Source organism: Myripristis murdjan, chromosome 22 (genome assembly GCF_902150065.1).
Source record: "Myripristis murdjan chromosome 22, fMyrMur1.1, whole genome shotgun sequence".
NCBI lineage: Eukaryota > Metazoa > Chordata > Actinopteri > Holocentriformes > Holocentridae > Myripristis > Myripristis murdjan.
In genome coordinates, this window is record NC_044001.1 from 26200000 (window position 1) to 26344178 (window position 144179).

A 144179-nucleotide genomic window follows, 5' to 3' on the forward strand; every position below is an offset into this window, starting at 1 on the left:
ACACACAAGATGTTTGGCTCTCACAGCGTTTGACACCATAACCAGGTAAGAGGTTGCTTGCATAAAATCAAGCATTTTTTTTTTCCTGGCAGATATACAGAAAATGAAATGACAGTTAAGAAATGAAATGAATAAGTATGACGAAAACTATCAAGCAGTATCTGAGCAGGCAAGCTGCATATCAGTTAGCTGTGTGTTTTGTACACTTTCAAGTGCTGCATACCCTGCACTGGCATTAAACACAACACACAAAACTATTTTTACAATAATATGGTATCTAAAATATCTCAAACAGCTTTATGATTTTTTCCCCCTCATACATTATCTAGATGCAGTATAGGAGGCAGTATAGATGATATCTTCAGTAGATCTATTTTACAACCCTAATTACACAACCCTACCTTGTAAGCTGTTAAGATTAAAAGCACATCTGTGCTGATCGGTAGTTGTTTTGTTTTGTTTTGTTTAGATGGAAACAGGGTCCAAAATTAGTTACCTTTAGATATTATAATCTTTCTGCAAAGGCTTAATTGCTTGGGTGAGGGTTAGGGTTAGGGTTAAAATAAGGCTCCAAGTACATCAAAATTACAAGTTTGTCTCGACATCTTGGGTTCCTGGTTCATAAATTCTCACAATGTAATGTTTTAAAATGGAAAAATGTTGCCTCACTGCAGTTTTTTCAGTGAAAACACCACATATTACTTCAATCTTTATGTTCAACATAAAAACAGAATCATTTCTATATCTCTGTTACATTAACAAAAAGGCATAATCATTATTGTTCATCTATAGAAAACCTGTTAGAGAGCACCGTTTGCAATCATTTTTTGGGTGGACATTTTAAAACTGCTTAAGATGAAATATAGAACCTTTTTTTTAACAAAAAAATAAAAAATAATAATAATCTCATAGTACATCGTCATATAATAATATCTGAAATGGTATTTGAAAATAATTACTTACATTAAGGGGATATAGGGACATGGGAGCATCTATACACTCCAAATGCCTGTGCCAGTGATGAGAAGAGAAATTATGGAATAAGTAACATATGAGCAAAATTTAATGAAAACCAAAGGCTACTGATTGTGTGCCATACTGTAACACATACAGGCCAGATGTAGCTACAGCACAGTGCGTGTGCAGTGGGAAAGATACTAAAAATAATTCTTTATTTCACTAAAGGCCTATATGTGAAGATAAAAATACTCTGTTTGCTGGAGATAAGCAGGTTTCCAAGGTTTGGTGGCAAATGGTATCAGATCTAACAACTTTGCCGGACCTCAGAGTCACTGAACGGATGCCCATGAATTAAATGGAAAGGTGCAATCACTGAGCATTGCTAGAAATTGTTCTCTTCCATTTTAGTGGGTTACCTGAGTTACTTCTACCTTGACCAAATAAGACCTTTTTTTTTTTTTTTTTTTTTTTTTTTTTTTACCAGCAATATCTCTTTGGCCTCATGCTGCTGCACATGTTAGAGGTTGAGTGTGTTTTTTTTTTTTTTTTTTGGAAGGCAGGGGAAGTAAACCAACCTAATCTATTTGAACACAATGTCAGGATCAGGGAGTGAGAGGAAGCACTCGGACGAAAGGAAAGGAAGATGACTTGCTGTGTTCACATTACTTTAGCATGTTTTTTCACTACTATCATTTAGAAAATACAGTTTTGACTTGCATCTACAGTATATTGGCCTATGCTTTATCAAGTCACTCCACAGCAGTGTGTGTGGCTGTGCAACACACTGACCAAACTCCAGAAAATAGCTACTTTTCTCCTTAGATGAAAACACAGGAAAGCATTTTAACTGCTTTATACTCACTGGCACCTACCTGATAGTCCTCCAACCCACACGACCACATCAGCCGTTTGTTCCAGCCCCCTGAGTGAAAGGCATGTATGACCATCCACCATCCACCTCTGGAAATATTATGGGGAAAAAAATGGATGGATGGAACAAACAAACAAACAAACCAACAACAACAACAACAACAGCAACAACAAAAAACGTAAGGTATGTTTCTCTTAGACCTAATGTTAGTTAGCCAACAATTTATTTTGCTTTAGTAAGAAGTAATAATAGCTGAAATTAAAATGAATTATTTTTTAGTCCAGTAAAATTAAGTGGTAAGTTTTGAGAACTAAACACTAAGTCTGATAGAGGACTATATTTACACATTTTAAATGATGCTGCTAAGTTTAAATGTTGATGCTAAGAAGATGATGATGCAAATGACATCTGCATCATTTGGAGACTGGCAAAGACACTTGTGTCACACTTGGTGCCGGGTGTAAAATCGGGCCCTTAAACACTTAGGGCTCTAGTTTCCCGGCGCAGCGCGGGGTGGCGCAGTGAGGTGAACCCCGCGCAGAGCTAGTTTCGACCGGCGAAACGGCAGAGGCGGAGAGTGTCCAAGTTTCGCAAGCGGAGGTGCGCCAAGATGGGAGTGGTGGCGCAGCGGGGGGAGGTGCCGACAGATGCAGCTTGCCGCAGTGACAGTTTTGTGCCAAAAGGCTTCGCCGAGGTGCGCCAAAAGCTCGCCTCCTGAAACCACGTCTACTTTCCGCGCAAGGCGGAGCGGAGCCGGCGCAGTGGAAGTTTGGCTGCCTGGCGCACATCACCAAAACCTCACAATCAGCATAAACGGTGCCAATCTCCTTTGATCTGACATCAGCTGTGACGGGACAGTTGATATGGAGATATATGTATGTGCTGATTGTGATCGTAGCATTCAATAGTTTTTTTCGGTATTTATTGCATCGTTCATGTGCCTGACATTCCGGAAGCCTGCCTGTGAGGTTTTGGTGACGTGTCCGAACTGCTCGCCGGTCTCCGTTCCGCGCCGGTCTCCTGAGCTCCGCTCCGCCTGCGGCAATAGACCTCCATATCAGCTGTGTAAACTTTCATTACGCCTTCACGCAGCGCATTTTAAAGGCAAGGACAGGGGCTCATTTGATTGGTTAAATGTGAATCAGCTGTGTCAAACCCACTCCACGCCTTCTCTCCTCCCCTCCGCCGGTAGGAGGGACGGCGGAGTACTTGCGCCACCGAGCATGGCGTGCCAAACTTGGAAAATCCGCCTGGCCACACCCAGTTGGCGAAGTGCATCTGCGCTACGCCCCCGCCTCGCCTGGTCTGCGAAACTAGAGCCCTTAGTTGCTCTTTTCATTGATTACAGAGAAAGAAGCTTTAGGTTATCTGAAAGTGTAAGAGCCAGAAGGTGATCACTTGAGAATCTGACAGTCAGAAATGCGCAAAATAATAATCAGAATGTAGGTGTGCACATCTGTATTGTACTGAAAATCTTGTGGCGTCTCAAGGGAAAAGCTGCAGTTGGCTGATTTAAACATTTTGCTTGAAGTACATCTCTGAATATTCTGCCACTAACTTGATACAGTCAACTGGGAATCACACCCAAAGAACATATAAGATTTCCTGAAAGGCAGAATACTAGTCTAGGGAAACCAGGTCCAGCCTTTACCTCATGAAGGCCCTGTAGTTTGCAGCTGAGGGCTCCTTGGGGAACAACAGCACTATCTAGTTTCATGCAAGCTCTAAGAATCCGTCATGTCTTTGAGCTTTGAGCTGAATTTGCCTGTCTTGATTTGTTTTGATTGGTTCTAAAGTCTAAAGTGTTGATGTGATTTGATTATTGAAATTAGCAGTTCCATTCAGCAGGACACCAATCAGTTCTGCTTCAGATGGTAATTTTCTCTCTTCTTAGTGATAGCAATCACTCGTCGCTCCCTCCTCTCTGCTGGCGACAAATTATATTCTCCTCATCTCTCTTCTGTGGCCATGACAATTATCCCTGTCTCCAATGAGAGTCGGCAGCATCCTGTGGGAGAAAATCTCATTAGACTGATTTAGGAAATCCTCTGTTGACTGTAAACAACATGAAGACACACACACTCATACACACACACACACAAAAACATAGTCCTTGCCAACTTTCTCAGAGTTTTATGGGATAATTCTTGGAGCCATCAAAGTTTTAGTTCATTCCAGTCTCTGTCATTCCTCTTTTACCCTTCCTATGTACTCCATACTGACTCAGAGAACCAAACAGAGACACATAATACCATAAAGCTGAGGAGGAACACTGATTTGCAGACTTATACAGGTCTTTGCACGGTAAAAATAAACAGTTCAGTGAATCTAATCTTGTTTGGGGGCATCCAGGAATGGGGGCCCGTGAATGAAAATGGTTTCAGCTCTCACACTGCATCATGAAAAGCCCCATTGTGTGTGGTTACACTGGCCTGTGCAGAGCTTAACTTGGGACATTCAATTTAGGGCGCAATGTTCCTGTCAGGACAGAGGAGCTCATGAGAGGATAATAATAAGTAACTGGCCTGAATGGGAAACAACATGATGCATACTGTAAATCTCAGCCTGTATGAAATGGAAAAGAAATGCTGGGTCATGGGCCAGGCAGCATTACGCGGTGCAACACATTCCTAATTAACTCACAGCCTTGGAAGTCTAGGACACTTAGCCAGAGAGCACAGATATAGCAAGAGGTCTGACTCAGGTTAACATCAACGAGAGACTATATCCTCCAAAAGTCAGCTGCTGCCCTCACTGGACCTCATGCATGAAGCTAATGTTAGCCTCTGATACTGTGGGCAAAACCTTATGACACACATCAGGAAATACACACACACACCTGCATGAACATACACATGGACATTGAAAGAACACGCATAGTACACACACACTGGCCATCTCTCCATTCACACTTGCTGGGTGTATTGCTGAGGACCAAGTGCAGAGTCAACGGCATGCACACACATGGACACACACACACACACACACACATATACAACTTTCCCCAGGGCAATTCAACCCTTCATTTAGGTTTAGCTCTAATTAAGAGTATTGAGTGTTCAAAAGATTTTTTTTTTTTTTCAAACTGATATTTGATGTTAGTTTGCATTACTACAAGTTATTGAAACATCACTCACACAGCACTCCTTACACATCCCTGTCAGTGATGTCAAAGCATGCATGCACACACACACACCCTGAGCCCTATGTTACACCTGGCACAAAGCTGAGCCAAGCGTGACGCAAGTGTCTTTGCTAGTTTCCAACCACTGCAGTTGTCATTTTCCCATCCAGCGCCCACATCGTGTAAATAGTAAATGCACGCCCATGAGCACACCCATCTGAGCGCCCCTGGGTGTGTTGGTCTTCAAATGAGGTCATTGTTGATGGATTGCTATCTTGCGGCAGTTGAAAGTGATTGACCAACAAAAAAAACACGTTTGAAGTCAGTGGCACTATTTTCACTATTATTTTAAGGGAACATTATTAAGATAGTAATGTGTGCCTACATAGGTGCCTTTAAGCACATAGGGAAGCCTTGTTCCACACACAGGTACGCCTGCTTCACCTCAGGGGGGCTTTGGTGGAATCCTGTTGCTGTAGCTGATCTGCTCCTGTGCTGTCACTTCATGCACGGGCAGATACATTTCCTCTGTAGAGGAGCTTTCCTTCTTACATGGAAAATATGCCATTAAATATCAATCCGCCAAGGTGCAAGCGTGCATGGTTTTTAAAGAGAAGATAGAGATAATAGATAGTAGAGATAATAGAAAAGATGGCACTCTGATTGGTTTATTGCATGTTACACCCATAACATACCCATTCTTAATTAAGAGACTGAAGTGCAACCAATTTGAACTATGCGCCTGGCTCAATGACCTCTTTTATTTATTACACGGTTATTTGATTGGCTAAAAAATTAAGATCTATCCTTGATGTGTTCTGGGTGCATACAGGTATATGCACCCTTGGCAATCTAGAGCATTGGCAAAGTGAGTGTGAATATGCTCCCAGTGAGTGAATTAAGCTATTTAGTTTTTTTTTTTTTTTTGTTTGTTTTTTTAAGCAGCCACCTTTAATCAACCGGCCTCACCTGTTTGAATTTAAGTTTGTAATTTTCTAGCAATCCCCCAAGGTCCTTCAATTACCCCATGAAAACAGGCCTGATGGTGCCGGTGGTGCCTCTTTAATGTTATTGGTTATGTGTCACAGTATGTGTGGTGTAGTCGAAGACAAATTTACACCCCAGTGGGTAATACATTGTGCTGTATAGAACTGAGTCTATAAAAGTCTATAAAATTATCATTTTAACTGAATTATTATTGTGTGAAAAGAATACTGAAATACATACAACATACAAATAACACATTTAGAATGCAGACAGCATATACATCTTTGAATTAACTGGTGAATTAATATATATATATATATATATATATATATATATATCTTTGCACACCCAGTGTCTAGGCTATGTGTATTCTCTCTCCCTCTGTACTCCTTGGGTAAGTGGGAATGATATGGACTCCTGTTGATTCATGCCTGAAAGTAAAGTTTTCTCAACATCTGATAAAGCTGCAAGTTGTCTTAGCTGTCGTTCTCCACTTCAAATTCACTTGTCATTTCACATCCAAATGAAAGAATATCAAGCCAAAACAAGCCATACAAAAAGCGTGTTGCTGTCCAAATACTGGCAGCGCTAACTGTGCATAGCAGCCAAAGGGCTTGAAGTAGATCATCAAAATTCTGGCAGTAAAATACCTCTGTGATGGCTGTAAAGAATAGCTCCAAAAGCCTGCCTTGCACTATGTTTTGGATGGTTTTGGGGGTTGGATTTCCAGCTCAATCTTTGGATTCTTTCCCCTCACAGTGAAGAGAAATGTTTAATCGTGTCCTGTTTCCCTCCAGAAGCTTCTCCCATTGAGAATTGACTGTGTAATACAGAGATAATAAAACAGAGCTAATGAATCTATTCTTAGATGTCACATCTTCGCATGTACAAAAAGTTTGCTGCCAATCCTCATGGCTAGGCACGGTGCTCGTTAAGCATGCTGCAGAAACATGTGATGACTTCTCATCATCACCACTGTGCCTGCATGGAGGGCTTTCAGTTACGTCAGAAATCTCAAGACACCCACAGTTGGCGCCATGGTGGAACACCAACTGGAGAAATAGTGCATTTATTCAGCAGCAGAGTCATCCATCCCCTCATGAAAACAGAGCTTAAGTCAGCTGCAAGAATGTCTGGAAAAGGATTTAAGGTGTTTACACACCTCAGTATCCTGCCTCATGTCAGCGTACCACAGTTTTTTAGTATTTAGGGTTTTTTCTGGCCTTGTTTGAAATCTTTATTTTAGAATGTTTCTTTGTTTATACTATTGGTTTAAATGCCTTCTTGTAATTCACTCACATCCAACAGTCAGAAAATACATGTTATTATTATTATTATTATTATTATTTGTAGTGGCAGTAGTAGTAGTAGTAGTAGTAGTATCAGTATTATTAGCATTATTACATTGGGTATTTGAAATGGAATATGGCTGCTATGCAAATGATAAATGTGATTGTGTAGGGTATAAGGGTAAAATGCAGTCTCTTCCAGAATTTAGTCACTGAATATCGATATGCACAGATTTTTTATTTTATTTATTTATTTTTTTAAAGAAAGGCATTTTTACCAGACAGTCACTTTAATTGTGATCTGAAGTCATGAAACTCCTTGGATTAGGGATGGAGAGTGTTTGCCTTGCTCATGTAATTGCTGCCAATTATCAGAGACATCACCATCAAAGAGAAGGAGGGAGGCCTTTTTCGTCCTAATCAGGCTCTCACAAAAAATTGATTAAACCACAGTTAGGTTTGCCCACACTGACCTGGAGGTTTTCAGGTTCAAAATGTGATCCGGCTGCGTAACGCGTCAATGCAGTCCAGGTACAAGGCTCAGAGTTTAGCGTCTTAGCGTCAGCTTGTTGTGTTGTGTTTGTCAGCCTGCCTGTTTCCTGGGTTCTGAGTTCCTGCGTCCTGCCAGCCTTCAGTCACAGTTAAAACTCTGTACTTCAAGTCAGCCTGCATGTGTTTTCTGATAACGTTTTATTTTGGCAGCTGAATGCAACTATACTGTTCACCTTGCATGTCATAATACACAGTACTGATGTGATACTGTTGGAATACAAACAGTAAATTAATCATATTCCATATCCCAATATCCTGGATCACACACACACAATGTAAAAGGTTAGAGCTGATGCAGTGAGTTGCATTTGTAATATTCTTTCACACACTCACACACACACTGCAAATTGTCAGCTACAAGGCTACAGAGTAGGAATAATATTTTATGAAGTTATTGATTATTTCTCAGCACAGCAGAGACAAGAACAACACCAGTCAACGAACACAACCTTCACCTGCTTCAGTCATTACATTTCTCCTCACACACACACCTAAGCCTTGTACTTCCAGGCGCCCTGTGCTCCGTGTCAAATGAATCAATTAAAATAACTCATTATGAAACACACAGACACACACACACATACCATGCAGGAGCGAATCTACATAAAAACATACATGAATGGGAGCAAAAATTGCATCAGGAAGAAATACAGCTTGAATCTCCACTGTTTGAACACTAATAGTGATTTATACTGTAGCAGTGGCAAATGCATGGCATATATAACCATTACTGTCCAAGCTGTACTCTGTTGTTTGATTTTTGTTCACATTCATTTTCATAATGCTCTCTGTGCATGCATTTGTGTTTGTCTTACAGCTATGGATGCATTAGATACAGGGTTTTTAGCTAACATGTATTCTGAGAAAACTCTTAGTTCTGAGAACTGATCAATAAGTTGATTTTTGAGGATAATTTGTGCAGTAGTAGCAATTTCTTCCCTTTCAGTACTGTGAATAAACTTTACTTAGCTTTGCAAGGCTGGCAGCCTATTGTGGAGTACTTAATACCCTGGGTTAAAATGACCCAGCTCACATAAAAATTACAGAAAGTCTCATTTAATGGTGCTGCTGGTTTTGAAAACATGTTGCTTTTGATGCACAAGGGGTTTGTAGCCTGATCCTTCTGCTGAGACACATTAAAACAAATTAAATGTTAAGTTATTGGTTGTATGATATATCAAGTGAGGTTTGCAGGGTACTTGATATATTTTGATCATTTATTGTAGAGTAACACACACACACACACACACACACACACAAGCATCCTTACAAACTATTACAAAATCAATAAATGATTAAAAAAAAAAAAAAAAAGAGCCCACCCAAAAAGACACGGCACCTTAACCAGTACATGGTGTTCATTAGCAAAATGAATCCACAGACCCTAGCTACCTTTATTATGATTTCCAACTCAATCCCTTCAGGAAAATGATTTGACATATTATTGTTCACGTCTACTCACAAAATGATGCGTTATGCAGTGGGCGATTTGATTTAGTCTATAGGCTGCCTGACTCACCGACCCTTTATCTGACTGAGGTTTGTGTAAGTGAGAGCCTATGGCCCCGGCCACAGCTCTGACATATCAGCAGCCTCACTGTGCTGTGTGCTGATAAATCCATGACGCTGTCCATGGTGCTGAAGTAGCAGGTGGATTTGTAATTGTGCCTTTTTCTCAGTCCTGCCCTTCTGTCGGCTTCATCTTGGATCTATAATATTCTCTAAAGTATATATTATATATATGTTCAATTTTCTACTATATTGCAGCCTATATGAGGACGACACTACTCTATATCAGTGTCATCCTCATTGTCAAAGTGACAAGTAGCTGTCAAAGGGAAAAAAAAAACTGCTTTGACCTCGCTGACAGTGATGTGTCAGGAATGCAGTGTGTTTCAGTAACTTGTGGTAATGCTCACTAACATCAAATATTAGTCTGAAAACCTTTTAGCACTCAGCCAATATTCTTAATTAGAGCTAAACTTAAATGAAGGGTTGAATTGCCCTGGAGAAAATCATGAGGTGTGCGCGTGTGTATGTGTGTGTGTGTGCGCGCGCGCGCGTATGTGCGTACGTGTGTGTATGTGTGCGTGTGTGTGTGTGTGTGTCTGTGCTGTTGTTGTTCAAATGCTCCATTGATTTGAAAACTTTTTTTTTGGGGGGGGGAAACATCACTGTGCCCAGCAGCCTGTTGTTATGGTAACGGGTTGAGTCTGGCTTCTGAGATAACTCGAGTGCTAGCACACACACACACACACACACACACACATACGTACACATGGAGTGCATGCACACCCACCAGTAGTTAATTACATACATCTTCATAAACACACACATGGCTCTCCAGTGTCTTCATGAGTCTTGCAAAAGGCACGGCCTCGGAGCAGAGAAGCCCCTCAGCTCTAAACTACAAGCTACACTCTTAGCTGTGGATTTTTAAACAGAAATCCTGCATGTTCACGCCTGTTGCTGCTATGATCAAATTCAGCCCATAGCAAACAGTTGACAGGCAGTGATGTGCAAGGAATGTGTAAAGAAGGAAGGGGACACTGTCATAGCAACAGCGTTCCAAGTTTGCACTGGTGCCAGACTGGTGCTACTGATATTTAGTCAATGGGATGGGCAAGAAAATTCCACTATAAACCATTATACCTCTGCTGTTTGAAGTTGGACAAATGTAGTTTTCCTTGTCACTGGTCTCTAAACATCAGGGATTTTTCTAGCAGCTGCATGCTACACAATCATGTTTAAACAGACTTGTAAAATGTTGTGGACAGACTTGTAAAATGTTGTGGCCCAAGTCCTGATTTCACAAACTAATGCACCCGCAGATATTGACACGTGTGCTTAAAATTTAATGTCAGCATGAAAACATAGGCCTAGCTCATGAAACTGACCAGGAATCACAGACTGCAGAGCACATCTAGCCTCTGGTTTCATACTGGTCCTCAGTTGTTTGTTCGGCATAGTGATTTCTCTAAGAGCTTTGATTCCAAGTTGAGTCAATTCTTTCTGTTGCAGAGAGGCACTGCAGGTTCTTCACACTGTTTTGTGTTATACAATGATGAGAAAATGAACATTGAATCATTTCTAATCAGTGTTATACATCATTGTAAGTCATAATCCATAATTATCAATATCAGTCAGGCAGGAATCAATAGGAATCTAAAACACTCGCTTTTCTCACACTGGGAGGAAACATGGTATCTTGGGGAAACAGGTGATCTGTCAGTTATTACCGCTGGCTGGTATTTCTGTGTACGTGTGTGAGTGTGTGAGTGCGTGTGTGTGTGTGTGTGTGTGTGTGTGTGTGTGTGTGCATGGGTGTGTGTGTGTGTGTGTGTGTGTGTGTGTGTGCATGTGTGTGTGTGTGTGTGCATGTGTGTGTGTGTGTGTGTGTGTGTGTGTGTGTGTCTGTGTGTGTGTGTGTGTGTGATTATGCTCCGAGCTTAATGAACTGTGCAGAAAAGAAGCAGCAGCAGCATTTTGCCTAAACCATTTAAACAGCAAGACATCAGCAAGGTAGTGTCTAGTCACGCACACACGCATGTCTGTGTGTGTGTGTGTGTGTGTGTGTGTGTGTGTGTGTGTGTGAGTTGTAGGTGTTGTATTTTACAAATGAAATTTAAAGAAATGATGAAGGAAATGCACCAAACATGAGGATATTTTGCTAGTAGTTTCTTTAAAAATGGGGGCTTGTTGTAGAGATATGCACACATAATGGACTGAATGTTGTGTACGTGTGTGTGTGTGTGTGTGTGTGTATGTGTGTGTGAGAGAGAGAGAGAGAGAGAGAGAGAGAGAGTCAGGCACCTCCAACACTTGTTGATATGCATGATTCACACAGGATTCAGATACCACCTCTTCTCTAACACATACAGGGAGGCTGAATAACGATGACTTCCATTCTAAAATCTACAGATTTTCTTCTCTTTACATCCACACCACAACCTAATATTTCTGATATTTATTCTCTCCAGGTATTTGTCGCTTTGTTCACCTTACAACAAGATGATCAGCACTGAAAACAAAATTCCAGCCTGTAACTGACATAAACAATAAAGTCACATTATCTCAGTACAGAGGAGCAAACTAATTAATTATAGCGGAGATTCAACAGAAATGTCTAATGAAGAGGATTCCATAATGCCAAAGACTGTGCTCACAATACTGCTTGGTTTATTTGTTGTTTTGGCCAAGTGAATACTGAGTCATTGTTGGTATTGATTCACAACCCTCTCATCTCTCCCAGATATATTATGGTCATTTTGTTCTATTACCCCTTTACAGGACAGTCTGTCATATAGATTGTTCACTAGCCTGAGTTCAGTGTAAGAACCAGAAAAAGCTGGTTGGTAGCTAATCAGCAGACGGACTCACTGAAGTTTAGTCAATACTGATATTAAACGAGTCAAAGTCATGAAAGAGGACATTGCTGAGTGTGTGGTGAAATTCTGTATATTTGATTTAAGGTTAGACAAGGTGATAACAGCTGGTTATTATATGTCTCAATTACCCGGTAATGTGAACACTCCGGTGTCATGTACTAGTAAGTTTGAGAAATTCTTGTTTTTAACAGTGACCTAACAGCATTTTCCACAGATGTGTTTTTCTGCAGAATGGCCAATTCTGTGATAGATTCTGCATTTGCAGGGTCTAAGACAAAAACATCAATAGTAAAACATAAACTGGTATTTATCATTAGCATAAAACTGAATCAATCTGATTAAAAAAAAAATCTAATTTCAAGTGGGATGGACGTGACAATAAATCCTCGGAATGATCCAAAAACCTATTTTGTGGACAAACTGAGGGAATGAGGAACAGCTTGTATCATCTCAGTAGGAAAGCAGAGCTGGATGCAGATCCATGCAGCAAAACCTGATCAGAGATTTGAAGTGGGGCTGGTGCTGTAACGGAAATATTGTTCAGAATATAATGTTCAGTTTCACTTTGAGCTTATAATATAGGGCACTTACAGCACGTTGGGGCCAGTTCTGATAAAGGTACATATTTTGGATCATCATAGTTTGCATGATCCACTTCTACTCCTCCCCTGCTGTGTCCTGTCTTGTGGCTGTAGCAGTAACTTTATGCATCGGACAAAATGCGAGGCTTTCTGTGGAAGGGGCTAATTTAGCAGGAGCTTCAGCCTATTGTCTGTTTTCAGCTGTGTGTGTGTGTGCAGTGCTGTGCAGCTGTCTGATAATTCTGCAGGTAAGCAGGCAGTCCCCCCAAGATACTGAGGATTTTCATTCCCATTGGGCTCATATCTGATGCACACGTTGTTCCGGCTTTGAGGACCTCGTAAAATGGGGCCAGTGAAAAAGATGTTCCCAGAAAAGTGTTGCTATAGCCTCTGCACCAGAATGTCCATAAAAAAAAAAAAGAAAAAAAAAAAAATAGGAGCCAAGGGATTTCTTTACCATTCACTCTATTAGGCTTTATTTATCTTGACAGGCCACAAGCCAGCCCCACAGCATCGTCAAACAGGATTTCTAAAAGAGAATCAGTTTGGGCTGATAAGACAGGCGGAATTCTGCATGAAAATCTTGCCCAGTTCACAGTTGGTTGGATTCATACCTAGCAACAGGAAGAGAGAGTTGGGGGAGAGGGGGGGCAATGAGAGACAGACAACAGCTTAAAAGAAGAACAAAGAGAACGGAAGATGACATTTGTGAGGGGAGCGGAGAAACTTGTAGGAAAATCAGCAGAGCGGCCACGTTGCCTGACAGCGGGGCTGATTACACCCTGTCGTTTAAATCACCGTGTGTGTGAGTGTGTGAAGTCAGAGAACAATAGTCTCTGATTAACCCAGCCTCACTCCCCCACAGGTCTGCAGCCTCGGCCCTGCCTGCAATCAAACCCAGCCTGCTCGCATGCACCCCCTCCATTCATCTGGAATTAAGTTGTGCATTATGCTTATTATCTTATTAGGCAGGCATGATAAACTAATTATCTGTCAGCCCTGCAACACCGTGATGATTAATTTTTTGCAAATGATAATTACATGTACGTAATCTGTCGCAATTATTGAAAAGCACACATCGGCTTACCTTTGAGAAAACAAGTGATCATTTGTCGGCTGTCTAGGAAACACAGATGTTTGAATGGAAAAAGGGAATGTTACCACCAAGAGACTAATCATGAAAAGCTGCCGAAGCCACCGGCTCAGCATCTTTGGTCAAAGATTACAGAGTCAAAGGTTATAAAAAGTCTGATTTTTTTTCTTTTTTCATCCTTCTTACCTTTATTGGATTTAATTATTAATTGTGCCACAGCCCGCATCTGCACTACGCATGCTAATTTGTACTGGATATGCCAGCTGTCGGTAACCCTGAGTGAGATGAAGTTACTTCTTGATGCGGGCGTCATCGTGGGTGGTTAAAATGTCATATAAACACTTGCAGACTCGACGACATGCACAAATGCATACCTTGCCTTTGTGAGAGCACAGAGCATAGCAAGTGGGTGTCAGGAAGAGAGAACAAGCAGGCATGAGAGTTAACACAGTCTCTCTCGGCCCACACATACAGTTTCTGTCCTTGTCAAAGAGAAAAGAGTGATGGAGGGAGGAAAAAAATGAATGAAAGGAGGAGAGAGAAAGGGGAAGGGAAAAGAGCGAGAAACATAAGAGAGGAAAGAGACAGAGATGGAGAGAGATGGAAATGAGAAGTTTGAAGGAGAGAAAATTAGAAGACAGGTTGCGACCTTGAGTGTCAGAAAGATATAACGCCCCCCTCCCCTGCATGATTTCTCTCGTCTGATAGCGTGTTTGCCCGGCTGCCTGTGGCTGGCTATGCTCAGCATCACTAATAGCATCACCACCGATTGGATTAGATTCCTATTAGCATGTTAAACACTTGGTGCTGTTGACTCTGTCTCCCCCTAGGCTTCGTGGCAAACAGAAAGAAAGCAGGGCGAGTGAGGACGGGTTAGATGGGGAGAGACGGGCAGAAATGGCATCCTGTCCCAAGAGACTGAAAGAGGAGCAGAAAGAGGAAGAGAAGGGGCGAATAAACAGGTAAACACTGCTATCTTAATACACATGAAAACCTATCTGATGTTAAATTTTTATCCTCCTCAAGTCAAACACCGAACCACTTACTGCGGTGCAATATCAGGTTTGTTCAGTTAATTGTTTGTAGATACAGCATCCCGGGGTTTTGATTAAGCTGAATGTTCCTCAGTGTTTGACTACATTGTAGATTACAAGGTTAAGTCCAATCTTTCGGAAATAATTAACTCAGTGGGAACGGATGGGACGAGGACATTAAACATTGCTCAGTTTGCACTGTTTACACATCATCTGGACCGTGACCGCACACATGGGGCACAAGCCTCAGGGCCCCGGACTAGGGGGCCCCAGAAGCCCCAGTCATTCATTGTCTGGTCAGTTTGTGGTTTTGTGTAAATATTAAAAAGCAGAATCGACTCTTTAAACAACATACAGACAAATCTTCTTTGTGATGTTATGGGATCCCAGACACAGTTTGTTTCTTTGTCTCTTTATAATTTGGGGCATTCTATCAATATGTGTGCCATACCTATTGCTAGATATCAAGTGGGAAAAATAAATAGAATAGAATGATCTTTATATCTTGTCACTGTCATTATACTCACATGCAATAATTTCTGCATGGCTTCTCTCAATGTAATTAAAAAATAGAAACATAAATAGAAGTAGTACTGGAAAAAAAAAAAAACAGCAGTAATCATAATGGATAATGATAAGAAGAAATAGGAATAAACAATAAATAGGAAAACAAAGGTAGCAGCTGATAATACCAAACACTTGTATTTGTATTTTTGTGTTTCTTGGACGGGATGTAACTTAAACCAAATTTCAGGGGGACAAATAAAGTATGATTGACTGATTGATTGATTGACTTGATAAAATAAAGGCAGATATTAAGGAACTGTCTCATCACAGGTGTAGATAACTATGGAAAATATAGCCAATTAGGTGGCTTTTTTTTTTTTTTTTTTTTTTAAAGTGGAACAGAAGCAGTTTCCTCATTGCCATCTCTTTTAAAGAAAAAAAAAAAAAAAAATGAACTGAATGACCAAGTGTCCATGACCACCTCTTAATTCCAAGTCTATACCGGCATCATTCCTGTCCATACATTCCACCAGCCAGTCAGCTGACCACCGCAGGGCGAGGAGGTCACCGGTGATGAGTGTGATGATAACTGACTGTAAAGGCAAGGATAGCGGTGGTTATGGTAATGCTAATGGTAATGATAACATTGATGGTTCATGGAGTTAAGTAATTAACTGAGGTGTGAGAACAGGTCAATACCAGAGCACTCCCTGTCTCGCATTATTCCTACATACCAACACCCCATCGCTAGACAGCTGTAGTCAATCTCCATAATCACCAAACACAGCATGCAGGCCCTCCCTGCTAGTGCTGCATTCACATTCCATGCGGAAACAGGGGAGATGGGAGCTCCCTGCTGGAAAATGCCTTGCTGGAAATTCATCGACATTTTCATTGTTGCAGACTCCACTACTAATGAATTGAACAACTTTTTTCAGTACCGTAATTTAAGATCTAGACATTTGAAATTTGCAAGGTAATGTGATAAATATTGCATTGGCTTTGTTGAGATACAGTAAATTATTATTATTATTAACTTATTTTCGCTATCATTCCCAATTCTATTTCCCTTTTTATTGACTGTTTTTATTGTTTTAAATTGTGTTTTGCTGCTTTTAATGTCTCTGTAAAGCACTTTGAATCACCTTGTGTTGAATTGTGCTCTACAAATAAATTTGCCTTGCCTCGCCTTGCCTTGCCTAAATCTAAATAATGACTTATTTTGTAAACCCACAGACAAAAACAACATACTAAGAGGGGGCAGATTTCATCCTTAGTCATTTATTAGTCTGCAATAAGCCAGTTTAACAGGATTCATAGGATTTGCAGCCAGATAAGTCATAATCCAGGCAGGCTGCAGGACCTTATCGCCAGATTCCTCAGCCAGGGATACACGAGGGGACACTGTGATGTTATTTCCCAGGAACAGAGCCTCCCAGGACGCCGCTTCAGTTATCACCTGCAGCACCACCTGTGTCATCTACCTGATCCTCTGTCCCTGCAGACGAGTGTGCAGTATGTGGACAAAACTTCACAGGCTCTGCAGCACACGCATCAGCAAGCACCGGAGCAATATCACGACCGAGGATGAACCCGGCGCCATCACTCAGCATTTCAGACTGGCATCCTGCAACAACAGCGGCACCCTCACGTATATTGGCACTGAGAGGGTCACAAAGCCCCACAGGAAATGTGATTTGGAGAAAAAAGCCTCTCCAGAGCAAATGCTTTTGGATTTTCACACTCAATGCAATGTCAGCAAATGGACTCCGTGAAGACTTTGATATCAGGCCCCTTCTGTAATGACCATGTTGCCTTTTGTCTCACCCTGATGTCCATTCACATCTTCATATTTTGCTCTACTCACTATTTCTCAAATATTGTAGGCCTGTTATACCCTGGTATTATTGATCAACTTGGTATCAAGGCCTCTATTAAATCTAAATTGATTGATAACATGATGGTGTCTTATGACATGCACATGATTGTGAACCCACTGTTTGGCATGATGTCAGTATTAATTAATTTAGTGTGAGCATTTTTCCTGTTTCACTGCAATATCATTTTGTGCTGCACCAGTGCCCAACTTGGGTTGAATGTCTATAAAATCACAAATTTAGGAAAAAAAAAAAAACATTTCTTTTGCTCTGTTTTCCTTGTGTCATGCCTGTTGTTGAAGGCCTCATCAAATTATACTTTGCAATCAGATTTAGTAAGAAGGAAATCCTGGTGATTTTAACCCAGAATAGACCAGAATTTTTCTTTTGACTCTCTCTCTATCTCTCTCTGTCTCTCTATCTATATCTATATAGATTTTTTTATTTGTTTTGTAATAAAAAAAAAAAAATGTTTGTGTTTGTTTCCCAAGTTTACATCAACCTTGTGTTTTTACTTTTATTGATGTTGCCAGGTCTATGCTCACCACTCAGCATTCCAGCTCACAAAGATAATGTGATATATCAGAGAATACCACATGCTCTTTGTTGGTTTGTTGCATTTATTTATAGATTATTTTTTGGCTTTTCTGCTTTATTTGATAGTGATAATAGAGAGAGACAGAAAAAGAAGGGGTTGGACATGCAGCAAATGACCTGGGCTCGGATTCAAACTCAAACTGCTGTGGTCAGGACTCGGCCTTGATAAGTGGTACGTGCTCTACCAGGGGAGTTACCAGAGTGCCCCTGTTTGCTGCATTTATACAGTAATGCATTTATACTGTAATGTCTATGTTCCATGGCACTATTATTTTACCTTGCACCAATTGTTCCTGTGCACAATAATTCATGTCTTCCTTAATTTTTAAGGTTCATATCAATGTTTGAAATGTTATTATTGCAAACACTGAAACTGCATTTGCATTTAATTATTATCATTTGCATACTTGGAGTCTTTAATACATACATACATAAGGGGGCCAGCATTTTTTTTTTTTTTTTTTTTTTTTTTTTTGGCATGTCATTCTCAGTGTCTGTATTCCCTGTCAGTCTCCACTCTGTACCACCTGCTCAAGCAGAAATACCACAGAGATAACAAGAAAATAGAATTGCTTCCCCTTATCCCAGACGTCTGAACTGAGGAGCCGGATTGTGCTGCGACGCAGACAAGGTGAGAAAGACAGAGCCGCGGTGCAAAATGGAAAAGAGTGCCTTTTAAAATACGGCTCTCCTGTCATGCTGCGGAAGACAGACACGGTACAGAGAAACAAAGTGTGACCTACAGGCTGACATTCGCCTAGGCTGTACATACATGCACCCTCCCACACACGCACACAGCTGAAAAGAGCAGCATGGAACAGAGAGGTGGCCCAGTAATTATCTGACCTTTTAGCTGGCTGTTTGTTTGAAAGAGACAAACTTGAAGCGACTGTGGAAAAGTTAAGCCTGACACTACATGCAAGCTCTGTGTGCCCCAGTGTCAATGTGTGCGTTTGTGTGAATCTGTTTTTCTCAGTGTTCACTTGACTCAAAATGTCAAGGCTACAGTGTTGTAAGCAGACACACACATATACACACAGACAGAGACACACACACATACACCATCTTAATTGTCAGATTCTGAGTTTATAACTCAGCACTGGCTGTTAGTATTAAGATAATTTGGCTGTTAATGAATAATGTAATGCAAACAAAATCCTCTATCCATTGCCCCATCAGTCCCTTAAACAATAAGCAGTGGCAAGATCCTGCATTTAATATCACTGATGCTACAGAAACTAAACAACGCCTGCATATACCCACTGAGTTTCTTGGGAAAACTGGGAGTAATAACTGATGACTGACAGGATATTATGTAGTCACAAAACCACAGCATCTTTAATAATTGATGATGTGGTTTTCTTTTTTGATATGCCTCCCAAATAGATTCATGTCCCCTTTCACTCACTGACAAAAGAAGTTGCTCTCCTGGCATTTTGCACTCCATCTGCGTTTTGTTTGTGTACGGCACAGGCTCTCCGCTGACATTATTTGTAGTGTCTGGCTGGTTGATGAAAAAAGTGTTTGACATCGTAGTGCTTTTTTTTTTCTGGAAAAGTTCAGCTGTTTTGAACTTCTAAATGCACCGGGTCCAGCACTTTTTAAGGAGCAGCTGCTTAAGGACAGAAAGTCATTTTCCATAGGATTCCTTGTGACAAAAAACAAGAAGAGGTGGCAACAACTTGGGAAATAAATAAAGAAATAAATAAATGTGTTTACACCCCTTAGGTTATGATATGGCGAGTGTCATGCTTTGTCATTCCAAGCAGATGGATTGCTCTTGGGTATGATGGGAGTAAGGCTCATTGCTGGCTGAACGAATTAGCTCAAAAGGTGCAGAGTTAATAATAGCAGTAACAGAAACTGTTAGGTCGTTAGCACAATATGCCAAGGCTGCTATGGAAAGATGCAGCTTAGGTTAGTGAATGAGTCAGTCAGAGACTCTCACATCTGCTTCACAACTACAGGCCTCCAAAGTCCAAATTAATGAGCTCTACATTAAGGCTGCACAATTAATCGAATACTAATCACGGTTATGAAATTGGCTTCCCATAATTAAATAAACATGATCGATGCGATATCGATGTTTAAAATGTGTGCTTTGCTCCGCTCACCACTGCAAATCAAATCAAGCGCTTCCTAAACTAACTGCCTGACCAATCGCAGCTGTTCCCTTCGAGCGTGCACCCTGCAGCGGCAGGCTGTGAAACAATTTCCTGGACGCAGCGGCTGCAGTCCAGAGTTGAAGAGCAATATACGACCGAGCAGACGGGCAAAATGAAAATCATACACTATATTACCAAAAGTATTCGCTCACCCATTCAAATGATCAGAATCAGGTGTCCTAATCACTTGGCCTGGCCACAGGTGTATAAAATCAAGCACTCAGGCATGCAGACTGTGAAACAAGACATTTGTGAAAGAATGGGCCGCTCTCAGGAGCTCAGTGAATTCCAGCGTGGAACTGTCATAGGACGCCACCTGTGCAACAAATCCAGTCGTGAAATTTCCTCGCTCCTAAATATTCCACAGTCAACTGTCAGCTCTATTATAACAAAATGGAAGCGTTTGGGAACAACAGCAACTCAGCCACGAAGTGGTAGGCCACGTAAAGTGACGGAGAGGGGTCAGCGGATGCTGAGGCGCCTAGTGCAAAGAGGTCGCCGACTTTCTGCACAGTCAATTGCTACAGAGCTACAAACTTCATGTGACCTTCAGATTAGCCCAAGTACAGCACACAGAGAGCTTCATGGAATGGGTTTCCATGGCCAAGCAGCTGCAGCCAAGCCACACATCACCAAGTGCAATGCAAAGCGTCGGATGCAATGGTGTAAAGCACGCCGCCACTGGCCTCTAGAGCAGTGGAGACGCGTTCTCTGGAGTGATGAATCACGCTTTTCCATCTGGCAATCTGATGGACGAGTCTGGGTTTGGAGGTTGCCAGGAGAACGGTACATTTCAGACTGCATTGTGCCGACTGTGAAATTTGGTGGAGGAGGAATTATGGTGTGGGGTTGTTTTTCAGGAGCTGGGCTTGGCCCCTTAGTTCCAGTGAAAGGAACTTTGAATGCTTCAGGATACCAAAACATTTTGGACAATTCCATGCTCCCAACCTTGTGGGAACAGTTTGGAGCGGGCCCCTTCCTCTTCCAACATGACTGTGCACCAGTGCACAAAGCAAGGTCCATAAAGACATGGATGACAGAGTCTGGTGTGGATGAACTTGACTGGCCTGCACAGAGTCCTGACCTGAACCCGATAGAACACCTTTGGGATGAATTAGAGCGGAGACTGAGAGCCAGGCCTTCTCGACCAACATCAGTGTGTGACCTCACCAATGCGCTTTTGGAAGAATGGTCAAAAATTCCTATAAACACTCTCCTCAACCTTGTGGACAGTCTTCTCAGAAGAGTTGAATCTGTAATAGCTGCAAAAGGTGGACCGACATCATATTGAACTCTATGGGTTAGGAATGGGATGGCACTTCAGTTCATAGTATGACTAAAGGCAGGTGAGCGAATACTTTTGGTAATATAGTGTATGTCCAGAGCGGAAGGTGAAGATCTCGTCCCTCAAAACGGATCATCATCAGTTGTTTGGGAGTATTTTGGATTTAGGGCAGGTGATGTTAACCAAGAACACACCTGTTCAAACAGTTGAAAAAAAACCACCACAAACTGCAATATGATGAATGCAGGAAGGAAAAATAACGTTGCTAATGTTACATAAAGATCCCTGTGCTTGTCCACTGTCCAACTCACACATCCAGAACAGCAGCCCTGCACAGCACATCACTGTATCCATCAGGCTCCCGAGGACTGACTGAAATAACCAGTTGCATTCCAGTTGGCCAAAGATATGTGTCCAATAAACACTGGGACCAACGCATGCTTCAGGAAAACGGTCCACACACTGGACAAAAGATATGTGATCTCCTCATGCAGTTATTTCTCCAAAGTGACGTTACCTGTTCTGTATGTGGAGGGGAAATGGAGAGGGATGTCACAGTTGTCGAGTACTCTGAGACCACCACTGACCCTCGGTCAAGCAGAACAATGGAACCGCACTTGAGTCTGACAATTCATTACATCGATGGTGACTTTAAAATGAACGGGCAGTGCTTGCAAATGTCATTTTTCCCACAAGACCACACAGGAGAATCAGCTGCCCAGGGGCTGAGGGAAGCAATGGCCTCCTGGAGCCTGCAGGAGGAGAAACCTTCCTGCATTGTAACAGACAACAGCTCAAAGCACGTCTGGCTACAAGTTCCCCTTCAGAGAGGGTCTGTAGCACTGGGGGGAAAGATAGTGACCTGCCTTCATTCAACTCTCAAGCCAGGAAATGTTGACAGGCTGTCAACTGTTTCTTGCCAAAAACCTATAAACAGTATGTTTTTGCCTTTTCTGCATAGACCTGAGTTGTTTTCATTTGATGACATATTTATTTTTAGTTTGCCTATATTTTGGGTACAATTTTATTTATATTTTGCTTTCAGGAGATGTGCTGAATTTCAGTGAATAGGGACCAATCTTATTTTGATGCAGTTTTGTACACTAGCAGGAATGTAGCACAACATGGAAGTGAAAAGAATGTTCTGTTTATTTAAATGTGAAAATATAATTAAAAAAAAAAAAAAAAAAAAAAAAAAAAAAATATATATATATATATATATATATATATATATATATATATATATATATATATATATATATACACTATATTACCAAAAGTATTCGCTCACCTGCCTTTACTCATACTATGAACTGAAGTGCCATCCCATTCCTAACCCATAGAGTTCAATATGATGTCGGTCCACCTTTTGCAGCTATTACAGCTTCAACTCTTCTGGGAAGACTGTCCACAAGGTTGAGGAGAGTGTTTATAGGAATTTTTGACCATTCTTCCAAAAGCGCATTGGTGAGGTCACACACTGATGTTGGTCGAGAAGGCCTGGCTCTCAGTCTCCGCTCTAATTCATCCCAAAGGTGTTCTATCAGGTTCAGGTCAGGACTCTGTGCAGGCCAGTCAAGTTCATCCACACCAGACTCTGTCATCCATGTCTTTATGGACCTTGCTTTGTGCACTGGTGCACAGTCATGTTGGAAGAGGAAGGGGCCCGCTCCAAACTGTTCCCACAAGGTTGGGAGCATGGAATTGTCCAAAATGTTTTGGTATCCTGAAGCATTCAAAGTTCCTTTCACTGGAACTAAGGGGCCAAGCCCAGCTCCTGAAAAACAACCCCACACCATAATTCCTCCTCCACCAAATTTCACAGTTGGCACAATGCAGTCTGAAATGTACCGTTCTCCTGGCAACCTCCAAACCTCGTCCATCAGATTGCCAGATGGAAAAGCGTGATTCATCACTCCAGAGAACGCGTCTCCACTGCTCTAGAGGCCAGTGGCGGCGTGCTTTACACCATTGCATCCGACGCTTTGCATTGCACTTGGTGATGTGTGGCTTGGCTGCAGCTGCTCGGCCATGGAAACCCATTCCATGAAGCTCTCTGCGTACTGTACTTGGGCTAATCTGAAGGTCACATGAAGTTTGTAGCTCTGTAGCAATTGACTGTGCAGAAAGTCGGCGACCTCTTTGCACTATGCGCTTCAGCATCCGCTGACCCCTCTCCGTCACTTTACGTGGCCTACCACTTCGTGGCTGAGTTGCTGTTGTTCCCAAACGCTTCCCTTTTGTTATAATAGAGCTGACAGTTGACTGTGGAATATTTAGGAGCGAGGAAATTTCACGACTGGATTTGTTGCACAGGTGGCATCCTATGACAGTTCCACGCTGGAATTCACTGAGCTCCTGAGAGCGGCCCATTCTTTCACAAATGTCTTGTTTCACAGTCTGCATGCCTGAGTGCTTGATTTTATACACCTGTGGCCAGGCCAAGTGATTAGGACACCTGATTCTGATCATTTGAATGGGTGAGCGAATACTTTTGGTAATATAGTGTATATATATATATAATGGTGATTATCATTTTGGTCATAATCCTGCAGCCCTATTTTACAGCAATATTAGCTTTGAAAAAAAAAAAACATTTTGTTGCAGTGCTGTAAAATCCATGTCTACTGCAGTTTTGTTACAGTTAGTGATTTAAAGAAACTCTTAAATCTCAGTGGATGAAGAAGATAGTACTCAGAAATGATACTAAATAAGAAAAGAATTTTCAACTTGGTTTACCATCCCTTTAACAGTGATTAGTCATTGCAGCTAGTGATACATGACAGTATTTCCAGAGTAAAATCCTCGGATAAAATGACATCCAACCAGAGAACGGCAACAGGGTTGACAGAGAGGTAAAGTCCTCCATTAAGAGAGAGGCTTTAGGAACAAAGCCACAGAATGTGTGAGTGCTTTGAAATATTCTCAGGTGGCACAAGCCCTCCCTGGCTCAGTGAAATGTAAGACTTTATTCTTGATTAATTACTCCTTTATAGTCGGAGTGGCCACTCTCTGGTATTTAACCTTTAAAGCTCGAACTTGAACTTTTAAGTTTCCATTAACCTCAATTTCCTTCAATTCACCAACTGCAATAATAGAAGTGCATCTCCGGTTGGAATTTAATAAGACACCTCAGACGATTTATTAGCAGAAAAAATATCGCTTTGTCTTTTTTTTTTTTTTTTTTTTTTTTTTTTTATTTTGTTTTTAGAATTGATCCTACCTACCAAGGTAATGCAATTGAGTGGTGCCTCAAAAAAGTGCCGCCTCAATACACCGAACAATGTTGAGAGTCACTTTGGCACAGATTTGCTTTTGAGATTATTTAAGTTTCATTCAACATTTTGTGGCCACCGTCATCCTGTTAGCCTCTGAGGTCAAGTGCAGGCAGTTCACTCAGACTTGGGTAGTGTTGTGGTGCCAGCTGATCAGCTGGGTGGGCGGCTGTCTGCCTCCAGCACCATGGCCAGAGGCCAGCCACAGAAAAGCACAGCTCATCCATCACCAGTATCAGCAAATCCTCAGCCAGAACCACGACTATGGCTGGGACACACTGCACCACTGAAGAGACTATGACTGAGACTTCTTTTTTTCTTTCTTTTTTTCTTGGGGAAGACACATAACCTAAGTTTTTACTGGCACACCAGGCGCAGCGTTGGCCAAATTTTTGGTTTGGTGGAAAAACAAATTGTTGTTAGAGATGAAATCATGAAGGCAATGAGAGAGTTTTTTTGTGAGATGTGGCGTCTGAACAATGCTAAAGATGAGTTTGCATGTTAAGAACCTGAGGTAATTATTTTTAGTCAAATAATGCATGATACACTTTTATGGTGGGTAAGAATATCTTTGGCTGGGAAATTTTCTCAGTTTATCTGCCATTGGCAGATAAGCCAAAAAGTTAAATTTGGACCCTTATTGGTGCTTTAATGCATTTACACATGTAGTAGAGGACCACACACAGACTTGTCTTTTTCTTCTTTTTAATATTCATCCAGATAGATAGAAAGACAGAAAAATAAAGACAGAACTCAAACATGTTAATAATCATCATGGGAAGATTGTATCCCTCATAGACAAGCCCATCTACATCTACATCTACGTTCAGTGCAACTGCCTGAAGTCGACTTGACAAAATGACAGTAATTAGCCTAAAAATGATGTGCATCATCATCCTGAGCCACATCAAGCTGTCAGCTCCAGCCCGTCCAGGCAGGAGGCTCACCAGAGAGAGGAAGGCGATCCCCCCGGAGAACATGGCTGACTCATGTATCTTCTGTCTTCTGTCGTGTTTGGCAGGTCAGGAGGACCGAGGAGGCCTGGAACAAAGAAGAACACAGTGCCTGGCAGGCATGTTCCCCAGGGAAGGCGAATACAAGAAACCCTTGATTTAAGTCTATGTGGAAAAGGTAGATATTTCCTGGATGTCGACTGAAAGACGATAGTTAGGCCCATTATCTGCTGTCTGCTCTGGCCATGAAGCACCTGTCAATTTGACTGAATAAAAGGCACATTTTGATACATTTGAAAAAAATATATATATGTGCAACATCAGAATAACATTAAAATAGATTTACAACATCATGACCAGCAATTTTAAATCAGTAGATTAATTTTTTATAGACTATTGCCCTATTTTGTGGCTATTTAATCTTAAAATAACTACATCAGTGATTTTGAATGTGTGGCCCGTTTGTGACAGTTTAGTCACGTTACTTCACAAGAAATCATTTTGCAAATTATGTTCATCCATCACAACATATAATCACAATTACTTGATTTTCAAATGTTTTTTTTTGGTTGAAACACCCACCTTATAACGTTCTGCCTCTGCAGCAGACAAATTTCTAAAATATGACTGCCTGCTTTGGGAAAAGATTAGCAGAAACGTGAATTATATAAATTTTGTAGAAATGATACAGAATTATGCAGCATCACTAGTATTGTCCTTTTACATATAAATAGATGCTCATAATGTTCAGTCTTGCCAAATGAGTTCACCAACGGTTAGTTAAGTCTGTCACACGCTGATTCAATTCCACTGCTGCCTGAGGAAGAGAGCTTATTCCAAACATGTTGCAATCCAAGTGGCCTGTGTGTAGCTATATTTAAGCCTCTCTCTCTCTCTCTCTCTCTCTGTGTGTGTGTGTGTGTTTATTCTGTGCATGCCTAACATGGTGTTGTACATGGTGCTTTTTTTTTTTTTTTTTTTTTTTTTTTTTTTTTGCAAAAAGGCTATCATTTTCACACATCATCTACGAATAAACCATAAATCATTTTGCATTACTGTAGACACTGGAAATCAGTTGATCTCGAGTAATGCACTTCATAGCGATTACACATCGCAATCCATGACTCTTAGGGTTATTTTTCTTTTTCCACGCGAAGACTGAAAGGTGTTTTTCAAGCAGCCTTTAATTTACTGCCAAAGAGGGAAATAAATTATAGTCTGCACAACTACTACCATACTGCAGTTTTAAAAGCTTTGCCTCGTGAACTTTTCTTTTCAGACATGAATATACTGTGTCAGTTGATTGGACGGCTGCTTTCTGCGCCAGTCAAACCCATCCACTGACATAATCAACCCCTTGACTTGAGGGCCCCTTAATTGGATTTATGTTTGTGGCTGTCAATTTATATCTGCTCATCCTTCAGCCAGGTTCATTACCACAACTCAAACATCCTACATAATGTATCTCTCTCCATTTTATCTCCATTTCCAAAAAGGCTTTGCCCCAGAACTTTACCCTTGTCAAACTGAAAAAGCCTCTGAAACAGTATTTAAACCAAGGGACACAAACTCTCCACTGACACATTGTACTACCCAATGAAAACTTTTAACTTTGTGAAATTGTCATGGTTTGGTGTTTTCTGTGTTTTTGTACTTTGGTTGGACACTTGTTTTTTCTGTTTTCCTGTGGTCTCTTGTCCTGTTCCCATTAGTATTTTCACCTGTGTCTGGTTAGTCTTGTTTGCCCCTCCCAGTGCCACACCTGTCCTGAGTCTGTCAATTATCCCTGATTGTTCTGATCCCTCCCAGTGTTTAACTTCAGCCTATCCTCTGTGTTCCCCTGTCCTGTGCTCCAGCCCCTTCCCCAGGTGTGTCTTGTTAGCTATTTAGTTCTTGTGTATTTAAGTCCTGTTTTGACTTCTGTTCCTTGTCCAGTTATTGTCTTAGCTGTCGTTTGTTCCCTGTGTTCCCTGAGAGCATATTAAATATTTTGTTGTATTCTGAGCTTCGTCCCTCCTGCATTTGGGTCCAAACCTACCACCTGTCGTGACAGAAATGTGAAATCCAGTAAAATGCCTCCTTTAGAGGATCAACTCGCCAACTGCAATCAGTGCAGAATTATTTAATCATGCAATAAATATGGAATGCATCATATCTCTTATTCCAAGGGGACAGCACTGACTGGACCATGTCCCATTTTCAGCAGTGGCTCTTGGCTCCAAAAATCAGCTTGCCTAACCTGAATTTGAACCCCCACATTTCCCCATTTTTGAAGCCTAAAATCCTTTCTTGAAGTCGCTCAGATTTTGCCACTGCCTTGAGAAAGCTGTGATATTCATGTTTTTTTGCCTGAGTGGACATTGTACGTAGCCCTGTAGCTTTAAAGCCACTCTCCATAATTGCAATTTGGTACCCCCTGTAGTGCGTGTGGGTGTGTGAGTGCGCGCGTGAGCGTGCGTGTGAGTGAGTGAGTGATTGTAATGCGGTGCTGATTGCAGGACTGCACAGAGAACATTCAAAGACATCGGGTGGTCAGAATACTTCACAGTGCATTTTAACACTCTCCCTCTTTCTCCCTTCAATCAACATGCAGAGCAGATTTGATCATGCAGACCTGATTTCGTGTTTGTGGACCATGCACGGAGTACACTGCATTCTTTTTAAGGCTGGGAATGGGTTATTAAAAGATGTTAATAACACTTCTTTCTGTGTGTCAGAGTCTCTCTCTTTCTCTCTCTCTCTCGGTCTTCACACACGACCAGACTAATGCACAAAGTTTAAAAACGGAGTAATTGAGTAAGTTGAAAAGTGTGGCAGTTTGGCCAAGCATGAGGTTTATCAGGCACGCTAAATTAAGCAGGGCATCTGAACAACCATTAAATACACACACACACACACACACACACACACACACACACACACACACACACACACACACACACACACACACACACACACACACACACACACACACACATGCACGCACAGGTGGCCTTTGTGTATTTCAGAGTGTAACTGACAGACTGGCTACTCGGTTTACTGGCTGCTTGACTAATTGATTTATCTTAATGGTGCTGGCTGGCTGACAGTTCAACTGGCTGATTGATTCAGCAGCTGACTGACTCACTAATTGAGCAGCTCATTGTATGAGTGCCTGCCTGGTTAAAGTATTTAAAGACGACTGACTGATGGTGAGACTGACAGACTGGCTACATCACTGGCATTCCCAATATGTGATGTTTACTCTTGTATGGACAGAAAGTCACACCCAATTTAACTAAATATAGTATTTAATGTTGCCTTTCTTATCAGCAAATGTATATGCCTAGTACAACATCACTTAAGACCTTTTACAAATTGAAATTGGCATATGGTGTCCACATGATTCACCGAGTAGCAATTGTTTGTGCGCTTCCTTGCAGTAAATCCGGGGTGCAGGGCTGACAAGAGATAATTTGTTGTTTTACAGCCAGCAAAGCCCTACAAAAGAACTGGTGCAGGTACCAACCCTTTGAACTACCAGTGCACACAAGCCAACACAAGGCAATACCCACAAAATACATTAACAAGCAAGAAACACACAACACAGCAAAATTCAGTGTCCCTCACACTGCATTATACAGTCAGTGACAGGGCAAGACTCCAACATACAGTGTCCCATTCAACCCAGTCCCAGTCAACTGCTCAGTCTTATCAGTGTGTGTCACTATGCACAAAAGTTCTCTGCTCAGTCGAGGCTTTCTCGGTGTCCCCAATTACTCTGCAGAATTGGGGTTCCCTGAATTTAGTCAGCGTGAACCCTCTCACCAGAGTTGCAGCTTTGTGTTCCAGAAATTCCAGTGTTATCCCATGTGCTCCAGTCCAGAGGCGACAGGCTCCTGGGAATGAATGGCCGGGGCGATGAATGGATGGTTGGACTGAATCAGAAGCCGAGTTGGATTCGGACTGCAGGGTCTAGGGTAGGGTTTCAGAACGGGGAGGTACTGCCCCCCAGGGGGCGTTCAAAGAAGGTCGGGGGGCGCTGGAAACAATTCTTTTGACAGGGGTGTTGGGGGGCATTGGGGATCTTTGAAAAAAATATAAAAATATATATGTAAATATTTAATATAAAAGTCTTTATTATATAACACCTAAAGATTCATACATGGGTTGAAATACAGAATTAGGCATACTTGCGAAAACCGAGTTTCCAGCAGTTGATGATTTCTGTTTCCTACTTCATGCTGCATTTAGGAAAATGGGACATCAGAGCACCCTGTATTAAATGTCACCACCACTATGGCTCTTCTCCAATGGCAGCGGACCTGGGGGGTTCAGGGCTTGTCGGGATTTCCGACAGGCCCTGAATCCCCCACAAGGTCTCGCGATGCTGTTGTCACCGGCGCGCAGTGCTTTTGGCTAGCAGCGAAGGTGGAGATTTCCCATGAAAAGACTTTCTAACTTGATATTTGGGGAACAAAAACGTATTATTAACTGGGAAATCAACACCAGGCCTCAAGGATTTAATCCAAAGGAGGTGAGGACTTTTCAAAAGGAATGGTACAAAAAGAAAGACCGGGTTGTGTGGATGTAGTCAACCTAGCAAGTTGTTGTGCTTTCTGAGTCTCCTTTTCTCGGCGGGTCGCGGCAGCGTCTGGCTGAGAGGATGACTGCGACCTACACAGCCTGCCGAAGCTTTGCTGAAGCATCAAACCTCCACAGCCCACATCCACTCTCAGATCAACCTGAACATCTTTGGTAAGAGCCGGACAGACACAGCGCTTGATTAGCAGCTCAGGCTCCACATCACTGCACACAACGAAAAGGTAAAAGCTAACAGGGAGATTTAAAGGTCCCATATTATGCTCCTCAAGTTCACATAGGTCTCAGAGGTCCCACAACAGTAAATTTGAAGTTTGTTGCCTAAAAATCCAGTTTGTTCCTGGATTTTAGCCAGCCTGTACCCCCCCTCTAATGAGCTCTACTGAAATCAAGCTGTTTCTGTGCCTGTAGCTTTAAATGCTAATGAGCTGGTCTGTCCACGCCTGGTTCACGCCCCTCTCTGGAAGGGGCTGTGGCGTGCGCTCCGGTACTATGCGCTAATGTTTACAGAAAGTAGGTATGGCTCGTAGAAGCGATGTGGTTCAGCCATACCAATGTGATCCAGAATCTGACCCAGAAGGAGAGGCTCCTGAAGGAATTCAAACTCTGCGGCTGCAGCAGGACGTTTCTGAATGGTTAGTCACAAATATTATGTGCCTTTATATTTTACCCTTTACTTTGTCCGTGTGTGCTGTTACACTGTTACTTACATGTAGCTAGGTAACGTTAGCTCCTGCTAACGGTTACGTCTCCGCTGTCTCGGCGGAGTTCTTTTGGTGGATGCGCGATATTGTGAAAAGCGGAATAACGTTATAGTTATCTATATTCTTGCAGTCTACGGAAAAAGTTTTGTCATCAGAGGACTGTTACTAGCCTCAACATATGTTCAGTTAGACTGCTTCAAGCATGTAATGTAAAGACTAGTAACATGTAATCGATGCTGACACAGCAGGCCTAAGGTTTTGTGATGTTTTGAGCAGAGATGTTTATCATAACATATTTTTTCGCAATATAATGTACTTACCTCGCTATAATACAACATAAATATGTCTGTCTGTATCAATAATGTTTTAGTCAGTTTAGTCAAAAGTCGAGGCAGTGTTGTGTTGTGTAAATGACACTATTCTCCATCTCCACATTAGTCACATGACACAAATGACTTATGTTTTATGCACTTGAAAGGGTTAGGCCAAGCTTACTTCTTATCCACCTCTGCTTGTCCACTTACATTTTCGTGAAATGTTCACTTTTTTCCTTGGATAGGTGCTCCTGTGGAAACTGTGCTACCATGCCCACAGAAGCTGAGAATATCTGCTGTTTGGAGATACCACATGTAGTATCGCCATACCCAAAGAGAAAACGAATTTATCATGATTAGGCTACATGTTACATTTACAGTATAAGATATAATGGCATTTATCGTTTGTAATTCCCTGTAGGTTACCAGACGGCTGTGGGACATTGAGGACGAGCCATCATGTATGGTAGACCATCCAGGGTTGGAGCCTGTCTGCCTCAATGTGTACTCTCTGCAGAATGCCTGTCAAATATACCGAGCTGACTATGGTCCTTTACAGCTGAGAGGAATACACCAGTTATGCTTTGCAAAATGTTATAGTTTGTATCTAAATCAAAGATGTTATGTAGCCTTGCTTTGCTTCAGTGGGCATAATCTTACAACTGTAATAACATGTGACAAATGTGAGTACCGTACAGTTAAATAAACTGATTTAGCTATTTTTTTTTTATTTGTATAGCTTTTCCATAAGCAGGTGGTGTGTAAATTATTTATGTATTCACAGGAGTCATTTCTGTAGACACTTTCAAGCATTTATTGACATCAAATAATTTACATATAAATAATACCAGTGATAATCATAACACGGGGCCAGCCTAGCAGGCAATGCACATAAGAGAAAAAAAAAAAAAAGTGTGACACACACTATAAAAAATATTTGCAAGACTAAATATCCTGTCCAATTGTTTGGAGTTGTTACAGGTATTTAGCATATCACAGCTTCGTGACCTGGTGCTGGGGCTTCCTAGGGCGCAGAATCCGGGTCGTCATTCCAGCTTGTGTGGTCCTTCGCATCTGCACAGAGTTTCCTGATGCTGAAGGCCACTGCGTGGGACTTAAACTGGCCCTCGATTGAACCGGGACACATAGCTGGCAATGACCTCCTCCTTGTCAGGCTGCTTGAACTGTGCAGTTAGGTCCTCTGGAACGGGGATGGCCAATACTGCATCTGTGTATGGTGCTGGGTCCACAAAGACTTCTTCAAATATGAAGTCCATCATGTCAGCAACATACCCTGTTTTATAAAATACATGCACAAACATTTTGTTTACCTTTTTTTTTCCACAATGACTGAAAGTGTTCCTCTAAATACCTCCTGACATTTGACACTTGATCTAATTTATTGTTTTTATAAGGTTGTTTTTTTGTGTATGTTTTAGTTTTTACTATTATTTTAAGTTGAAATTCGTATAACATGTAAGAGCAATACCTAATACAACAGGCCCAAAACATATGTTTTGGTTGAAAAATAAAAAAAAGAATTTAACACTTACGGAATGTCGGCTCTGTCTTTAGTGGTTTAGCTCTGCATTCTCCCTTCATGGCCTTTGGAAAGTGGACCTTGAAGAGGGGTACACCTTCGTTTGTTTTGGCTTGTGGTCGGTCAGCGTTTTCATTGTAATACATGGCAGCCAGGTAGAGTCTAGAAGTACAGAAAACAACAAAACAAAATCAAAGATGTTAATACTGACAAAAACTTAAGGCTACACACTCTCACAAGTTCTAAGTAACCACAGTTTAATTTACCTGCACAGCATTCCAAGAAATGGAAAGACAACATTCTTTGGGGCAAAATGAAAGATGACGCAGTGAAAAGCCTCCAAAGATGAAGTCTGGTGGTGGGGGTTCTCTTTAGTGACATCCTTCAGAGTCCTTTTGTTTAGCAGCACCTTCTCCAGCTTGTAGAAGGCAGGAGTTGCTACAAACGATAAAAAATGTATATTTTAAAATACATTAAAGTAATGATTATGACTAACAGTATTAGTGATGAATTTCTAAAAGTTACTGAATTACCAGGAGTCGTTATAATTGTTTAGTCTGTCTAGTAAAACACCTGCTGAAAGCCATTCGTTTTTGTCCCTTGTCTGGCATGATTCATGCAGGCACACTGGGTAAAGAGGATCCCAGGGGCGCAGATAGGACTTTAGAACTGGGGGGGGACCAAGCTGTGAATACTTGTGTGTGTGTTGTGTGTGTGTGTTTTATATATATATATATATATATATATATATATTCAGGCACACATCGTAAGCGGCTCCTAAAACTTAGGGCTCGTCGCGGTGAGTATAAAGCGATATATCAACACAGAAACTGTTAATAACTCCAAACCCACCGGCAGCAAACTGTCACAACCACAGCTCAGCAGCCGCAAAGCTACTTCCTGAAACCAGGCAACAGGCTGCCGTTGCACCTGGGTTACAATACAAATTCACAAAAACAGCAAAGAAATGAACATTACAGAAACCTTAAATGCTACTGTGTGTTTCATCTAGCCAATGACAGGCAGAATAATAAGAATCACGTTATTGTCATAGTCAACAACAAAACTATGTAATAAGGTACGGGTCGGGAATCGAACCCTCGATATTATGCACGGCAGGCGGAAACTCTAACCGCTTAGCTATGAGGACTTGTTTACATTATAATGATTTGGGCTCATGGTCCATTCATGTTGATAAGTTACGAAAAAATGCAAAGTCCGATCGGTTTGAAAATTGACACACCGCTTCTTCTCCACAAGATGCACATTGTTCGTATAGCATAATAAAATAATGATAAAAAGAAAAAATAAAGATCAAAAAAGATCCAGGGCTTGTGAGGAAAGATCCCCCCCACCCCCCCACCCCCACCCCCCCACCCCACCCCCGCGCCTGATAACAATGTGTATGATAACAGAAGTACACACTTAAACAACCGATTCATATTGATAAAATTAATTAAGCAATAAGCCCCGAGAAGTCGTGGGTTACAGTGATTTTAAAACATCTGAGGGGCGTTCTAAGTCACGACGCACAGTGGAGTCGTAGGCATGTAAGGCACGGTAAAGCAGCACACACCGGGATGTTAATGGATCAGCTGTGCAGTGTTATTAACCGAGGATTATGTGGAAAATTAAACATCTTGCTTTGACAACTCGGCAAGGATCTGCTCCAGGCTTCCACCTTCTTGAATCGGTGTATTGTATACTGATCAATTTGGGGAGGGGGACGGATCGGGTCACTGTAAATCTGGAGGGGACACGTCCCCCCCGTCCCCAGTGCCATCTGCGCCCATGGAGGATCCTCATGTGTATGGATGTCCTGCACATGGTTCAGGATCGAGGTCCACTTTGCTACTCTCTCTGGCCCGGTGGTTGAGGTAGCTGCGGTCCAGTATATGTGGTTATTGATGCTTCTCATCCACTTCTGGAGATTTTCACACTCTTTCAGCTTACTGAGCTTCTCCAGTTTCTTTGAAATTCCTAAAGTGCATATAAAATACATTCCTTTTAGTAAAAATAGCCCTAAATTGAGTGATATGTGAAGTGCAGCATTTCAAAATCATTTTCAAAGTATGAGGTACAAATAGCCTCACAGCTTTACACTTTTACTCTAAGGATACCAATTGTCTTTGAGGTTACTCAGATGTAATATGCAGTCATACAGAATACTGCTTTGTGCATAATGCACTTCTAGTAGCCACTACTGTGTGGATGCACATGAAAATCTGGAAATATACCTTTTGCCATGTGCTGGACATCATAGTAATGGGTGACGCTCTCCCTGAGGAACTTCTGGATTTGTGAATGACGGTCAGTGACAATGCAGTCAAGAGTCACACCACGTGCATTCAACAATGCCAGACTCCTCTTCAGGCCCTTTTTCTCCATGTGGTAGCTACCACCAACCTCATTGCTCTGTCGCCCCGCAACAAAACCCCCAAAATACATAGTATTAGAAAATGCATAATGGACATTCATTTAAAAATTTAAATAAATAACCTTGTTACAATTTGAATTCCAACCACTCACCTGAACCAACTGGATGTCCACAACGGTGTTTGTATTGAGGTCCATCATTGTGTAACTCCCAAACTTTGCAGAGTGCCCTCTTAAAAGAGAGTTGAAATCTTGATATTACTCTTCATATTTCCATACTTTCTGTCACTCTCCTTTGAACTTCAAAAAATATCAAACACCTACATAAACGTTACTATTTCAGTGAAATATAAAAACCTGGAGAGTCAGCCCTCATGTCGCCACCAATTATGACTTTGTCCTCCTGACTGAGCCGCTGCAGCATCACATCCTGCGATGTTTTCCAGTGGTGAATGACTGCAGGCTCAATGAAGGCTCTGGCATGCCGGCGAAACGTGTCATACTGGAATAACTGCAGCTGCATTGCCTTAAAGACCTGTTGGTAGAAGAAAAAAAACACAAAGGTTTTTGTAAAAATGATGCCTGTAATTTGATCTGAATTAACTTCGTAGTCAGAGCCATATTCACAGAGTCAAAGGAAATGTAGCTGTTCATCATTTACCCGTTCAATTTTGAAGAAAGATGCGCCACTCAAGTACACAGCTGCAGAAAGGTGGAGGTTCGCGGCTGGAGTGCTTCCAAGGACAGGCTGGCTATTCCAGAACTCGCAATGGGGGCACCGCTGCTCCACAGACAGGAATGTTCCCAGTTTTCGAGTCTTCACATCACACGCCCGCGTGCACACAGGACACACAGCAAACAACTCCACAATGCAGCTCTCATACACTATGTATTTTTTTATCTTGTGGGTGGGAGTGGATGCTTCATCTCTATATAAAAAAGGGAAATATGTCGTGAGCAATTAAACACCTTGAGCTCTCTTCAGCAGTGTACTTAGTTCCCTCATGCTTTCCAATGGGTCTGTAATTTTCATACATGCACATATACATAGCTAAAACTAATGCTGTAAACCACTACAGTCCTGCAATGAAAACTATTGTCATACAGGTTCTAATGTTCAGTTTTTGACATGTCCAGTGCAGTCAAACTGTACTGCAATTTACAAAGAGGTTGATTTTTTACATAGACAAGCTACACATTGAAAAACAAAAAAATAACATGTCAGTACAGTGTTATAACATTTAGGATGAGGCAAAACTATATCAAAAGATCGACATGCATGTGTCAAAAATTGTTCAAAAAAAAAAAAAAAAAATCATGAACATTGAATTCATTGCAGGAGTCTGCAGAGTCATAGGTAGAGTCCAGCCCTTTTGAAGCTGTTACTGAAGAGCTGCCCTCTAACGGATCGTCGTCCTGCTCCAGCTCCTCCTGCAGGTCCAGACGAGATCTCTTTAAAGGTCTCTTTACTGGTGTTGATGAGAAACAGAAAGGGGCTGCAGTGGATATCCCAACACCGAAATCCTTGCAGGACACAGTAGCCTGAACACCTGTAACCAAATATAATTTTTACTAAAGAAAGTCTACCAATATGACACATAAAGACTGCAATTAATTACACTATACATGATAAGTATTATAACAGGTAAATGATTACGAACTTCATCAAAAGTAAATGTACTAAAGGTGGCTACAAACCTGCACTTTTGATGTGAGGCTGAAGAGTTCTCAAGGATAGCTGTGTGCTTACAGAACGGGTCTCCAGTGGCTCAGTCTGGCATGCAACATCTCTTGATGCAGGAACCTCTTGTACCTCTCAATGTATATGTGCGTTACGGCCTTGTTTTGAGTTCTACTTAATATATTTTTGTATGCATGTACTATGCAATTTAAACTCTGGCTGATCCTGCCAACCCAGCCACGGACCTCACTGCGCGTTAGGCTAATTCATGATATACATTGAAACGATAAGTCCAAAGCATTCATTTTAAAGACACCTGAATCGAGGTGATGGATTTGGGGCATTTTGTGTCTGAGTTAACAGGGACGAGCCAAACGTCTTTTTATTTTTTATACCATACATGTTGCAATATAGGGGCATGGATGAGGTGCACGGAATAGAGGCACTGTGAATGAGCTAAACACACAATACGGCACCTTTTGGCCCCCACTTCTTAAGGGAATCTGGCACTCCTGCACTGTGCTTATGGCGTATGTCCGCTATAAAAACCTCAACACTCAAAAGATGGCTGAAGGATTTATGTTTGCCAAGTATTTGGCAACCTACACCCGGGGTCAGTCAATTTTTAATGCAGTGAATGCGTACTTGTAAGGGGAGAACCGTCCCCATCACCAACAGCCACGCTTGCACCTCTGATGTTATCTCAGCCATGGCGGGTCGGTACCGAGGATTCATCTCTCTGCTACAAGAGCGGGCTCCGCAGGTCCTTACGGATTACTGTCACTCATTGCCATAACCTTGTGGCTAAAGCAATGAACATTGTATTCGTTTGTACTTATGTATTTCTGGCGCACTGTGGTTTTGGGTCACCTTCTTACATCTCGATGTGAAGAAGCTGGCATATAGCCACCACACGCAGGGCTCTCACTAACGGTGCCATGGCGCGTCATGATGAGGCGTCAAGAAAACCCTCTATTAGGGCTCACAAAATTTGGCTGTTTTTTCTTTTGCTTTTTCCGCAAATGAAAATTGGGCTGTCATAGGCTGTTCTAGTCTAGTAAATGTTGTAATGCTGTTCTTGTTCTCCGTTCTGAAATAAACCCTTTTTTTCCCCATAATTCTGATTGGCTGCTGTTACATCCACAGTTTCTGATTGGCTGCTGATGGTAATTAAGCGACACCTCAATTAAGATTGTTTGTTAAAATTGTCAATTTGTAAAGTGCAGGGTTTTTTTTTTTTAAACAGAAAGAATACTACTTATAGCTACAAAACAAGATAATAATCAACATTAATATTAAGGAAAGATGACCAAACTACATGATATTTAATGGGGGGTGGTAAGCAACCTGGATGATGTACAGGGGGGCGCTGGCCCGAAAAAGGTTGAGAACCACTGGTCTAGGGTGTAGACTTTTTCAACGCGGTGTTGGCAGATTAGCGTCTGACACACTTGGACGGCCTTACCTCTTCCCTGTGTCAGTAAGTGCACACCATGTGTCTGTGTGTCTGTCTGTTCCTGGATTGAAGAATACATTTTCAGCAACCTAGATTCTTCTCCTCTTTTTCACTCAAACTGCAGTCAGATCATGGCTACCAAGTGTGTGTCAGAGCCCACACACCTGCAACACAACTGCCTTATCGGCGAGTCTCCACCTCCGAGTCATTGTCAGTTTATAGTCCTCACTTTCAACAATGATGGTTAATCAGAAAGTTATACAACATTGCAACAGAGCTAATTTTCTCACATCTGTGCAACCCCTATGGAAAAAAAATCCATTTGAAAGTTGCAGAGGAAACATATTGTAGCTACAGTAACGTATAAGTTGGCCTACAAAAACATGTCATCTACCTCTTGTCTATACCTCTTTGTGTCAGAGTCATTCAAATATGTAGAAATGAGAAAAGTCAAGGTGACTTCTCTGGGTGGCAATAACAAATAGCAGCCATTCAGTCTGTGCCGTGCTAATGTTGGAATGTGTCATTAATGTTCTGTGTGCTCCTGACCTGCCTATATATACACACATGCGCTCAAAAATATATGCTCACCAACATCTCAATGTAGTGCCAATGAAAAAGTCTTCTTGCAAGACATTGTCTGAATTTCGAACTTACATTTGGAGTGGGGCGACTGCTACACTCTCCATCGGCCCCTGGGTCAGAGTCAGCTGAAAACCCCTGATCTGTGGTCTGTTTTGGTGGAACCAGTTTAAAGGAATGACAAGCTAATTCATTCTAACAGTTGAAATTTTACTGGAAAAAAAAAACAGCTAATTGGTGGACTGTAAAGAATCCATCCTGAATTAAACAGTGGCTCCTTAAGATTTGCCAAAAGCCTCAAGTCAGATTCTACCAAGTGTGCACCTATACTGCATAGGCACAAACTCTTTGCCTACCCGCCTGCCATTTTCCCCTTCAACAGTATAAGACAATAACTTATAGCCCCTCTCCACCCCCCCCACCCCCCCAAAAAAGAAAGAAAACAACAGTGTTGTGCTGGAACCATGCCACATATATGCCTTGATTGATGTGTGCTTATGCATATGCAGAGTCTGACAGTGTCACAGTAATCCCACAGTGGCCTTGATGTAAAATTCCATAACTTTCTCATGACCTCCCATAACTAAGTAGGGAGAGTTTGTTGCTGTTTTTCTAGGGGGCTAAACAGTCTGGTCTCCTTTATAGCTGGGAAGATAAGTAGCATCGAATCCAGCGAATACTGCGGGACACGCTGAAAAACACATTCTGTATTCCCTGACTTCCCAGGAGAAATATGTAAAACCTCCCTCACTTTTTCTGTCTCTGCTACAAGCTCTCAAAATCTCCAGTTGTCGTCTTCTGTCTAAAATCAGGTTTTCATCTGTGGTGGATAGTGATGCAATTAGTCTGTAATCATTTATTCATGTACAAAAAATAATAACAATAAAAAATAAAAGTGGAAAACTGACCGAGGGGCTCAAGGTAATTATAAGTATAGGCCTTATTCACACAACAAATTACTGGTTTGTAATTAACTCAGCATACAAATAGCTCTTATCCTCAGCATGAATGACCTATGCAGCAGGCTGGACTGAATAAAGGCCTCTGATTGAATCACACCTGAATAAATAACATATTTGTCTTCAGAGGAAACATGAGTGTTCCTTTATAATGAACCGTCTGTGATTGGCTGGCATTTTGCTCTAAATGGAGGGCTCTGACTGGTTGACATTTTAGTCTAAACAACAGGTGCTGATTGGTGAAGGATGTCAGAACTATGACCACAAGGATTGAACCCAATCGCACGACTCAAACGAGGGTTAAACTTAATTCTTTTAATTAGAAAAGTAACAACTTAAATATCAATACAAAGTGACAACAGAAATATACTATGACAAAAGTATCAAAGAAACAAGAGAACAAAACTATGACAAAACAAAGTAGCAAAGGAAATACAAAACCTGGCTTGACGTGACGTGACAAGGAACATGAACGTGGCAGGACAAAGCAGGACCAAACAGGACAAAGCAGGACGAACTCGCACAGGACAAAGGGAAACACGGACTATATATACACACAAGGTAATGGGGAACAGGTGGAAACAATCAGGGCGTGGCAGACAATCAGACTAGAGGGAAACACACAAGGGGAAGGGCAAGTGACCTGACACAAGAGGAGAGTGGGATATCAAAATAAAACAGGAAGTCACGAGACAAGACATAACAAAACACATAACGTCAAAGACATGACACAACAAAACCTAACAAAATAACATAATAATTTCTAGGACATGACAGTACCCCTCCCTCTAGGGACGGCTCCTGACGTCCTAAACAGTCTCTAGGGCACGGGGATGGATGGCCGTCGTGAGACGGGGGGAGGAGGAGGCCCAAAACAAAACAAAATTCTCCAGCGCAGAAGTCTGTGGACGAGGCGGTGCTCTAGCAGACGACCAGGGCGCAAGGATCCATGGACTAGGTGGTGGTCTGGCGGACGACCAGGGCGCAAGGATCCATGGACGAGGGGGTGCTCTGGCGGACGGCCAGGGCGCAGGGAACCATGGACGAGGCGGTGCTCTGGCGGACGGCCAGGGCGCAGGGAACCATGGACGAGGCGGTGCTCTGGCGGACGGCCAGGGCGCAGGGAACCATGGACGAGGCGGTGCTCTGGCGGACGGCCAGGGCGCAGGGAACCATGGACGAGGCGGTGCTCTGGCGGACGGCCAGGGCGATGGGAACCATGGACGAGGACTCGGGGCGGACGGCCAGGGCGATGGGAACCATGGACGAGGACTCGGGACCGCCGGGCAGCGGCGACGTGGACTCGGGACCGCCGGGCAGCGGCGACGTGGACTCGGGACCGCCGGGCAGCGGCGACGTGGACTCGGGACCGCCGGGCAGCGGCGACGTGGACTCGGGACCGCCGGGCAGCGGCGGCAGAAACGTGGACTCGGGACCGCCGGGCAGCGGCGGCGGCAGAAACGTGGACTCGGGACCGCCGGGCAGCGGCAACGGCAACGTGGACTCGGGACCGCCGGGCAGCGGCAACGGCAACGTGGACTCGGGACCGCCGGGCAGCGGCAACGGCAACGTGGACTCGGGACCGCCGGGCAGCGGCAACGGCAACGTGGACTCGGGACCGCCGGGCAGCGGCAACGTCCACTCCAGGCCGCCGGGCAGCGGCAACGTCCACTCCAGGCCGCCGGGCAGCGGCAACGTCCACTCCAGGCCGCCGGGCAGCGGCAACGTCCACTCCAGGCCGCCGGGCAGCGGCAACGTCCACTCCAGGCCGCCGGGCAGCGGCAACGTCCACTCCAGGAACTTGAACAGGGACTGGGGTCTGGGCAGCCAGTCGGGCTCGGGGAACTGTGACATGGACTGGGGCAGTGGGTCCGGCTTGGGGAACTGTGACATGGACTGGGGCCGGGACAGCCAGTCGGACTCGAGGTACTGTGACTGTGACATGGACTGGGGCAGTGGGTCCGGCTTGGGGAACTGTGACAGGATCCTGGGCAGCCAGTCTGGTACGGGGAACTGGGACAAGGGCAGTGGCTGGAACACCCAGTCTGGCTCGGGGCACTGGGACAGGGGCAGCCAGTCCGGTTCGGGGTACTGGGGCAGGAACCAAGACCGGGGCCAGAACAGACGGTCGGGCTCGGCAAACTGTGACATGGACTGGGGCAATGGGTCCAGTTCGGGAAACTGGGACTGGTGCGGCTTGAGGTTCTGTGACTGTGACATGGACTGGGACAGCCGGTCCAGTTCGGGGAACTGGGACTGGTGCCGGGGAAGCTGATCCAGCACGGGGGACTGTGACCGGGACTGGGGCAGCCAGTCTGGACCTGGGAACTGGGACTGGGGCAGCCACTTGGGTTCGAGGTACTGTGACAGTGACATGAACCGGAGCAACCTGTCTGACCCTGGGAACTGGGACTGGTACTGCTCGGCTGCTAAGGCTAGTACCTGGGCCTGCTAGGTCGCAGAGGCTAATAGCTGGACCTGCCAGACTGCAGGGGTCAGTAGCTGGAATAGCTAGGCTGCTTGGGCTGCTAGGACTGGCAGCTGGGCTAGCTAGGCTGCTATGGCTGCTATGGCTGGTAGCTGGGCTAGCTAGGCTGCTTGGACTGGTAGGGCTGGTAGCTTGGCCGCTTGGACTGGTAGCTAAGCTACTGGGACTGGTAGCTAGGCTAGCTAGGCTGCTATAGCTAGTAGCTGGGCTAGCTAGGCTGCTAGGGCTGCTATGGCTGGTAGCTAGACTGCTAGGACTGGTGGCTTGACTCACTTGGCTGCTGGGGCTCGTGGCTTGACTCACTTGGCTGCTGGGGCTCGTGGCTTGACTCACTTGGTTGCTGGGGCTCGTGGCTTGACTCACTTGGTTGCTGGGGCTCGTGGCTTGACTCACTGGGCTGCTTGGGCTCCGGGCTAAGCTTGCCAGGGTGCCGAGGCTGATGGCTGGGCTGCGACTAGCACGCTGTTGAGCAGCAAGCCGGCGCCTGGCCAGCTGGTGGCTACGAGGACCCCCAAAGGCCAGTCGGGTTCCCTGAAATGGGCTCTGGAACAGAGCAGCAGGACAGGCAACAGGGAGCTGCTGTGGCACATGAGACTGGGGTGCAGGTCGGGAGGACATATCAGTCCACAGCCTCTGACAAAATATAATTACTTCAGCTGGTGTCATTTCCCGCTCGTTCATTTTGTCAGCTGTTCTGAGTCGGCTGGGTTCTGGCTGGCGAGTTCGTTCTGTCAGAACTATGACCACAAGGATTGAACCCAATCGCACGACTCAAACGAGGGTTAAACTTAATTCTTTTAATTAGAAAAGTAACAACTTAAATATCAATACAAAGTGACAACAGAAATATACTATGACAAAAGTATCAAAGAAACAAGAGAACAAAACTATGACAAAACAAAGTAGCAAAGGAAATACAAAACCTGGCTTGACGTGACGTGACAAGGAACATGAACGTGGCAGGACAAAGCAGGACCAAACAGGACAAAGCAGGACGAACTCGCACAGGACAAAGGGAAACACGGACTATATATACACACAAGGTAATGGGGAACAGGTGGAAACAATCAGGGCGTGGCAGACAATCAGACTAGAGGGAAACACACAAGGGGAAGGGCAAGTGACCTGACACAAGAGGAGAGTGGGATATCAAAATAAAACAGGAAGTCACGAGACAAGACATAACAAAACACATAACGTCAAAGACATGACACAACAAAACCTAACAAAATAACATAATAATTTCTAGGACATGACAAAGGAACTAAAACACAGCCCAAGCTGATTTCCAGTACAAATGCTCAGAAACTGACACATGCGCACACACACACACAAACAATCTCGTCTATCTTTGTGAGGACATTATATTGACTTGCATTCATTTTTGTTTTTTTTTACATATTTCTAGAACCTTTTTCCTAATTCTAACCATAACCAACACATTCCTAACCCAAACCCTTAACCTAAACCCAGCTCTAACTTTAACCCTAACTTTAACCAATAAGCCAGAACCTCCCTTTGTAGTTATGAGGACCAGCAAACACACACTTCTGCTAGCCCACTTTTCATTGAGACAAAAACTAATGAATTAAAGTTATTGTGTGATCCCAGCTTGACGACATAACAGGCTACTTTCACTTCATCAGTGCTGCAGTCACGTGTCTTGAGCAGACCTCCCTTCGGACAAAAGTGTCCAAACAACATCTCATGTGCATGATCGCGTGAGAAAAGAATTGAGTCAGTTGATAGGAGCACGGCTCAGCAGCTGCAGTCGCTGTAGAAATGTTATTTGGTGCTATGGATCATTGTCGTGCTGTCATTCGAGAGCTTCAGAGTGTTTAGCGGGAGCCATCAAAAGAACACCCCAGTAAGTGTGGGATAAGGTAAATGTTATCATAAATCATGGTAGAGAGCCATTGCCTGAGAGCCAAATTTGCAGAGGTCCACACCCCATTATTTATTAATATTTTTCCTATTTTTATTTGCCAACATGCTGCCTCAAAAAGCCGCCCTCTCTCTTTCCTTCACATAGTGATCACCTCTCCACTGTGTTAGCTTGCCCACTGCTGGAGAGCTGATGCTGGCAGGAGCAGCAGGGCTCAGCACAGCTCTGCTCCATTTATACAGAAATAAGACAGCAGCAGGTGAGTGTGTGTTACCAGTCATTTGGTTGGTAACACACAAGCTAGTGTTCCCATCCCTGCCAACTGTATAAGTAAGCATGGATGATTTGAATAGAGTTTGGTGTGTCATTTTCTTCACAAACGTCAGGCCAAACTCCATTGAAAATTCTTGCAGTTTCTAACATAAAACAATGAAACGGACGACACTGACTATCAGGAAGTTATCAAATATGTAACCAGTAAAACGTCAGTAAAACGTTTAATACAGCTCAAAATAATATTGCATCATTAAAAACAACAGTGACCTAAAAAGATGAAATTAAATAAAAAGGTTCCTTGTTAAATATCATATAATCTGGTGCTCTGAGCCACCAGGTATTTCTTGAACCTCTTTAAAAACAGATTTGCTTGTTAAATGTGTCTGATGGCAGACTGCTCCACAGTCTTACACTACGCTGCCCTGTATTAGATTTTGAAACAGGAAGTGAAAAACAACATCTTGATGCATGCCTTGTATTCAAGTTATAGCCATTTCTGCTATATGGAAACGGATGGCACAGAGCATACGGGACTGCATCGATCAGAATGCACACGATCTTGGCTCAATAATGTTCTTTTACTTTGGTAATTTGACACAATTTGTACAATTTACAACTGATTACAACTGATTTGATGATATGAACTTTAAGACTTACTTGTCATTAGCTTGCAAGATTAAACTGTGTGTGTCTAACTATATTACTAGTGGATTACCGTCTGCCATCACGCAGCTCACCTTGCTCACCTTGTGCTGTCTAACCTGAAAATGAAACTTATCTCTGCCTTATTAACACTGTCCTCAGGCACTGTCCTCACACAAGTGCTGTGTGCTCATTAGTGGGACCCTGATGGCATTCAGAGCTGTAGGTATGTGCATCCTTATGATGCTGGCTCCTCTGTTACAGCTCAGAGCGAGTCATACAGCTCTGCTCTGTTCTGATTAAAGGTAGTTTGTCCAAATCTCTATTGGACACACTTGACCACACCTTGCTTGATTTACTGATAAATGTAGCCTACATAAAGATCCTGATGAACATCAATATATCAAAAGGTTAGTCACTTTATCAAAGCTTTGGAGCTCCATTTCAGGGTGTGTATTTTATTATTATTTCAAGTTGTTGCCTTATCTATGTGGCATTGGAGTGTCTTATTTTGGATTTGCATGCTCCATATTGTCTGAGAACATCATGTAATCTCTGTGTGTCTGTGAAACTGGCATGTATGTGGTTCAGAGAGCAGCACTTTTTTTCCCCAGTGAAAAATTTAACACTGGTCACCAATCAGAGTGAAGTTAATGTTTGATGTTCAGTTTTTTTATTCACCCTTGAAAAATCAAGAGCTTCAGCCACAGTGTAAGAAGCGCCAAACCAACTCAGATGTTTGGCATCCTCAATAGCATCTTCAAAAAAGTATTATTTTATATTAACCCACTTATTTCCATAGCTTTGCTACCTTGTATCCCAGAGGTCCCAAACTAACTTTTTTCCTTTTTTATTGTGGGTCAGGAATTTTCACGTGATGACAATGAAGAAGTCCCTAACCAAACTATGTAGGCTAATAAAAATTCATGGAAAACAAACAAACAAAGAAAAAAAAAAAAAAAAAAAATCTCAAATTGAAAACAGTAAAAGGTGAAGATGTTACTGGGGATGTGAACAGTCAGTTTGGGACTCATAACAAGATAGCTGGTTTGACACTTCAGCAGCAAAGTTATTGAATGGAAGGCCTTTATTATACACTATATTACCAAAAGTATTCGCTCACCCATTCAAATGATCAGAATCAGGTGTCCTAATCACTTGGCCTGGCCACAGGTGTATAAAATCAAGCACTCAGGCATGCAGACTGTGAAACAAGACATTTGTGAAAGAATGGGCCGCTCTCAGGAGCTCAGTGAATTCCAGCGTGGAACTGTCATAGGATGCCACCTGTGCAACAAATCCAGTCGTGAAATTTCCTCGCTCCTAAATATTCCACAGTCAACTGTCAGCTCTATTATAACAAAATGGAAGCGTTTGGGAACAACAGCAACTCAGCCACGAAGTGGTAGGCCACGTAAAGTGACGGAGAGGGGTCAGCGGATGCTGAAGCGCATAGTGCAAAGAGGTCGCCGACTTTCTGCACAGTCAATTGCTACAGAGCTACAAACTTCATGTGACCTTCAGATTAGCCCAAGTACGGTACGCAGAGAGCTTCATGGAATGGGTTTCCATGGCCGAGCAGCTGCAGCCAAGCCACACATCACCAAGTGCAATGCAAAGCGTCGGATGCAATGGTGTAAAGCACGCCGCCACTGGCCTCTAGAGCAGTGGAGACGCGTTCTCTGGAGTGATGAATCACGCTTTTCCATCTGGCAATCTGATGGACGAGTCTGGGTTTGGAGGTTGCCAGGAGAACGGTACATTTCAGACTGCATTGTGCCGACTGTGAAATTTGGTGGAGGAGGAATTATGGTGTGGGGTTGTTTTTCAGGAGCTGGGCTTGGCCCCTTAGTTCCAGTGAAAGGAACTTTGAATGCTTCAGGATACCAAAACGTTTTGGACAATTCCATGCTCCCAACCTTGTGGGAACAGTTTGGAGCGGGCCCCTTCCTCTTCCAACATGACTGTGCACCAGTGCACAAAGCAAGGTCCATAAAGACATGGATGACAGAGTCTGGTGTGGATGAACTTGACTGGCCTGCACAGAGTCCTGACCTGAACCCGATAGAACACCTTTGGGATGAATTAGAGCGGAGACTGAGAGCCAGGCCTTCTCGACCAACATCAGTGTGTGACCTCACCAATGCGCTTTTGGAAGAATGGTCAAAAATTCCTATAAACACTCTCCTCAACCTTGTGGACAGTCTTCCCAGAAGAGTTGAAGCTGTAATAGCTGCAAAAGGTGGACCGACATCATATTGAACTCTATGGGTTAGGAATGGGATGGCACTTCAGTTCATAGTATGAGTAAAGGCAGGTGAGCGAATACTTTTGGTAATATAGTGTATAAAGCTGAATATCAGCAGCCCAATTTAAAACAAGCCATATGAAACGAGTCTAGTTGCTCCATGAAATTACAGCCACATCCACACATCTGTCTCATGCTCCATACTAGGGGTACCGCATAAATTCTACAGATAAGATGTGTAGAAAACAGATGAGTGCATAGAGATATAAGGTAAAGTCATGCAGTGCAAAGAGGAGTCTTTCTCATCCTGAACGGTATATGAAATGGTAATGGAACAGCATGTGTTCTTTTGGTTTTACTGGCACGTAAAGACACTCACACACTTTGCTTTAAAGTAGTCGTGCACTACCATTTGCTGCCTCCCTGCACCCCCCACACAAAAAAATTGCTACCCCATTTCAATACAAAAGCACACACACACACACACACACACACACAGAGAGAGAGAGAGAGAGAAAGATGAGAGGCAGATATAATCTCCTCTCCAAACATCTCTTCAAGTGAACATGCTAGCTGCTCCCTCTTTCCCTCTTCTATTTTTTGGCATTTCTTAATTTTGTTCGATGAAGAGAGACGGCGAGAGACAGAGACAGCTGATTGGTATGCAAGCGCCACAACATCACAACAGGAAAAAGCTAAATTGAAATGTCATTTTATATTCATCATGAAACAGTGATGAGTGTGTGTGTGTGTGTGTGTGTGAGTGAGTGTGTGTGTGTGCGCGAGTGAGTGGGCGAGGGGTGGAACAATATTGTGTGTGTAGTTGCCTGTGTGTACATGTTTGTAGTGAGTGTGGAAGAGTATGTGTGGTGTTGTGTTATTTGCTGTACAAATCACTGTTGACAGTACAAGCCCTGAGTCTTCAGTCTCAGTTGTATTTCTGTACAGGAGTTGCTTCCTCTACACAGCACAAAAAAGTCAACTTTCCATTCTTCAGCTGAGAAAAATGTTTGATTCCCCTGGTGATAGCCATGTTTCATTCTTACTTACTTTAGGCACAAAACCCACTTGTTTAAGGTTAGGGTTGGGCAAAAAAAAAAAAAAAAAAAAAAAAACTGGACAATAACTGCGTAAAAGCTGTGTTGACTGACCCAACCAGCACCACACCTTCCACCTAACATGGACTTTGCGGCACTTTATACCACCATAATATTTTGATCATGACCCTCTGTAGGGCCTGAAACTGCTCTCTCTCTCTCTCTCTCTCACTCACTCACTCACTCACTCACTCACTCACTCACTCACTCACACACACACACACACACACACACACACACACACACACATTTTTATGTGCGCTGCTGATCGACTAAAGCATTCTCACATTTTTGTGGTATGTCACTCTCTGTGAATGTGATTTCAACTGTTGGGTCATTCTGACACGTGTCGACAAATTCAGGTGTCGACAAATTCAGCTTGGCGCAGTGACAGTTTCGTGCCAAAAGGCTTCGCCGAGGTGCGCCAAAAGCTCGCCTCCTGAAACCACGTCTACTTTCGGCGCAAGGCGCAGCGTGGCTGGCGCAGTGGAAGTTTGGCTGACAGGCGGGCAGTGCGCACATGTCACCACAACCTCACAGGCAGGTTTCCAGAATGTCAGGCACAGTAACAATGCAATAAATACCCTCAGAAACCACTATTCAATGCTACTATCTCAGTCAGCACATAAACGTATCTCCATATCGACTGTCCCGTCACATCTGATGTCAGATCAAAGGAGATTGGCACCGTTCGGCAGCGTAATGGAAACCCAACCTGATCACCTGTCAGTCAAACAGTGTGTCCCATACAGTGATGTCTTTTTTCCAGTTATGGTGTCTGGCGCTGCTCCTGTTAACTACACAGTTTTTCTTCCATATATATTTAAATATTCCACTCTGGGTTTTCGTTATCCGGTAATCACCGGACTATGACTGGTAAAATCTGCCAAAGTCCGGTAATTTTTAAATGTCTGGTGAAAATATTCACAAAACAGTCAATTTCCACGTAATTTTATTTATAATTAAAAAAAAAAAAAATAGACTGCGTGATCCCTGTCTCCGGTGTACCAGAGGGAGAGAGAGGGTTTTTTTCTGCAGAACCGGATCAAAACAGCGCAGCGAAGTCGCCTGGGTCACAAGACTGATGCGCATTGCAAGTTGCGGAGAGACACTTGAGACTTCTGATTTTAATTCAGCTGCTGAATTAAGTTTTAATTGCATCTATTTGATTTCAAGTTGGCAGCACGCCGCGTTATTAAAATGATATGAGCCCGTTTTTTTGTTTGCAAATTGTAGTTGCAATTGTAGGCAATGTTCATGTTAAAAGAGCACAGGCTTGTGCAATATTTATTTATTTTAGACGTTACGCACGTGAGTCAATTGACGGCACTAATTTTATTCGATACAGCCTGCTTTTCAATAAAAAAGATTACCTATAAATTGACATGCCTTGATATCATTCTTATATAGCCTGCATATAATTTTAAGCTCAGTAAATTCAGATAATATTTGACCGGAATTTCAAACATTTGTCCGGTAAATTGAAAACCTACCGGTCAAGTTGTCCGGTGCCATTTTTTTTTTCTAGGGGAAACCCTGATTCCACACATATCGAAAATGTAAAATGCATCGGTTTCTTGCCAGACACTGGGCGTTTAGAACAGCGAATGTAAAAGCTTTCATGAACCGGATTTTGTTTTAATCTCTAGTGTGTTGTTGCATCAGTAAGTGATGGAGTCGAAAGTTGCAAAACAAACATGTAGGCTATTTATATGAATATGGCGAGGATTATCCTTTGAGGTAAAAACATTCATTAAAAATGGGGGCTTCACAGTAAAATTTATATTTGCTTGTAAAAATCAATAACTTTAACAGACGGTGACAGAGCTGGAAAAAAGAGATGCGAGGCAGGCAGGTAATGGAAAGACAGGGGACTCAGGAAGACGAATTACGCATGGATGGATGGATGGGTGGTTAGATGGATGGCAGGTAGCTCCAGCAACATTGCAGCAGCCAAGACTGGCCTCACTGCGTGTGTGATGTGGCTGCTCTCTTCGTCCATGTCAAATGTGTAGACTACCACTACGCCTTCGCGCAGCGCATTTTAAAGGCGAGGACAGGGGCTCATTTGATTGGTTTAAAGTGAATCGGCTGTGTCAAACCCACACCACGCCTTCTCTCCTCCCTTGCGCCGGTAGGAGGAACGGCGCAGTAGTTGCGCCAAGGCGCACGGCGTGCCAAACTTGAAAAATCCGCTTGGACACACCCAGTTGGCGAAGCGCAGCTGCGCTGCGCCCGCGCCTCGCCAGGTCTGCGAAACTAGAGCCCTTGGTGTTAATTACAGTGAAAGTACCATATACTTTTACAGGGTTTTGCTGTATATTAATTACAGCAATTTCTTGCTTGTTTGGGTTTTTTTTTTAAGAGAAATAAGTTTAAGATTATCTTGTATTCTATTTGAATTACACATGTTACCTGGCAGAAATATGTTGTTTAGAATGTTTTTTATGGTCAAATTGTATTGAAATCAGCAACAATTTTTATTGAAACTCAATACAGTTTTACAAGACATATGTAAACTTCAGGAACCTGAGGTGACTTTGCTTTTTCTGAACTCCTAAACGGGACCACAAAGTGAACTCCAAATGAAGTGAACTCAGACTCTGAGGTGGTTCGTTTGTCTTTACAGGGGTCTGAGGTTTGGAGAGTTCACATATAAAAATGCTGACTAATCAGTCTGTGTTCACTTGAAATGCTGAAACAAACCAGGTGGGAAAATGACCTCTTCAGGAGGCCCAAGCTTGATATTTTTGTCTGAATTGATAAACTTGAGGATTACAGTCCCAAACTCTCAGATCTTGAGGTTAGACAGACATGCTGTGAGATTTCTCAGAGATCTGATGCTGAAGTGCTCCTGACAGACATATTGATTTAAGTACAAGTGGTAAACTCGGGCAAGTTTTATGATGCTCGAGTTTAGGCGTTGTTGTACAACGTAACAGTGACAGATCTATCAGTAACCAACAGTAATGCAGATACTTTATTGCCTGCATTCATTGTTTACATATTTCATTGTCACTGATTCTGCGTCTTGGCACACCCCCTAACACCAACAACTGGTAGGCCTAAATAAAATTTTGTCATTTTACATTTTCTAACCTTATGGGTTGACGAGCACCTCCTGAATGCAACATATAGCAAAGATACTGTGATATCTGACTTTGTCTATAGGCCTATCATTCAGCCATACCTGGTGTGTAAGAGCTGTTCATGCTTGCATGTGTACTGATGGATGGATTGTTTGAAAAAGTTTGGTGTGATATTTGAAATGCATCACCACCTCAGAAATTGAGAAATATTGTTCTTTGTTCAGTACTGTTTTTGCCATTTTTTAAAATTGTATACAAAAACCAAAAAAGCATTTGTACATAGCCATCCCTCTTGCTTAATGAGACTAGTCATGTGTGTGATAATCAGGTGATGTAAACAATTTAAGCTTCACTGTTTGAATTCAGCTTTACCAGCTGGGAAAATGTTAACCACAGAACTTGATGCTTGAAATTAGATATTTTTGTCTTGGTATACTAGTGCTTAAAATAAGGTTTCTATAGACCTGAAGTGGATGTTTCCAGACTTGTCCCCTGTATCTAGTAAAAAAAAAAAAAAAAAAAAAACTCAAGTACTGTATCAATGTATACCTAAAACAAGACCAACTATATTTTTTAATCTAAATATAAGATTATTAAAGCTGGTTAGATCTGCAGCTTTTGCAGTGTATATGTGGTACAAGCACATATACACACACAAGCAGCTGACTGAAATACATTTCTTTTAAAGACATGCTGACTCTCACAAAAAAGGGACATTTCATGTCTATGGACACAAATTTATAGAGTCAGTTTGTGACTATATGATGAAAAGCTGTGAGACCGGGCTGGGACATTCTGCTACTTGCCAATACATTTTAGCAATCTTTAACCTTGTGGTGAAAATAAAGAAAAAGGATCTAAGTACTTTCTCTGCTGTACTCATTCAGTGATCTCATACTTAATGTCACTCCCTCCAGGAAATACACAACACCAGTGTTGCCCTGTTACTGATGGATATGTTCATTTCAAAATCAAATCCACTCTGGAAGTGTTCAAATACATGACAATGCACAGAATAAACGTGCATTCATATCACACATAAACTGTAGCAAACTCTAAATATACATGACAAAACTGAAAATATTGAAATAAAATACCTTGCTCGCTGCAAAAAAGCAAGAGTGAATGAGTCCACTGCAGCAAACATAAAATCCACGCTTAAACTCTTAGGGCTCTATTTTCCTGGTGCAGCGCAGGGTGGCGCAGTGAGGCAAACCCCACGCAGAGCTATTTTTGACCAGTGCAACCCGTGGGGCGCATAGTTTTGTATTTTGGCAGACCGAGGTGCGCTGAGATGGGAGTGGCGCCGCAGCAGGGGGAGGTGTCGACAGATTCAGCTTGGTGCAGTGACATTTTCGTGCCAAAAGGCTTCGCCGAGGTGCGCCAAAAGCTCGCCATCTGAAACCACCCCTGCATTCCAAATTGCATACTTGCACGTTTTACTTTTAGTATGTGCTGCAGCTGCCCTTACAAAGTATGTAGTTTAGTATGACACACTACATATGTCCTCCCTGAAGTCCGACCCTCTTGCTCACTTCTGCCGCCGTCCGTAGCGCCACATTTAAATGTTGTTGTCAAAATACTGGCGCTGTTTCATACTGCGCTGTCTGTCATATTTCTTATCTTGCGTCGCTGCTGCTGTCATTGAACGAGTTTTGAGCGATATGTGTGTTTTGTTGTCATCCGTATGTGGGCGTGGCTTGTACACGCAACTCAGTCAGTGCAATGTAACGTCCGCTGCGCAAAGGATTGTGGGTCAGAATGGCCAGAGCAGCATGCTGAAATGCATACTGCGAAATCTGACAGGATGTAGTAGAACATCCTGGTACTCTTGGCATACTGCATCTGACATACTATGTATTGGGACATACTAAATCTTTTTTTCCCCTACTAAATAGTATGGTAGTATGAGTATTGGAACGCAGGGCACATCTACTTTCAGCACAAGGCGGAGCGGAGCCGGTGTAGTGCAACTTTGGCTGCCAGGCGGGCAGTGAGCACACGTCACCAAACCTCACAATCAGCACAAACGGTGCCAATCTCCTTTGATCTGACATCAGTTGTGATGGGACAGTCAATATGGAGATAAATTGATGTGGTATAGTGGTTTTTGTCGGGATTTATTGCATTGTTAATGTGCCTGACATTCCGGAAACCTGCCTGTGAGGTTTTGGTGACGTGTTTACACTGCGCGCCTGTCAGCCAAACTACCACTACGCCGGATTCGCTCCGCCTGTGGCAGCAGACCTCCATGTCAAATGTGTAAACGTTCATTACGCCTTCGCGCAGCACATTTTAAGGTGAGGACAGGGGCTCATTTGATTGGTTAAAAGTGAATCGGCTGTGTCAAACCCACTCCACGCTCTCTCTCCTCCTATGCGCTGGTAGGAGGAATGGCGGAGTACTTGCGCCACAGCGCACGGAGTGCCAAAATTGCAAAATGCACTTGGCCACACCCAGTTGGTGAAGCGCAGCTGCGCTGTGCCCCCGCCTCATCAGGTCTGTGAAAATAGAGCCCTTAAACCATAAACTTCTCCTGCCTCACATGTTTTTTGGAGGAGATTGCAAAAAAGAAATGTGTCCTATCATAGTGTTAATTCAAATAAATCAATATTCATGGCAATGAAGCATAAATAATGTATGGAAACAAAACCTTTTAATAATGACAAGTGATATTCACAGCAGGTACAGTGATGATATCTAACATTTGGTCAGCTGGACATGTGCCTGGTATTGAAAACACAGGACCAAGCAAAAGGGAGACTCAGTTCTACTGCCTTTCCTCAGTTAGCACTACTTCAGTCTGTTTGCCTCCTCCCTTGTCTCTTTCTCCTTCTTTGCATTATTTCTCTCTGCTCTCCCTCCTATTTTCTGTTCTCCAAGACATAAACAACCCGTGTGACAAATAGCAGCGAAGCCCAAAACAGAAAAGAAGATGGAAATCTATTCACGGCATCAGAGTGGTATTAATACTCTTTAACCGAGCCTGACGGAAAGAGAGGAGAACAGGAGTTCATGCTGCTTAGACAGAATTTTTTTGGGATGCGATGGAGGTGAGAGGAGGATATTCTAACATAACAAAATAGATGTATATTCAGAGGCCTGAGTGAAAAACAAGAGGAAAACAGGGATGAAATGATGAGGCTTTTCACAAAAAGAAGTGAGATAGTAAGAGTTCGAGTGTCCCTTATGGGTCCCCTTTTATTCTTGTGTGTTGACTGGAGATGTATTATACTCATTTGTTAATGGTACATGTTAATGACTAGTAGCCAGCGATTCCAGGTTAGGTTTGGGCACCAAAAGCAGAAACTGGACACAGTCTAGGTCGCCTCCCATCTCCGGAGGTGGGAATTGAACCTGCATCTCCTGTTTGAAGGTCTTGAGCATCATACATCCACCAACCACCTCCCTACCATGGCTGTTGCTCTAGTACATCACCACGCCCGACATCTCATTCTGATGCAAAGGGGTTCCACTGGCTTCTTATGGGTGCCTTGGAGCGCTGGTATCAGACACAGAAGGTCACAATAAAGCTGCAGTATTTGATGTCCTGGGGATGAGAACAGGCCGGCTGCACTGTCCTCCAGGGCTCAAAACTGTTACGCTGCATCTCTGACAACACCCGGGCAGTGATGTTGCAACATGTATTTTTAGCAAAGGAGGGAGAGCAAAAGCCCCAGTAAGGCTGCTCACAGGATGGGAGTCTTTCTACACGGCAAACGACGACAAGTTGCTCCTGAAGAGGTGGTCGCTACAATCTTATGGTGAGGAAACAACGCTCCAGGTAAATCATGAGAGAACTCCAGGCACTCTTCCACTCTTTCTTCAAGTTAAAAAGCTCTGTGTTGTGTGGCTGGTCTGCACAAGTGGGGGAAGTGATGGGTAATGTGGGACACAAGGTGATTGAGAGGGAACAAGAGAGAAAAGGTTTTATGCTGATGCCACAGTTCCCTGAAAAACAAATCGCCCCATGGATTCTCTCTCTCTCTCTCTCTCTCTCTCTCTCTCTCTCCAGATCACCCCTCTTCCCCTTCCTCCTCCTCTCCATTAATCAATCGCCTCTCTGTCTTTGCCCCTCCCGCCTCTCTCTTTCTCCCTCTCCCTCCCTGCTTGTAGCTCTCTCTCTCTCTCTCTCTGTTTCTCTTTCTGTGTCTGTCTGTCTCTGAGGAGGCGGATGCTTCCCGGCCTAATTACCAGCTTGTTTAGCTGTTCATTTGGAGTAAACACCTCACTAAATTATACAGCGTGTATACATGGAAACACAAAGACAGAGTCATACAAACACTCGTGCACATTGACAAACACACGCAGCAGGGCGGTATCAGCTAAACCCACGAGATGCAGCAAGAATAAGCACCAGATAATTAACTAACAACTGGCTCCGGTAATCCCGGTTTCATTATGTTAAATGGGAGGCCACAACAGATGACAAGCACAAGTCTATACGTCCATCTTTACACACACTGGTCTGATGCCAACTTACGTCATGTTTGAAGATGAAAAGACAATGACCTGCAACTAAAGAATGAAAAAAAAAAACTATTGCTGCCACTGTTTTATTAGAATTTAAGTCTCATCCAAACTTCATATGCAGGGAACAATTCTGGATGAATGGGTAAATGCTTTCATACCGAGGCAGTGTGTGATTTCATCTCACACGCTGTGCTTTCATGATCACTGGGGAAGCGAGTGCAGCTCACAACATGTAGCATGTTGTCTTTGATAAATCTGTATTCGGTGTGTTGTGCTCACCCGAGGATGTCAAGCGAACAGCTAAATCGCTAATATCAAACAAAACATGCCAGCATCTAATGAGCGTTCATTTGGACTTGCTGCTTTTGTTCAACAGCTGCTACCTAGACGAGGCCTAATGAGGAACAAAACTGGCACAAAGTTTGCCAAAAAAAAAAAAAATGAAGCTGCATTCTTTCTAGCGCCGTCTCCTTTTAGCTGTCTTTCCTTCTGTCTCTCTCTCTCTCGTTTAGGACTCCCTCCCAGCTGTCTTTCCGTGCCATTTCCATCTTTCTCACTCGCTCTAGTCCAGGCACGGCCTCTCCAGATTTGAGAGACTTCACTGGAATCAGATCCAAATCTCACGTTTAGTCTTGTGTTTCTGCTTTCACCGAGTCAGGCGTGTGAAGTAACAAAACACAAAGACAAAACACAAAATTCTTAAAGGAATTTGTACTTTATTCTCTCTGTTTACTTTCACTTTTTATTTTATTTTATTTTATTTTATTTCTGTCTTCATCTTTGTTGAAGTTCATTTTGTTGGTGGCTGCCATAAAAAAGATTAATTAATTAATTAATCAACTTATTTATTTATTTAAAAACTGGCATTGAACAACCATCTGAGCAAAGAATGCTTTTGTATTATTTGTATTATTATTGAACACTTAATATAACATAGTTTAGGACTTTTACTTTGTATTGTAATGAGTGACTTTTACTGGCCACTGCAATTATCAGTTTTATATATGGAAAACCCATAGCTAAGGTATAGTTGTTTTGCAAAATGATAAACAGAAAAGTATGGAACTCATAGTTGAAATGATAAACATGCAGCATGTTGTAATTGCACCTTTTATCTTGCCTTCTTTTGAGAAGGACTCTCTCGGAGGTTGTTGACTGAGTGCTTTGCGACGCTGGCGTTGATTTCTGCAGCAGCGGTTTGACTTGTGCATCGCTGCAGGCCTGCACCGCCATGAGGCTGCAGGCTGATTCAGCTGATGTGTTAACATCATCGCCTGTCGTTCCTTTGATCGTCACTTTGTTGGTGGTCAGTGGCTTTATTCTTTCCTGCACTGATGCTTTTTCCTGATCTTTGCTCGTGTTTGCTCTCTCCTTCATGTTGGCCTCTTTGCAGAACGCCTTCCTCATCCCCCAGCCTGCTCTTTAATGCCAGTCTTCCTCATCATGGCCTTGTCTGCCATTTCCCTCTGGAGGGCCTCCCTTACCTTACACACAGTTTCACTTTAAGTATGAAAGCCCTTCCTCCTCATGCGTCAAATGACACTTTCCTTCTGGAAGGCGTATCTCTCTTTACCCATGTCCTCTAGCTGGAGGGCCTTCCTCTTCATACTCATTTTGTCGACCACTCATTGGCCAGACTGATCTTCTCGCTCTTATGATTCCTGACTTTTTGGGATTGAATACAATTAAACTGTTAGGCAAGCCTAGCATGCAATGAATTAATTTAAGAGTTTAATATTGTTTGATAATAGAGATACTGCACTTTTTGGATAGAAAGTAAACACAGGAGTACCTTTCTCTATAACGAGAAAGTCTCCGAAATCGCTTCAGAATGACGTTTGCTGGTGCAACAATGTTTTTGAATAATGTTTTTGAATTTGTTTTACTGGCACATGTTTTATTGCTTACTTATGCTGTCTGTGAAGGACTGAAATGCTTCCTCTGCTGTGCATCAGATTGCTGCATCACAGTGTAAACAACAGCCTCATAATTCCACAGATCCTGCAGTGAAAACAGAGGCAATGGCTGCCTGAATGCCTGAAATCAAACCATGAAAAACCAAAGAAAAACACATGGAATGTGTATCCATTAAACAAATCTGCACTATACAGTCACCATAAAGCATAATTATACATTCATGTTACAGATAATTGCATTAGCCCATGTTAAACCACATAAACTGAGGGCTAGGCTTTTACAGATTTGTGGTGACTTAATTGAAATCAAAGCTTATCCAAGTCCATTGATTTCAGACACAGTCAGTTCAAAATGTCGTGTTTATTTGATTGTTTGGTTATGGGGTCTTGTTTAATTCGATCTCAGTGGGCTGTGAGGATTGAAAACAGTAGAATAACATTTTTTAATAAACAAAATCGCTGCTTGTGACATTATGAATTTTGAAGTGGGTTTATGAATTGCAACCAGTAAAACGGCTACAACACTGGGCCCTGTGCCAAACGTACATTGAGGAGGGAAAAATGACTACCTTCACCTACAACAGTGGGATCTGAATGTGACCATGTTCGGATAGGAAGGACACATTTGTGGACTAGGTGTGTGTGTGTGTGTGTGTGGGAGGAGGGGCCTCCCTGCCATGTTTGAAAAAGCCCCACTAAACTGCCCTGCGCCCTCTAGAGAGCTGAAAATGAGAGGAAGTGCACCAATGCCTGCCTTTCACATTAGAAAAAAAGATCAATTATCCTCTAGGGTGCCCTCCATGCAATAACTACATAATAATAATAAATTATAATAAATGTGGTGCTCCTCTAATGGAGAAGTGGCCCTCCAGTGGATAAAATGTGATGCCGTGCTGTAAAGGCTGTTCCTACATGTGTGAGAATGTGGAAGTTTCTTAATGGATGAGCCTCCAGAGGAGAAAATGTGATGTGCTGCTGCAGGACAGGAGCCCTGACAATGTGATAAAGGTGAGCTTCCCCAGGTGTCTTTCTGATGAACAAAACTTAGAAGGTGCCCTCTGAGATGCCCTCCCAAGTGTCCTCGCAGTGGAGAGAAAAAAAATACCAGTGGAAAAACAGAGATGCAGCGCTCTGTAGTTTCCCAGTCAAGTTGTCCTGAAGCAAACATTTTGCAAAGAGCCAGTAAGTTAGGCTAATATCTCACTAGCATTTTGATGTAATCTCTGCTGTAATCTGCACTGTCCCTTGTTGAGAGAAGAGTAAATCAAGTAAATCTTCCAAGATGGCAATAGGGAGACACAGAGTCTCACCTGCAGGCCATAAAAAACAATAGAAAAAAAATAAAACTGAAGGAGGTGTATTTTTGAAATTGACATCTAGTTTGGATGGAAAAAACAATTCCTCAGTACAAAGCTATACTAACAATGTACTAGCACTTTAAAACACTCTGATGTTTGCTTCCTTTCATTCTGTTATACCTACACACACACACATGTGCACACACACACACTCCTGAGCTGACACATACATGCACATACATGCACTCATGGACATGTGTGCGCGTGTGCACACACACACACACACACACACACACACACACAGATATACTTGTGTCTACACACACACTCACTGGACGCACACACACACACCCCTGCACCCACACGCTTCCTCTCACCCTCATATCTGCTCACAAAAGCATACATACTTACTTATATGAATATCTAATCATTCAGAATATCCTACTTTTCTCAAATATTATCCTTTTATGTTACAATTATCCTTTTTTGATCATTTAATCTTTTTTGATACATCATACTTAATCCAGTATGGCTTGCTTTTATTATATTTTATCCTTTCATGATACATTTATCCTTTTACACTATATTACCAAAAGTATTCGCTCACCCATTCAAATGATCAGAATCAGGTGTCCTAATCACTTGGCCTGGCCACAGGTGTATAAAATCAAGCACTCAGGCATGCAGACTGTGAAACAAGACATTTGTGAAAGAATGGGCCACTCTCAGGAGCTCAGTGAATTCCAGCGTGGAACTGTCATAGGATGCCACCTGTGCAACAAATCCAGTCGTGAAATTTCCTCGCTCCTAAATATTCCACAGTCAACTGTCAGCTCTATTATAACAAAATGGAAGCGTTTGGGAACAACAGCAACTCAGCCACCAAGTGGTAGGCCACGTAAAGTGACGGAGAGGGGTCAGCGGATGCTGAAGCGCATAGTGCAAAGAGGTCGCCGACTTTCTGCACAGTCAATTGCTACAGAGCTACAAACTTCATGTGACCTTCAGATTAGCCCAAGTACAGTACGCAGAGAGCTTCATGGAATGGGTTTCCATGGCCGAGCAGCTGCAGCCAAGCCACACATCACCAAGTGCAATGCAAAGCGTCGGATGCAATGGTGTAAAGCACGCCGCCACTGGCCTCTAGAGCAGTGGAGACGCGTTCTCTGGAGTGATGAATCACGCTTTTCCATCTGGCAATCTGATGGACGAGTCTGGGTTTGGAGGTTGCCAGGAGAACGGTACATTTCAGACTGCATTGTGCCGACTGTGAAATTTGGTGGAGGAGGAATTATGGTGTGGGGTTGTTTTTCAGGAGCTGGGCTTGGCCCCTTAGTTCCAGTGAAAGGAACTTTGAATGCTTCAGGATACCAAAACATTTTGGACAATTCCATGCTCCCAACCTTGTGGGAACAGTTTGGAGCGGGCCCCTTCCTCTTCCAACATGACTGTGCACCAGTGCACAAAGCAAGGTCCATAAAGACATGGATGACAGAGTCTGGTGTGGATGAACTTGACTGGCCTGCACAGAGTCCTGACCGGAACCCGATAGAACACCTTTGGGATGAATTAGAGCGGAGACTGAGAGCCAGGCCTTCTTGACCAACATCAGTGTGTGACCTCACCAATGCGCTTTTGGAAGAATGGTCAAAAATTCCTATAAACACTCTCCTCAACCTTGTGGACAGTCTTCCCAGAAGAGTTGAAGCTGTAATAGCTGCAAAAGGTGGACCGACATCATATTGAACTCTATGGGTTAGGAATGGGATGGCACTTCAGTTCATAGTATGAGTAAAGGCAGGTGAGCGAATACTTTTGGTAATATAGTGTATGTAAACATGTTATGATTCAATCATATATCCTTATTTATCAGGTCATTTATATTTTACTTTTATCATATTATGTTATCCTTACTCTTTTTGCCATTTTTACTTACATCAGATTTTGTTCTTCCAAGTTCCAATGTGCTCTTGTCAATCAGTCATCCTGTCAGCAGCAGCATATGGTTGTGTTTGAGCTTTAAATTAAAGGAGCAGGCAGTCATAAAGATGTGCAAACATTCAGCTCAGCTCATCTTAGTCTCACACAGAGGAAAATTCTAAAGTCAGACACATATCTATTCATGTATCATTGTTTATCATTTACTGAATGTAATCATTTGGTAATCTTTCACTGGTGATTCTTGATCCTTTTTGTTTTTAAAGTTTATGATTATTAAAACCTCCCCATCTTTATTATCAGGAAGTATTACCATAAGGCCATGTGCTACCATCAAGTTGCATATCAGGTATGGATGTAAAGGTTGTTCAACTCAGCACTCAGCAACTCACTTTTTTGTTTCGTTTCCTATGAATGTTTGAGTTAAGTTGAGTTTGGTTATAAGAAGCTTATGAATGCTTTTTTTCCCCCTGTGTCTCATGCAGATGACCCCTTGTTCTTGGGAACTGGTTTTTCAGTGAGGGACCATGGGAATCTGCATCCCCCAAATCGCTAAATGATTTTAGACCTGTGGCATTAACTTCTCTTGTTATGAAGTCATTTGAGAAAATTGTCAAGGAAAGACTTCTGACCTGTGTTCAAGACTACCTGGACCCACTGCAGTTCGCTTACAGGTCAGGTAGAGGTGTCGAGGATGCATTAGCCACCCTTTTAAATCTTGTCTTGACTCATCTTGAGGGAGCCAAGACTTTTGCCCGTCTTTTATTTATTGACTTTTCATCTGCTTTTAACTGCATACAGCCACACACTTTAGCAGAAAGATTAAGGGACTTCCACAACATCGATCCTGGTCTTATAGCCTGGCTAATGGACTTTTTAACAGAAATACCACAACGTGTGAGGGTCAATGGTGTCCTGTCAGACACTCTTGTCTCCTCAACTGGATCACCTCAGGGCTCCGTCCTTTCACCTTTACTGTTTGTTTTGTACACGAACGAGTGCCGTAAACAACATGTGGGGCGTCACATCCTGAAATTTGCTGATGACTCAGTGATCGTGTCCTTGCTGAACAGTGATGACCCTGACCGTGGCCCTGTAGTGAAGGAATTCACAGACTGGTGTTCCTCATCTTTTATGTGCATCAATGTGTCAAAGACGAAAGAAATGTTGATAGACTTTCGTAAACACCTGTCAGTCACCCCTCCTCTTGTCATTGAGGATCAAGCCGTCGAGCTGGTCCATAATTACAAATATCTTGGCACTAACATCGATGACAAGCTGTGTGTTGATTTCCATGTGGATGCTGTCTGTAAGAAGGCACATCAACGCATGCATTTTTATAGGAAACTGCGGAGTTTTAATGTTGACAGCACTTTTATGAGGATGTTTTATTCTTGCTTCATTGAATCTGTTTTGACCTTTTCTTTTGTTTGCTGGTACGGCTTACTTTCCCTCAAAAACAAAAACAGATTGCAGGGCATAGTGAAAGTGTGCAGCAAAATTGCAGGGATTAATCTTAATGCTCTTTCTGACGTGTACAAGCTCAGAACCCTAAGTAAGGCCCGCTCGCTCCTCACTGACCAGAGCCACCCCTTGGTTGGTGAGTTTGTGCTGCTCCGTCAGGCCGCAGGTACATCCTGCCAAGATGCAGAACGAATAGATTAAAATATTCTTTTGTCCCTGCTGCCATAGGTCTTCTTAACAAATGATTGATTAATAATTGTCTGTTCTAATTATTGTTGTCTTCTGCATATGTGCTGTTATTCTGTCTTTGTTGCTGATTGTTTTGTTACTGCTGGCTGCAGAGCGATTTGCCCCACGGGGACAATAAAGACACCTTGAACCTTGAACCTTGAAAAAAAACCTCACTCCCTGGCGCCCTATGGCATGATGGCACCTATAGCATTAGCCTAACCTGCCCTATGGACCGCACAGCCCTGCCTATATAAACCATCCCTGCTTTCCAATACCCGTACTACCATACTATTTAGTATGCAAGAAAAAGATTTAGTGTGTCGCAATACATAGTATGCCAAGAGTACCAGGATGTTCTACTACATCCTGTCAGATTTCGCAGTATGAATGTCAGCTTCTTTGGCCATTCTGACCCACAATCCTTTGCGCAGCCGAAGTTACGCCACACTGACTGGGCTGTGTGTACAAGCCACGCCCACATATAAACATGGAAGACAACAACAACACACATATTGCAAATGTGGCGCTACGGACGGCAGTGGAAGTGAGCAAGAGGGTCAGAGTTCAGGGATGATGTATGTAGTTTGTCCCAGTAGTATGCATACGCATTCAAACTGCATACTACGCTACGTACTTTGTAAGGGCAGCTGCAGTACATACTAAAAGTAAAAAGTAGAAGTATGCGATTTGGAACGCAGCCCATGTCTCCAGTGGATTGCGGCTGTCTCTCAGACCCACACACCACAGACGAGCTTCCTGTGCTGCTTAAGTGCTGCTTGCACTTTGGAAGAGTTAGGCTTCAGAGTGAAGGTAATTTTCTTAGAAATGATTTTACAACTGTATTTTTAGCACTTTCTGAAAACTGTTGAGGGTTGATGGAAAACAAACACTTGATGCCTGGTGACTGAGATTAAATAGTAGATTTCGCCTGAGGGGAATTGGTCTCTGTGTAGACTGCAGTCCCAGGTGATTCTGCTTGACTGAGAGGGGTGGACCAGGGTCAACCCTCTTCTGGAAACAGACCTGAGCTTCTTACCCCCTCATTCACTTTTAGTGGAGAAGAACGGCCTAAGATAGAAAAAAAAAAAAAATCTCTTTAGTGGGCTACACCAAACTGAGGCTACTGGAGTCTCTCCCATGACAACACCAGAAATCAAGAGTTTATGTGGACCATCAGTGTCAGCCAGTTAACCAAATTTAGAACTTAACACATAACTGTAGGACAATTATGGGTGACAGAATTTGAAAGCCACACTTGCAAATTATTTAAATGAATAAGCCATATATAAATTCATATATTTAATTAATTAAGACATGTAACGTCCAAACCAGACCAGTTTCTCCCCCTTTTTAATTTTTAATTCCCTTTTACACTGTAAAAATAATCCTATATTACTCATACATAAAGCACCCTTAAAATCTGTAAAAGCTTTGGTGTGATATAATTTCTCTGAGAGAGGTCTTAAAATAAACAGGGACAGAGGATCCTGCAAGGAGGCTACCGCATCACCCCCGAGGTAAGTTCAAGTGCATCCACCCCGGACCATCCAGGTGTATGGATGCCTTACAGCTGTTAGGATTCACTGTAGGGGTACAAAGAATCCTGAGGGTTCTCGAGACGGAGCGACTGGGGCATGTTTGTGGGCTCGCTGTAAAAGGAATAGCGCTCCTCTGTCGCTGAAGGACACGCCGGTGGGGAGCCCTGGGCAAGGTCTCACGTTTAGACCAGTGGTTAGAATCATATATGTGGGCCCGTCCTCCACCCCTCTCCCCTTCCCGCGTTCACAGAACCTCAGGGCCCATGCATTGCCTCAAGTCAGGGATGAGGTCATTGGATGAGGGCGTACTCATACGGGCCCACGGCAACAACTGGATACTAGACAGAGAAACTGGCCACATCTTTACCTGAGGGCTAAGGGCCTGCCAGCATAATCTATCGATCCATGAGCGCTACAGGCGGCAGATTAATGAACGTGCCGTTGCTGCCAGGTTAGTCTCAGTTTGATGCTTCTGAGTGCAGCCTGGTTTAAAAAGAAGTCTCTTCTTCCTGCCACATAACATAGCCACCTGCCCATCACAGTTGTTTTTAGGGTTAGGGTTAGCCCTAACTCTCTTATATTTTCAATCTACCCTTTATGTTAGTTGTTCAAACTTCCATCCACTACACCTGTACAGGTGTTCAGTTTCAGCCACAGCCCCTTCCCAGTGTTCAGAGGTCAGAGGGGCTCCCACAGTCTGAGCTGTAAGCCTGCATCCTGCTGCAGTGTGGGAACACAGCACACTGTTTTCAAGTTGTACACTTTTGCCAATTACTAAAGACAAATGTGTGTACATTGCAAGTACTTTCACAGATAGCTCTATCACATTTGTAGCCCAGTTGTTTAGCTAAGGAGCTAGCTAACTTAACAGGTACCGTTCTTAGCTGAATCTGTACCAACCTCAACTTGGAAATCAAGTAAAAATGTAGAGAAATGTAAAAATCCTTCCCTAAGGGAATTATTTTAGAGTAATTTGCACAAGACACCTATAAGACTTAAGTTTGGTGTGAATTGCTTTTTCACTTTTGTCACATTCATAACCATTCTCACATCCTCTTAGCAAAGGTTAATTGTGTTTGCCTGCTGTATCTTCTCAAAAGTATCAGAAATATCAAAATTCTTCACCAGACTCACAGCAGAGTAGGGCTGTAAAAGACCTCTGGTGCATTTGATTCATCTTGCCATGCATGTAAAAAATGATAAAGTAAGGTAAGAGTAGACATTAGATTGCTGGTTTGTTTCTGTCAAAATGTTCCTGTTTGTTGTTTTGCTCAGCTCATAACTGTAAAAAATGATAAAGCTGGTGATCATCTTCATTATCATAATCAGTGAGAGACTGTTTACCATCAGGAGGGAAACTGATCTAACACCCAACTTTCAGACTTTTGTTAAATGCATCACCTACACAACACAGGAAGCACTGCAGGCAAATGAAGAGGAAAGCACTGTGCATATTTCCATTTTTTAGATTATAAAGAATGAACCTGTTTTGTATAAAAAGGGAAAAAGTAAATAAATCAATTGAAAATCTCAACTGCCCTTGCTGGGCTTCAGAAGAAGATGAAGAAGGTGGTGGACTGGGGAACCACAATCTTCAGTGAAAAGACCACTGAGATCAACCTGCTTGACCTAATTTGATGCAAAAGAAATGATCACTGAATTAATTCCAGTGTTTTTATTGTAGAGTTGGGCGGGACAGGTATCCCCCATTAGCCAATCAGATATAAACTGAGACTGGCACTTAGCTCCCACTCCCTCAGGCAGCTGAAGACAAAACTTTCCAATTCTCTACTTTTCAAAATTTCCATTTGTCTATTCACTATTCCACGAATAGAAGATTAGAAAAACGACTCCAAAATCTCAATAATACATTGATCTGATGAACGAAAAACACAATTTCAGAAAGCCGAATTCAATTTTCCAGTTTTCTATTTTTCGCTTTTATTTGGTCAGTTGAATTGATAAGCATTTCAGAGACCTGACTCAGCTTTTAACTGAGGTTTTATGGTATTTGTAAGTTCAACTCTTCTCCTAGGAATGAAAAACTATGTTTTTTAAATATTATCTGAGTTTAGGAGAATTGGGCATTGAGTTCTTCACTGGGCCTTCATGTGGAGGGAAACAGAAGGCAGCTCCTGAACTTCACAGGTTCCTGCAAGTCCCAGGTTAAGTTAAGTTCTAGGTTGCCCCTGGTATTTGAAAAGGACCAAAACAGATGTGGGTTAGGTAAACCAACCAGGCTAACCTTTCCAGGGCATTGAAATGGTAACACCTGATGGCCTAGTTTTATAATAAACTGATACTGGATAATCATTTACTTACTGAACCATTTTACTCTCAATATTTTGAAATTCCCTGGCTGAACATCGGGTGCAACACTGCAAAACACACTGCTCAGCCAGTGTGTTTTGAGTTTTCATCATCTAAAGTCACCATAATGCAGATATTCACAGCTGTTAGAAATAAGTGTCCGAGCCGTCTGACAAAACAGAGCTGATGAGAAAAACAGCTACAGAGCTGTATCAAAGGAGAAAATTTGTTGTTTTACAAGGGAAAATAAGCAACTAAATCTGCCAACTGAAACAGACACAGCTGTGCTTCCTCTGGCCCCGAAGCTCATTTTGCGCGGGACTGTGTCTGCTGGAGATAATCATAATCTCTCAGATGGAGTAATTTTCAGAGAAGCTTTGAAATTATGCTCTATTTATGTTATATGGGAAGGACAGTACATCCGAGCGTTCTACCTACAGTACCATCCTGATCATCTGTAAGCCATATATAAATTCATCTCAACATCACCAACAAATAATACCTGTTGTCAGGAGAAGGTAATGCTCAGTTCATTGTGTCATTGAGTAATCAGATCATGACACAACTGTGTAGATTTCTTGGTTGACATTGTAATTGCAGAGTTTCAGTTTTAATCTAAAGGGTTGAACAAATATATGGCATTAATCTTTTAGGAATTACAGCCAGTTTTATACATTGTCATCCCATTTATAAAAATGAGTTTGTGCATTTTGAGGTATTGCTGATATAGGAAAGCTGGTCTCTGGGGCTACTCCTACGCTGGCTGACCTTTAGTGACATGTTGAAGTTATAGCATGGCTAAATACCTTGTCTGGTGTTTCCATGACATTCTCTCACTTGTTATTTATTGATTTATTTATTATTTTTTGTCTCCTGTTTTGTTTGCATCCGAAGACTAAAGAAATATGCATTTAATATTCATGCATATTCAGTTGCTTTGGAGTTCTTCTTATTCAATCTCTAATGAGTAAATCTAAGAGATTTTTAAACTGTAAAAATGACTTCTGTGACTTTAATGGTGTTACATCCCCAAATTTGCTCTAGGGGGAGAGGGAAATAACATACAGCTATGTGAAGGATCTGAGGAGCCAGTGGGTTTCAGTTTCCAGTCTTTTGTTGCCAGTTTTTGAATCACTGGCTGTCTTCAGGGAGAGCCTAGGCCAAAATAACACACAAAAACATCCTCAGCTAGAAACAAATTCAGCACAACTAAAACTGCCCACAAAAGAAAAGGTTGCACTGCTAACTTAACTCCCTATCAAAGAGGGAAAACAGAGGAGAAAAGAAAGTTCAACAAAAATGTCAGCTCTCCACTACGGCTTCCTAGCAAAATCTAAGTAAAAGTTAAATCAGATATACAGAAATGTAGGGTTAACAGCCAAACACACCCATGGATACAAGCACAATATTGTCAAGGTGTAAGTGGGCAGGCCCAAAGATAAAGAAGGGCCGAAGAGCATCACTTTAATACACTTTGCAAAAAACAGTCACCTATGGGGGAATCTGATAAATGGAAGTTTGTGTTTTAGGTGACCAGGTAGATGCAACTTTTAATCTTTGCAAAACTCAATATGAAAAAATGTGCGCATACAATTTAAAGTGAAATCAGTTTTTATTCAAACAAGGCAAAGGGTGTGCAACTTATTGTGTGCACAAATAAGGAGGACTGAGAATTGAAACACTACTACTGCAGTAATCTTTGAAAAAGACAGCAAGATAAGAATCCAAAAATTCCTGTGCCATCCAGTCTGAGCTGAAAATTAGATTCAGAGGTGAACGTCTAACACCTTTAAAACTTAAATATGAAGTATTTAACTTAACAAGGAATTATAAGAGCAAAAATAAAAGAAAACAGAAAAATAGGCCAAGACAAACTTTAATGCACATGGCTACAAATTCTAATCTCATGGCTGACTGTTGTTCTCAGATTAAATTCACCATCTCCAACACCACGGAACCAAATCCTCTATTGAATTGAATAGCTATGGGTTTTTGCTAACCACAGGCCCTTTTAAAAAAAAAAAAAAAAAGATGCATTTTACATCATTCCAGTGTGACAGATTCAGGTTGAGGGGCATCAGTTTCAATATATTTCCTGAACACACTTTAACACACGACAGAATGACCCCCAGCTGAATTTTGCTGTTAAGAATAAACGGAACCAATGGGCTTAACAGGAAGACGGGGGGATTACATCCGCAAAACCTATCAGAACACCTAAAAAAAGAAGCCGCACATGCAAACATTCACATGGGTGTAAGTCATTTGGCGTAAGCTCCCCACAGACATGCATTTCTCCTTTTCTCCGGAGAGAATCTTTTCTGACCCTTGTGACAATGACATGCAGCCATTTAGTGCAGCACAGTGGCAGAGAAAGAGCACCAAACACACCGATTACTCGTGCAGCCTCCTTCAGATGTAGCAGTCAGGGTTTTCAGGATTTGAGACTTTCTGGGTGAAGGTAAAGTTGTGGATGAGCTTCTTGGGGTCATTACGGGGCCATCATCCCAAATATGTTTGACCACACTCATGTCCATGTCCTCGTACTGTAGTTTCCTCAGAACAGTTGACATATTTAAGCATTGTTCTCAAGGAGTAATTTAGTATGTAGACTTGTTGGTAGGGACTGAATTTAAAAAAAAAAAAAAAAAAAAAAAAAAAAAACTTTAGACATCAGTGTTAGGATGTAGCCTATTATTTGCTGAAAGTTCCCCTCCAGTCATTTATGAGCCCCCCAAAAAGTCCCTAAAAGTCTCTTCATAAATACTATATATTTAGAAGTTTTTTTTTCCATGATAAAAAATCCCTTTCTGCTATAAATGTTACTCATGATAATCATAATATTGTTCATGTGAAGCAACTATTTTGATTCCATCTTGATGATCATTTGAAAGCAAAACAATCAAGTGGGTGATCTCTGTTCACAGGACATGGAAGTCCCGTCCCACGACACAAATGGAAATTGTGTCATATTTCATAATCTAACCATGAAAAAAAAAAAAAAAAATTCTTTTTTTCAGTGAATCTCTCATTTACACTTGTTGTGGAGGTGATGCATTTAATGCTGCTAATGATATGCAAAGCAACACCTAGTCAGTTGATGGTACTGGCTGTTGGATCTGTGACGTGCCAAATCTAGGTGGCCCCGGGTGGCGTCTGATCTCAGATTTTGGGGCGAGCACACACACTTCCACCTTCAGCAGGGGAGTGTGAAAACACATCTCTGGTGACAAACTGTTCACAGATACAAGTCAAGATAGTCACGGTTAGACATTTTAGGAGACAAAGACAGAAGAAAAACACATTTTGAGTGGAAGGTGACTTTACTAATAAAGGGGAGGCTTCTTTAAGACAAGTGAAGCAAAATCTTTTTATGAGAAAATATCTTTCAGAATATCATTTTATGTCAACTGTCATCAACCATCAATCATCAATTTTCAGTACATAACGTAATGTGATGCTGATTGGATAGTTGATAGATTATGGTGTGCTTTTAAGCGCACCCACAAAGGACTGCCTCACAGTTTTTCAAACTTTCACCCTCCAGGTATGCTTTCAGTCAGATTAATGATGAGAGTTAATCATAGGGACATGACAGCCATAAGGCTCTTTAACAACTCTTAAGGCCTTTTAACACTTCCTAAACCTCCACCACCCCCCCACATCCACATCTGGACTGGACTTGAGCAATATTTGTGCTGCTTCTATGTTGCTTTTATTATGTTTTTTTTTTGTTTTGTTTTTTTTTTATTGTTGTTGTTATTATTATTATTATTATTATTATTATTATTATATTTATTTATCTAGTTATTATTATATGTTATGTTTTGAGCTGCTGGATACCTGAATTTCCCTGTGGGATGAATAAAGTATCTTCTATTCTATTCTATGAGTTCTGCCTCACTAAAAAAAAAAAAAAAAAAAACAGTCAGCACAGAAGAAGAAGTATAATAAATAATTGTATAAATAATTGTATGTATTCTCCTGTTTTCTGGAACACTAACAGCTCCCATTAATGAGCTGGTGTTTGTAAATGTACCCATATATGTGATAGTGGAGAAATGTGCAGATGACAGCTGGGACTTTCCTGATATAATTTGGAACACTGAGGTGCATAAACACAGTTTTTTCTTTCCTGGGGAAATTTCAAATTCCGATGTCTGTCTACCTGCAGGCACACTGAAGTTGCATGCAAACAACTGTGTGCAGTGTGGTTGCAAATGTCATCAGTGTCTGCACTGGCGGAAACCAAAACCTAGGCTAGATTTTCTCACACAGGACGGGAGGTCACGTGGGCCGTCTTTGTCTGTGGAGTGATGCTAATGTCATTTTGGAATGAAACTCCTTATCACATTAACAAACTGTCATCTGCTCTAATCAAGCAACTTCATGGCTCAATGCCTTGTTCAAATATGCACAAGCGCACGCACACACTCACTCACACACACACACACACTCATATATGAGAGGTCAGGTACTAATATTCCTTTGCTATTCTTCTTCCACTCTATAATCACTTCTCTTTTGTTACAGAGATAACCCGAATCAGAATGCTAATCACTTCTCTTTTCTAAACTCCACTGGCTGTTAGTGTCTTTTCATTTACTTTCTATTATGAGCGATAGAGCCATTAGACAGGCGGTGGTTTGGACAGAATAGCTGAGGCTTGCCATATGGAGGTCTTGTGCCGCAGTAGAATCATATAAAAAGAATGATTTTCTGATTGTCTCTGGAACAAAGCCACAGAAGAATGAGTCGTTTTTGGTGAGCTTTGTACTTTTTTGAGTATTTTTGATAATCATTAAGTAAATGTATATGTTTTGACTTAAGTATTATACTTTGGAACATTTTGTAATTTGGCCATTTATATAAGAAACTGGCCAATTTAGAAGTGATGTGTGAGGGGAAACAAGGCAAGGGAAAGTCAGTGAATAATGATAAAAAAAAAAAAAAGGCCCAGATTTTTAACGTTTCTGTCCTGTAAGATTTGACTCATTGCAGGGAAAGATCATATGTAATGATGCTCTGTTCTTTGTTAAGTAACTCAGAAGCTTTTTAAATGAGCTAGTTTTTCCTTTTCTTTCCCCCACTCCTGCTCTGTAGCAGCTCAGGAGCTTGTCTAGGTTAAAATGTCTCAAACACTCGTGTTGAACTGTTTCATCATCAAATCTACGACACAATACAACATGCAGTACATGCTGCTCTGGAAGCTCAAGAGGCAGTGACTTTGTTCTTGTGCTGAGTTTCATTGTTATTTGTTTGCTAAGCCTGACATGTGTACATTTGCAAAATGAGTTCTCCAGTAGTTGAGGTAAGCCACATCTCACTCAGACAAAATGAAAATACAACCAAAGAGAGAGAGAGAAAGCTGAACCACAGCTATTGACTGACGTGAAACAGAAAAAAAAGAGTGCAGTGCAGTCCTTTGGCCATCGGGGCATCGGGGTTGCTAAACAGCAGAGTATATGGTGGTCAGTGGGGCTAAATGTTATAAAGTGACCACTACATTTGATTCCAAATATTTACCAGTATATAACTGGTCTATAGCTATCATTGTTACACAGCCCAATATTTGTAATCCAGATTTTTTCCAATTTTAAATTAATGTGAAAGCAGTTGTTGTAAAATGATTGAAATTTCAGCAGATTTCCACTCGCACTGAGTCTGTGTGATGTTGTGGCTGCATAACCAGAGGGGTTTTTTCACTTTGAAAGAGCTAGGCTAATGACTCAACGACTTAAATCAATTCAAAAATATAAAAGATAGATATTTTTTTGAACTGAAACCTCTGGAATTGTGTTGGTACTAAGAAGAAGTAAAACTGAGCGTCTGACGCTCCTCTTCCTCTTGCGTCAGTGCAGTGCAACAGTGGAACAATAAATAAATCCCTGCCGTTTCTGTTGGCTCATATCATAGAGGATTCACTGAAGCGGCGGCGGCACACAGCATGGCACGGCAAAGCGTAACAAGGCTACACACACTGCTGTGAATACTAACAAGAGGTTGTGTGAGTGAAAAGCAAGGCAGTGGAAATGACAAATAAATCCCTGCTGATATTCCTCCCGAACCAAATCCTAGGGTTCATAACTGTGGAGACTCAGTGATTCAACCGATATGCAACAGCAGCGATTAGGCGACAAAACAACCCACAAGCTGCCATGAATACAGAGGAGCGAGTCATCTTTAATTTGAGGGAAAGAGACACTTCTACTTTGCTTTCTGCAGGAGGCTCCTCCTGGTTTCTCGTATCCGGTTCAAAAAGCTGGCAGTGCTCAGAGAGGCTGCCAGGGGTGTTGGACCTCCTCACCTCCAGGCCAGGGTTGAGCTCCACACCTCTGTTACCGCTGAGCACTTAGACCTGCCATCCCTGCCCTGACCTGCCTCCTCAAAAACCACTTCATCTCTCTCCTCAACCTCAACCTCTCCTCACAGCTGAACTCCTGCCTTGTCCATCTTATCACTCTAAAAAAAAAAAAAAAAAAAAAGGAAACAACGCCTGAATCTTATTTCATTGAGGCCACACCCTGAATTGTTTTAATGCCTTAACACAAAAAGTGTCAAAGGGTTATTTGGAGAAAGATTTCCCAATAAAGAGGTGTTAGCCGTCATCCTGAGTGATTGGGCTGTGATCAGATACAGCAAAAGTGGACACAAATCTGGGTGTAAATGGATATGAGACACATTCAAGATCAAAAGCACACAAACCAGCTTTAGACATGGTCACAGACACAATATGCAACAGAGATGCAGCCTCAATAAACATATAGGACCTAGGAAAACACCAACATGCAGGTACACTAGCCCCTTAACCCCTTGCAACATAAAGAAATGTCACTTACCACAAAATGACCCCCAGAATTTGAAATCAACAAAGAAAAATGACAAGGAAATTACATAAAAAAATAGAGATGAGATGATGATAACACACACACACACACACACACACACACAGAGTTAACCTAAAATGAACTGAATAATCTAGAAAACTACAAATGTAAAGAAAAAAAGAAAACTCCAGAAAAATGACCAGAAAAAAATAGTAAAATAATAATAGTAGTAGTAGTTGTAGTAATAGTAGCAGTAGTAGTAGTAGTGTTAATTTGCTAAAAAAGAAAAAAAAAATCTAAAATAATTACAAGATAACTATATTTATTATTATAACAATTTTATATTTCAAATTACAAGAAAATTGCCATAAAAATACACAAAAGTTTGAAAAAAAAAAAATAAAAAAATACAACAAAATTACCAAAAAGCTGTGGGGAAAGACATCATTGTTCATTTAAAAAAAAAAAAAAAAAAAAAAAACTTAATAATAAAAATAAGTTATATTTCTGTTTTAAAAAAGAGAATGGAAGAAGAGAATATTTGGAAATAAAAAGCCTCCCCTTGGCTCCACTGGTTTCAAAGGGTTACAGAAGTGAGCATCAGGAAAAACATCTTCACTCTGGGGGATTTAACCCCGTCCTCTCCCTGTGAGAACATTTATTGCTCCTTAGTGTAGACCTGCAGGACACACACACACACACACAGTCGCTCACCTCCTTGCGAGTGTGTTTGATGTATCCACCCTGACAGAATGGGAGCTCCTCCTCAGTGGAGTCCACAGAAAACAGACGTGAAGCTGTCGCACATCAAACGCACCTGACGGATTTGCAGACCTCTGCCTCCTCGCTTTGAGCCTCTCTCGCTCTCTCAGCCTCCTCCTGTCCACTCTTCAGGACAGCACATTAAAGCCTGTCTGCTTCTGTCAAGGCCGTGATACAGTACATGCACTTTTTTGCGATGGAAGTAAATTTTAAAGTAATCATCCGTGACATTTTCCACATAGCAAAGATCCATTTGCTGTTCATTTTCTCCCCTCATTTCCACGACACAGATGTAATCAAAGCCTTTCACTCAGCCAACAAGATGGAGCCGCCTAAACTGCTCTCAGTTCCTCTACTCCATAGATAGTCAAAGTCCGGCCCATGGGCCACATGCAGCCCTGCAGGACATTGATTTGGAGCAGAGGAGCTGCAATCCCAAAGTTTCCCTTAAACCCTGTCGCTCCCAGGAGCTTTTGTTCTGAAGGGTTTTATTTCTCCATCTGAACAAAATTCACTTCAGTCCTTTTTTTTCTCTTTCACTTTCACTTTTACTTTCAATTTTTCATTTTTGGGGGCAAATTATTTTGTACTTTTCTTGTAATTTGATGGTTATTTCTTTGTAATTTAATTTCAAAATATTCAGCCATAACCATTGCAAAAATAAATAAATAAATAAATAAAAATCTGGACATTTTGTACTATTTTTTGCTCTACTTTTACAGTCACTGTAAAGTGACTGTAAAAGAGAATGCCAAGAGTGTGCAAAGCGGTAATCAGAGCAAAGGGTGGCTATTTTGAAGAAACTAGAATAAAAAACATGTTTTCAGTTATTTCACCTTTTTTGTTAAGTACATAACTCCACATGTGTTCATTCATAGTTTTGATTCCTTCAGTGAGAATCTACAATGTAAATAGTCATGAAAATAAAGAAAACGCATTGAATGAGAAGGTGTGTCCAAATTTTTGGCCTGTACTGTTTAATATAGATAGATAGATAGATAGATAGATAGATGTGTGTGTGTGTGTGTGTGTGTGTGTGTGTGTGTGTGTGTGTATAGTACTCTTAACTTTTTCTTAATTTTTTAAAACTTAAAAAAATAATAATAATACAACCTTTCTTGTCATTTCTGATATTTTTTATAATTGCGACTGTGCTTTCTATTTTGTATACTATAAGCTAACAATGTTATAAGCTAATTATAACACAGTTTTCTAGGCATTTTTGTAATTTATTTTTAAATATACTGTATAATGGTTTCAATGGTTTAACAAAAACAAAAAAAAAAAAAATGAAGAAGTTACTGCTGTTGTGGCATGTCATGTTAGTTACAGCAGGAACAATTACTGGGGCATTTACATTTTAGGAGGAAAGAAGTCAGTCATGGCTCATTTTATCCAGCGGCCCCTGGCGCGCTTTTATTTTCCAAAACTGGCCCCTGGCCTGCCCTGCTTGTGCGTCCCTTCCCCACACAGTCTTCCTGGGTCTCTTCCCCTGATCAGTTATGACTTCAAACCTCGTTAAAACCTTGGTAATAGAAATATAATAGAATAATGAATAATGTTAATCGAAAAAAAAATGGAACTGAATAATTAATACTGGTGTTCCATCAGGACGGCTGGTTTTAATTTGTCCCAGCCTCCTAATCCTGGCTTCTCTGACTGGCTATTGTGTGGAATGATGAGAAGTGAAATAAGCTGCTGTATCTTAATTAGTAAAATCCCTGATGGGACAGGCTGGCTATATGGCTAATATTCAGCATTACATATATGTGTGTGTGTATATATATATATATTGCTTAGTGGAACTGTAGTTTCACAGGAATGTGTTTTAATATGTCAGTAATACCTGAGCATCTTGTGGTCGATTTTTTTCCCCCCTCTTCTATTGGAAATAAACACATATAAACACAACACAAATAAAAAATGATCCTTTTTTTTTTTGCATATAAATTCTTCTGTTCCACAAATTTGTAACCCATACTGTAGAGGCAGTTTCAGGAGGTAGATTAACTCCATGGCTCCTTACTTTCCTAAGCCGTAACCTGTGGACTTTGCAGATGTTGAAAGATGAACTTCACTTTAATTTAAACGGCTCCTGGAGGGGCCGATGTCAATTAAGTTGCTGGTCCCTGAAAACTTATATTAAATGGTGCCGGGGCACATAGAGAACTGTGTGTGTGTGTGTGTGTGTGTATGTGTGTGTGTGTGTGTGTGCGTGCGTGCACATGTGTAATAATGAGATATGAAATAAGCTATATTACTTTTTAAATATTTAATGCGTGACTGTGTGCCACAATTTATATTATCCTCATTGATATTATTAAAAGGCCAGCGCAGACCATTAATCCCACAGGACTTCAGGAGGAGGCGCAGGCATGGGCCATGTAACTTGCACTGTATGAATAAGAGCACACTGACCCCACGGTCACTCTTATCTGTTGGCAGGTTTGCATGATGCTGCCATCGCTAATCTCTCAGGCCCTGCGTCCTCAGGCTTGCACGGTCAAGCAAGGAAAGTAAGCCCTGCCACTTCAAAGCCACAGTCATATCATGTGTAAATTGAGATAATCTTCAATTGTCACACAAAATAATACATCACTGAGCATCAGATTATGCTAGTCACCCACTACCAGTCACTATAGTGCATGCTACAGTGTTAAGAATGGGCATCTGAGCCAACAATGTGACAAGGGCACATGTATGAATTTTCTCCACCAAAATGTTGTTTTCTTTAGGACTTGCTCAGTGGAAAATGCAAAGAGCATTATACTGGGAAAAAAAAGACAGCAAATTGATGTATGATGCCATGTTCATGTCATCTGGGAAGGAGGGTAGAGGTCAGGAAGATTCCCATCTGCGCTAATAGTAAGTGTTCATCCTAAGAGTAAAGAAAGTGAACAGCAAAGTAAAGGTTATATTACAGTTTTATATCTATCAATGTTGAATCCAATTCTGGACGGCAAAGCTCAAAATAACACACAATTCTGTGATATTTGGTCTTATTTATTTGATCTGTTGCTGTTTTTATTCAAAGTTGTCATGGTTTATACATGTGATCAAGCTTATACCTCAATTTGCCTCTGTTTTTCTCCCAGTCCCCTGAAACTGACAACTGTGCATGTCATTTCCACATCCAAACCCTGGAGCCATTTGTGGATGTTTTATTTGGGTTTGGGTCGTGTCGGCACTGAGATGAACTTCACAAATTCAACATTATATGGCTGTCGCCCAAAGTGGAGTCATTGCAGTGTGACAGCTTTTTCTTACCTGAATCTAAATAAAACTTCATATTCATCTTCTCAAATACGTGTAACTGAATATTCCTAAACTTGTAACGGTGACAGTTTAAATTTAAAAAACAGCTAGACGTTGTGAGTCCAGTGCTGGATCGAGTATCTAAGTCTATATCTAAAGGTAACAGTATTGGATCGTTAATAAAAAAAAAATAAAAAAAAGCCGCCCCTTTTTTTAGCCGCCCCTTTTATGTCAGGCAGAGTTAAGGCATTATTTACGCATAGTCATATAAATACAGCCTGTAAGAAAAATACAAGATTCCCAGTTGTAATTACGAGTTGGATTTTGAATGGTATTTACAGTTTGGAAGTTGGTACTTAAGGTAAATTTGTGAACTGATGAATTATGGCATGAACGCAGCTTAAGTGCAGGCAGCTAAATTCCCTAAGAGATAATCCATGGTGAGGCGGTCCATTATTTATGACTGACACAGAGGTGAATATTTTTTGGAGACAGACCACCTTATGGATTATGAGGGATGAAAAATGACAAAACAATAAATAAATGAATAAATAAATAAATACGCATATAAATATATAAATGCATAAATAATTAAATTAATAAATATTTCTACATTTATTTATTTATTTATTTCTGTTTTTATTCATGCATTTATTTATTTATTTGTGTATTTATACATTTATGCATGTATTTATTTATTTATTTTTACATTTATTTATTTATATATTTATTTATTTCTACATTTATTTTTTCATTTGTGTATTTATATATTTATTTTTACATTTATTTATTTATACTTTTATTTATTTCTACATTTATTCATTTATTTATTCCTTCTTTTATTTCTACATTTATTTATTTATTCCTACATTTATTTCTGTATTTCTACATTTCCACATTTATTTATTTCTGTATTTCTGTGTCATATGTTAATAAGGTGGGCGGTTCTTACATTAGTCTGAAGCACGATTGGTCAACTGAGCGAATCAGACAGAAGCAAACGATTCATGCATGGATGAACCATGAAACTGGAAGTAGTCGGTGGGTGCATGATTTACCACATCATTCGCCAGTGACCTTAAATCACTGACGATGGCTCTCAAAACACTTTCCATTGCGTTTTACGCAGTAGCTAGTAGGGCATTAATGTAAACATCGACCCGTCGAAAGTCGAAGAAACACACACACACCCACACACACACCCCCACACACACGGTCGGCGCTCCACTACAGCCTCCTCACCCCCCCAGTCGCCCGGTCGGCGCTCCACTACAACCCCTCCCTCCCTCCGGTTGGAGCCCCGCTAGCCCCCGCAAAAATCTCCCGGTGTTGACGGGTCGACGTAACGTCAACGACATTGAAAAGTCGGCGTGAAAAAGTCTGGCGTTGTTAATGCCCTATTAGCTAGCTGGTCCACTGCTACCCACTACTACTGCCAGTCCAGGCAGTAGCAGTGGATAGGATCACACCCACAAACCAATCGTGCTTAAGACTAATGTAAGAACCGCCCACCTTATTAACATACGACACAGAAATACAGAAATAAGTAAATGTGGAAATGTAGAAATACAGAAATAAATGTAGGAATAAATAAATAAATGTAGAAATAAAAGAAGGAATAAATAAATGAATAAATGTAGAAATAAATAAAAGTATAAATAAATAAATGTAAAAATAAATATAAATACACAAATGAAAAAATAAATGTAGAAATAAATAAATATATAAATAAATAAATGTAAAAATAAATAAATACATGCATAAATGTATAAATACACAAATAAATAAATAAATGCATGAATAAAAACAGAAATAAATAAATAAATAAATGTAGAAATATTTATTAATTTAATTATTTATGCATTTATATATTTATATGCATATTTATTTATTTATTCATTTATTTATTGTTTTGTCATTTTTCGTCCCTCATAATGGATTATCCCACTTACTACAGTTTGTATAGTGGTCTACATAAAAACACAACAATAGTAAAAGTAAAGAAATTGCAATGACTTTTTTGAGGGTGGGCAGTGCCATCCTGTTTACGTCTCAAGGCCAGGAAGCCAGCTGGGAGAAGAACCGCCGTGATATTGTTTTGAAGCTGGATGTCACCAGTCAGCCACTGAACTGACTCATGCCTGTGTGTGTAGCTGGCCCGCTAATCCTCAACACACAGCAGCAAGACTTTCTTTGCTGAAGTGCATTAATGTTGAATGAACAAGTACGGTGACAAGGTCACAGTCTGACAACAACCTCGACAGTCTGTTATTCAGAAATAACAAACCTCAGAATGCTTTAACTGAACGTTTTGGGCAATATACCTTTTTTAGGACTTCCCCAGACTGAGGCAAGATGTTCAAGACCATTTTCACCTCTGGATGTCCAGTGGTTCGCTTCCTGAGGGTAGCATTTTGTGTTAGCTTAGCATAAAGACTATATGTATATGGGAGTTGTTAGCCCAGCTCCATCAAAGTAAAAAATGAAGCTGATAACATAAGCTATCTGATAAAGTAATTCTGTTACTTTCTTCATATTCAATGGTTAGACGGAGGTCTGTTTGCATTCATTGGATATTAACTGTAGTTAGCCTCAGGGGCGCCGTAAATGGGGGAAAAGTTAGGACAATTCCAAGGGCCCAAAAGGGGACCCAAAAAATAGGTAAAAAACTAATATAAAATTATTAAACCATCATCGAGTAAATTTATTTATTTTTTTTTCATGGGGCCCAAAATTCCTGGCGGCACCCCTGGTTAGCCTACATCCATGAGTTTATTCAAAATCAGCATCAGCCCTCCTGCTTGTGTCACGGTGTTGGGGGAAGGGATACCATAGATCGAAAATTGATGGTACTTGCCACAGCTGGAGACACACTGAAGCATTCAATTAGCAGCATTGTAATTAGAACTTATTGAAAACCAATCCAGTAAATCGCTCCTCTGTGTGATCAGAACGGAAATTATATTATAGTTATCTATTAACTCTGTCTTTGAAATAGTAGAGATGGGATGTGAGATTTTCTTTTAAAGGTTATTGGCAGCACCCCAGCCAGGCAGACCAGCAGGACGCCCGGAGGGAATGGGATTTTAACAAGAGTTAGTTTGTTAGAGGCTCGATTGAAGCCTTAACCACTGCAAACATCTCATGGCCTTGCCACAGATTTGCTGTGGCTTGCTGTGGTCAACTCAAATGATAAAAACACTGTGGGGAACGTACTATTGGCAGTTTTTACCTCTACTGATAAAAAGCTGTTACAAGTTGTAACAACGGGTATATAAAGTGCTCTTTTTTTCTTCTTCTTCTTCTTTACTTCCTCTTCTACATTTTTTCATTCTTTTCTTCTTCTTCTACATTTTCTCATGAAATTGAATAAATGATGATTGAAACCTGGCTAGATGTATACATTTTAAAAATATATAGAATTTTTAAAACTTATATTTCTCTATCAGTTTTCTCAATACAAGTTTTGGGGCTGTTTAAAGTTCAGAGGACCACAGTAGAATGGGTGAAATTTGGAACAGTGGAGTTGGGGGTGGGCGTGGTCATGTGGCCATGGTGGGTGTGGCCTCCAGTACTCCAGGCTCCTGCCGGGCACTACTGAAGTTCATGTATATGAATATTTGAATGAGCTGTATGAACAAATCAGTACAGAGTCCAACGGAAGAAATCTCATATTTTTGTGCAAATTGTGCACTCTGGGTCTGAAAAACAAGTCAGAACATCAGCCACATCGGCATCAAATTTGAAAAGACACATCGAGCTGAAGCATCCGTCCAGTCTTGGGAAATATTTATGAGTGAATGACGATCATTGACAAAGAGTACAACCACACCCAATCTGTTTTGACTTGTCCTGATATATGACATATTGTTTGATGGAAAAACATACTCAGTTGGGGAGGTGGGCAGTGGAGATGATTGGGGGCCGGGGACAGATGGAGGAAGTTCTACTGAAAAAGAATAGCTCGGAGCAGCTCACTGAAACATTCATTTAATTATTTAAGAGAAAAAAAAAAAAGACGTGAAATAGATTTTTGGGACTGTGACCTTCAAATTCAAAACTGAACTATGTGAACTAAATTGTGAACTAGTTCATTATAATCTTTGTGAACTGAACTTTGAGCTAGTTCTTGTGAAGTGTCAGTTTCTACAACACTGGCCATGATAAGGAAACCCTACATGAAAGAGACAGTGCAGAGGATGCAGAGGGCCTGGCTCAAAGAGGCACTATCAAGATGGAGAGGGAAATCACAAACACAGATAAGGAGACAGAAGTGAGGGAGATAATGAATAATGCCGGTGGCCAGGCATAAATCCATCATTAAAGTTGTGAACACTTCTGAAGAGTCATCCCCTCACATCTCAGCGTGGTGCTGCAGGGTAAACATGGCAACCCCACGCTGATGAGAAACACACCACTTATGTGAGCATCTATTGGCCAACCACTGACAGGAGGTGCAAGGTCGCGAGGGCCAGCAGTGGATGGTGGGCCAAAATGATCAATTCTAATTGCTTGTTAACTTGAAAAATAAAACATGATAAATGAACCAGATTTAATATACCATTTTTTTTCAGTGGCAGGTAAAAATATGTAATTAATGCAAATACCTCTGTGAATTAAATACTTTTGCTGCAAAAAAAATGCATACAGCAAGCCATTGATTAGTAATAATATGATGAATATGAGGCAGATATGATATTGGAGATGTGTAAAACAGAAAGTGTACACATTTCTATGCATGTCAAAATATAAATATATATACTATATTGACAAATGTATTGGGCCACACCTCTTAATCACTGAATTCAGGTGTTTCATTCAGTCGCATTGCCACAGGTGTCCAGCAGCTAGCCATGCAGTCTGCCTTTACAAACATTCATGAAAGAATGGCTCATTCTAAAGAGCTCACTGAGTTCCAGCATGCTGCTGTAATAGTAATGTAACAGGATGCCACCGCTGCAACAAGTCAGCTGGTGAAGTTTCTTCCCTCCTGAATATTCCACCATCAGCTGGAAGTGGGATTATTGCAAAGTGGAAGCGTTTAGGAACCACAGCGACTCAGCCACCAGGTGGCAGCACCACGTAAAGTTACAGAGCGGGGTCGCCGAGTGCTGAATCTCATAGTGCGTAAAAGTGGCCAACGCTCTGCTGACTCAGTAACTGCAGAGCTCCAAACCTCCTCTGACATCAACATCAGCACAAAAAAACATCAGTGGTCTCGTGTCTCCTTCAAGCTTGGTTCCTCTGGGAGCCTGAGGGTTCTGCACAGTATCTCAGCTGTTCCAAGGACCACGCTCTTCTGGACAGAGATCTCAGATGTTGTTCCTGGAATCTGCTGGAGCCACTCTCCCAGTTTGGGGGTCACAGCCCCAAGAGCTCTTATTAGCACCGGCACCACTGTTGCCTTCACTTCTCTGATCTTCTCTAGCTCTTCTCTCAGCCCTTTGTATTTTTCCAGCCTCTCGTGTTCCTTCTTGCTGATGTTGCTGTCGCTCGGGATCATTACATTTATCACTACTGCCTTCTTCTGCTGTTTGTTGACCACCACAATGTATACTGTTATATATATATATATACACTACTCACAAGAAGTTAGGGATATTCGGCTTTCGGGTGAAATTTCAGGATGAACCTAAAATGCATTATAACCTTTACAGGTGAACTTAATGTGACCTTATGTAAACTTTTGAATGCACATGTCCAACTGTTCAGTGTTTCAGTACTTTTTGCACAAGTTGCTGTTCTCTAACAAGGAGTTTAATGGCAAAATTCACATCAGGTGTTTGATGCTCCAGCTCATCGAGGTCGTATCATTAGGGAATGGCTGCTGGAGACTGGGGTACCTCAGATGGAGTGGCCTGCACTTTCTCCAGACCTGCATCCCATAGAAAACCTATGGGATCAGCTGAGTCGCCGTGTAGAGGCTCGGAGCTCTGTACCCCAGAACCTCAATGTCCCTTCAAGAAGAGTGGGATGCCATGCCTCAGCAGACAATAAGTCGACTTGTGAACAGCATGAGACGTCGTTGTCAAGCTGTAATTGATGCTCAAGGGCACATGACAAGTTATTGACACTGACATTTTGTGTTGTGGTATATCCACCACTGTTGTTGGATTTTGTTTCAAGAAATTGTTTGAGATGAGGAAATCACCAGTGCATGCTTCTACTTAAATGCCCTACTTTCATGATATAATATCACTGTACTTTTTATATTTTCCATAAATTTCACCCAAAAGCCACACCACTATATGTATAGACAGATAGATAGATATAGATAGATATAGCATATGATTTGAGTATAATTTGAGTATTAATTATATCATTCTAACTATATGTATTTGCTTTAATTACTTTGACTACTTTGCCATATAATTAAAAAAGGTAAGATGAGACGGCTCCACACACAGTAAGGTGTGATGCCCCCAACTGCTTCACACTTTAAAGAGTCTCCCCAGTAAGGTTGTTTTCACACCGATAGCACCTTTGTTGTGCTTAAAATAAGTGGAACAGGTGATACTTTGTTGCATTGTTATTTTGGTTTGGTTTGAAGCTCCATCAGCAGCTTTGGCAGTTCTTCATTATTGCAGTGCTCGTTTGGGCCAAAGACAATGTATTTCCCTGTTGCTCCATGTAACCCTTCAGTTCATTGTGTTCCTGTGTTGCTAACAGCTAGTTGCTAATGGAAGTGAGTTATTTTTTGTCCATAATGCGCATATGAACTACAGGAGCTGCTTCAGCCCAAAAAGCACAATTCTTTTTGTAGTTGGGAATCTTTGTCAGTTCAAGACCATTTCCTCAACAAGGTCTCCGTCCACTTGTTATGATCTGATCTGAGTGTGACTGCTGGTTTCACACCTGCCCAAATGAACCACACCAAAGAGGAAAACACACCAGGGTTCAATTCAGTCAGTCTTCAATGAGCCAGAGGTGCAACATGCCTGACAATGTTTCAGCCTTTGGAGGGCAGCGCAGCAAAATGTTTTGCAAGTGTCAAGTTATGATTTCATAATATGTGCAGCCTCCCCACTTGAAAGAGATTGGTGCATCTATCCGAAGGTTTTTAACTGGATTCCACTCAAGCAAGCATTAAACATCAGTGCCTTGACCAACAAAACCATAATGTGCGTCAAACACACTCAATCAACACCTTATCATCACTTTTCCCCAAGCTTCTACTTGACAAGCATTATTAGAGTAAATAGACAAACCATATATATTACATGCATGAATATTAGAAAATAGTGTTTGACCCCGTGGGACAAAGCTAGCACGAATAAACACAAACTAGCCCAGCAGCAGCGATCCCTGCCAGGTTTTATATATCTATGTCTATCTACATCTATACCTATAATAGATAGATAGATAGAGATATATATCCCATTTTAATTTCCAAAGTTTTGTCATTTCTCTGTAGGTCCCAAGAAACTCCAGCAAGTGAGTACACTCCTTAAAACAAAAGGTAAATCCCAAATGTTCAACAAATGAGCATCCAAAACTTTACAGCAACATCTAAATGAGACGTACTCACACATGTATCTGATGACCATTTTCACCTATGAATCTATGAATGTTATGACTCTGTGTTGAAAAACTAGCACATTTATCAATAAGCTAAGCAACAGCACCAGCTTTGGGTTATCAGTAAGAACTGTTGTGATACTTAGTTAATCTGTTGTGGGCTGAAGTCGATTGCCTGCTGCAACACACTGAGCACCGGATGTAAGAACTGTAGGCTATTACATTTTATCAGCTTCCCCAGTTGTTTGTTTGGACTTACTAGCCTGTGTGTTAGTCACTCAGGCTTGAAAATGGATGGCTGGATGAATGGATTACTAAAATATGCATGAAAAACTTGTAAATTTATTCAGTCCGAACATTTCAGTCTCCTGGATGATCTCTTTTTGTGATGTTAATATAGTCGACATTTGAATTCACTTGGGGTGTTACGGAGAAATATTTCAGACACCTTGGAGAGCTCCAAGACTGTCAAGTGACAACATGCGCGCACATGAGCTTGTTACTGTGGCGCGCACACACACACACACACACACACACACACACAGAAATAGACATACACACACACCAGCTACATAAAAACAGGAACATGTATTTTTAACCAAACTAATCTCAACAGTTCCTCTCTTAAAAGGAAAATATATTGATATGCTAAGCGTAACATCTTAGCAACTCCAGTCTTTTCTCGTCTGTTTCTGACAGCACTTGAAAGTGGCGTAAACAGCCGTGTCCCACTTCAGGGGCCGCCTCCTTTGAAAGTTGCGTTTCAAGACCATTGTCTTCGTCACTCACCAGGGCTGTCTCAACTGAAAGCCTTAGCCCACATACACAGCCTTTGTTTTGCAGAATTTGAAGGGCACAGCTGGTTTACCCTTTGCTGTCCTCCATTTTGCAAAATCCATTTCGCATTTCGAGATTGGAAAGCTACGCTGTCGCCAAGTGAAAAAGTTAGGTAGAAGGTATGCGATAATACAGTGAGAGTCCTGAGTAGATCATTCAACACCCTAAAAACTGCCTGTTCCTTGAAATGAAATAGGTTTTGTAGATTTGTGAATATGAAAAATATGTAATACAATTATCCATTCAGCATTGTAGTTATAATACAGTGTCAAGGGTACTGCCCCTGTGACAAGTCACTGTACCCCTAGGTGTAATTTTGTGCTTTATTTTCTGAGAGTGCTCGGTAGGTAGCATGAGCTGTGATAACCATCATCATTAAACACCCAAGGAAAACTATCTCACAGTGCTGAACACACTGCTTGATTGACAGGTGTGCTCTGGGATGTTCAGTGTAGAAACACCACAGCAAGAAAATTTTGGAATGGGATAAAACCTCCTCGGCAAGATTATTATTTTTTAATCTTTTCCAGAAATAGATCTCGACTGATAAACTTGTTGACCTCTAAAGTGAATCATGTAATTATGTCGAATAGTACATCAGACATGCCTGTAACAGTGTTAATTCAGTGTTAAAGTCACAGTGGGACTTAATAAAGATAAGATACAGTTACATAAATCTACACTGTAAATTGCACCTGTGGATATCTTCAATATTGAAATGTAAGAGGAGCAGGACACACGATAAGATTTAATTCATATCCCATCATCTCTCTCTCTCTCTCTCTCTCTCTCTCTCTCTCTCACACACACACACACACACACACACACACACACACGCAGACACTAAAATCTCAGCATAATTATCATGCCTTTCCCTTTCTCTGTCACCTTCTCTGCATAATCCTTACTCCTGTCTACTGATCTGAATTAATTACTGCTCTAATAGCCTAAAAATATATGTGAGGAAGTGTGTGTGTGTGTGTGTGTGTGTGTGTCTGTGTGCACGCATGCGAACCTTGAGCTACCCTTAATGAAGGCGGCCTTGCCACAGGATGAAGGGTAACTGCAACAGTAAAAGCTTTTTTTAACTTTTGCACATAAAAGTGTCAACTATTTTTTTGCTTCTTGAATGCATCACTGCTGTTGGATATGAAAAGTGCATTTTGAACAAGGCAACTTTTGTCTTAAGAAAAGTTTGGAAATCTTCTTTTTTGGTATCGCTCTGTGTTTACTGTGCTCATTTTGGTCAGCGATCCTTTCCCATTACCACTTACAAGGCTGAATATGTTACTGTCCCAGGACTCCATTTGTCTCTCTTGAATGAACTGGCAAAGACCCAGCCCACTGACTGATACAAGTCCATACCCATTAGCTTATGTCCCTCCTTAAATGCCATTACTTGCAGTACCTAGAACTGTGTTGTGAAAAGATAAATTTGTTTTTTCATTAAAAACCTTACCTTACCTATTCTTAGTAGCAAGAATCTGAGAACAAACACTGCTTTAACACAAGAAATGGAAAAGTTTCTCTTCTCATTTCCACTCGTCCTCCTCTCCGATGACTGACGCTCCAAAAGACACAAGCTATTTTGCTCGCTCCAAATGACGAGGAGCCATTTAAGTAATGAAAGAGAGAGAAGATTGAAGATTTAAATTAAACAGTCACGCCAATTGGCCGCTGTTCAAGGTCTCTAAAGAAGTGAAAATCAGATCAGCTTTTGAAAGCACTGACACTGGCTCATGAAATGATTGAATCCAACACATGATGGCACTTTTGTGAAAACGAGATGTAAGCAGCTTAAAGCCTCGAGAAAGTGGATTTGACTGGCCTTTATTTTCTCCTGATTTCAAAGTTGAGCGGGCCCGTCTTTTCACCGACGTTCGCCACAGTTAGAAAGACCAGCAAGGCCATTGTTTTCTCCTTAACTCCAATCAGGGTGGGGAGTATGTGGATTTTCAGGTTCATCGGGAATCCCTTATTTGGGGCAAATTAACCTGCAATACATGAAGCGTAAACAATCCCTCATAGATAAGCTGACTAGCACAAAAAAAAAAAAAAAAAAAAAAAGAAGTTGTGCTTTGATGTTGCTGAAACAGTAGAGGAGCAGGAGAACACAGCAAATGGAGCATGGAATTATAAAGTTGTGAATGAGAGCAATGTGAGCAGAGCACACTGATACTTGAGTGATAAGCTCTGAGAATAGCCACTTAAAATGTCTCTATAGCAATTACACAAAATTAATGTTGAACTCAGTAGACCTTTCTCACAGCAGCCATTTTGACATGAATAAGTAAACACAGATTCTACTAATTATACTAATTAAGGTTCTGTTCCATTGAGGTGTAACAGAGCCAGGGTCCTGATGATATTCATGCTGGCCCACTGGAAAGACTAAAACTTTTACCATCTTCATTGAATTCCAACAAGTTAAAAAAAACAGTGGCTATTGAGAAATCATTCTCTGACTTCATTTTTTAAAGCTACTGATTAATGTAATAATGAATTCATTTGTGCTCCTCATTTAAGTTTAGGATTGACTTTTGTGCACCGATCAATCGTAAATTTAAATGAGGAGCTCAGTCCCAGATCAAATTTATGTTGAAGCGCCTTGATATCTGCACCAAAGTATTGTCCTCAGCGATTGTAATGTTTTGTAAATTTGCATTTCTTTGTTTCTTGTCCTAATTTCTTTGCTGATATGTGTTGCTACAAGTGGTGCTGCTGCTGATGCATGAAAAATTTCAATAAAGTATAATCAGTCAATCAACTGTCAGCTGTTTTGACACGTAATAGCAGGTAAACACAGGTGTTACAGATTACATTAATTGAAGTTCCGTTAAATTTAAGTGGAGCAGAGTCCTTCCAATCAACCAAAATGCAAAATACTAGGGACCTGGCTCTAACCTGAATGGAACAGGACTTTAAATAATGTTATTAGTAACAACAGTGTTTACTCTGCTATTGCATGTCAGAGTGGCTGCTGTGAAAAGGATCTATTGGTTTCAAAAGGGCTTTGCACACAACCAAGGATTGGGTGGCAGAATTTTCTCAACCCACAGAATAATCTTGTAATGCTTAAACTTGTGTGAAAATCATCAAAACCAAACTGGAAAAGGGAGCTAAGAGGTTTTCACATCACAGCAGTCATATGGTAAAGATGTCTGCAGCCACTTTCAACCTGCTCAAGCTTTGGGGTTCTGCGCAACTTGAGAAGAGCTGAAAAGTAGGCTATTGGTTTGAGCTCAATTAGCAGTGAGTTCACTTTGCAAATATTTCAAGTGATGGTTTAGAGTTTTACAAATATAGTGGTATTTGCTGGTGCATGCAAGTGTAATGCATCTACCAATTATGGTTCATTAATTCCTTCCCCATCACGAGAACAAGAGCTTCACTGTGAGCGTTACTTCACCCAAATGAATGAAGTGGATAGAGAGCAGAAAACAACATGATTTTGAGTGGTGACACAAAGCTGAAAATTTGTTTTGAAGGAAGTGCAACGACCCACATTTGTTTTGGTTTTGCTTTAACCACTCTTTTCTATGCCCTGGTGTCCAGAATGGCAGAAGTATTTTACATCAGAAAATAGTATGTAATAGTATTAAATGCGCATAGACCACCAAATACCAAAGACTAGCAATTTAACAAATGAAATGGGTGGTGTGTTTATTGAAGCAATAGCAGCAGTTCTCTCAGTGGATCAGTGTGATTTGATCAGTCTTCACAGTGCAAAGTGACAGCATCACTTTGAATCATGTATAAGGTCATATATATCATAATCATAGTCCATGATTATGTATCACCTTTGCTTTGTCCTGGGTGGAAGCTCCTTGAAATAAGGTGAAAACCCACGTAATGAACGCCATTGAAAGGGCAACTTCAGTCTCTCCTACATTCACCGTTGAATAACAGATCTCGCATTTGCATGAAATAACACTGCTGGGATTTCACTCCCAAGTCGCAGAACACTGGGACCAACGAGGTAATTTACATGGTATTTCCATAGGATTATCATCTATATGTTGGAAAACAGGCAGCTCATTGACATACCCTTCAAACGATTGACGAGAGGGTTATACTAACACAAGAAACAATGAAAAAAATACAGAAAGAAAGAAATACTAATGATGTCCATTGGGAAATTGAGGTCGCTGTAGTAGTGGACATTAACTGTGTGCAGCAAAGAATAAGGATAGTAATGTAGCATGGATTTCTCTGTGGAGGAGAACAAGACCCTTTGGTGGAATCAAGATGTCCAAAGACTACCGAAGGTCATGTATCAGGGCTACCCGTTATGGAGGGTTAAAGGAAGAGTGAATAAAATCTAGGGTAATAATTGCCCATTCAGCCCCATTGTACTCAAGACCGGCCCAGAATGGACCTTTCTGTGTCATTTTTGTGTTTTATAAACTTTGGGCCAGCAAGTCTTTTCAGACTGTAACAGCAATTAGGGTGCTAAATAAACTTGAACTTTTTTTTTCTTGTAATTCCCAAGCACAAGTTGTATCCTTTGACTAATAATCTCATGTCAAGGGACCTACATTGCTCGACAGCTCAAAAGTGTCAGTAACTTTAACTGACTGGAGAACAAAACAAAGTGAAAAAAGCAAAACAAGCTTAGTGACTTTATCTATTTGTGCCTTTGAGCATAATATCTGAACTGTTTTGTTTGTGTGTGTGTGTGTGTGTGTATGTGTGCATAGACACTGTTGAGTTCATAAATGAATAATTTATTTCCCCACTAAGCAAAATTTGTTGCTCTTTATATTTCTCAGCAACACAATCTTGTAAATATCATGGAAGCGGCCCTCTCATATTAAGAACTGATTAATTATTCAGCTTTTCGTTTATTTAGTTGTGTTGATTCATCCTAGCAAGCCTCTCATTTCCAGAATTCATATCTGCTATTTGTGTAAGCCCTCAGCATCCAATGTATTTTTCTGGGCTTGTTAGTTAAATAAATAAATTTCAGTTCATTATTGCATGATTGGGAGTTAGCAATTTGTTAGATTGTATAAAAGGGGGAGGTTTTTTTGTCTGCTCTTCAGGCTCGGGAAGTTATAATATATCCATATTTCATCTTAATTGGATCATTTTTAGCATACAGAGAGAACTTGCATCTTTGCAGAGCCTAAATGATGTGCAAACAGGCATGCAAGCTCATGTGCAGCACCGTGGTCAGACTGCAGGGCCAGATCACTGTCGCACTGGCAAAAGCTTGGCATTCTGTGGCTTGCTCAACAGCACTTCAGCAGTGACAACACTTTGGAATTAGAAGGTGGAGTCTACAATTGTTTGGTGTAACGGTAAATAGCAACAGCTCCTCTCAGCACTAACCCTAACCCTAACCCTAACAGGTAAGGCATATTTTACTTGGGGCTATAGACTCATGATTGTGGATCACTTTGGTTTGAATTACATTAGATGTAGGTAAATATCATTTTGTGGCTATTTCAACTTGAAACCCCCAACAGTATGCTGTATGAACACACGTCCTGTCATCTTATATCCCGCTTAGCAGACTGACATTTGAGTTCTGTCCAGCTAACAGAAAGGCAGAGGCCTGCAAAACAAATGGGGGCCTCCACCACCATCTCTGAAAGAGGAAGAAGAGCTGGCCCTGAGTCCTTGCAGTTGTGAGTACGCAATACTTTTGTCAAATACAGTAGTTTTAAGTTCACTGAAACAGAATGCTTGTCATCATCACAGGAAAATGATGATGATGAAGATATGTCTTCTGCTGCCACAGAAAGGGATTCAGAGATGCCTGCAGAGGAATACATTTTAAAATTATGTATGGCTGCTACAGGTAATTCTCCATTTAAGGATTCAAGGATTCAAGGATTCTTTATTGTCATACGAACAACATATGCATGCACATGAAGAGGTACGAAATTAAGCTCTGAGGCCTGGTCAAGCCAATAAAACAATACAATGAAATTAAACACAATATTCAAATATAAAAATATAGTATAAAAACAGTATTAAAATGTGCGATAAATAGTAGTATTTACATTAAATATAGTTATTCGTTTTTTATTTTTATATTCTTGTGTAGAATTTTGAATTTGAAATGTGCACTGTGGTGAAGTGATGAAAATAAATAATGAATAGATAAATAACTTACACATTCTTATCTTTTTTAACAGAGCATGACTGGGCATTGCAAGGAGGAGGGTCCATCCGCCTCCATAGCACAGATTAATGCTGTGAGGTGTTCAGTAAATGCCAGATTAATTCTGCTTGTGGAGCTGTAGAATGCAGTGTCATCCTTATATTTTCCCATTTGCCAGATAAAGGAGTTGTGCAAAATGCATCTCATCAAGAAAATGGCAAAAACTGACCAAACTGACTGCTGCGGCAGATTAGAAAGTCAGATCTTAAAATTGAATTACTGGACTGTCAGTCAGAAATAAAGAAGACTAAATGAAATGTGAATGATAGTCTTTTTTTTTTTTTACTTCTGGGGGTGGCAGGAGCTTAATCTATGGAGTGACTCTGGCAAATTATGTCTTGGACAGCTCTTCCATCCCGTACACCTGCAGGGTGGATAGAATGGTCTTCCTCAGGGTCATTCATTTGTGTGGCAGGGTGTTGCTCTCCTCTGGACCCAGGCTTTGAGCATGCCTATTGTCATATCAACCTGTGTTACACCCCTATGCATCCCCCACTGACTTTGGGATGCAAGAGTCTTTCAGTGGTACATGGGCTAAATTGGGATAAAGGCATAAACGCATGGAGCTTGTCTCCGGGGGTTCGCATTCTTACCAAGCTCTCAAGGTAAGCTCTCATGTGCTTTTCCTTTATACTCAATCCCTTAGATTGTTGGGCTCCACTTTATGTCACAGCCCATGAGCCAAGGTCATAATACCTGGGCTCTAGACGTGAAGAAGGCCCACTGAAATCCTTTTGGAGGCCTGGGTCAGGGTAAAGGGTCAACAGCATGGGTACACTCTGTCCCCAAGCAGGAGGCCATCAAACTCTCCTGTAATTATATATTGAATACTTATTGATTGTGTTGAAAGAGGGAGACAAGGGAAAAATACCTTACTTACCATGTGTTGATCTATTGCTAAGGGTACATTCGCGATACATTCATGAGTCATGCACAGAGCCGGTCCATTTGGCCTCAACATTCATGCTGCGTCACATATGATCCTTACAGAGCAGAGGATGAGAGATATTAGTTGCAGTATATTGTGACGTATAGTCTTTGGCATTGTACGACAGAAGTCACTGCACATTAATGCTGTGGGAAGACTTTCTGTTCCACATAATCTCCCTCCTTCATTAACTGAAGTAGCAGTGATAGGGATGTGTGTTCCATCAATACAGCCTGTCACAGGGAGAAACCCTGCAAAATAAAAACTAATTACTGATCCCAGTCTGAGGTCACAGCAGAAGGCTGTTAACAGAATATAATTGAAAATATCACCCTTACCTTCAACTGAATGATTTGTACATCAGTCACCTGCAGTCCATTAGAATTCCTTGTTGATGGTTCCTACAGGCTTGAGCCCAGGGAACACTATAATGTGCAGAGGACATTGAAGTGCAAAGAACACTTTTCTTGACGCTCTCCAAACACTTGCTTTCCTGATATGTTCTGTTTCGGCAAATTTAAGAGGAAAACATTGGCAAAAAAAAACGTAGAGCAACACAAAGATTTTGCTCTGATCTGAGATTCGTCCATTGGTGGGTAATATTGACATAAGGCCACAGAGTGTGGTTCAGATAAATGATAGTAGGACAAAAAAGATAAAGGTGTTAGGCTATGCAAATTAATTCGACTCCAACATCAAAGAGGAAAGGACTTAAATGAAATGTTTTGAACCATCAGTGATTACTTTGCCCTTTTCCATAGGAAGTAAAGGTGCTGGTTAATGAGAGACTGTTAAACTAAAAAATCATTGCACACCAGATGAATATGTGTTGTGGTTGTGGTTGTGGTTGTTCCCCTCAAATAGTTCTACAAACAAACTGCCCACTTCAGCTATACTGAGTTAATGTCTGCTTACAAATGCTCCCTGAGAGATGAGTATTAACAATACTTATCTTAATTTGCATAATGCTAGCCAGCTACAATCACTCAACAAAGTGAACGCTGCCATGGAGCACTGGAGTAATGGATGGATGATTTTAGTGTTCATTTTTCATCACTTAGCATCTAAGTTTGAACAATAAGCCATTCTCCATAAACTTGGTGTATTGCTTCAAGAGTCCAACATTAACCACCTTTGATGTGATTAAAGATTGAAGAACGTAGCCCAAGGGTGCTGTGAAGGCATTACAGAAGGCAGTATTCAGACTTTGTGGCGTCTTTTGGGACTGTAGCTGAATTATTCAGTTTTACACAACAGCGACAAATTTCCTTGAAAACCTGGAGACCAACACGACAGGACCAGAAGTCTCTTTGGGCTGAGCCTGAACACACAGCCAAATACCCACTACATCCCATGTCTCCCTGTGAGTCAACCTCATAATTTATATACTTTTATCTTGTAAGTCTTAACTTTTATTATCCAGACGTTTATGTTGTTTTATCTTGTGAAAGATGGTCTCGGCTTGAGGTAACATCTGTCCAGTGGCGGACAGATGTTACCTCAGGCGATATACCCAACCACCTGCAGCAAATAGTTAGGGGTGCACCATGCACTCCTTCTCTGTGTAACAGCAACAGAGATACTGTTCTCTCTCTCTCCTTCAAGGAGCGCAAGGTGGGGCTGAGTTTGTATGTTGGGGATGCACTCAAACACCAAGATGGGCGTGAGGAGTACAGTGAAACCACATTTAACAAAATAAAATGTAAGCAAATGCACCCTGCTATCCTTAACACACTTTTGAATAATATGGAAACATAAATCCAATCTTGCTTAGGGCATTATGATGACAGAGAAAGTCTTGTAGCCGATGGTTAAGGATGTTACAAAATCATTTTCCCCAGGTCTTATCTATTTCCATTTTTTAAATATCGGTACTATGATTCCTTTGCTCCAAATGTCAGCAAATTAACCACCACTCGTGAGTACAAATAATCTCAATATGGCAGTGGTAAATTTATGATTAGAGTATTTTGGTATTGCATTTAAAATGCCACCAGGACCATCAGCCACAGGTCTGGATGTTAGTCAGTCGTTCCTTCAGTGATTGGAGAGTCTTAGTGGTTCTGATTATCTTTTAGAGGACTCTAAGGTTTGTGACAAAGTTTGTTTGATGAAGTTCTTCCAAAAATAGTTTTAATAGTAATTGATAACATATAATTTTTTAGTATTTTAAAACATTGAAGATTAAGCTCATGGTTTAGGGCTCTTTGTGTTGTTTGTTAGTGTTTTTATTAATGTTTTGCAATTTTTTGGAAAATGTTTTTTTGTCAATCAACTTTTTGGTCCTTCGTATACTTTTTTCTAAACAGACATGTCCTCAACAGCCTTGTTTACATCTTCAGCACCCTTTTTGAATGCCAGTCGTGGACTTTGCAGTCTTTTTTGGAGGGCTGGGATTCCTGGGAACATCTCGCCTTGGGCAGCAAATAAGTTAGGTCAGCCCCTGCATCTATCTGTATTTATGCAATATGTTGCACTAAAACTAGTCTTGTTAGGCAAGTAGCAGAAAACTTGATGAACGTGATGGACATTCATGATATTGTCTCCATCCACATAAATGATGGAATAAGACATGCGTCTGTCACATGAATTAATGACTGCAGCTGCTGTCCATATCTCAGAGAACACAGACTCCCTGCCGCTTTCTCCTCAGCTATTGGATGGTACGAGGCGAAGTGTCATCTCCTGGGGTTTGGCAGCGGCTCCTCTCTGTATGAAACTTCTGTTCTAACTGCACGGCCTATTTTTGCTCAAATGAACATTCATGACCAGTGCTGCGGGTAACATGTTACTTTTTTCAATTCTCTAATCTGGTCTCACATACTTCTCACAATTACTGTTGGTGCTTTTTTATATAGCTTCATTGTTGTATTGTTCTTAGTGCAACTTTTAGAAAGAAATATAGAATCCTGTGGCATTTCTTGCAGACATCATGCCGCTAATGGGAACACAGCAAAGCAAGTTGAAGCCAGCCCAGCACTGCCACTTGAGTCACTGAAACTGAAGAATTTCTACTCCGCTATTTTGTATTTCTGGCATATTCATCTGTAAGTCCACCAGCACAAAACCTGTAGGCTCACTATTTGGCACCAAGGATGGCTGACTGATGTAGGGACAAGATAATATAAGATAAGCAACTAGCAAGAATTTTGACAGAATACATGCAGTGCAGCAGTAACTTGATCTTGCCAAGTAGTGACCTTGCATCAGTGTATAAAAAACGTTATAACTTGTTTACAATTATAATTAATTAATGATTTATAAAGTGTTTACAACCTAATTAGTAATCAAATTATAAACCATTCACCAAGCCTTCATAAGGTAGCACTGTAAAGTGATAACAATTTGAACTGAAATAAATGTAGGTGAGGCAGGTTACAGGAAAGTGGGTGCCCCAGAAAAGTAAACACAGTAACCCCTGGAATGCACTGAACTTCCCAGACTGATATGACAGACGATGATGAAATGACAGGGTAAGACTAGACGAGGGCAGAATTTTTTTTTTTTTTTCAGTAGAACTCTACACTGATACTTAGCAGAACACGTCTTTTACACTGAGATCTACTATACAGGACATACTATTTTTTTTTTTTAAATTATGAAATGGCATGTCAGCTAATTTCTTGTCTTATGACTTCTCTGGAACAGGAAAATCTAATTTGACAACTTATTTCCCTACAAAATAACAAGGTTAAATCCTCTAGGGGTGTGCAGAGGCACCACTATTTGTATTTGTATTTGTTTTAGGGCAAAATAATTCAGATTTGGATTCAGAAAAACAAATGGACATGGCTCAAACTAAAATCATTGGATTTTTAACTACAAAGAAACATTAAATGACTGAAATTCCTGCTTATTAAAGCTAATCTATGAATATGGATTTGGATTCAGGTGCATCCCTAGAGTGCTCACAGCCAGCTGTGGTGGAGGGAACTGTGGGCTCCATCAGCCACGATGGAAGTTTGGGTGGGGAGCCTGGCATGGAGGAGATCACAGCAGTGAGCCCAGAGTGCCCAGAGTGCAGCTGATTCAGCTCCTCTGGAGCGTCTGACCCCCCTGGTGAAGCTGCTGTGGTGCAGGACGACCTGACATCCTGCCTACGTGAGGACTCCAGCCTGGAGGAGGAAACAGCCGCAGGACGGGAAATTGACTCTGCTGATTCAGCTCGTCTAGAGCCCCTGACCCCCCTGAGGAAGCTGCTACGGTGCAGGATGACCTGATCTCCTGCCTGGGCGGCACCGAGGAAGACAAGCAGGAAGAATCCTGCCACACCACAGCAGGTAGGAGCTCCTCACTCTCGTGTGTGAGTCACCAGGCAGCTGGTTCAGGCTCTGACTTTACTCTTGGCTCTTTTATATTTCAGATAACAGAAAGACCAAGAAGGGAAGAATCCAAAGTTTGGAGCTCTGTGCTGCTGCTGTGTGGCCAACATCTGTGATTTCTGTTAGTAGAATAAATTGATTGATATATTCATTTAATGTTTATTAGTAGTCAGTGTTGATTACTATATGAGTTTACATAGAAACACATACAAAAGAACATGGTGATGGAACGAAGAATTCTCAAACTATATTATTCCTTCTGTTGTTCCCTCAGTATTTTCATGAAAAACTTTCATAAAGACTTTTGACTTCTTGTTTGAAGTAGCTATGAAGTAGTATATAGGCTGCAGGCTGCCAGCAAGAAGCTTCCAGAACACTGTAATGGGGGCAGCATGAAATAAGAAATTGCACCTCCAGCCGTAACGCATGCGCAAGCCCTTACATGTTCAAAGACTGCTGTAGTACTATGATGCTCTTTTTTTATGCCATATATGTGCATATACATGTAAATTACATTCCTGTCTCATCGTTTTAAGCCCGTGGTGTTTGCAAGAGGCACATCCTTATCCCAACTGTCTTTGATCTCATGAAAGATGCAGTACATATGACAACATATAACCTAAAATTAGCACACAGTAATAGTGCAGTGGTTAGTACAGCACTTGAAATCTGGTTTGATTCCCCACTTAATAGAGTTGAATCCACGGCAATATCAGTGTCTTGGACCGATAATCTGTGTAGTATCCCACTTTTTTTCCTCGACATATTGAATGTATACAGCTGTAGAATGCTTATTGTCTATATAAACAACTGATAATATAACTGCTGCAAATACCAGTGAAAAATGGTCTAAATGTGAATGCTCAATAGTCTACAAATAGTCAATTTTTACTTTTGAACCTGTTTTTAACGTCTTTTCCGTGGTGACCGTAGACATTTTTTTGATATGTGATTCTTGAGTAATACACATTGTGGTGATTATGCTTAAATTCATCAATAGCAAATGAGAAAGGACATAAACTTAAACAGTCATTTCTTGCTCCACGCACAGCGCAAGAGCAGAAAATAGACCGTCACTTGTAGCCGCACATGCTCAAGTCAATACTGCCAATTTGGCCCTGCGTCGGGCTTCCCTCCCCACGGAGAGTCAAAGTGGCTCACACAAAGTGGCAACACGCAAAGTGGCAATACAATTAGCCAGCCGCTCCACATAGCCCCAGCTGTTCAAGCTGAATTAACTGGACGAGGTGGGAAAGAGATGCTGGGGCTCACCACACCACATGAATCACACGCCCACAGATACCGCACACCGCACTCCACTTTGCACAATACTGACATATGTAGAACAAGGTATTTTTAAAGGTTTTTGATTTTTTTTTTTTTTTTTTTTTTTTAATTAAGTTTGGATTTTATATTAGGTGATATGTTGTAATTCAAAATATAATTAGGGACATCATTTTTACCATTAGCCTATTGCCTATTGTTTCTGCAACTTCGCAATGACCGATAATTCTGACTGGCCCTGACTGTCATACTTTTCAAATGTACTGAATATTGCACAGAAAGTAGCCTTATTTGCAGATAGGTTTACCAATCCACTATGTAGGATAAGTAAAACTAGCTGAAATTAGCTCTTTGTAGGTTTACATAAATACAGTAATATGTAATAGACTGGCAAAAAAAAAACAAAAAAAAAAAAACACTGAAGAGCAGTGCTGAAGATCTGGCTTTCTGGCTTTTAGCTTTTACCCAAATTAATTACCTCATAAACCCCTTAAAGTTCTCTGATATAATTCTGCTTGAGTCACTTTTGTGTTTTGTAGATTATGTTTGACTTGTTCCATTACACAAGGTAGATTAGGATTAACATTTAAAGGTGGGGTCACTGTATTTAGTGCCCCACCTGTTTGTATGACAGGTGGGTTTCCATCAGGCTACACCACCTACACATGCCCATACAGCTCCATAATGTACTACAATGTGTGTCTGCACTTTCTAGTACAGGCCAAATGTAGCTGACAATCACTTTATTAGTTATACTTTAGTTTCATTCATGTTTTCCCCCCACTTTAATCCATATATAATTGACCAATCAGAATCAAGGATGAAACATGTGTGTACCAAAAAAGTCCTATGTCGAACCATTCCTTTTAGTACTTTGTAAATGCATGGCTCTGTGTCCAGGACTCATACCACTAACTTAGAGCTGTATACTGTGGACAGAGTAAATGTTGGTGTTAATGTGTGTGTATGTGTATGAGGTGGTAAAAACACACATACACATTCACCCACTCTTTCCCTGTGTCTGTCTCTCACTCTCAGTGCCAGTGTCAAGAGTCAAGATGCCAGCCCTCACTGGCTGTGCCCTCGTGACTGACCGGTGACCTTCTCAGCCGCGAAGAACAAGAACAAACCATCATCCCAGCTGCCTCCCCTCCTTCTTCCCTCCCTAACACCCGTACTCTAAAGCCTGAGAATTTTGTCTTTGCTTCAGAGCCAAATCCAGCCTGTCAACAAGGCTCTGGAGTCTCTGCACGCACGCACACACACACAAACACACACACACACACACACACACACACACATATATATATATACAAACACACACACATCTCAAGAAATCATGCACTTCTTTTACAATCTCTCTGGTTGTACACAATGTTAAAAGTATTGCTTGGCTGTCAGCAACACTCACATACACACATAAAGACACAAATTCATAAACACATATTATGCGCCTAAATGACTCACACCCACCCACCCACACACACACACACACACACACACACACACACACACACACATATCAAAAAATCATACACTTATTTCACAATCTCACTGGCTGTACACATTGTTAAAATATTGCTTGGCCATCAACAAACACTCACACAGATACACACAAAGACACAAATTCATCAACACATGATGTGCCTAAATGACCTACACACACACACACACACACACACACACACACACATTCACATGCACCCAGGACCATTCCTTTCTCCATTTGAGCACTGAAGTGGCTGCAACGTCCCTGGTGAGTCTTAACAAGGTTTAATTAACCCCTGTCTCTTTTGGGGTTGGCCTCCAGTCCACACTGCAAACACACACACACACACACACACATATTGACAAGAAGCAGCATTGTTGTGACTGGAAAATCAGTGGCTCAAATCCCTAGATATAAAAATGTAGGTGGAGCCAGTTAATCACTATTGCTTTCCCTCCTCTTGACACTTGCAGCTGAAATGCCCCTCAGCAAGTCAATTAACCCCCAGCGGCTCCGGTGGCCTAAAGTATTGGTCGCACTACAAGCCCTCTGCTTTAAGCCCATGGAAGGGTAATTTCGTGACTGCACTTAAAAATATGAAATTTGTGGCGTTCAGTGCATCTGGAAAGCAAGCATTCGACTGCATTCCAATTCTTAGGATACAATAAACAAGAATATAACCAACATGTTTATCTCACCCGTGCAGCAGATGACAGGGCACGCACAAACATAATTTGACAATTTCAAGTATGACATCATGGCAGGTTAAAATAAATTAGTTAATGTTTACAATGAAGTAATTGTACAGCCGGTATTACAGTATTGAGTGTAGCTGTGAAGACAAATCAGGCTCCTTTGTTCACATTGTGTGTTGTATATGGTAACTGTAACAACAAATAATGTTACTTTTAACGGTGTGTGTTGTGTATATTGTGTATCTCACCATTAGCTAAATATTTGACCTCCTCAGTATTGGTGAATTTTGAATGTACAGATTTAGGATAAGCAGTAAAATCATGCAGTTTATGTGATGTGACAGGGAGAAGCCAATCAAACGCACCCCAAAGCTCCTGAGAAAATGAATCAGGATGCTTAATATAACCAGCAATTGACACATACACATTTATATGCATGTGAGTATTAAAGCAGCCAGTCCTGAGAAATAGCTTCCTTTAGATGAAGAAGAGAAAGTTAGAAGCCATTGTTGGATGCGCACAATAAAACACCCATTTGTTTTGTTAAGGTATGCCAATAAAGGAAAGTACCAAATGAGAGTTCAATGATCTCCGGAGGGAGGGGGCTTGAGTAGGGGTATTGGGTATTGGGAAGGATAGTGAGGCATGTAAACACCTTTTCCAATTCTCTTTTTATCTGTGGAATCTGCTTCAAAGGCAAACCTCAGCATATTCTGCTGTTGGGATATGAAGATGCAAATAAACTCTTTCTCCACAATATGAAATATGAAAGCACCATATCAGTCGTATTTTTACTCATCATCATTACTGATTATCTCTGTCCATCACAAACACAGGTTGGTGTATGGAATATGCTTTGGTAATTTGCTGCAGTAATATACCCCAATTCACTCCCATTTGTGTTAAATAAAATATGGAAAACTGCTTTGTGAAATTTAAACGTTGTTTGGCTTTCTATTTGTGAATACTCGACCGCCAATTTGCACACTAGAAAGGACCTATTTCTTTCAGACACAGTACAGTATTTTGGCCATCAGGGGCAGTGCTGAGCACTTGCTAAACTGAGTACAATATATGATGGCTAATAGGGCTAAATGCTATAAACTTCATTCAATTGATTCCAAGTAATTACCAGTAACTGGACTATTTCTGCCATTGTTACACGGCCCAATATTTGTAATGAGTACATAATTATAAGCTGACGTAAAATCGGTGGTAAAATCCTCAGTGTTTTGAGTTTTCATTCATCTGAGCAGACAGAAATTTGTATCATCTTTGCCACTGTGTGGTTATTTTAACCAACTTACAGTTGATTAAAATAGTGATTTTCTTGAAAAATCCCATCCCATTGACCACTGCTCATTTGACTTGATTTTTTATCCCAGTTTCAGTGCTCTATATTGCCCCCTGGAGGTGGCCTTACATATGCTTTTAAGCAGAATATATCCATATGTAGACCATCTCTGCCTAAACTAAGCATAGCAGCTACATGTTTTGAATGCAAAATATGTTTCCTATTAGTGCTCAAAACTCAAGTGATTATAATAGAGGTGAACTAAAACTAAAAGATGTTTGTCCTCCTCAAGTGTGAAGTGCAGCTGTGTGCATTGCTACCAACAGTTAGAGCATGAGCTCAAAGGTCACAAGGAGCGTTACATCATCCTCATTTCCATACCCCTAATTATCATTAAATAGCTAACCTGAAACAAAATAGGATATTTTATTATGCAGACAGTGAGGTGAAAATATCTGGTGAAGCCTGTGAAGACAGTAAACTCTGCTGTGGTCTGGCTCAGCAGATGAGTCAGCATAGGTTGCATATTACCTTCACCAATTCAAAGTGTCAGACTCACCTGCTCACACCTCACCGCCTCCCCAGCTGCGGGCTCGGTTTCTTTATGGTTCCCCATGGAGGCTTGCTATTGATCTCTCCCTGCTCTCGCTTTTGGCTGCCTTTAAATTATGCTTCCCAGGCAGTCTTGTGAAATAGACCATGACACCAAATTGCAATCTGTATAAACATTTATTCTCATTAAAATGGTCGTATTCAAAACATGACTTCTTTGAATTAATTTGAGAAAAAGAGTGCAGGGTTCATAAGAGAATGAAGGAAAGTAAAGCCTGGGAAAGTGATAAAGATATAAACCCTTCTTTTCTGTTTGTAGTCATTTAAACACTCAGTTTAACAGGGTAGTTAACGTAAGACTAAGCTGAAAATCCATAAAAAACTGGATCAGGTCTGTGTAGCAGTACAGTTAATATTCCAACACATTTTGTGCATATGTCACAATGTCCACATTCAATGTAACAAATTTGAATACAGATCAATACAAAAACTCTGATAAATTGTAACCTTTTGATTAAGATTGCATATCTACAATACTCTGATCATCTCACTGGTGTGAGGCTTCCGCTTATTCAAGAATATATTATTGAGAACCTTTAAAAATAGATCCGTGAGAAATGCTTGTACAGTGTGAAACTGAATCTTAATCTCTATTTGGTATTTCTATCCAGGGGCCTATCAGTGGATTTGTCCAGATGTTAGCTGTTCTTGAATGAAATCAGCCACCTCCTCAAGACAGCTGTGCCCTTTGAGATGAAGCGGTCTATAACATTTCAGAATTATCTAAAGATGTTCCTTAGAAGTTATGGAATGGTGACAACTGACTAGAGCTGTTGTTAAGTCTTTAAGTGCAAGTCCACGTCTTAATTTATCTGAGACACGTCTAAGGTTTGAGTCTCTCAGCAACTTTTCAAAATCACATCTTAAGTTTTTATAATTGCAAGTCATGAAGCAAGTCTTGACTGTATTTCTGAGTGCTGACCTTATCCTTTACACAGAGCCATTCTTTGTAGACCTGTTCTTTCACCCTTGTCATATCAGCCTAGCTGTCTTGAACATGAAAAAAACAACTCCACATACTTAAAAGGTCAAGCAGGTCTGTCTGCAGTCCAGCAGGCTTCAGTTTGAGTTGTTGTTCACTGAACATAGAAACTGGAAGAGGAATTTCATTGTGATCACTTGGCAAGGACTATGAAAATGTGTTTTGCCATTATTCAAGGCAACCTATACAGGCAAAAAGGCATCTGTAATAGCAGACAAAACAGTGCATTGTTTACTGCAAGACGGCTCATGTTATGTTCATGGAAGTTGGACGTCAGAGTACAGTTAGTCTATAAAATGTGTGCAATGGATTTCATGATGTCCAGCTTCCGTGAAGGGTCAGTGAACTCAGCAGGCTGGTATATCAGTGTGGGAGTAAACAAAAAAAGGTGTTTCATGCTAAAGGAGAGTGGGGATCCATACCTGTCAGCTGGCTGTCATAGGAAAAACAGTTACAGATGAGGGTCATTAGGCTTTAGGTTATCTCCAGTTTTATCCATGGCGACTCAAGTCCTGCTGCTGTGCTGCTACAGCCCACTGCACACAGCTGAAGGACTTGAAAAACCAGCATCTGCTACTACTACTTGTGCTTTCAGCTGTGACCAGCAGCTCTGTAGTTCACTCTATTGGGCGATCGGTCCACAGTTGGTGGCCACAGTTTTCACCTTAAGAGGCCGAAATTTGGCACTGAGGTCAAGTGTTTGTGAGGTGTGTGTGTGTGTGAATGCATGCACGCACGCGATCGCAGGTATTGCAAATTCATGCTTGTTTCAGTTATCATAGCTTTTCAAGTCTTGCTTCCAGGTCTCACAGCTGACAAGTCCAACTCATGAGAGCTACTGTTACTTTGACGGATCTGACAGATCACCAGACTGACCACGCCTTGGAAAAACAGCTGATTAATGACATGTCACAGCCGTCAGGTGATGCTTCTGAGAAAGACTGTCAGTCAAAACATGTAAAGGTAAAATAAACGTAAACGTTAAAGGTAAAAAAGTAAAAAGTAACTCACATGTGAAAAGTAGGCATGATGAACCTTTTCAAACTAAGTCCAACTCATGTCCCGAGTCCCAGTTTTCACAAATTGAGTCTGACTTGAGTCCAAAGTCTCCAGTCTACAGCTCTGCAACAGAGTAAAGCTGCAGTTTGCTCATTCTGAAGTCCAAGTTGTGTCATGGTCCTGTGATCAGACTCTTGTTTTTGGTCTTTGTGTTTAGTTTGGACTCTGGGTGTATTTTGCCTTGCCCTGCTGTGTCACTTCTCACTAGTGTTTTCACCTGCATCTTGTTACCAGTTTGTGAGCCCCACCTCCTGTGTTTTCAGCTACTCACTTCCTGTCTGTTCCCTGCGTCTCCCCTTGTTACTCCTCTGCACCTGCTCTGTGTCAGCCTGGTTTACCTTGCCCAGTTCCACACCCGCCCTGAGTCTGTGATTAGCCCTGATTGTTCTGTTCACTCCCAGAGTTTCCCTCAGCCTGTCCTCTGTGGCCGTATTCAAAATCACCTACGAACCTACTACACTAAGTATGACATCACATTGAGTATGTAGTACATTCCAACTGCAAAAGCACCAGGAATTATTTTTCATGCGCATTTAAAAGATGCATTTTTTTTTTCCTATTTAATCCTGTGGAACATCTTTGTGAACATTTGAAAAGGGAAAAACAGAAATACTGCTACGTCTCAAGACACTCTGTGATTTGCTCTCAAAGTCTTCACGTTTAATGTGGGTTCTCTTGATGTGCCAAAACTTCTGGATTCATCAGCAGACAGAGTGCAAGCTGTGACGGAGGTGACGGGTGCACACTTCAGCGGCTGTCTGGTGTTGGTTTGAATTCAAATGGACACTATGACAGTTTTTAGTTTTCGCTAATTCATTAGCTCTTTGCTTGGTATCGGAACAATTTCTACATTCACCACCTAATTTCTTTATAGATGTTTTTGGAGTGTGTTTGCATTCAACATTGAAATCAGGAGGCACAATATAACTTCTGTGTGTGTGTGTGTGTGTGTGTGTGTGTGTACTATACCATTATAATATAATGTGATGTTGTATTACCCAGCAGTTTGCCATATGAACAAGTGTGACATTTCTGACCCAGTTAAAGGGATATTTTCATTACATTTAACACGTTTTCCTGCATTTGTTACAGTACCAGTTGCTGCAAGCTTTCAAAAAACCTTAGAGTTGATGGACATTTTGCTGACTGCTTTGTTTTTTTTTTTTTACACTGCTAACCAGAGTGTGCTAAAAATCTTTCATGTCCTCAGTCTTCAGAACTGTAAAGATGCCTTTTTGGATGGATAGGCATCGAAAAACTTTCCTCCTCAGTTATCAACTTGAGAACTGTGAAGAACTCCTAAGGGATTACAAAATCTAAAATAAAATCACTGATGTTGCTCCATTGTGGTTGTCACATGCACGCACACACGCGCGCACACACACACAGTACGCATGTGTAGATTATCAAAAAAAATCAAAATACAGATAATTTTTAATGTCACTCCTTCTGGGCAAAAGGAATGTTGTTATGTAAAGCACAAGTGTGTGTGTGTGTGTGTGTGTGTGTGTGTGTGCGCATATTTGTGTGTTAAGGCAATGGTAATGGTCACACGGTATTGTGTGTGGGTGTGTGTGTGATCCTACCAGTGGTGTGCTGTAGAGTTCCAGAGAGGATTTAGATAAGTGAACTAGAAAGAAAGAATTCATCCACTGTGCGTATGACTGCGTGTGTGAGTGTGTGTGTGTGTGTGTGTGTGTGTGTGTGTGTGTGTGTGCGTGTGTGTGCGTGTGTGTGTGTGCACGCATGAGAGACAGCCAGAGAAACAGAGAAAGAGCTACAACGGATTTAGATAACAAAATCAGCAGCAAGGGAGACTGATCCAGGCGAAACAATTTATCACACACTGATGTAGTGGAGCACATCCACTCTCATGTTGGAACTGGTGTGTGTGTGTGTGTGTGTGTGTGTGTGTGTGTGTGTGTTTTGAGAAAGATGAACAAGTTTGTGTTTTCTTTGATTGTGATTTAGATGACGGAATCAAAAGGGAGGGCAAAACTTCAGTCTTCAGTTGCAACCTGTGATCAAACCATGTTATCAGTGTGTGATTCTCTCTCTCTCTCTCTCTCTCTCTCTCTCTCTCTCTCTCTCTCTCTCTCTCTCTCTCTCTCTCTCTCTGTGTGTGTGTGTGTGTGTGTGTATGTGTGTGTGTGTGTGTGTGTGTGTGTGTGTGTGCGCTCATGGCTGAGTGGATTTTGATAGGGGAAATCAGCTACTTTGGGTTACCATGGCAAAAGCAAGATAAGTCCAATAATGCAAGTGAGCTCCACTGTATTATCTCTGCCTCTCTGTGTCTTCTCCACCTCTCTCCTCTAAAGGAGGTGCAGTTTTTCAAACCAGATCCATGTAAGGTGCAACATGAGACGTCTGCAGGTCTGAGAGAGAAAATGGTTCAATTCTTAAATTCACCTCGGACGCCTTAAATGTGGTGGTTGTCTGCTTTTCCGGTCGGAAATCAGTGCAGAAATCAGTGCAGAAATACTCTGCAAATAGATTCGGTCAGGATTGGTGGACGTAAGCAACCACATTTGCCCTCTGTAATGGCACTGAAGCTGCCTGATAGACTATTCCAGGGGCTTTCAGACTTTTTTATGATCTGGACCCCCAAAGCTAACTTTCAATAAGGCACAGACCCCCAGAGGGACCTTTCTATCGAGAGATATTTTGGTTTTTATTAAGTATTAAATGCTTCTGAACAACTTTCACAAACATTTAACACACAAGAATCCAATGTCATTCTGAGGTTTAAATTTATCATCATAGTAAGTGTAGAAATAGTTTTCTTGTAATTGTTTAAAATATTTTTTTTCATTTCTTCAAATTTTCAGATTTTTTTTTCTCATTTTTGGATAATTTTCCCTTTTTTTCTTTTTTTTCTTTTTTTTTTTTTATTTTTAGTTTTTACTAATATTTTAATGCTTTTCCCCCTAATTTGCACATTTGAACAAAGTCTCTTGAATTTGGTTAGATGCTGAAAGGGTTAAATTGGTTAGATGTCATACTTTAACACTAACATGGCTGAGATTAAACCAGAAACAAAATGTTTATATTGATACTGACATTTAAAAATGCTACACACAGCATTAAAATACACCGTAACATTTAGCCTCCTGTGGAAAGACGGGGCTCATGAAGGTGAGTCAGGCCATGTGGGAAAGACATTACATTCTGTACAGGATTACAATCTTACGTGTTATATTTTAAAAATGGATTCAAATTAGCAGTGAGAATGTGTGTGTGTTCTCCTCTAATTAAAGCCAAGAAGAAAAGACAGGAAAATTCTTCTTCATGGTTAGTTTTGCTATTTGTGCTTAATTTGCTTGTGTGCATGTGTTATCTGTGATTTTACGTGTGTGTGTGTGTGTGTGTGTGTGTGTGTGTCTGTGTGTGTGTGTACTAGCTGGGGCAATTATTTGAGCATTGAATCTCTCTTTAAACAGCCTGTGTTGAATGTTGACACCTGGAAGTGATCTTTGGCAGGATTGGGATTATTTTAACTCCTGCTAAATAGATTCCATCACATTAGTATGGCAGCTACTATCCCAGCATGGGTGGGCTGGTAGGTGAGGAGACTCAGGAGTGAAGTGGTCATGGGATAAGAGCTTTCCGACTGTTCTACTTCACTTCCTGCAGGCAAAAGCTGTGTGGTATATATCTAGGCATATAACTCCATTTATCTGCCATTTTAGCCTCTTATATCACCTTTAAGACATGAATTCATAGTTTACATTATACTAAGCAAACTGGTGACAATGTAATAATAGTTACTTGTTGGTTGCCATGGTTACCAACAAAGAACCTGCCGTTTGGCCACCTTTTCCCTGCCCCTGTCATATCTGAACTTTTATGACCACAACTTTTTGTTTGATTTCCCTTTTTGGTAACAAATAGTGAAAAAGAGGAGAAAGACATTAGCAGCAGCTGAAGGTCACCGTGGTGTTGTGTCACCTCTCTGTAATCAGCTGATTTCATAGGAGCCTGACTCTGCCCCTTAAACTCCTAAGTTCTTTTTGTTTGTTAAATTGCTGATCCAGGAAGGGTATAAGCTCGACTTTAAAAAATTAGTTTTGGGCAAAAGATAGGAAATAGACTCCTATCTACAGTAAAAGAATGTGAATGCTTAAAGGGCAATTTTGCCACAAAAGTCTGTGTGCCAAAACCCATATCTAAACCCATACTCACCATCATTCCACATCCATTTCTTTTCTGCGATCAGTGAGTAGAAGCTAGAAGGCCCCACCTGTATTTGTAGAATTAGGGTTACATCATCGTAACTTTTACTTTGAACACCCTCCTCAATTATACTTCAATTTGATCCATCAACTTCCATGGAAATTCAGTGAGGGTGTATTGAAATTGTATTTGAAGTAGACTGCTGAAAGAGAAGAGCAAGAGAGAGAAAAACTTAGTGACACAAGAGCCAGCAGGAGACCAAGAGACAAACACAGATAGAGAACAGAAAGAGAAACAGAAATAGAGAAGACACATGGGGCAACACTCTTAAGTGTCAAGTCACACACACACACACACACACACACACACACATACACCCACAACTGTGAACCATGTCCCTTGTGCTCAGTCCCCTCTACAGTCAGGACTTGATCACTCACTACACCAGTGAAATGGAGCCACATATACACACAACCGCCTGCCTCAGAAGCTGTGGTGTTTCCTTCAGTGTTGGGCTGGGAAAGGGAACTTGCACCAAACTGCCTGAGCACCTGAATAAAGAAATCCATTTTCATTTCATAACATCAATTAAGGTGGACCACAGCCTTTCCAGTGCACCAGCATGAACCCTGGCTCTGTTAGACCTGAATAGAACAGAACCTTAATTAATGGCATGATATAGTAACACCTGTGTTTACCTGCTGCTTCATGTCTAAATTGCTGCTGTAAGAAAGATCTTTTTTTCCAACTGAACTGAATTTTCATCTGAATTTTGAGTTGGGACCTTGGATTCCCTTCCTTGGTTCTTGCAGGCCAGACAATGCACGGATTGGTGAAAATGTATGAAAATGTTCCAATAAATTGTAAGAAATTGAGACCAAAAAAACGATGTCAGTGTACTGAATTGGTGGATAAAGTAATAGCATCACATTGTTAGCTGAGGTGTAACATGTATTCTTACCTGGTGATGAGGTTATCAGGAGACTTACAGGACTATACCATTTTAATACAATGTGATGTTCTGTTATCCAGCAGTTTGCCATATGAACAAGTGTGACATTTCTAACCCAGTTAGAGGGATATTTTCATTACATTTTGACAAGTTATACTGCATTTATTTATTTATACAGTACCAGTTGCTAGAAGCTTTCAAAAACCTTACAGTGGATAGACACTTTGCTGAAACACTGCTACCCATAGCATACCCATGAACTAAAAATCTATCATGTCCTCAGTCTTCAGAACTGTAAAGATGCCTTTTTGGATTGGGTAGGCATCTTAAAACTTTCCACCACAGTTATCAACTTGAAAACTGTGACATATTCTTAGGGGATTCCAAGAGGAATCCAAGGGATTGCTCCACTGTGATTGTCACACAAACGCACACAGTACGTTTATGTACAATATCAAAAAAAAAAAATTCAAAATACAGATCATTTTAAGGTCACTCCTTCTGGGCAAATTGAATGTTGTAATGTAAATCACAAGCAAAGTGGTGGAATGGCTAGAGGGAGGTGTTTGTGTGTGTGTGTGTGTGTGTGTGTGTGTGTGTGTGTGTGTGTGTGTGTGTGTGAATAGAATACAGCAGAACTCTGTATGGAGTACTTTTAGAAGCAGTGGCCGCAGGGTTATAATGGACAAGATGGAGGTAAAGTGCTTCAGATAAGTGGCCGTCCTCTCTCAGTCTCACAAGTAAAGCTCCATTTACCCACATACAGGATCTGATGCACCAATCCTTTTTGCTGTTAAAAGAGAATGAGCACCTGCAGTACGCAGAAACACAACTTGGGTGTCGAGTGATGAAGGCGCGTGAGTGCAGGTCTGTCCCTGTGGTTAACAGGGAGGCTTGATAGGCTTTTTGACGTTATTGAATTAAGCCTCGGACACCCTGAGAGGGCTAAACATTCAATTATTGCATCGTAGAACCACTTCTGCACCTGCCCTCAGCAATTTTAAGAAGCACACTCACCTACACTGGCTTTATACTCCTTTAACAGTGCACAAACAATGTAATTTCCAACCTCGACATCCATTTCAACAAAAATAGGTTGACCCGTCTGGCTTGAAGCATCCTGTTCATCATTTCTCAGGCAGCACTGCGGGGGGATGACTGACACTTCTAACTCGAAACAGTTTTTTTCTTTTTCTTTTTTTTTTTTTTACGTTGCTCAAAAATTACACTGTACCAAAAACCAGCCTAAGGAAAACATGGGCAACATACGCCAAATAAAATGCAGCACATAACATTATAATTACCAATTAATATCAATATATTTACATACTGGCAAAACAGATCCCCTCATAGACTGAAAGAACAATACTTAAGGAATTAAGAGGTGATGCTCTTCAGTTCCAGCTGTATTTTGATTGGTCAAGTGATACTGATACTGATTCAAACTGGGTGTGCAGCATTCGCTGCTTTTCACGTAGCCGCAAGGGCAGTGAAAACCACTCGAATGGAGTGTAGGTGGTGTCTAACAGAATCCTAACCAGCTGAACAAACAGGCGTATCAACTGAATTCTACTTTGCAATGGGATTTAGTAACAGGGAAATCCTGGTGATTTTAGCCCAGAAGCACAACATTGTTTTCTTCTGAAATGGCCCAAATCATGGCAATGTCTCTTCAAAGTCCACATGCTGATGATGATATGGTGATTCTGGGCTAAAATCACCAGGATTTCCTTCTTACTAAATCACTGCCCATCACCACCAAGCGACCAGTATACACTAGAATATTACGCTATGCCGTTTGAGTGCACGCAAGCCACAAACGTTTGCACCCATTCAGAGGAAAAAGCCAATACCAAAAACCTGAGCTATTCTGGGCAGATGATGGCCACAAATTGAAATGGCTCTTTAATGCTGAAGTATTTAAGACTGCAAATTTTATTTCCAAGGCCTGTAACAGAAGGCAGCATATTTTGTTTAACTGATACATAATTTGAGGGGTATATTTTGGAAGTGCCTGGTTTTGGATTTGACTTTGTATTCCTGATTTACTCTAATGTGTAGTTTGTTGTTGTATGTTTGAGCATGGTTTTGTAATATGTGCAACAGTGTCTTGTAAGTCCATATGGGCTGGGCTTCTGAGTGAAGCACGACACTTAAATAAAAGAAAATCAATCAATCAACTTGTATCAGCCAATACTTGTTGCTGATGGGGTCTACAAGCCTGGCTAGTTTAGGTTTTTACACAAAGACACAAAAAACAGCTTTAGACCAGTGGATTTCACCAGCCTGCATGACAGCTAGCAATGGCTTTGCAGTGGAGACGGGTTGTTGTTTCAGCACCATGGACAGCGCTGTTTGCTTTCAGAGACTACACAAAACTCTCAAAATTCTACCCTTTTCTAGTTTCTCAAGAAAATATGCTTATTTTTATACTTTTTTTTTTTTTTACTTCATTGCAACAATCAGCCTGTTCCTTGGACAGTCAGTTATAGGAGAGTTGTGTTGTTTAGCCAAGAGTAAGATCATGTGCATCAGCTTTTGATGAGGACAACTTGGTGCTAAGAATATTATTGGTGTTATTGTGTATCACACTGTGTCCCATGTCTCTATCTGTATCATGTTGCACATATGAACAGATTGTTTCTGCAGTATTTTCTGGGGAGTATGTTAGTTTTATGTTACAATAGGTTTGTTGTCCAGTTTCTACTGATGAATGTTTCAGGTCTGGTACAGCTACATTAAGTCTGTGTGGGTTTTTGTGTGTTCTCCACAAGACTGTAGCACACAGCGGGCGGTGTGTTCTAATAAGCAGCTGCAGCTTCTAACTGCAGATATTACCTCCTGCATCGGGACCTGCTAAGACACACTCACACACAGCCAGTCATCCTTGAAGTATCTTTGGCTCACTGCACCACCTCTGGTCTGTCGCTCCGGGGGAAAAAAGCAAAGGTGAGGTTATGAGATCAAAGAAAAACAAAAGAAGAGACAGACACCCCCTCAACTCCTCTTTGTATTTGTGTGTGTCTGTGTGAGAGAAAGAGAGGGAGCTATAATGCAAGAGCTCCATAAACATATGTTCTACCTGTATCACTCCAGCTGTAGTGATGAATTGCACATGGATCCAGGGCGACATATCAAATGCAACGTGTTAATGAGGAAAATGACTTGACAGGAGGGAAAGTGTCGGCTTCCTGTGATGAGGCAGCAGCATAGCCTTTAGTGAAGAGCCATCTGTCTTCAGCTTAGCTTTCTAAATCCTGATCTATGATCCCACTCATGGCTTGTTTTTCATTGTACAAACATGGTAAATACGCTTTTACACTTGAGGATTTTAAAGCGCCATTACTGTGTTACACACACAAGCATTTCACAGTGCTTATTCTTTGCCTTGGGTTATATGCTGTGTTCATATGGCATCCAGTAAATGGCAGAAAGCAAACCAAATGTCATTATTATGGACGAGAATAAGACCGGCAAATTATGCTAACAATGGAAACACTAGACGGCACTGCTGTCCAAAGTTTAAATATTTTCACTTTTTGCCATCCTCTACGATGGAATTTACAACTGCAAGTTGCATAGCACATCACAAAACAGAAAATATGGCAGATTTGGGCAATGAAAAGGTGATAATCCTGATGCAACAACATCCTGTGGAGATATAAAGCCTTTAATTTGCAATAACAGTCTATGTTAAATTTATAGCTGTATGAATTACCAGTTACTGAATACAATAATATAAAACAAACACAAAATAATTTTGTACAGTTTAATTAAAATTATTCTGCAAACAATACATCATCACCATGGCAACCCATCATCCTGTAGTGTTTGTTGCCGTCCTGCCAGCTGCATCGTGCAGTTTGTTGTTTTTCCCATGTCGCACTGCCAACTGCCGTTTAACGTCTCCTGGATTCCATGTTAACACAGCATCAGCCTGAGGCTGGCTTAACCACCGCTCATACTTGCTCCGTTGATTCAGGGCTGAGGAATGCACACTGTGCCTTGCAGCCTCTACCCATCTGGACTTAACAGGAATCCTGGGGGACTGGATTTAACTGCATGGGGCAAAAACAAAATCCAGGTGCAATTACACCCCTAAAACACACCGAAGATCCGATCACCAAAACCACCATTTTGTCACAATAACAACAAAGCAGAAAGGGGAAGCATCTTCATTTTATATGCTAACTGTAATTAAATAATAATACTCAATTAACAAGCATATTGAATATATTATAATGAATATATAATATACTGTTTATTGCTTCCTTCATTTAATCATCCTTCATTAGTATAGAATGCTATAAGAAAATTATGGCTCAGTGTTGTATCCTGGTGCAAATGATTTTTTTTTTTCCACGCTCAAATAGGATGTCCTATAAATACTGTATGTAGCAGTGACAAGTGAAAGGAAAAAAAAATCAGAGGTTTTACTCTTGGTATCAAAAAGTCTACTGTGATAGATAAGCTGTCAGAGTGGAGCAATCAAACTGGAGTAGATAAAAAGGCTGAGGATACACACACATACACACATACACGCACACACAAAGGGTCATTTAAAGTGTTATTACAGTGTCTAGTATGGTCTATCTAAAACGCTGTGGGCCACTGAAACACTATTGATGCCCACAGCAACCTAACCAGTAGGTGGGCTATCAAGCAGCTGGTACAGAGAGATAATGGAAACTGTGTGTGTGTGTGTGTGTGTGTGTGTGTGTGTGTGTGTGTGTGTGTCTGCTTTCCTTGTATCTCCGCTTCTCCTTTTTAAGACGATGTACCACAGGCAAAAATTAAGCCTTTATTCCACACGTTAAGTTTTGAGATTTTTGCTCACTTTTCTTCCAAAAGGACAAAGTTTCATTAAATCAACAAAATATTTTGGGCTGGAGCAGAGGTTTGACATGCAGGTTTGAGACAGGATACCAGTTCAGTTTCCCGGGACAGCTAGGACAATGCGCGCGGGGAAAGTGAATGAGTAACACTCCTCCCTCACTCAGCAAATTAATGGCACCGTGCCCTCCAGCAAACCCCTGCACCCCCGAACTTTTCCTTTGGAGCAGTTCAGCATCAAGTTGCTGAGGACTGTGAGCGTGGCTTAGTGGTGCGCCAGTTTCTCTCTTAATTTCCCGAAAGCCTGCTTTATCACAGGGGTTTCATCATTAAATATCAAATATCTATGCCTGTTTTTAACAATTAACAGTGCCACTGTATCAGCGTTGCACAAGGAGGAATTTATATCATTTGATCAGTCAGCAATTAGGTGCATGGACCTAATCATTAAAATCAGTTAAAGCCATGTTTATTGATAACTGCCCCTTCTCTCCTCTTCCTCCTTTTCTCATCTTCCTCCTCTTCCACGTACTGTCATCTTTCATTCCTTCTGCTCCTCACTTCCATGTGTTGTACTTTCAAACCTGCTTATTAATTCACATCCTGCAGCTATATGGAGGAGAGGGGGGGCAGAAAACACAGGAGAAGCTAAAACATCAGAAAACATAGACGCTCATGAGCTAAATGTGCTGTATGTGTATGTGTGTGTGTGTGTGTGTGTGCGCGCATGAGGAGAGGGGGGCAATGTTTAATTCAGTCGGATGCAGTTCACCTTCAGCTTTATTGTCATTCCTCCTTACAGTGAACAATGTAATGAAAAATGTTTTCCTCACGGGTCATGGCACATTCCAAATGAGTAAAAATTAGACACAATAAAATGAAGCGGCTCACCTGTGCAAACTAGGTCATGAAATATTTAGACTGAAAAGAGCAACAAGACGTGATGCGCTGTGCTGTAGTGCTCATATAAGGATATGTTTAAGAGAGCTTGAGTGTAAAAACTGCTCCTCGTGTATTTGTGCTCATGAGGCTGCGATGTGATTGCCATTTTACATCTTTAGACGTGAACAGTTTTGGAGGAAAGCTTGACTCCTCTCACACAGTGGGTCTCTGAGGGTCTAAGGTTAGAGGATTTTTTTTTTTTTTCATTTATTGTCTGATAATATGAACGCTGACTATTTTTACATGGACTCTGATAACCTGATTGCGATAATACTTGCAACAAGAAATGTCCCTGTAAACAGCCTTTTCTTATTGCTGTAACCTTAATAAAGTTGTAGTTGTTGTAAGCAACACTCAGATGAACATGTGCAGTATTCCAACTTTAGTTAAGTCATTGAAGGGAATTCACCTTACACCTTAATCCTAACATGACATCCTATTTGAGTTTTTGCAGCAGATTGCGAGACATGCGACATGCGCCGTATTCTCGATATTTTCTAAATCAGGCTATGCTCCACCGCATGTAAACAGGAATATGAATGGAATATATGGATGAGCAACTCATGTAAACAGATTAATCCGACTATTGTCCTATTTAAAATAAGGCCAATAGTTGGATTATTTAATCCATGACCTCTGAAGTCCTATAACTGATTAAGGATGATACAAATAAACTTCACATCTGCCACTGAGTCTGTCCATTGCAACCCCATCAGTGATGACACTGTTCAAATCCCACCTCAAAGTGCCTCACCTCCTACTCATTTCTGGGATCACGCCATGATCCAGTCTTTGACTTCCTACAGATTTTTGTCTTCACTCTTCGATTTTCATACTCACGCGACCCATAATAGATGCCTCACTTCAAACCCATTATCTCACTCATTACAGTAGCATCAGACTCACTGTACTTTTACCAGAAACTTAATGACTGAATCGGTGGTATTAGAGTTATGCATGGCAACACAGACCTCAGCTGTGGGCAGAGAACATAACCCTGAGGAGCTACAGCCTTTAGGGTTAAAGTGTATGAGGTATAAAGGGGGTATAAGTGTGTGAGGTTACGAGACCAGTGATTGCATCCTCTATGCACTAAAAAAAAAGACAAATTGAAAAATTAATGAATCTTAAAAACTGAGCAAACATACAGCATTACCTTAGCAAAGATGCATTAAATAGTACGACGAGTAGAGGTTTGTTTGTTTCTTGTGTATTTGAGTGGACACGAGAAAGAAAATTGCCTGTTAACAAGCACACAGTTTGTCCCTGCACAAGGAAAAGTGCATAATTAATGCAGAGGATAACAGTGAGGCTACTTGTTAGTTAAGGGAAAGAGGAACGAGTGCACCTAGGTAAGTGAGACAGGATGAGAGAGGCTGTGTAATAAAAGGATCAGGGACAAGAAAAAAAAAAACAAGATGAAAGTATAGGACAGGGGCACCCAAACCTGTTTTATTCATGATTTCCAACTAAATGCACAACATGGACCCTCATTTGATACATTCTGTTTCAGTAAATCCCATTTGATGAAGCGCATGTGATAGGGTTTTTGTCACATGATGGCACGATCTTGTAATAGTCCTAATAGTGTAATAGTCTGAGATTTGTTTACATGTGATTAGAATTATCTTCTTATCTTTTCATTTTTGGGGGGTTAACTTTTAGTCAGTGAAGCAATAATGAACTAAAGGTCATTTTGCTAGCTAATCCCTGGAACCCTGTTGCTGTACCTTTTTTGCCCTTGATGTTAAAAAACTATAGCCATGTAGCTTGGTGTCTCACTTCACATCTCACTTACAGGGCCATACCACTGATTTTACTGTGGCTTATGCACATTTTACATTGCAAACCATTTTGCAAATTATGTGGGGGTTTTCTTAACATAAAGACATTTTTGGTTGAAACACCCACACCTTATAATGCTCTGCCTCTCAACAACTCTGTTGGTGCCATTCATAAATCACTGAACTGATAATTGATTGGTTGAGTAAAGCAAACGTTTCCTTGGGGATTATTTTCCGGTGGAAAAAAGTATTACACTAAACATGCAAAATCGCTGGTATGGTCCTTTAAAACATAACATGACAACGTTTCTCTTGTAATTGCCAGCTGATTATGAATCTGTCACTATATGGAATATACACTACTCACAAAAAGTTAGGGGTATTTGGCTTTTGGGTGAAATTTATGGAAAATGTAAAAAGTTCATGCTACAGTGATATTATATCATGAAAGTAGGGCATTTAAGTAGAAGCATACACTGGTGATTTCCTCATCTCAAACAATTTCTTGAAACAAAAGCCAACAACAGTGGTGGATATACCACAGCAAAAAATGTCAGTGTCTCAATAACTTGTCATGTGCCCTTGAGCATCAATTACAGCTTGACAACGACGTCTCATGTTGTTCATAAGTCGAGTTATTGTCTGCTGAGGCATGGCATCCCACTCTTCTTGAAGGGCGGCCCTCAGGACATTGAGGTTCTGGGGTACAGAGCTCCGAGCCTCTACACGGCGACTCAGCTGATCCCATAGGTTTTCTATGGGATTCAGGTCTGAGAAAGTGCAGGCCACTCCATTTGAGGTACCCCAGTCTCCAGCAGCCGTTCCCTAATGATACGACCTCGATGAGCTGGAGCATTGTCGTCCATGAAGATGAAATTAGGCCTGTGTTGTTCATGCAGGGGCACAATGACTGGATTAATGATGTTATTCAGGTAGTATGGGCTTGTCACTGTACCATTCACAAACTGTAGGGCAGTTCTGTACTGACGTGTCGTCTTGGTCTCATGATTGAGACCAAATGTGAACAGCATGATGAGGAGGACTGTTTAAATGCCAATTCTAATTGAACCAGGAAATTTATTGGTTGATTCATGGATCAAACACCTGATGTGAATTTTGCCGTTAAACTCCTTGTTAGAGAACAGCAACTTGTGCAAAAAGTACTGAAACACTGAACAGTTGGACATGTGCATTCAAAAGTTTACAGAAGGTCACATTAAGTTCACCTGTAAAGGTTATAATGCATTTTAGGTTCATCCTGAAATTTCACCCGAAAGCCGAATATACCTAACTTTTTGTGAGTAGTGTATTTCTAACTTGACTGCAGTTTATCTGAGGAGGGTTTTGTCCCAAACTGTCTGAGGCCATCTTGTCCAAGAGAGTTTTATCTGATACCTTGAGAAGTGAAGCTGATTTCTGTGGACATCCTGAATGACCTGGATAATGTTCCCACACAGGTTAAATAGCTGGTACTCCTGACCAGCCGGTAAGAACTGAAGAAGCTTTTTGGATGAGAAATGAAATGTCTTGAAGAATCTTAAAGTCCAGTTGCCTTTGATTCAGCTCCTCTAGGATGGTCCTAAAATGTACACTGTACGTTAAGTGTCTGGTTGAATTTGTGCGTTCTGATGTACCCATATTGTTATTTTGTTGAGTAAACTGTTGTTCCTGATTCAGAATGAAGTTGTTTGGATACTTTTGATCTGACGTAGCTCTAAAAGCCCCGAATCCTGAATTTTTCATATAAAACATGCAGGGTCAACCATAGAAAACTGTATCCTCTGAACAAGTTGAATAAGTTTGTGGTGTGAGACAGTCCTTCTTATGTGCAGTAATGGGGATTATGGTTTGAGTTTAGTCCCAGGAAGTCAAAGAGAGTGAACTTCTGGAGGCTTTGAAAAGCTCCAAAACTCTTTAATTTCATATCTTTTTTTTTTTTTTTTTTTTTTTTGGTGACTTGACTTTGGGGTTTTCTATCTTAAGCCTAAAAGCTGGCATGACGGGTTGGCACACTGGCATCACACACTGGCACAAAATACAGTGACTAACACAGTGCCAAGCTGGTATTTTACCTTGCAGAGGGTTGGGTATAGCAACAGCTTACCTCTGGCACCTGCTTTTACATACACACGCACACACACACACACACATGCATCTGTTACAGTGCATAGCATGTTGGTATCAATAAATTATGAGCTTTTTAAATTGTTTTATTGTGTTATAATTAATAAATAAAACCATTGAAAAAAACACTGAAGAGATAGGCAGCATCTGTATTGTCCCCCAGTGTGAACCTGTCCTACAGTCCATCACTCTTGTTTAGCCCAGAAATACCAGCAGAGCTTGTTGTCTCAGTATTGTCTTTTTTTATATTCAGCGAGAACTCTCATGCCATCTCAGACTGTTTGGTATCTATATTTTTCCTTCTCATCCCTCCTCTTCCTCTCCGAGCTTAGCGAGGTTTAATTTCCCTCTGGTACTCTGTTCTGTATTATTTTTTCATTTTGTTTTCCTCTTGTCTCTCTCCATCTCTTCCTCTCCTGTCTTTCTGGATCTCTCCATATCTCCCCTTCTCTCTCTGTGTCTGTCTATCAGTGCATTCACCCAGTTTGTTATTGGCTCTGGACTGAATCAGCCAGGCCTTACATCTGCAAAGTCTCTCTATGATCAATACACAGCTGCTTGTAAACAGATACACACACGTGCATGCTTGCTGACACACATGCACACACACACACACACACACACACACACACACACACACACACATACACACACACACACACACACACACACACACACACACAGGTACACACGTACCACAAAAATCATTTGTATGCTTTGAAATATGCTGCATGAGCATGATGGTGTATGTTAGTTGTTAGTAGATGTTGCAAGTTGAATTAAACACAATTAAATAACAGGACATCATTAAAACTTCCTACTACCTCCACAATTAGTTATAAAACTGATGAGGATAACAATTAGAAGCAGAAGAAGAATGATGATGACTGTCTTTTAATTATCATTTTGAAATTTTTATAAAGTGTAAAAAAATGATCAGAAACACATTAGCCAACAAGGTATACATTCAAACACAAGACATTAATTAAAGGTGCACTATGCAGCATTGCTGAGGGTTGAGGTTGGAGGTTTTGACCTTTTACTCTCAATTGATAACAAATACAGAATACGCCTGTAACTTTCAGTTTGAGTCTGGCAGGCACAACCAAATCAAAAACGAGAGAGGGAGAAAGTGAATGTCTAAGATTACCTGCTGCCTCCAATATCCTCCTTTCACTTCCACGTCTGATGAACTGCTCTGACGCAGGAAGAGAGCGCTCTCATTCCTGCTCACGGTGTTGATTAATCAGCTGAGCCAGGGCTGAATCAAACCACAGAACAGCAGCATAACAGCGAACTTGAGGAATCGATTCAATTTCATCTGCCAGATAATAAGAGCCAAGACGTCGCCTCCTGAACTGAACCAGACGCTGTCCATGCTAATGCCAAATTAGTTGACCTAATCACAATCAGTCATGTCAAGTGTCAAACGCTGGTATTGATTCCACCAAGCGACCTCCGCATTTGGTCAACTGAACAGAGTCAGTGAGTGAAGTGAGCCAATGATCTGCAGTGCCACCCGATCCATTGCAGCAGTGAAGAACCGGTTCAGCTCAGCAACACCGGCGTGAGCAGATTAAGAGCAGTGAGAAATGATGAGTTTGCCTGCTGTTCTGGTCTCCTCAGATTATAATGTGACTGTGTGCATGATAAACCGTTAGTTAGTACACATACTGTCAAACTTTAGGAACTGAACTGTGTCAGGGAAGTGAGTGGATGACCCGAGAGCTTCAGTAAGACACCGTTGCTGGAGGACAAGGACTCTGAGCAGAGTGAGTAGAGGAGGGAAGTAGAGGTCGCTGTCCGACAGAAGATTGCCAGCTGTTCTCAACGGACTGTGTGTGTGTGACAGGGCGAGTAAATAATTAGCAGCAGATATTTGTCGTTTCGTTTCGTGAGTACGGTTTATGACGTCTGTTGTCCCAGGGGTGCCATGCCATTGGTCCGATGGCCTATTATTCCAAAACCACAGTAGTCCAAAATAGAGCTCCGAAGTAGCTCCGAAGGTCCATTGCTCCGAAAATACACACTATGGAGGACGCTATCGAGTTTTGCATGCATCCATCCCTGTTTACCATAACTTAACCTGAAGAAACCCCTGCATAAACATTTTTTGGACAATTAGGGTTTCAGAATAATGGGCATTTGTTTTCAGGATAACAAACCGTCGGACTAATGGGATTTCAGTCTAATGGGACATTAGTCACCCTTTTGGGGTTTCCGAATTGTTGTCTGTTGTCAGGATAACGGTCTGTAGGACTAATGGGCTTTTGGTCCAGTTTTTGGACAGTTGGGGTTTTGGAATAACTGGCCTTTGAGCAAATATGCAGTTCCCATCACAGGTCATTAGCTGACATTGCTGTTATAACTAGAACCATACCACTAATTAGCCATGCAAGAGGCGCAAGGAGTGCGTTTTTTGGTTTGATTTTAGTGAATCAAATGAACTGATTCAGACTCTCATCGACTCTGTGCTATTGGACAGTCCGAATGAATCACGTTAGTTAAAAGAGTCGGGCTTCCCTTCACTAGTGGTTGTGGTGTTATTTTATTTATTTATTTATTTATTTATTTTGTGGTAACAATTTACTTTAAGATAAAGTTAAGAGGAAAAAGTTGATAGTTTTAAAATGGCAAAAGTTGAATCAACTGGATTTGAAGTAGAGTCTTACCAGGACTTATAGACACTGGTGTGTGCTGCAGAGGAGGATGGAGAACAATATTATATGGGAGGTAGGGGAGGAGAATATAAAGTGAGAGGCATCTTTCTATGATGATGCATATGACAACTGCAGACTCCAGAGAGCAGATGAGAACGGCTGAGCTTGGAATAACCTGACAAATTGCAGCCAGTCTGTCTTCACTTACCTCTGTCTTCACTTCTTTCTTTCTTCACATTACATGCAAATCTCTGTTCACTCTTTATTCTTCTTTGATTCAAAACACATCCATTCCTTTAAAAAAAAAAAAAATCACAAGAAAGAGGCCAGCGCCACAAGGAGAAGTTCCCAGCAGACACGTTGTCTTTAAGTTCTGCTGAAAATGCAAAGGTGTGGAAAAACCATACAAACGCTTACATAATGCATTTTCTCCCAGCGGTTTCACAGCTGAGATATGAGATGTTACTTTGTCAGATGTTTATTCTCTTATATAAAAGCAAGTTAATGTTTGTCATTTGGTAGCTCTAATCTTATTAATATGATCTAAAAAATTTATACATTTCTAAAACACTAAAGATAAAATCATCATTACTGATTCAGGACGGCTTGAACTGTATGACCCATCTCTTCCCACATACAAAAGTAGACAAGAAAAAATGCCATCTGGTGGAAGGTGGCAGAAACTGCCAGCAGCTGAAGTAAAAATGAAAAGGACTTGAACTTAATCCTGTGTAGGACAGTAAAGGTAGGCAATAAGTACATTAATTCAGTAATCAGCCTGGTTTACCCAAGTCACAGTTGATAATCTTCCTGCCAACAGGAACTCAAGTATAGTGTTTAGTGGGGCTGCCCCTTTATATAGTTTCCCTTGAGACATATGACACGTCAATCACTTATGCAATGAAATAATGAAAGATGCCCACCAAAGCCACTATTCCTTGTCTATCACCCTGGCTGCTTCCTCTTATGTTATCAAACATGTTATCAGGCCAGATTCACTGAAGCTACAAGCAGAGTTTCAGGAGCAGGACCCCGCCTTGACCGCATCTCTTGCAACATTCCCACAAATACCCTCCGAACCCTCTCTTACTGTTTCACCCCTCCCTCCAGCCCTTTTTCTCTTCTTTCTTGCTCCTCTCTCCTCTCTTTCTCCCCTTCCTCCATCATGCCCAACAGAAGCTTCCCCAGATGCCAACAGCTATCTGAAGTACTACAAGCAAACTCGAGACTCAAACAATCCTAATCTTCTCAATATATTATTTAAATGCCTCTTGCTAATGAATTAATGGTCTTTGCTTATGAACTTATTTTTCCACTTAATCAGGACACCTGGGTACCACAGGGCACATTACTGCCCGCTGCAGGGACCAAACCATCTTTGTCTCCAAGCACTTGGCTAACCTTCTACATCATAGACAGCTATGTTTCATATAAGCCAGTAAAACCTATAAAGCTTGGAATTTATCGAGACAGAGCCATGGATAAATGGTTGAAAATACAACAACAAAGGAAGAAGGGCAGAAAATGAATAAAAGAAAACATCGGGTACAATGAGAGCTGCAGCAGCGGCTGCATATTATTTGAATGTTCTTCCTCCCTTTCTCCGTCCTTCAAGTGTCCATTTTCTCTGATTAATGGAACTCTCCATTTCCAGGACACATTTATATAACTAACACTAACCAGAGATTTATCTAATATGTCTTTATGCAGTGAGGCTGTAACCCTCGCAGAGCATATTTCCTGTCTTTATTGTTTCCCTTGTTATGTAGTAAAAGTTCCCCCATCAGTCATGGCCAACCAGAGGTTAGACATGACATCAATCATGGTCGCTGTGTACTGTAACATGTCTTAATCACAGCAAGCTCTGGGTTTGTTAAGGTAGGTTGTGTCTTTATTATGGTATCTCTCACATTCACCATAACATCCATCATGGTATGTTGCATGTAATTTAAGGTGTGCCATGTCCTTATCATTTGATCATAAAGGTTAGCTATAACTCAGTGGTGTGTACATATTTTAATGTATCACATGTCTAGATACAGTCGTGCTGATTTTAGGCATATCATCAATCACAGCATGGCGAGACATTTAATGCATCTTTATCACCCACAGCACATTATTGCATCAGACATGATGTATAGCACAAGTTAACCCAGCCAGTCACTGTTCCTGACAGCATCATTATACTGGGCTCCATCAGCCAAATTATAACCTGATAATTAACCAGTTATTTACTGATTAATCATTTTCAGCCCAAAGGCTAACACAAAACAGTAAGATCATCCATGGTTATCCATGATACAAGTGTGTAAACAAAGTTGCTGGTTCAAATCTGTACAGCAGCTGGTAGAAGCCGGACGGGGGCAGGTGAACAGTAACCTCGCTCATGCAGAATAGTATTTTCAGCCTGCAAACAGAATGACGTCTTGGCCCTCAGCATTCCATGGTAAACATATTCATGCACCCCTAATCAATAGCTACACAACAGACAGCATCACCACCAATGCCTCAGTGCTGTTCTATTAACATGTTACCATGTTTTCACTTGTGTGAAGGAATTTTCTCCTTAGCTGCAGGTCACATTTAGGCCCCTTTGATCTGCTCTGTGCTGACGCTGTGAGCAGTTGGACTGATGAGACGTACTGTTTCCATACCACCAAGGCCATCAGTCTGAGGCATAGGGAGACAAGGCCAGGAAGACTGACACCTTTCACAAACACAGAGCTGTTGACCTCTAGCACACTTAGGTAAGATACCTCCTTTAAATAAGGCATGCCAGGGAGCAACCCTCACAACTGGCGTGGTGCTGCAGTGTTCACACTTGCAGCGCTCATACTCTGTTCCCCTCGGCCGAGCATCAATAAAACATCCTTTTTGCGTAAGGCATGACAGTCTCCTGAGATCTCCTTCACTCTGAGCTGACCAGATCTTCGCTCTTTTTCATCACAACTTGAAAGCCAACATTGTCCTCCATGTGCTGCATAAATTTTGTGACTATAGAGATTATGGTACCTAATCAAAACCCACTGCAGATTCTCCAGAAGTCATGATGAACAACCTGAAAGTGAGTTTCTTTTAATATTAATATGACTCTCATACACAAATGACACCATAGCGAAGATTATCAGGAGCTTGTACTAGCGTCTACATTGCATTTTATACTTCAAAATAAATAAATAAATAAATAAATAAACAAATAAAGCATGTTGGGCGGCACGGTGGTGCAGTGGTTAGCACTGTCGCCTCACAGTGAGAAGGTCCTGGGTTTGATTCCCACCCAAGGTCCTTTCTGTGTGGAGTTTGCATGTTCTCCCCGTGTCTGCGTGGGTTTCCTCCGGGTACTCCCGTTTCTTCCCACCGTCCAAAGACATGCAGGTTAGGTGAATTGGAGAAGCTAAATTGCCCCTAGGTATGACTGTGTGTGGATGTCAGTGTTTGTCTGTCTGCCCTGCGATGGACTGGCGACCTGTCCAGGTGTCTCACTGCCTTCGCCCTATGAGCGCTGGGATAGGCTCCAGCGCGACCCTAGTGAGGATAAGCGGTTTAGAAGATGAATGAATGAATAAAGCATGTTTTTAGGAAACACGCTGAATTAGTCTACAGCACAAAACAGGAAGAAGGTGCTCTACTATTGCAATCTGAGCTTAAGTTACAACTTTTAGACTTTCTGACAATGACTATCTTCTACAGTAAACTGAGAGAAGCAACAGCCAGGATTCATGGGAAATGACCTGTTTTCCTTACCTCTCTATCTATCTATCTATCTATCTATCTATCTATCTATCTATCTATCTATCTGATGACACACAGTAGCACTGATGACTCCACTGATGTGAGATACAGGATACAAATCTTGTTGACATGATCTCATTTATTCATGATAATTACACCAAAGTATCAGAGTCAACTTAACAATGATATATTGCTGTTTAAAAAAGTGTTAATAATCAACACTTGGGCAATTTGCAAACAGATTCAGCAGCAGCTCTTTGCCAGGGCATTGTGTAAGTTTAAAGTGGAAGCATATCCTCACATTTAATACTGTTCCCACTCAGCTTCATTTCTGCAACATTTATCATATAATTACAATGCTATTGCCTTATGGAGGCACAATCTAGGTTGAGAAATTACACAAATTAAATTTGCTAGAATGCAGATTCAGGGGACAGGTATTATGTCCTTTCGTGGCTTTTCTACCTTGCTGATGAGGTCACTTTGGATTTCCGTGCACGATTCGGGCAAGCCATTAGTTATGGTCTGGTGTATACTGTTTGGCAGGCTCAACATGTCTCTTTATCTAGCCCAACAGTGTTGTAGGCAGTGCAGCATCAGTAATCACGCCAGCATACTTCACTACGCTGCACTATGCACTGGCCTTGTCACAGAGAGGAGGAGCAGTGATGATTTATCATCCGTGTCTTTATGCAGAAACAGCCAGTGGAAGTCCCAAGAGAAACACCTCATGTCTTCATATAGACAAACTCTTCAGCAGGCAGAACAATGCCTTCCTATTCACAAGAAGAAAAAGACTGAATTTTTTTGAAAGTGGATACTGTAACTGGTATTTTCATGCATGCAGAAAAGTCGCAGAGAGCTAATATTTTTTGCTGATATTTTGACATCAGCGAACATAACCTAACAAGTTTTCAGTGCTTAATGTGTTTTACTGGTTCAGGTGTTCTACTGTTGCAATATTTTAAAGTGTTATCTCGGCAGCATTGTAAAAGAGGGAAACCTCAACTGTCTCCCGAGAATAAATAAAGGTTTCAATTCAATTTGTCATTTAGTAAACTTTAGCCTTTCTGTGACTACACAGGTATGCTGAGCCCTTGATTCTGAATGGCAAATTAATAAAGCATTGTTGTCAAGGTCGTTGTCAAGCTGCAGCCTCATCACCATGGTCTACTTGTTTGCTCCAAATTCCTGCATGTTTGCAATGTTTGCACTTCCCCAAAGAATCCCTTATTGCTTCGTGTGTCCCAGCAGAAGTCAGTGCAGTAGGTGACACGTGACACCCACACATCACAACTGTTAACCTTCATTAATTATATAATACAACTATTTAAACGGTCTTTGAGGAAGTGGTAGTGAAAAAGAATAAAGTGATTAAAAAATAACAAATTAGGAATCTGAGTTTTTGTGTTGTGTTTTAAAGTTATCATGTTAATCTATGTTCAAAGCAAGCACTGTTTCTGCATATCCAAGCTTAGAAATACACTACATTTCAAGAAGGATGAAATTTTGGAAAGGGTGGGGCGGGGTTGTGTGGAGCACACATTTCCCTGAGGAATGTTTCTTGATTTTGTTTTTTTTTCCCCCTTTTGAAAACTGTGCTTCATCTCCCTGGAATATCTCGTGTTACATACCACATTTAACATCTTAAAACAGAGCTCTTTCTCACTTCCCGGGGACATTAAAATCCCAGTCCACTTTCTTTCTTGCCTTTCTTGTTGGCTTTTTGATTTGCAGGAAAATTAACTGTGAATTGAAAATTTAAGAAAGAAAATCATGTACAGGTGATAAATCATCTGCTTGGTCCATCCTTGTCTCACTGTCAGCTTATAACAACAACTGTACAATGACACATGACACATACACACACACACACACACACACACACACACACACACAGAGAGAGAGAGAGAGAGAGACATTTGTCATGCTGTCAGAGAGCATGCACATGCACATATACACATATATGTCCCAAAGAGAAATAATGAGGCAAACACACTCCATGGATGTCATATAGATGGCATGCAATTACAAAGATGTGTGAGAGGAAGCATGTCATTGTGTGCGTGTGTGTGTGTGTGTGTGTGTGTGAGAGAGAGAGAGAGAGTGAGTAAGTGAGTGAGTGAGTGAGTGAGAGAGAGAGAGTGGGGGGGGTGATGTCTTCAAGTGTGCAGGACTTTGAATCCAACTAGGGGAAAAGTGAGTCACATGAAACAAATGATCATGTCATGGCCACGCGTTAGACATGACACAAAGCAAAGTGGTGGATGAAAGAGAACTGAAAAAAGGAGGCTGGAGAGATAAAGATAATAGGCAAAAGGAATTAGAGGAAAGTGACACGAGGGAGAAAGATATCAGGAAGATATCCATTCATCTCTTCAATCCCGCCGGTCCCACTGGTGGGTTCATCGTTCCTGCGTGGCCGAGCTTGGCTCCATCACACAGAACTTCACTTTAAATTCTAGCAGGCATCCCTAGGTGTTCAAAGATGCCAAAAGTCCTGCTGAGGACACAAGCGGCACAGGCATAAGGGTGCTGTAGCTTCAGTGAAGCATTGCAACCAGCAGAAAAAAAAAATGTTTTTTCTAACTTTGAAGCTACTTGAATCCAAGCTGGGCTTCGGTAGAGTGTTGGTTTGTACAGCTCCCTGGGTGTTATAAAAGTCCACATGATGGTGAAATATCATCATTAGCCCCTCCATGCTCTATTTCTCCATTCAGTTTCATAACACAGGAAAACCGCTCCTGAAATAACATTTTTACCCCATTAACAAACGCAAATAATGTGAACTATAGCAATATAAAAAAAATTACAAGTCGCAGTACCCATTTTTTAGCCAAATTAAATTCTTTTTATTTTCCTATTTGGATTGGAAAGTAGATCCAACAGGCAGCATCTGCAGGAAACTTCTACATAGTAACCTTGTGCCAGGAGGAAATGACCAGATAGTACTAGGACAAATAATTGTAATTGCATGAAAACACATGTGCAGTGGTGCCTGAAATACTGGGATTATTGATTTTAATAAACTGACCTCCAAAATTCATTTTAGGGTATGCAAATATTAGTATCAGCCTTCAAAGCCCCATATCTGCCTTTGTCGTTCCGTGACTGAAAAAGCCTCACACCTGATTTTATTTGATGTTACAAATTTTAGTTAAAGTCAAACAGATTGTCAAAGACTTTTTAACTTTTATGTAAACAGAAGTTATCACAACTTGGCATGACTTCCCTCGCTTGTCTCTCACTCTCTCCTTTCACTCGTCTGCTTCCCTCCACCGCCTCGCACTTTCTCTGCACATCTTATTAATTTCAGACATGAAAGGTGCTGTGTGGAACAAAGACGCTCTTTCGCTTCCTGACATCAAAGGGTCCAAATCTCCTTTAAAGCTGCCTGATGACCGACTCTTAAAAGACAGAGAAGGTGGGCCCTGCAAAAGAACAGAGCGGAGAGTTGACACAGGGAATAGATTAGAAACAATGCTTCCTCTTCCTCTCCACCTCTTTTCCTGTTCATTTTCACTTCCCACACAATGAGACGTTAGGTGATGTTAGTTTAAAATTAACAGAGAAAGTGAGTCCGAGTGAGAAAGAAAAGGGATACTTGGAGGGGGAGAGGAGGAAAGAACTTTTCTTAGCCTCTCAGTGCCAAGGTCACATACTGTTAACTTATATCTAACATTACTGTCATTATTTTTCTATTAGCAGACACTGTAGCAATTGCAGCAGAAGAGGTAACCTTAGCAGTAGCAGTTTAGTAGTAGTAGAAGTTGTGGAAGCAGCAGCAGTAATACAGTGGCAGGAGTAGTAGCTTAATAGCAATTGTAGTAGTAGTAACATAGTAGTGGCAGTAGAAGTAGTAGTAGTAGTAGTAGTAGTAACAGTTGTAGGAAAGCAACACTTGTTTAGGAGTGTTAAAAGTTCTATGAGACCCCTTCAGATCTATTATAAACCCCTAGATTTTTTTTTTTTTTTTTTTTTTTTCACTGAAGAATTGTTTCAGGTGTTTATTTTGCAAAACAAAAAAAAAACAAAAAAAAAAAACTACTGAAAATGGCTTGAAATCACCTGTACTTTCCCCCACTTCTAAACTAGCTACTGAACACTGTGCCGTATCCCGTGATGGCCACAGGGAATACTGCTCGGTAAACCACAGTCCTGCATGTGTGTGCCTCAGTCAGACTCTTATTTTGAAGAAGGGTCCAGACTAATGTGTGTCAAAATTGGAGACTACCTGTATGGTAAGACTACCTGAATGGTAAGATGGTAAAATGGTAAGTCCTGTCCACAGTGGGCAGCGCTTTACATTGTCAAATTGCTAACCTTTGTTACTTTCAGCAGCATCAGGTCACATTCAGCATCGTGTGAAATGTGAATGTGAAAACAGCGCTGCAAAGTCAAAGTCAAGCTTCAAAGAGTATTAAAACACAAAGAACACCCGTTTTTGAGTGGAGACGGCCTTTAAGGCAGTTGTTTTTAAATAATGTTAGATGGAATTTAGCCCACCTCAATGACAGTTAACATGTGGAGCATCCAGCCAGTATCCAACACTCAGTAATGATGAGAGGAGGATAGCACCACTACTGTCCTACATAGTGTCCTAAGGGGAAAGTGAAGAAATATCGAATTTTCAAAATGGGTTGATGAGTCGGTGCTCCACTCTTCTGGGAGGGCTTTCTTCTAGTCTTTGGAGCAGGGCTGTGGGGAGTTGCTCCCATTCAGGCACAAGAGCATCACTGAGGTCAGCCACTGATGTTGGGTGATGGGGCTTGGCAGTGCAGTCGGCCTTCCAGTTCATCCCAAAAGTATCTGATGGGGCTCAGATCTGTGCTGCAGCAGAAATCACATGCTATGGACTCCATAATCTATGTGTGTCAAGGCTATGTGAATATGTTTGTGTGTGAATAAACAGTATGTAGCTTTTTGGACATATCGATTGCCATCATTAGCCGCATCGCTTCCTGTTAGCCCCTTGCAGATTGCACCATGGTAACCTGTTCCGACTTCTGCTGGCAACTTAACTGACAGTGGTGGAAACATGACATACCTTTTGACTTTTGCTTGACTTTTGGGCTTTTCTTCACACCTGTGGGAGAACTGAGGCTGATAGAAAATGTTAGCCACAGGCAAACTTGCTCTGTAGCTCGCAGGCATCTTCATTGCCAGTTAATCCTTAAATTAATTAGAAATATAAATAACTAGTTGAACGGTCACTGCCATACACAGGTGCCAACATTGCAGAAATTTCCTACATAGTAGAGTGCAATTTATATGTAATTTCATGGTTAGTTTCCCTTGATTTACATAAAAGTGCTGTACTGAATTCTAGGATACTTAGGCCAGCGTATTGTCCAGTGTTTGCATACTACAATACTTTACTGGAAACAGCATGCAACTGAATTCACATAGTATTTGATTCAAACTAAGGTTTGGAACACACTAAAAAATCTCATGCTATTTTTGCATACTAAATAGCATATTGGTGTTGAATTTCAACCACAGCCCTTCAGCTGTGTGCAGGCGAGTCAAGTTCTTCCACACCAAACCATGCTCAAACATAAGAAGGCCCTATTATATACAGTGGTCCCTCGTTTATCGCGGGAGTTACGTTCTTAAAAAGTAACCCGCAATAGGTGAAATCCGCGAAGTAGTCAGCTTTATTTTTTACAATTATTATAGATGTTTTAAGGCTGTAAAACCCCTCACTACAACCTTTATACACTTTTCTCAGACAGGCATTAACATTTTCTCACTGTTCTCTCTTGTTTAAACACTCTCAAAGTTCAAACCTTCGTAGAAAAATAAGTCCAGTATTATAGAATGAACGCATTCTGTACTGTACAGGAGACACGGCACGGAGGAGGTTGATTGACAATGGCCTACAGTCCCTTAGCCAATCAGGACGCAGAACACAATGCGCGGGCTCTCCCTTAGCCAATCAGGATGCAGAACACAATGCGCTGTTAAAAAAAAAGCATGCAAAATTGCACTAAAAAATGTATATAGACACATGTATATGTCATTATATGTTGTAGTATTACAATTTCTTTTCACTGTTAAAGGCAGACTATGTCATTTCAAAGGGGAGGTCACATCACTTTATGGTTTGGTAAAAAATGGTGAATGCTCGATAAATTTAACTTAACTACATGCCTCATGTTTCACACAACTCTTTTACCCCATTATAACTTACAATATAAGGGGATTTCGTTCCATTATTATGTTTTTGTGAACATGTCATATCCATACACTGAATTCAAGAGGCATTGAAAAGTGTTACTTTAATGCCATTGGTTGTCCTTGGGGTTTTATCCTTCCACACCCTAACCATAACCATAACCCAACCTGAAAGGGGCCAAGCCCAAACCTTGACAAAATGCCCCTCTCTGTGGGTGTATGGGTGTGGTGTTCACATGTCCACATTCTGTCAGCTATGTGGAGTATAAGTAATAGCAGAATAAATCCGTTTATTTCTCACATCAGGAGAGACTTTACCCTCTTCACTGACCCTCTTCATCATTTAAATGTATAAGCTAATGTGAGCAATTCATTCAAATTCTGTTTTAAGGTGTGATTTTAATGATTGTTATACTTTGCTCAGTTGTTTCCACTATAGCTACATTTCATATTAAGAAGAAAAAAGTTCGCGCACTGGCACTTAATTTAACTGGACAAGTGGTGTGGTAGCAGTAGTGGGTTTATTAACGTGTGTGTGTGTGTGTGTGTGTGTGTGTGTGTGAGTAATTGGTTGTGTGGATTGTGTGTCAAGCCAATTAAAAAGTCAGCCCCTTCATAATTAACATAAAGAACAATTCATATTTGGTGTGTGTTAATTAATTGATCATTAATCATAAGGTTTTCATTAGGAAAGCAGAATATGTATGTCAACAAAAAACTGTATAGTCCCTTTAGGGAGACACGCACACATGCACATACACACTCACAGACACACACACACTAACACACACACACACACACACAGAAACACGCTGTCTACTTCACCTTGATAACACGGCTCTTATCAGTGTTAGCCCGTATCTCTGTCTCTCTCAGCCTTTGACAACAAATCCAGTTTTAATACTGTCGTGGAGGATTATCTTAGAGCACATTAAGATTCAGCACAGGCAAAGCTGCTCTGCAGACGCCTGTAATCAGGGGTGTCAGTTTGGATGCACTTATTCTAAATGAGCCCAAATATGATCCTCTGGTTTTTATCATTACAATGGAAAGCAAAGATCAAACAAAAATAATCAGAAATCAAGTTTGAAAGTCATTTACATAAGAAAAAAAGAGTATTTCAGACCAGTGTTACTGTTTGTAGCTTGGTGACCTACATCTAAAAATGTATCACAATAAGCAAATTAGTTTACTTTATTATTGCTCCATTTGACCCTCTATCAGCCAGTTTGAAGGTTCTGGTGGCAAATGATATAAGGTGCAGAGACTTTGCTATCGCGTAGGATTTTATGATTAGTCCCCTGGTTCATGGCAGGTTGGTGTATGTCAGGATGAGCAAAGGAGCTTTTTTTGTTGTTGCTGTTGTTGAGAACTCTAATAAAGTGAGTAAAAGTTCAGAAAATAACCTTGTGGCTTTTGACATTTTAGTCAAACAACCAAACAAATCAAAACAGCCACAACAACAAAAAAGAAAGAATTTGTTTGTAGACTTGTCTGCCAGATTGGTAGCTTTACCATAAAGTTATTAATGAGATTTCATTAATAGTAACACAGGACATCATAACCATAGCTAAATGTGTTGGTTTTCCTTTTAACATTAACTTGAGCCATCATGGTAGAGACTGGTGTTTTTCTGCTACTCAAAGCAATTGTCCATCCACTAGAGGGTGTCAAGAGCACAAATTCCAGTTTTAAACAGACCAAGTCATTCCTCACCCTTTGCAGGTTTTACTCTGCAAGGCTCCTATTGGATTACGTGGATTATTTTGTGTCTGATCTTCAATTTGAAAATGTGGTGAAACTGCAGATTTTCAGCTACAAGGTAAACTGCTTGGAATAACTTTTTTTACTGTGGCTGCACTGCTGACTTGTGAGGCATTTGTGCGACTGATGTGAAATTGGATACATTTATCTGCAGAATGTGCTGTTTCAGAGAAGCTTTGAATGGAGCTGAGGTGGCGAGCGGTTTGCAGTGGAGGGCAGAAGAGGAGCTTATTGTTGGGCCGATACAGAATTTTACACAGCTCAAACCAAGGCAATAACAGCAGGCTGGTTTATATACTGCTTGCTGGAAAGAACACCTACATTAACAAGTCTCACATTGCAAGGGGTCATTTTGGTGTAAAAAAGTAACAGGCGAATTCCAGCCTTATGACATTGGCAACCTAAGCCACAGCAACAACCCAAGATCAGATGGTCTGTATCTTTTTCCAAATCACCTGTACAGATATCTTCAATCACCAATTATTTGAATAATGCTTCTTTTTCCATGATTGAAGTGTCAGTAAAGTTATTTCAACATGTCCTCCAACCCATATGACCACATTTGTTCCAACGCTCTGATACGACCCACCGGAGCATCTTTAATTTGACCCAAAGAACTGTTTTCTGAGCAAGCGAGCTACTGTAAATACTTGCTTAATGTTAGGAAAAGGTTTTTGTTAGGGTTAGGGAAAGGGTTAGGGCTAACTTTAGGAAAAGGTCGGGGTTAACGTTATGAAATGTTGATTAACGTTCACTGTTATTAGGTAGCTAACATTGTGTTGATTGACCCAGCCACTGCTCCACCGGCCTCCTTACACAGACTTTGTCACTCCCTACTACCCCACAGTGTCCGTATTTACAGGACTGCTTGAACTGTGAAAAGTAACTACAGGTCATAATTCGCTGCTGTACGAATGCCCTATGGGGTTGGGGCTTTTTTCCAGAGGACAGTCTCAGTTATTCAATTGGTTCCCCCAAAGATGGCTGCCAATTGGCCCATTAGCAAGAGTAGAATCTCATACTCAGTGCCTGGTCCTCTCAGTTTCTTTTCTACGGTCACACTGCACTAAGCGTTCCACCATATAGTAGCTCTGTAGATTTGCAGGTTGCGCATCAAGCCATCTGTAAACTGCACATGAGCCTCAAGAGACTTAACCTTTTTACAGTGTACACATGTGTACTCACTTATGCCATGCACAAGATATGTGCTGCTATTGACTGCGTCTGGATCAGTAGTCCACTCTTTGTTTGGTTGTTCAGATGGTTCCACGCCATAAATCACGTCATCATATCCAGGTCTTTCATTTCCCTTGTGAGTGTTTTCCTGCTGAAACTTTTTTTCTTTACTCAGTCTTTGCACATTAGTGATTGACAAAGGACAATTCTCCACTGATCCACAATACACAACACTTTCCTTTGCTGAGTTTTTCAGTTGAGCTTTTAGCTAAGCATAACAGATAAAGTAAAAGCTACCCTATAAAAGTTGCTCCATACAGAAGATGCATTACAAGCTGTGCCGATGGTATGAAATAGTACACACTTCCTGTCTCCTTACTGGGCACAGTCATATCTCCCCCATCTCCCCACCTCATTTGGAGGTGATGTCCGAGACAGTTGGTGTTGTGAACAACGCATGATTATACAGTCTATTGCTGCAGAAAGCTTGGATATTTTTGATAGACTGAAAAACTATTGTTTGTCCATGTCAAAACAATTCATCTGCTAGCTTTATATCAGATATTAACCCAGTACAAGTTCATATCAGTAATGATTTTCTCTTTCTGCCCCTCCAAAAACAGTTAATTAAGACTAATTATAGTATTATTAAGCAAACAGAGAGGAGAGACATCTGTGTTGCCACATCTTGTGAAAGTGTGTTGCTGAGACAGAGACAGGTGTCCAATAAAGTTCTTTTTTCATGATTTGCTTGTCTGATATGCCATTTTATGTGCCATTATATAGTCAGAATGTTTGGAAGATATATGATTTTTGAAAAATGGGTCAAATATTTACTTTGGTGACTATGGTGCAAAAGAATTGGTCATCTAATTACCCAACATACAGTTAGTGGAGAAAATATTGATACATCATATGATTCCAAGCATGACTTATACCAATAGCAGCATCATCTTTTGACTCTTTACATATTGGTTAAAAAAAAATAAAAATAACATGTGGAAAATAAAATAATGAAATAACAATAATAAAATAACCATCCCACCCATCTTTTTAAGAAGTTTATCCTTTTCAATGCCACACAAATGAAATGTTTTAAGGTCACGTTTAAGGTCAAGGACTGCTGAAGTGAAGGAGAAGGTTTACCTACATGTGCCATTCTACAAGAACATGTGATCATGCATATATCACAGTGGTGGATGCACAACGACAAATGCGTTGGCCAGTCCAATCGAGGCAGCTTGTACAGAATCTACAAGGCACACATTCCAATGACGGTGGCAAAATCCCACAATGCAATGTGTTTTTCACTTACAGAGTTAAAAGCAATTTCCAAACTCTGTTGTTGATTTAGTTTTCAGTGGTAGAACTCAGATAATAGTGGTGAAACTGAAGCCTGATTATGAAGTTGGGAATAGGTTTTATTACTCGTGAGTGAAAAATGAGTGAAATTAATTTAGGCTACTTTTAACCTCATAGAACCCTCTCAAGCATTCCCCCCAGATGGCCAAGAAGAGGCGATACAAATGGAAAAAAGAAGGAGCAGCAGACGTCTCAGGGCCAAGTGAGCAGAAATCCTTCAAACCAGACACATCTGGTTCTGAGGAAATTTGAGATTTATTGTTAATGACTCTCAGAACAAAGACGTGTCTGAAGTTGATATGAAAAAAAAAAGAAATATCCATTAGAGCAGCAAGTGGTGTGAACTAGTAACACACACACACACACACACACACACACACACACACTCCTCTCTACTGATGAAAGCCTTTACGGGTAATTAACATAACCCAGTCCAGTTAAGAAAGTTCTGGATGTTATAATGAAGTGGTTGGCTTTCTAACTGGCAAAACCCACAATCCACATGCCAATTATGCACACACACACACTGAGAGAGAGAGAGAGAGAGAGAGAGAGAGAGAGAGAGAGAGAGAGAGAGAGATGCAGAAATCTACTCACCTATTCTTTTTGCTTTATTCAATTCTTCACATACATTACACCACATGTGATATAATCCCTTTAAATCTCTTTGTAGTTTGACTCTGTTGCATAACATGGACACGCACGCACACAAACACACAGACACAGACACACACACACACACACACACACACACACACACACACACACACACACACACACACACAAAGACACACACACACCAACTGAGAGGCACACTTCAAATGCTCTTAGCTTTAACACATACAGTCTATTTCAAAGTGTGTTAAAATCCTTTTGTATTATTCAAAACTCTGAGTCTATGTCTCTCTCTCTCTCTTTCTCTCTCTCTCTCTCACACACACACACACACACACACACACAGAGGTTACGGGATAAAGGGATAAAATTGATGCTATGGTTGGATCACACTGGCGTATATGTCTAAAGAAAGGAGTGGCACGTTGCAGCGGTCTCGATCTGGCATGTCTTCATGTATGTAACCTCTGTGTTTTGTTTGTTTGCTTTTTTAGATCATTTGAACAACTTACAAGGCATATTTGCATCTCTAAAGGAGCTTCGGGGCTCCAGAGTGCCCGTCTTGGCGGATTACTCTTGCAACTGAAGCAATTTGTTGCTTGCAATTGGTGAAAAGAGGGGCTATTTGCCTACACAATGCCCTTTTGGGGGCCTTGTTTGCACAACAACCTGATTTCTTAGGGAATGAGATGAAAATTTTGCCCTCTTGGCTCGAGAAAATGAGTACAAAAATATGCAAAGTCACATTCTTGAATAAATGTGAACTGAATGTGAATGTAGACCTGGCTGTTTTGGCTCGGACTGTGACCGATGCTGATGGACAGCTTCAGGTAATTTTGTCTTGGATGACTCTATTAACCCCTAAAATGCCATTGGTTTATGGCTGCAGCACCGCATCAAATAGAAAAGATCTACATGACTTGTGCATTACTTTATACACATTTCTCTGGAATTCAGCATCTTTGAGAAATGTGTAAACCTTGGGGTTTCCACGAGAATTTACGATAAAGTTCTGTGGGTTTGAAGATATATTCACAGTCTTCCCGCAGTGCAAGCAGCCAACAAGGGGGTTTGGACTTTATCTGTTGTTCTTCTTCCTCGCTCCGCCACCCTACTGCAGCAGTAATGATGATACAGATAGTAATGTAGTGTAACAGTTTCATTCACACTATGAAGCAGTAATAACACCCGAACACAATTATAATGTAGATCAAATACTGATGAAAAAGTAGCATCACCCTCCATATTCATCTATTTTAAGAAATTGAATTATATCTCCTCCCAAATAATTTGCATCCATTACTACTGCCGCTCAGCCAAAGAGAATTAAGCTATCAGTACTGTCATTAAAAAAAAAAAAAAATGTTGAGACTCTAACTGAGAAAAGTGACAATGTAGTGAGAAATAGATGGGGCTGTTGTAAGTATAGCGAGTTCATTTACACACAGCTTCTGCACTAGAGGACATTATTCAACTTAACCCTTTATTGGGCAAGTGACTATTTTTGGTCATTTCAAAAATTTTATATATCAGGCCCATCCCCTGTCTCAGTTAGTTCAGTAATCATTTGGTCTTCACCCAGCCAATCAGCAAAGATCCCTCTACATCCCAGGTCACGTGATTGTGGCATTTGACCAATGTCAATGGCTTTGATTTTCTATAGGAAAATGAAAATTTTAGAAAAAATTTTATAAAAGTAATGAAGTCCTGTCATGTTCACTAATAACAGTCTAGGGTTGTTTTTTGAATTTCAAAGTATTTCAATGAGTGCCCTATAAAGGGTAAAATCAGATCAAATCAAGATCTGATTTGTGATTTAAGTGTTCCCTTATTTTTTTATTTTTTTATTTATTTTTTTGAGCAGTGTATATCATCACCTATCGCTTTTCTTTTCTTTTTTTTAAACAAATATAGTAATATTAAGGAAAATAAAATGCTATATTGCACTTTAAAATAGATTAAATTTCTCCAATTCTATCTCTGGTTTGATAAGGATGATTACTTATGTTACACCAGAAATCCCCAATATATATATATATATATGTATATTGAGCTCATTTCAAAGTCCAGAAAGTGGAGGTGAATATGTTAAATCCTGTCAATATTAGCATTATAAAACAACGTTTGATGCAGTCATCCCCTGCTTCCACTTTGCGCTCCACGTTGCCCGCAAACACCGTGTCTCTGCTGTCTGTGCTGTTGCGGGGAATGTGACGGCAGAGACCGGAGTCCGACGGAAACACAAATGGAATGTGTATGTTATGTATGTCTCAAAGTCAACAGTGTTGTTTTTCCACCAGTGCAAAACAATGTCAGCAATACGCCGGAAGCAAAATTATTCTGCTGCTTTCTTTTATGGGAATGGGAGCTGCGTGAAATGATATATTGAGGGGGGGGGAGGGGGAATGTGGAGGGGGAGTGCGAAACAAAATGGAACGACTGGGAGCAAAGGATTTAACGAGGAGAAAATGTAAGCAATTCCAATACTTTCTCTGCTATTTTCTGTGACTGCTGAAAGATTAAAGGAAAGAGGGAAAGGATTGTGAAAACCTCTGAAACAGAATAGCTCAGGAATGACTTTCACACCTGAACAAATGTCCCTTCTCTTTTCTTCCATTCTCTCTTCCTTTGTTACTACCTATCCTTTCCGTATCGCTCTTCTCCCATCAAACCTGGATCTCTGCAAGTTTTCAATTAATTACAGCCTCTGTGAATATAATCTTTCAGAATTTCCACGACATCTGAAAGCCCTGTGCTCACATTAGTTCACACCTACCGGTTCCTTACAGTGTGATGCCTTTACTACCAAAAGAGAGAGATCACACTTACAGAGGGGGGGCACTGCTGTGGGTAACCTAATCTGAATTCAGCTCCATGCAGAAGGTAACAAAGTTGTGAGTGGCGTTCAACAAGGTGTGGAGGGGGCGAAGGAGATGGGAGTGAATTTGATACAGCTTGTTCTACCCTGCAGTGAGGATTAACACGAGGATGGAAAACAGAGATGCCTCGCAAATTCAAAGCGGGCCGTGGACTGTCATGGAAACGTTGAGTTGGGGGTCAGCGCCGTCTTGAATGCCATCTAGAGTCGAAGCTAAAGACAGAATTACCACAGAGCAGAGGCGTATTAACAGTTCTGCTGCACCTATACACTTCAACAGGGCCGGACCGGGAACAAGTGGCAATTTTCTGGACTGGCAATTTTCATCTGGATCAGCCCCCCTTTTCCCCAACATGCACACTTACAAGTTGCATAAAGCAATACAAGTCTATTTATAACATACAGGCTACAGAGGTGTCACACCCATTCACACTGTTGGAGCATGGAGCATAGCACACAGAATGTAGTTACAGACATTTTATATCATCAGTTACACATTTTAATCTAATTATGCTATCTCATACCTCGAACAGTCAATATAATAAATAAATCGCCAAGAAAGAGCCAAGGGGAAAAGTTGACACCCTGAGAGATGACTTATTCATTTGAGAATGAGCAACCCAAGTCTCACACTCTAAAAACACTTGGGTTATTTCTTTAACCCAATTCCTGTGTTACTTGTGCTGGGTTACATTTCTGGGTTATTTTTCCAGAGCCATGACCATTTCTTGGGTTATAAGGATTTTATTTTGACCCAATTTGTGGGTTTTTCCAGTTGGGTAATATTTCTGGGTTATTTTTTCTGAGAGTAACCCATTGTTGGGTTAGAGACTTGGGTTAGATTGATTGATTGCTTAGTGATTGATTGAATACTTTACGAACAGTTTGTGTAACGAAGAGCACTTCATTACTAGTGACTGATAGCTTTGCTTGTAAATATTGCACAACATGGTTGGTAGAAAATGCACTTTAAACAGACAACTTAACTATTCACTTTAATAATGGCACTTGGCCCTTTAGTCGCAATATTTGCACTTTATTATTGTTTGCACAGAATATTTGCACATTGCATATTTGCACATTTTATACAGACTATTTATTGTCTATTTATTGAATAATTTACAACTTGATAATTTATCAGTGTAAAACCGTGAGTGATGTGTGTCTTCGGGCTTGGGTTGTAGTCAGGGCTTGACTCCACCTGTGGACATAAAATTGAATTCACCACTGACACTGCACTTGCGTGTGATTGCCTATTCAGAATTGAGTAGCGTTATGTGTGTTAGCATCTGTAACACTGTGTGGAAACGTGCAGTAAAATATAATAATATATAAATGTTGAAGTGCTTAATTAGTAAGAATACTGTGTGAAAGTTTTAGCCCACTCAACTTTTGGGTTGAGTGGGCTAAATGAATATGACCTATAAGTTGGGTTATATTGACTACAATCCTGGGTCATGTTAAAAGAAAAATTGGGTTATTTATTTAACCCAGATTATGGGTCAAAATGCATAACCCAGTTTCTTGAGTCAAAATAACACAGCAAGTAGTTGGACGCTTTTTGACCCAGGGGTTGGGTTAAAGTTGGGTTATTTTTTAACCCAGCAGTTTTTAGTGTGCACATATTACAAAATCATATGTCCTGAATATAGCCTATGACAAAATGCATCGTTGTTATCACACAACAAAATAGCCAAGCTCAGTTTGGCTAGGCTTATAGTTATATTTTAAAGTTAAATGCCCCCTAGTGGTCCTGTAAGTAACGACACAGTGGTGTAGTGTTAAGGGAGCGACACCGTCCATGTAAGGAGGCACAAGAGGAGAGAAGACAGTCAACATGACTTTCACTCAGCTCACCTTCAAATCCAAGCCAGAGCAGAGTTACCGTAACCATTTCGACATACTTTTCCCTAACCTTACCACTAACCTTTTCCTAACCTTAGCCAAGTATTTTTAGTGGATAACTCCCTCTGGAAACAGTCCTTTGGGTCGTATTAAGGATGCTCCTGTGGGTGATATGTGCTGCTTATTTAGGAAGCACCTCTGTCAGTCGTATTAGAGGGCTGGAGCAAACAACCTATGTGGTCGTATGGACTGGTGGACCTCTTGAAATAAAGTGCTGGGAGCTGCAGTCCAATGTGCAGCTTCATTTTTCTCCTTATTTGCAGTTAATGCAGAAGCACTTGAGCAGAGATCACTCCCACCGACTATAATTTCAGCTCCGCATTAAGAACATTAAAATCCCAGCAAGCGTGAAGCATTTAGACCGGTGAGCCGTCTTTATAATGACTGCATGATTCTAATGAACAGCTAAAGTGCCACTGCATGGCTGCTATGTGGCAACTCGTACTCATATTTAACAGCAGAGTTCATGATGTCCTTGATGTCCATAAGGCACTCGACCGTACTGAATGTAAATACCTGTTTGCAACATTAGATCGGTTTAGATTTTATGCAAATACTCACTACGATGGACTGCCCGTTTGCTTTAAACAGCCACTTATCAGTTCTGTGGTTTATGAATGTTGACACTTTGTTAGCCACAGAAGCAGAACATCATCAGGTGGGTGTTTCAAATTCAAATTTGAAAATGAAGACTTTTATTATCTGCTGTGAAATCTTGCCCCTGCTTGATTTGCATATTGGTTTGTTGCTGTGTAAAATGTAGTTGAAACCGCATACCATTGATTTTGAATGTACCACAATTTAAGTCAGGGTAACCGACAAACCTTTTCAATGGCATGCAAACTCTTGGGTACATTTCTGGCTTTAAAGGAAGAATACATTTACACAAAACATAATTCAGCACTGAAATGAAAACATAGTATGTGCAGTCAAAACATATTTTCATCACTACACATTAAATTGTCTCCTATCGAATGCAGCAAACAAGGTTTTGGTCTGTCATTTTATTATATGCTGTGTTGCACATGAGCTCTATGGCAAATTGCCAATAAAAAAAAAATGTCAGGAAAAAAAAAAAGTATTTGCCAAACTACCGGAAGGTCGTGATGCTCACGTCTTGAGTACCGGTGTGGATGAGGAGGATCTTGTGTCCTCTGTGAGTCATTGGATCTCTCTCTCTCTCTCTCTCTCTCACACACACACACACACACACACATACACAGGTGTACTTTAATGGACAATCCAGATTTGCTGAAATGGAATGAGGGAGGCTAGATTGGATTTCCAGTGGAATCTCATTTCAGTCAAGTCCAATCTGAGCGTGTTGGGGGGGTTCTGTGCTGTCCATTAAAGTGGTCATCAGGTGATGTGTAGGAGAAGGGTTTGATGGGAAATGCGGTCCAGAAGATGAGATTTTCTCCAGCAGAGCATTTTAATTCCACTAGTAAAGGAGACAGTCTGTATGTGGGAACATCTGAGTCTGTGTGTGTGTGTGTGTGTGTTTGTGTGTGCGTGAGAGAGAAAGAGAGAAAGAGAGAAGTCATTTAGAAGTTCTATTTCACACAGGCTTCTCCCTCTAATGTGGCTCTATCAGCTTGACCGCTTACACGCTTGCCTTACCGTACAGAAATTTGCATGCACGTGCTCAGCCAATCAGCATCACTCCACCCTATTGGCTCCAGCCCTTCTAACCTGTCAGCCCACGTGCTTCAGACATACTGCAGTGCACAGAGCGCCATGCCCTGATGATGATGAAGAGCCAGCAACCATGGGAAACCTTTCAGCAGTTAATGGATGACATCAGGGGCGCCATATATGGGGGAAAAGTTAGGACAATTTCAAAGAGGGCTCTTGCCTGACAGGGGCCCCAAAAAATAGGTAAAAACTAATATAAAATTATTAAACCATATATGTATGTATATATATATATATATATATAGAGAGAGAGAGAGAGAGAGAGAGAGAGAGAGAGAGAGAGAGAGAGACATTTGTCATGCTGTCAGAGAGCATGCACATATACACATATATGTGAATTTTTGTTTTTTTTTTCATGTGGCCCAAAATTCCTATCGGCGCCCCTGACCACAGCATACCATTTCATACCACTGGTTGGGTTCAGCACTCAGATAAGATATGTGATTTTCAATCAGTCAATAGCCGACCAGTCGATGAGAAACTGCATGTTGGCTCATGAAAATAACACATAACGTAGAATAACATCAAGCAGAGGAGAGAAACAGCATACAGATTTGCCATTTACCTCCCAGAGGAAAATAACTGCTCTGTCCATCTTACTTGAAAAATTTCTCACTCCATGCCAACCTTTCACTTTCTTGACAGCATGTTTACTAAACTGACATGAAGCAGCAACAGCTAGTGCAGCAAGTAGCCTGCTGGTTTTTCCTTTATTTCTGGTCTGGACAAATCTGTCAATTTGTTACA